The 144,179-nt window shown below is 39.6% G+C and overlaps 3 protein-coding genes across 3 annotated transcripts; 2 read left to right on the forward strand and 1 right to left on the reverse strand.

The window, feature by feature from the left end:
* Nucleotides 1-1,525: 1,525 nt before the first annotated feature.
* clmpb (CXADR like membrane protein b) lies at nucleotides 1,526-71,170 on the reverse strand. The gene is made up of 7 exons (XM_086164750.1): nucleotides 70,834-71,170; nucleotides 21,254-21,405; nucleotides 15,148-15,352; nucleotides 11,003-11,170; nucleotides 9,544-9,666; nucleotides 8,935-9,076; nucleotides 1,526-7,028 (listed from the first exon to the last, which is right to left on the reverse strand). The coding sequence occupies exons 1-7, from the start codon at nucleotides 70,862-70,864 to the stop codon at nucleotides 6,698-6,700; spliced, it is 1,152 nt and encodes a 383-aa protein (XP_086020876.1). The 5' UTR covers nucleotides 70,865-71,170; the 3' UTR covers nucleotides 1,526-6,697.
* Nucleotides 71,171-124,213: 53,043 nt separating this feature from the next.
* Nucleotides 124,214-128,743, forward strand: rbm7 (RNA binding motif protein 7). The gene is made up of 5 exons (XM_086164797.1): nucleotides 124,214-124,387; nucleotides 124,662-124,824; nucleotides 125,204-125,279; nucleotides 127,175-127,265; nucleotides 127,907-128,743. Exons 1-5 carry the CDS (start codon nucleotides 124,295-124,297, stop codon nucleotides 128,228-128,230), a joined length of 747 nt encoding a protein of 248 aa, XP_086020923.1. The 5' UTR covers nucleotides 124,214-124,294; the 3' UTR covers nucleotides 128,231-128,743.
* Nucleotides 128,744-131,374: 2,631 nt separating this feature from the next.
* Nucleotides 131,375-141,037, forward strand: barx2 (BARX homeobox 2). The gene is made up of 4 exons (XM_086164421.1): nucleotides 131,375-131,739; nucleotides 136,539-136,884; nucleotides 138,789-138,873; nucleotides 139,208-141,037. Exons 1-4 carry the CDS (start codon nucleotides 131,454-131,456, stop codon nucleotides 139,511-139,513), a joined length of 1,023 nt encoding a protein of 340 aa, XP_086020547.1. The 5' UTR covers nucleotides 131,375-131,453; the 3' UTR covers nucleotides 139,514-141,037.
* Nucleotides 141,038-144,179: the final 3,142 nt, after the last annotated feature.

Here is a 144,179-nt window from a genome sequence, read left to right on the forward strand (position 1 = left end):
TGAAGCAAATTGTTCATTTGTGTTTTTGTGAATTCACTGATGCGACCCACGTAGCTGAAAATTCATCAGAAATATATTCAAATGGCAGGAGAGGTAGAAACGCGTGGTTACTAATTAATAAGACAGTGTTCCTACAACGAACAATGAATTATTTTTGCCTTAAGATATATTGCTACATCCCCCAAATCTGGATATCATCCATGGCAAAGCTGTCCAAGCAAAGTTTTTACTGCATGATAAGTATATTTGGCTGAAAACATACATTTCTCAAGTCACTGAATATGAAAACTTCTTATGGGTCAGCCTGAAAAAGGGTGCGTTATTTGTTGTTTATTCAAAAAAAGCATGCTGTCATTTCGCCTCTTGAATAATTCGATTAAAGGATGTGCAAAGCCTAAACAGAGCTATTTCTGTTCTGTTACTGTATCATCCTTGAGGCAGACATTACTGTAAGCCTGCAACATTTTTTGATCTTATTCACGACTGAATGAACAGAGGCAGTCTATCTATACTTCAGTGGACTGGTCTTTCCCGCTGATACTTTATATTGAAGCTGTCGATACAGGTTATACTTAGTATTTTAAATCCTTTTTTTAAAAAGCATTTTATTTTATTTTATTTTATTTTATTTTATTTTATTTTATTTTATTTTATTCTATTTTATTTTATTTCATTTTTCGAAAATTATAATATGATGATCTTGGCTTACGGTGATACTAAAAAATGTGCCTTTGAGCACGATTTATGAAAGAAATATGACCTGACCTTGAAAATTAATTCTCGCTTTATTCAGATGCTGGTTGTTGAAAAGATGGTAATATTGCAAGAATCATTCAGTCAACATTTCCACCAGCAGATGTGGGAGGACACACTGGCAGTTTGATTGTCCCCTATGGTTTGTTCCCGTGCATTTAATCGCTAAGTTATTACCTATTTTACAGAGTTATTGTGCGCTTGAAGGAGACGATGGCACACATAATGTAGGCATTATAGTCTGATGGTGCAGTAACTTTTCAACGTATCTGATCAGTTAATGAATTAATGAGATTTGAAGCCACTTTGCTAAGGGATAATACTGACATTTAATCATCAACCACCGTATCATTTTCGATATTTAATTCTAAAAACCTGGCAATGCAGTTAAGAGGGGACGTATAAAATGTGGATTATTTTTTTCTGATAATTTCTTATAGGGAAGTTGAGTGTTAATGACTACAATATTGACAGCCAGTATATTTGTTTGACACAGTAAAAGCGTTGATATGTTTCTGTTCAATTTTCCTTAATTTAAATCAAGTAAAATGTAATTAATAGCTGTACTGTTCTTGTCATAATACATAACCAATATTTTTATTTTCTAAATGCATTTAACGGACTATTAAAGTGACTTACATATTCGCTTTGACCTCACACACCGAGACCAAGGAGACTGGGAAATGATGTCACAACCTGAGTCAATTGTTATTCTCTGTTGTTAATTTTGCGAGAGCTAATATGTAATAAAGGCGCCCCGAGACCGAGTAAGTTGTCATTGAATATTTTATTTGCAAATGAAAGAGTAGTAACTCAGAAGTCGTAAAAATATACATTTTTTTTTAAATTGTGATATTTACATGGATTGTTCTCATTAAACAAACAAATGAAAGACCTCCTGTACAAAACCAAACAGAAGCCACAGCAGAATAAACAGATGGGAGTAAAGAAATAACAAAATGGCAAACATTTTCCTTAAATAATCCTGTGCCCAGTGTTCCCCCCCGGCTCCCCCGGCCCCCGCCATCAACCCCCCCCCCCCCCCCCCCCCCGGATCTCAGCGATGTACCCTAGAGAAACAGCCAACCATACAGGTGCCACACAGGCCAGTGATGAGCATAGAACACGAAAAAGTGCAAAGTACATGGATGAAAAATTCGAAATAAAAGTTGAGACAAAAATAAAGCTTAATTAATTTTTTCTGTGAATATATTTACAATTGATTTTTTTTTTAAGCAGAATACAGTTATGTTACATCAAAGCAAAGCATTCCCTTTTGTCTGCTCAGTCTCCTGTGACGTGCAGGTACCTTTGATTTCCTTGTCGGGTCTGACTTCAGACCCTCACAATCTCTTCTCTCACAATACATCACATTCTTCTAAACTCAAACGCAAGGCCAGACTATATAATCTGAGCAGCATTTAGCTCTGCTAAACATCTTTACTGTGAAATAAAGCTGCTCAGAACATAATGTAGTGGCTACATGAGACTGGTATTCCTATCATATAACACAGAACCATAAGGAGTCTAAATGATAACGTTTTTGATTTTGATAATATTATATGTATTTTCATACTCAATGTCCTAATGGGGTAATTTACTCAACTCAAATAAAATGAACTAACAAACCCAGAAACTTTGATAAACTCCAGGTGTTGGACGAGCAGGTGTGTCAGTCCGCAATGCTGCAAACACACGCACACACGCACACACGCACACACGCACACACACACACACACACACACGCACACATACATACATACATACATATGCAAGAAAAAGAAAATGAAATGTGATGCACAGGCGCATAAAGTGGGAAATGTGCCACCTGAGACTTCCACTTGCTGGAAAGCAAATCAAAAAAGCTTGAAGGAATCGTAACAGCTGGAAGTCTCACTTCCCATCATCCACATCCACTTCTTTCATCTTTGATGGAGGGAATTTCAATGGTATGAGCCTGTAGCCTGGGCATCAAGTGTGTTACAGCTCTCCTGACTCCCAATGCTACTCCACAGATTCCCGTCCAATGTCTCCAACAATATCCTCATACTTAAAAAGCATCGCAGTGTCATTCTGAGTGGTTGTGCATGCGTCCGTGTTTATGTGTGTGTGTTGTTACAGTAAAAAATGTGTGCGTGTGTGTGTCCTGTGTGATGCAGTGCAGAATGTTCCTTTTTGTGCTGCATTCAATATCCTGATTCCATCAGTCAGTCTTAATACCTCCGGACATTCAATCCATCAAATTGATTCTTAAAGAGTGGAAATAAGAGGGCTTGCTGCTTGGGCTTACGTTTGTGTTCGGGTGTGTTGACCGCACATGCATTTGTGAGGTTGAACACGCATGTCAATGAAGCACGTACCAAATATTCCCATATTCACCTTCATGTGTCCATTTATTTCTGCGTTTAATCTGCATAACACATATCTGGTTATGTGGTTTGCACTTTTTTCAGATTCCATCGTTAGAACCGTGGATAAGCGGATTCTATGTAAGGAGACAGCAGGAGCGCGGAGAAAGCCTACAAGTGGCCTCCAGAGCTGAAAAGTGTTATGAATTATGGACGTGCTTTGTCTCAAGACACAACCCCCACAAGCAAAAACACGATCGCTGCATGTGAAGCAGGATTGGCTCAGCATAGAAGTCGGTAAAAACTCAAAGAAATACTGCCAGTCTGCAGTCAATTTGAATGAAGGCTTCTTTGTCTGACTGGATCCCTCTCACTCATTGAATGCCAAAAAGAGTATAGGTGTGTGGCCTTAGGGCTTATATTGAAATAACACACACACACACACACACACACACACACACACACACACACACACACACACACACACACACACACACACACACACATAAACAGTAGCTTTCCTCATCAAATATAAACTGCTGTAGCTGAATAAAAAAAAGGCATTTTTTTTTCCACATCCCACCCTTCCTCATAAAGTCACAGGACCCGTATGTGAAGTTAAACATGTGTTTTTCAAAAAGTGTCTAGCAATTTAAACTTTATGTTCTCACATATATGGTAGGATGCATGTAATATTGCTCCCTTGGGTTTATGCATGGAAAGACTAGTACAACTTTAGGAAAACAAACACAAATCAAAAGGTGGACAGAGGCCAATGACGGATGTATGTATGTGTATACAGTGGAAACTGCAGTCTCTTACAAGTATATTCTGAAAAATGCAAATGTCCCATTTGTTTGACCTGTCTGTAGACGGAGAATGTATTTTTCTGCAGTGAAAAAAAACTAAAATCCAGGCAAGTGGATAAAATGAAAAAAAAAAAAACCTTTTGATTGTAGCACTCATACATACAACAATATGCATACTCCTTCTCATCTTAAGAGCGTTCCCTCAGATGTTTTTGCACAAAACCACTTTTCCCGACACCCAAATCATAATGTTCCTGTAGTCATCAGGAAGCGGTTTGCATTCTGTTTGTAAATACAAAGCCGTACTTGTAGGAGCACACTGCAATGAAATCCTGTCTGGTGATAAAATGCCAGTTTATCTGGCCTGAAAAAATAATTTGTAGTGTACATTTTAAAGTTTGACCTGTTTTTTTTTTTTTTTTTTTTTGTTTTTTTTGTTTTGTCAAAGTTCTGTACAACTGGATATTATGACTGAATTGTGTGCCAAGTAAAAAGGGAAGTGAAGGGTAGATGCAATTGTGCAATTGTGAACTTCCCTTATCTTACCCTGGGTATTTGGCTGATATATTTTTTTAACTAAAAGTATCAAAAGTGCTGATTAGGATTAAATACCAAACAAATGGATCAAAAGAAAACACGACACAGGATGGCAGAAAACATATGTCTTTGTGAAATATTGCTGCTGCTATTTTACTGTTATGCTTTTATTGTTTTGTTGCTATTTGTTTTCCAATTTTCTTCACATAAGGGAAAAATGCTTTTACTTGAGCATGTAAAGATTAAAATGAAAATGACCGACCGCATCTTAAAAAGGCAGGTGTCACATTTTTACCAAGAACACTGAATATAAAAACACAGTTTAAATTCACTTTTGGGTTCTCCATCGGACTCATTTTCGGGAAGAATTCCACCTTGCTTACTCCTATTTTGTAAATTAAATGACATCATGTGCATATATCTATTAATATGTACAATATAAAACAAGACTGATTACAGAATATACAGTACATTGTCTCGTGGCAGGGGACTGCTTTCTCACCGTGGACAAGTCATGCTCACTGTACTCTCTGGACTGTCTGTAATTACAACAGCGAGTTTGTGAAGTTGTATCGCTCAGTATTTGCTGCTGTTGAGCCTCAAGTGCTGGATGAGATGGTGTGCTGAAGATAAGGACAAAGAGAGAAACCATCAAAAGGAAGAGGGGATTGCAAAGGCACACTAGATTGGCTACTTGCCCTTTTTCAGCTACTTTCAATCAAACCGCAATGGGTCAGTCTGAGGCTACAACAAAATAGGGATTAGCTGACATCGCAGCTTGACCGATAATAAAGCTAGACCTGTTGATTGAGTGAGACAGCAATCGAGTGCCACTCCACCGTTATGTATCTGGGGAGAGAAATGCCGGTGAAACCAAACACACACGACACAAATGCAGTCTCCAGAATGATGCTTCTTGCTCCTTTCATTCAGACATTGTAGGCCTCAATATAAAATTGAACGTCAATGTCAATTATTTGTGCCTCGGCTTGAATACTGATCCGATAACTTATACAAATCTAAAATAGGTGATCTCTCATCTCTGTACATCACACATTCATGGTGACAGATTTTGGTTTCACTACAGTTATGTAGCAGGTAAACAGAAGAATAAAAAAAGAAATACAGAAAACAATAATAACCCATTCTCGGGATTGGTGGCACTTCTTAATATGGATGAATGGACACAAAGCTGTCTGTCACCCTTTCAACCTGCTCAGATGCAAAAAATGCAAAAAGCAAAAAGAAACAAATAAAAGAATTACAAGTCCTCTTGGTATTATAAATGAGTATCTCTAATATTTAAAGCATCGACTGTCTATAGGCTTAATACTACTTAATTCTTTAGAAGATATTTAGTACCAGAGAATGATGTCCACAGATTTCGATGGGATGCGGAAGGGCGTTGACAACTCCATTGATTGGTCTCCACTTTCAATGCTACATCGTTGTATCTTAAGTTTCCCCTGCTGATTGAAAAATTAGACGAGCTGTTCGTGAGTCGGTATCTGCATTGTTGTGGTTTCACAAGGCTTCCGACTACAAAAAACCCAGAGTGCACAGCCAGACAATCCGCGCACAGCACACCGTGCCCGTCCGTATCATTGGGCACAATCAAAGGGTTTGAGGTTACAGAACTGTTGCTGGATACAGTAAGACTTGCAGGGTGACACGTTTCAGATAATGATCCCGACATATCCATCCTCCTGGAGAGAAAATAAAAGATCAGTAGCTTTCTTACAATCCTCTATTTTCTTTATATTTTCCACGTCCCCTGTTTTTAATCTTCTCTTTCCAGCTTTCCCTTTTTTTTTACCATGGCATGCCATAATGTTTGATTTGATAAATTCTCTTGTACTAAGGGCCCCCTTTGAGCTTGTTGGGGATGGTGTGTTCCCTGTGTTCCAAAGTTCCCCAAAAAGTTACTCGGAAAATAAGTTCTGCCTTTAGCCATGAGACACAAACAGTGCCAATGTCTCTGGTCTTGTTTCTCATTTCTTTTGTTGTTTAAATGCAATTCATTCGGGGGCAAGCATTTCTTATTTTCTCTTTTAAGTATGCATTAATTAAGAGTAGTTTTAGACTTATAATGTTGATTCTTTTAATATCCTTTAAACTAGTTGCATTTCTTTATGGAAGAGTCTTATTCTTTGGGAAGGAGACGTAGGTGCTGGGTAGGTGGTGGTGGTCGGGGGGGGGGGGGGGGGGAGTCTCACATGGCTGCAGGAAGGAGGAGCCTGGCTTTCATTCCTACACAGTCTGAAAGGCCTTGGTCTGAGCGGGTACCATGAGGGTTGGGGGTGTGGGCATATTCCTGGAGTTGAATTTGGGAGTGGTAGGTGGCTCCGGGGTCTTCTGGGGTACCACTGTTGTGTAGGCTGGAGGGGACTGAGGAAAGCCGGGAGGTTGTCCATTTTCCTTTAGAGCCGCTACAGCAGGTGGGCGTGGACGGTGACCACGCTGGGCGCTATTATGCACCATCGACTGGGTGGAGGAAGCGCCGGATCGTGAGCTGCCAGACCGGGATGAGGACAGGGAATTTGGCTTCACCAGTTTTGCCTTCGGAGCTTCCGCATCCTCCCTGAAGATTGAAACACAGACGCAGGCACGCACACACACACACAGATTCAGTGTTGAGGAAGATCCATTCATTTTTAATCGTGCCAATTTAGCACACGGTGAATAAACATGCACATGGTGAATACACACACACACACACACACATACACACACACACTCATGACACTCTACAATTCTACATCCCTATTAATGAGGCGGTATTACGTTGGAACCAGTCGCCCCCCAGCTCTGAGTTTTGTGAAGAACATTTGCATAGAATACCGTGAAAACTGCTGAAATCATTGGTTTCTCATGATGCCACTTTTTTTTTTTTGTTTAACAATGAAAACTTTCATGTTAGTCTCGCTCACAAGAAATCATGAACGCCATGACAAAAAAACATCAACAGAGAATTGATTAAATTTTGCATTTTTTTTAAATCGTTATGACATCGTTCTAATTCTTAAAGGACTTTGGTTTTCTGGCGAGAATTCTCAGAAGATGCACCTGGAAACCGGTGAGGCCAGTTAGATACCACTAGTGCTTTAACTCTCCACAACTTCTCTTACTCCTCTTTCAGCCATTGATATTTATGTGGCATCATCTGTTACTTTCTGCTTTTGTTTGTGATTGTTATGCTTATACCCAGAGATCTGGTACTCCTGCAGGATCTTGGTATTACAGTTGATGGTAACCCATTCTTAGCCAGACTGAGATGGTTCGGTCATGTACAGAGAAGAGATAGTGAATATATTGGTAGACGGATGCTGGAATTGGAGCTGCCAGGCAAGAGGTCTCGAGGAAGACCAAAGAGAAGATTTATGGATGTAGTGAGAGAGGATATGAAGGTAGTTGGTGTGAGAGAGGAAGATACAGAGAATAGGGTTAGATGGAGAAAGTTGACTCGCTGTGGCGACCCCTAACAGGAAAAGCCGAAAGAAGAAGAAGAAGAAGAAGAAGAAGAAGTAACCCATTCTACTGGCTTCGAGTTGAACATTGTGTTCCTGAGAAAGACTCCGGGTGTCCTCAGATGTTGTGGCTCACTGGTCTTCGTTACGGTCTTAGTGTGGATCACTCATTACATCACTCAATAATGATATTTTGTCAGCTAACCTTGGTTACTTCCTATCAGGGTTGCTGTTTGTACACTGTAATCTTGATTTCAGTTTTCTTTATATTTAGAATATCTGATCTGCGATGGCTTATTCCCTAAATATCAGAGTGTAGGGATAATGATGATGACGTCTTCTGCCTAACCTCTTGTCCAAACTCCCCCTTGCCATAGCAAGTTTATGTTACATCAGTGATACCCGTAGCTATTTGTAGACATGGAACATCGGGCTTGGAGTTGCATCTCTGACAGCTTAGATGGTGCATCCAAAAATTCCATAGCTCTCACTGGGGTTTATTGTATAGTAAAGGGGTGGGGAATTATTTTGAGAGGCAGGCCACATTTCTTATTTAATTTTTATGCACGGGCCAACTGGCTATCATGTAAATAGAACAAAATGAAAATTGAAATATTAACATTTTTTTGCATTTTATTTCAACTTTAAAATCATTCATAGTCATATGAATGTACCGACATTATTTTGTATGTAATTATCGATACAAAATTAAACAAAGGGAAAAAATAAAGAGTTCCTAAATTCAATATTGACTGAAAATACTTATTAAAATATTCAAAGAAAATAGTTTGGCAGGCTGTATAATTCACAGGTCTGGTATGGTAGGATTCCAAATCCCAAAGAGGAGAATCAAAAAGTCCCCATAATGAACCTGAATATCTAATGAAATTCTAAAGAAAGAGAGCTAGGTGGGTATCCAGGTCTTATTTCAACAGTTGCAAAGAAAAAGAAAGCATCTTCCAAAAAGGATATGGTATGAAAGGAATAAAAACAATGTTAAGTAAGGATGTGTGAATCTACCTGATCTCATTTGGAGTTTCCTCCTCCTCGTATTTCTTTTTCTCTTTCTTCCGGTAGACGAGCCAGATGATAAATATGACGATGAAGATGCCGAGTGAAATTCCAACAACTGCGCCTGCCACCATACCTACATCCCTCACATCTGTGAACAGCAAAAAAAAAAAGCACGGAAGAGCAATCTCAGCGTAACATAGAACATACTCAGGTTACATACGGGGCTATGCGCTTGCTAAGTTGTCATTTCGGATCTTAAATGAGCAATAGCCATAAATATATTATGGCTAATGCTCATTTAATAGAGGTATGCAGTGTCTGGATTAAATTTAAAGCCAGTGCAATCAAATTTTTTTCTGCTGAGCTATTGGATGTGCCATTTTTTTTTTCTGGACAAGACCCCAGTCACCCTGAGCCTCTTGAGTAATGTATTAGTGTGACAGCGAAACATAAATGTTGAAGCGGAGGCGATGACCAGTCGGCGCCCATTTAGATTTAGAGGCCCTTACGTTGCGGTGGACAATTTTGAGGGTGACATCAGATCCAGAGAGTGACGAGGGAACACAATTTCTATCTGCTGTTACAAACAAAAAAAAAAAAGTTAGAAAAACTCACACTGCATCGTGACCTCTAAGGTGCAGTTTTCCTCTCCCACGTCATTGCTTGCAGTGCACCTGTAGACACCTGCGCTGTCCATGGTGAAATTCCTCAGGGTCACGATCTCTGGGTTTTTTAGATCTGCAGAACAAAACAGTCCATACTGTAGAACGTGCCACTGCGAAAGCACTTTTTTTTTTCCACAAACCACATCCAACAAAGCCAAATATATCCCTGCAAGACTGGAGTGGCAAGTGACATGTTTGTCAAGGCTTAAAAATTGATAAACAGACGGCAAGAGGATGAGGAGAGGAGGCCTGAAAGCCCTTTTAAGTCTTGTCACTTTGTGGAGGACTTGAGGAAAATATTGTGTTTCAGTGAGTGGAAGTCCAACAAACCCCGCTGACTATACAGTCTTTTATATCGATAAAAAAGCTATTTGACATTGACATTAAGCATGAAGGTAAGTAATGGTGAAAGATGTGCTTTCAACACAAATTAGACTTAGCATATGTTGAAGGTCAATAATTTAGATGAGAACAACTTTATTAATAGATAAATAATAAATAAATAAATAAATAATTTAAAGGGTCTTTGTTGCTACACACATCATCATGGATACCGTTGTAATGTGGGAGGGAGCTATATTGTTTATGAGAATACAGATGTGGAAAAATGATATATAATTAAGGAATTTACAATCAACGATTTCTGTTAAGATTTAGAGGGCGTAAATGTTTGGTAACGTTCTTAAAGAAATGGCAGAAATGAACGATGTGTGGCCGAGCGCTGAGACGCAACAAATTTTTTTTGAATGACGTGTTAGAAATGTGAATATTCCCTTTCATAACATGTGATTTTCCACTCTGCACAATATCTAAGAAAACATTTGCTTCAAAGCGACTTTTAGTCATTTGAGGCCATTTGACGCAGGCGCGGCAAAAATTCAATGTAGCAGGCATCTTCACTTCCTTAATTTAAATATAACTCACTGCAAGTGATGATGACTGGAAATCACAACACTGTTATTCTGTTTCATTTCCTCAAAACATAGCATGCTTAATGTGAATTTCCAGCAGACGCTATTTATTCCTCAATGCAGAGCGGGGGAAAGAGGGTGTCGTACTGTAAGACGAAGGGATAAAAACAGCCATGTGGAATCACTGGCCTAATTGTGACAATTAAAGTCCATCTAACTGCCCTTGAGCACAGCTCTGTTAGTGTTAATAATACTGGTAAAGAAGCTCAAGACAGCAATGGGCACATAAAAGTGTCAGTGTGTGTAAATGTATGAACGTAAAAGGTGGGAAGAGGTGAAGGAAAGGCAGGGTGCTCAGCAAAATTCTTCCTTTGACAAATGCAGCCTATAAAAATCAGTGATATGAGAATTAATCACCATAGCATTTGTCTGCAGATAGCTTTAATGCGGTTAAATGGCGAGTCAGAAAGTCAGAATATTGGCCATCATTTTCCTTACCTATCAGCGCCAGGTTTGGCAGTTTGCCCAGGCTCCTGCCTTTGTCTAAGACTCGTTCCCACTTGTAGCTGATGGGGTCCGAACCGTTGATGGACTTGCAGCTCAGCTTCACATCGCTGCCTTCCAGACGTTTGCCATCCATCCAGCAGTTTGGCTTTGAGGGTTTGACTGTAGGAGCAAAGTGAATGGTTTTTAAATCAGCATTGCAGTCAATAAGATGCAGAAAAAAAGGGTTCTTCATTAGTAACACTTTAAAGTTTAATACTTTAGTATTCATACTTTAAAACATGGATAAAAAAAAAAAAAAACAACAACTCAAATACAAATTGTGATGTGGTTTTCGCCACAATAGATTTCTAAAATGGATTTGAAGCCGTTGGAAAACGCTATGATTTAACTGACAGTTAGTCAGTCAGTATAAGCAGTATGGTTAAGGAATGACATATGATAAACAAAAGTTTTTCAGCCATCATGATGACGTGTATCTATGAAAGGCTGATATTGGCCAATAAAACCATAGGAATGTCACGGTTCAGCCTCACAAGCTGCCTCCGCATCAAAACAGGTATGGTTTGCAAAAGAAAGTTTACTTTGAGGGGAGAACAGCTACGTGAACAGGTGGGTGGACGCTGGAAAATAAACTGGAGACCAGTTGGAGGTCGCTGGAACGGTAACAGGGAGCGCTACACGGCCGGGCATCGGACGGTGACAAGGCACCCAAGCGTGCCCGAGAGAAAGCCCGGGTGGACGAGTGGAAGGCGCTGGCCAACATCGACAAGGGATGCCCGGTTGGGGAGTGAGCACCCAGGTAGAAGGCACTGGCGTACGTCAGTGAGGGAGGCCCGGGCGGCCAGGCTGCATGTGCTAGGGAACACCAATGAGGGAAGCCTGGCTGAGTCATTGATGACAGGAGGTGGAGCAGGGACCTGGTCGAAACCAGGGAACTGGAAGTGAATGACCTGGCAATCAGTGAAGCAAAAGCTCTGAACGCACAGCAATGAGGTGTGTGCTCGTAAATTGGATGCCTTCTGTGAGTCCGACCGTCACAGATACACCCAGGGGACGGGTCAGGACATCCCCCCAAAAAAAATCCAATCCAGGGTGGGCGGAGGGGGAGATGACCAAAAGTGGGTAAAAACCAAAAAAATATATTGTCAGGCCCCGGAACACAGGGTTCAGGACCTGGGGCTTGAACTTTGTCCAGCATGGAAGTCTATCCCCTTGATGGTGGAAGTCTTGGGAGACGAGTGTGGCTGGTTCCTTTGTGTGGAAAGGTCATTCCGTCATGGTTCGGGGTTGGACCCGAAAGCCAAAACAAGACTCCGCGCCAAAACAGATAACGTTTACTATGATCAGAGGAAAGGTACGTGAACAGTTGGTTAGAGTCGGGAATAGGAATCTGGGACTGGATTGGAGGACGCTGGAACATGAACAGGGGACGCTGCACAGCTGGGCGTTGGACTGTGATAAGTGTCCTGGCATCCAAGCATGTATGAGGGAAAGCCCGTTCGGGAGACAGGTGGCTGAGTGGAAGGCGCTGGCCTACACTGACAAGGGAAGTCCCGTCGGGGAACAGGCGGCCAGGGGAGATGCCCTGGCTTACACCTACGAAAGGGGAAGGAACGGGGACCCGGACGAAATCTGGGAACCCGTGGCCAGGCAGGGTGTGCTGGGTTACACCAACATGTTGGGGTCCCGTCGGAGGGGAGTCATGGTGCGGGGAGATGCACAGGTTTACACCGCAGAGAGAAGAACGAGGGATGCAGCCGTGCACGGGAAACAGAAACGAGTGTGAGGACAGTTGCGAATGACCTGGTAACCTGTGAGGCTAAAGCTCCGGCTTTTAAGCCCTCGCTGATTGTTGGTCATTCGGGCCAACCAATGAACTATGAACACATGGCAATCTGTGACAGTTGTGCGCTCGCCAGTGCACACCACGCACCAACTAGGAGGAAAATACAGGTTTCTGCTTGTGTCTAATGGGTGTGGTGTGGCGTAGGAGGTAGAGCCTTGGGGACCGAACATTCCTCGTTCGATTCCCGGCTCTTCCTAGTGAGTCAAAGTGTTGTTGAGCAAGACACTGAACCCCTGACTGCTCCCCTGGTGCTGTGGGTCGGCATCCTTCTGCTCATGGTTCATCCATAATGGGTTAATTGCAGAGAAGAATTTCCCCAAGAGGGATTCATAAAGTAAAAAATTATGATAATTAATTACCTATAGCATCATCTTTTATGTAAATACATTTTGGCATTACGATTCCTCAGTGCGAGTCACACACATAACAAGGTCCCAAGACTTTGTTAATTGTTTAACATGACCCTGACGTTGAGGGTCGTTGTGAGTTCTCCACAAGTCAAGTGTTATGGTCACAGTCCAACAGCTCGAGGCACAGTACGATAAAGCTTGCTCCCACTGATCCCTGTGCTGCTGCTGTTTAGAAAAGCTGAAAAGCATTGCTCAGCTAGAAAAGCAGAAAAAATTGTTTGCCTCGATTCCCAGTGGTTTATTTTTAGATCAGCGGCGAGCTATATTTAAGACATCTATTTCGTATTTTTATGGGAAATTCATCATAACAGCGCCCACTGTTATGTATTTTGCTTTTGTCGCATGTCGGCAGAGTTGCAACCTTTGTATTTCTATGCAACAGTCAAGTGAATTACAGCTGTCTGGCACAGAAATGGATAATGGTTATTTCTCTCTTTGTTCAACTAACTCGCCTTTTTCTTCATCCCCTGCTCGTGGGAGCAGAGAGTATTTTGTACATACACAATGAGGAAACAAATGAGAGCCGAGTAAGGGGAACTGGCACTTTCTCAGTGCACCTCACGACTCCGTCAAGGTCACCAAACACAAAAATGCCAGTGTATATACACAGTCATAAACCTGCGCGTATATATATATATATCCCTACAGTGAGGGAGTACACAAATCAAGCTATGAACATGCAAGGCTGCACATGAACATGATCATCAAGTAAGTATTGGAGCCAATGCATGAACCTAGGCACATATGTATATTGTCTCACTCTGCCTCATGCCAAGCCAGCTATGAATCCCGGCTGCCAGGCTATTATCTTAGGGAGGGGGTTGGGGTGGAGAGTAAAATGCAAATGATCTTCTCTCTGAAAATCGAAAGTGTCACCGCAAAGCTGAGGGCAATTTGTAAAAATTGAGGCACTAACTCACTGAAATGTCTTTGTGGAAAAGAGATGAGAGCGAGAGCAAGAGGATTTACAGACCGTTCCATTAGAAAACCAATAACCGTGGGTAGAACTAATCTCCCATGATGTTTTAATAAATCGGCCACTTTTCTGACATTGAGAGTGATCTCTCTGCTCCTCCTGGACCATACGGACACCTATTTATTGCGTAGATGCTCCCACTTTTGGCTTTTGTCCTTTAAAGTTGTTTGGTTATACAAGATAAGCAGTTCACAAAAAATATTGCCAAAGAGCTGGTGGTGCAGATACGTCATTTGTATTCTGAACAAATAGAAAAGATAAACCAAAAAATAAAAAATAAAATGGGAAAATGGGGAATGAAATGACTGATTGTGACTTTGCTAAAGCTTATCATGTTTTTCTACAAGGGAATGTTCAACAACATAATTCCAATGAATAACTTTCTTAAAGAAGCTTATCTGTTGTTCGGCTGATGACAGCTGACTTTTTCATTGTCACAATTTTGATTACAGAATTCTCTTCAGTGTTGTAGCAAGATTGTTTATCTGTTTTCCCATGAATCTAAAAAGGGGCTAATGGCCTCTGCTGTCTGCATGTTGCAATAAATAATTGGAGGCTCTTCCGTGTAACTCAAACTTATTCAATCAATTTCCTTCTCCCTTAGACGCGGTTGCATGTTTCTGGTCTCACCTCATCAACAAACCCATCCAAAGCAACCCAAACAGCACGAGCGAAAAAAAATAAAATCAAATGACACTGTCTGAAACAAATTGAATCATTAGATCAGTCAGCAAGATGTAGGAAATGTGGTAGGCTAATGGCCCCATGATTAGGTCTGTATGTGTGTGTGTGTGTGTTCTCTTTGTAAAACCAGCAATTCATGTGCTTGCATGCGCAATGCAAATTTGTATATAAATAGATGTATTAATAGATATCACCCTGAGTGTGCGTGTGTGTTACTCACCTAGCACAATCAGGTTGACTTGGTTCCAATGATACTTTCCTCCGGTCTTGACTTTACAGTAGTATTCCCCAGAGTCATTCAGCAGCAAGTCACTGATCAGCAGAGAGGCGTCTCCTCCCAGGTATTCCCCGGCGAAGGACAGACGGCTGCCTTCGCCGCCTGACGCCTCATTGGTGTACACATGGCCCCCAAAGAAGGTAATGATCTAGATATAATAGAGAGAATTGCATTAGAAATTTGTCTAATACAGGTTATTTTTATTCAATTGAGTGAGACACTGATGGATAAAAAGGGATTCCTCAATGGCACTCAATAGTTTTCTTCATCTTCTTTTTAAAATGTTTATTTAAATAACATATTCCATATAACTGTATTCAAACCTGAATCCAAGGATGGCGGACACCCTCACTTTGTTTTTGGAATAGGCTTTAAATCGGAGGTTTCATTAGCTTTTTGAGAAAGCTTACGATTGAGGCAAGACTCGCCCCTGGTTTGTCCACAACCTATCCTGTCTGCACTGATGTCCCTTCATCAATGCATGACAGTAACGTCATATCTTCTCCTGAGTCCTCAGGCGCTCTCATTTTGAAAGTTCCCATTGGGGGTGGCTTGATCTACTGCAACAGTCCCGCCAGGCGCCCACCATTATTTCTTTTATGAATATTTAAGCCACTATTGTATCACGCCTCAAGAAACATGTAACTCCTAGCACTACCGTTGTCATTAGGATCAGATAATTTGTGCCTGTCCGTCCCAGCCCTCATGCAACCCTTGCCTTTATTATACCCTATACTTTCTACCTGTCCTCTCTTACTACCCCAATCGGTCGAAACAGAAGGCCGACCACAGCAAACTTGGATCTTTGTCTGGTAAAAGCAGTGCGTCCTCGCAGCGCTTGTTTTGGGGGAATATTGGCTCTCTGTAAAGCCTTTAAAAAGTGAGGTCCAGTCCTGCGCTAAATGGAAAGTGTCAACATAAATACCATGTTGTGATGTTGTGGAATATAAATAAAATCTGACTTAACTAATCCTTTGAGCCTTGCTTGTCACTTAACTCTGCCACATTTGACTGGCGCAGAATGTTGGATAGGAACTACGTACACATACCCAAGTATTGTACTGGTATACACATTTGAGCCACATGCACTAGAATATTTCCATATTATGCTAATTTATAAGGGAAGTATTTTACTTTCTACCCCACTGGACTTGTCAAACAGCTGTAGTTATTTTAATAACTCTTCATACCCCTTCAACCATTCATGCATTCTTTTATTATCTATACTGCTCATCCTGCACACGGGGTTGTGAGGGTGCAGGATCCAATCCCAGCGGACAGTGAGTTTCCAGGGTTACACCTGGAAACTGTCACAATTCGATCACAGAGCCGCATATAGAGATACAAAACTATTTACATGTTCAGGCAATTAAATTTCTTTAAATATACTAATACATGTATTGTTTTTGGAAATATCCATATCTTTAAATGTATTTTTACAACATGACTGTGATGAAATGTAGGGTTAAGTAATTCTTAATAAATAGGGAATATCCTGAGAAAAAAGTGAAAACTTTGGAACAGTTGGAAAATGCGGTGTTGCAGAACTGAAAAAGCTTTTTAAAAAACAGTCACTCGGTGCTCACAGGTCTGACTATGAAAATCCTGAAGTTGAAAAGAACTTAAAATGACCTCAAACCCTTATATCTATCTAATCCAAATTTTTTTTTTACTGACTCCGGGCTTGTTTAAATTGAGATTAAAAGGACTATTACTTGACTATTACTTATTAGTACTTCAGGACTTGATAAAACAAGATAAGATGTGATGTGTTCAACCCTTCCTGCACAATGACAGCTGTAATCGGCTCCAGTACCCGCTGTGACCCTGAGAGCAGAATAAGCAGGACAGAAAACGAATAAATGGATATTCTATTTCGAAGCATGGCCTTATTTATATTGCTTTTAATACTTTATGAATCACTTTGGAAGAGTTAGCTATTGAGGAAAATCAGATGTATCAATATCCAAAAACCTCCATGAAAATATATTAAAGTTGGATTACATTTAGTCAATTTCAGCGCTCTACTTGAATAAAGTGGAGGGCAGGAAAGATTGAGCAGCTGAATATATGCTACTTTCTGAATAGTGGCATCATCTACTATAGGATCATGCACGTGTATGCTTGTAGGGCCTACTTTTTCGATCACTGTTCATTCAGCTGAATGTCAGCGAGACACCGTTGTCTGTCAGTAAACCTCTGGCCGTTCTTCACGCAAACATTTGGAGGCTGTCCAGTAAAAAAATAGCGTCTGATGTGTCACCAACGGAGCACTGGAGGTTCCAGGCCTTTAGGCACTAGGAGCGCCTCGGAGGTGATAACAATCAGGGAGGAGGGAACACCGCTTTTCATTTTTCACCTGCCCAGCCTTGCTTTTTCATTTTAAGCAAATATAAATTAAATAATATATACAGGTTTGGTTTTTTTTTTTATCTTCTAGCCTTCAATTTTTCATACTTGATAGATTCCTCGTGTGCTCATTGCTCACTTGGTGGAGCGGCTGTCTCATTATCAAAGAGCTACTAGTTTCCTCACCAACTCTGTCAGCGACTGTGTCAAAATGTCCCTAAGCAAAATACTGGTGTCCTAATCACATTGTTAGATTTATTACTAAGTATATAATGCGCTGGGTAAAAAGCATCCGCTAAATGAAGCGGTTAGCCATAATACCACATACATGAAAAACTCTTTCTCTAAAGCTAACAAAACATGAATAAATCCTTTGAATTCACCATAAAATAAGGCACTCATAGCAGGAGTGCATCTGTTTTACTTTTCATCTGACACGGTCTAATTTTCCCCCTTCTTTACATTTTTAGAACAAGGTGCATTGAAACGACAAAGTCTGCAAAGAAAAATCAGACAGCTTTGCCTTTTTCAGTCTTTTTTTTTTCTTTTCTCATCTCTCTCCACCCTCCCCGCCTTTGTCTCTCTTTCTGTCTGTGTGTTCGTCTCTGTGTGCGGTACCATCCAAATACACAAACACAAACACAGCTGTCATAGTGGCCTATTACTCAGGGCATGCGAGAGCCTCCAGATGGGGACTGCTAAATGCTGGTGCCACAGTGCATCAGCGCCTAGAAACCAGGGGCACCTGCTGTGATCACAGGTGACGACTGGCCATTTACACAGATGTACACACACCCGGACTAGCTTCTTAGCACATGTGTAGCGTGCATACAGAACACGACAGTGCTGCAGGCGCAAGCATAACTGTTTTGCCACCTCAAGTGGGATGCATCTAAAGGCATCTGTCTAATTGCATTTGTGCCGGTTTTGTTATGTCTGGAATTGCAATTGTAATAGACAGGCACACACTGAATTATGCTTGTGAATGGGGTGTGAATTTTGAATAAATGTATTTGAGACAGAGATACTGGATGGTAAATAAGCTGATGGGGGAATTTAAATAGAGTTTACAAAATGGCCCCAGGATATGAACATAGTTGTTCATTAAAATGAGGTGATTGCCTTGTTTTGTGAAAACTCAAATACTTTTATGCAGACTTTTTGACCCTGGATGGCAAATTGAAAGCATAACACTAACATCTAGGGGCATTGTTTGGATTATGTAGGATAATTTTACAGCTCATTTCACAATAATAAGAAAAATATTTTTATAATGACACTAATAAAAAATGAAAATATAAGAAAAACACATCACACATGTACCATGACTTTTATTTTTAAAAACGACCCTGATACAAAATTGAAAAAATAAGTAAAATATGATACATGTGCCATGACTTTTTATTTCTGATTTTGATACTGATTGATAAATTGACAGGATAGCTTTTTTTTGTAGCACAGTTGATTAAAACAATTGTTGAAAATCTGACTACCTAGAGCATTATGTATGACAAAGAACAGATTTGTATGACAGAGAACTTATTTGCCTGATTTGGGATTTGTCATGTTCTTGGTTTAAAGGGGTTCAGGCTCATTCTGACAAGTTACACTTACAATGAATGCTGTATTTCTTTTATCAATTATGTAGCTCAGAAAATTCAGGGTTGAATTTGATTTACCTGATTACAAATGTCAGATATTTCATATCTTTAATTTGGAGCGTAATTCAAAGCAATAAAAGCTAACTAACTGACTGAACTATCGGCTGTTGGGAGGTGCTTTCAAGGGGAGGAGAAATATTGTTAATAGGGATCATATCACACCATGAAAGTGACCATAATTAAGATGTAACAACAGAAAAATTGGACTGATCCTGATTTTCCAATTCATGGAGGATTGTAAGCCTGACCCTTTTACACCTTGTCTTGAACCACTATCAGTCCTTAAAACATGTAGCCAGCATTTGCTAAGCAGAGGCTAAATGTTGACAAGGTGCTTTTCCCCTCTCAACACAGCCTCGCAGCAGAACAAAAGAATTATTTATTCATTCACCCACAGGCGCAGTCGCTCTCTTAATCAAATTTTCAGATGTTTGATTTTAATTAATGGCGCCTTCAATGTTATCTTCCTGTTAAATATTCATCGTAATGTAGCCATCCCTCTCTGAATCATTAAAACGCGAGACACTTGTCCCCCCCCTTTTATTCTCAGACCCTCTGTTTTTCTTTTCTCACTCTCTTTCAATGCACTAACCCATACATCAGTGTGCTAAAATAAACAAAATTCAAATAGACGGGCAATCTCTTCCCTTCTGAAAATACAATCTAGTCTATTTTCTAATACATCTCTCCAAGCCATGTAGCTGAACCAACACACATATTTAAGGTTCTTAGCTGTCATAGCAGTGAAGCTCTTAAGATCGGATTTTTTTAGCTGCGATTAATGCTAACAGATAGAGATTGGCCTCGAACTCTGGGCAAAATATCTCTTTAAAGGCGTCATGAATGATTGATTTGGAATTAATAATTTCTGCTAGATAATGGCTCTAGAAATATCGACTTTGTGGTTCCTCTGAAGGCTTCTACATGAGAAAAAGAAAAAAACACACTCAGAATGAACAGTTACTTAATTTGGACTTTTGAAATTTCGTCTGGACTTCTTGCTGAACTGTGAAACCCCCAAATGTTGACATTTAATGAGTTGGATGGAGACTTTAATTATTTATTTGGATTTCTAAAATCTTGTAATGAAAAAACTGTTATTTTATGATGACAATTGCTACCTAATTCAAAGGAAGGGGCAACTACTGGACTCATTTTTGCAGCAAGGATTCAAGGATTGAAAGTGTTTATTATCATATGCGCAGTAAAATGTACAATGAAAATCTGCTCTCTGTAGGGAGTGCTGGGTAGTGTAAGAAATAAAATAAAAAAGAAATAAATACACAGCAATGTAATTAAGAAAAGTGAGTGAACGATGCAGGTGAAATATTAAAATTATATTTTATTAAATTTTAAATTAAATCAATCCATATATCAATATATTATCCATGGTTATTATTTTCCAAAATATGGATCCTTTATTCATAATGTTGTAGTAGTTTATATATATCTACATATATATAAAACATTGCTGGCTGCAACTTTATTAAATTGTGTTGTTTGAGTGAATGAAACATTCCACTGTGTGCACTTCACATTGAAAGCGTAAAGTAGCAAAATAGTGTCAGAGAAACAAAACACCTTGTCAAAAATAAGAAGTGCTCATGCATGTTATCTTTGTGTTATGATCAGTGGATCATTTCCGATTTTTGCAAGAGAGTGAGGGAATAAGGAGAAACTACTTTAGAGGTGAACGGCTCCAGGCGACAACACCTCCAGCTCCCTCAGTAAGATAACAGATGTGCGTTTCCAATGTGTTCTGATGGCTGGAAGTTGATTTACATTCTGTGTGGCGTTAAATCAAACTGTGAGCGTAATTATTGAAGACCGTCTTCATTGTTAAAACATGAATTTATGTGGTTGCTCTGTAAACAAATACACCAGTTGATCTTCTGCTCAAAGAGTTCCTTTTTTCTGCTATAATGAACCATATGTTATCCAAAAATTAATTCTTTTAAAGCAATTGATGTGAAAGAAAAGTACTTCAAATTAATTGTGTTTTTTTTTTTTTTGCGGAAAGAAAAGCACAAACTTCTCACCACTTGCTGTTTATTGTTTGGTTTCTGCAGGAGCCACTCAATATCGAGCGAACTTGATGATGGTAATTGGTGGTGGCATGGTAAGGTGGCGTTGTCCCCGACAACCTTTCTCATCTCCGTCTGGGCACCGACTGAGAACAGACCGAGTAGAGCTGAGGGAAAAGAGGAGAAAGGTGGGGAGAGAGAGAGAGGAAGAACGGTTATCAGACGGGTGCACTCGCACCGAACAAACACGACATCGTTGAAAGATTCTACAGATACATATCCAAACCCTGCTTTTTGGGACTGGAGCCACAGTGAGAAATATGACCCAGAATCCCATCCTATCACTGGCAGATGTTGAGGTCCAGGGATGCAGAGCCCAGACAGCATCGCTGTCTGAATTTGAATTTTATGCAGGAGATCAAAGATGACTCTTTTGACAAGCAGGGTAAGATATATTGTCATTCCCAAACACCTCTGGATTAGCAGGAAAGGTAACATACCCAAATGATGAGGCCACACAGCTTAATATGGAAAATTCTACTTTAATTTACATTTACAGATTTTTTTTCTTGTGTCTAACTCGGTCTCTGTCACATGGATGTATGAATTAAGAAAAAAAAAAACCTATGTGATTGACTAAAATAGGAGAAACAAAGCAAAAACAAATCACTGAAAACATAAAATCTACAAAAACATAAAGTTAAGTCATTGTGTTAGATAAAAAAAAAAAAAAAGTTAATAAAAGCAAGTGGAGTGGTTACTAGCCAGGCTGTAAGAACCTGTGTTTTCAGTCTGGTTGCTGCATGTCGAATATATTGGAGTAAATTTGACTAGAAGATGAGCTTGGGTGGAACTGGCCAAATGCAAGACAGAGGGTTTGCTTGGAGCTTGAGCTTACTAGTATGTCCTACTGAAGTGGTGTAATATTCTGTTTATGCAACTGAATCGCTCCACCTGTGAAGAGCAGATGAGCTTTCAAATCTGATTATTTTAATCAGCAACTCTTGAGGAATCCCTTGTCTTCAAATGAGATGCAGAGATAGACAGTACACTTTCAACCTAAAAAAAAAAAAAATCACACATTTTTTTTTATATTATGTGCTCAAAGGTTCAAACCTGAGTAAAAACTATAAAACAAACAGAAGGCGCTTGTCTTTGAGAGAATGCTGATGTGCTCAGTGACATGATGACATGTCAAATGTCCAACGGAAGGCCAAACGTGGTCTCCAAATGCATCAGTTCTCAGAGGGGAGCCTGTCCACTTGTTCTCTGGTCCACCCTCATAGGAGCCAACACCCTGTCCCAAAAGTGATTTTTTTGGACAATGAAAATGTCAGCTTTACGCTGTAAAATTGATGTGTCAGTGCTGACACAGTACACAGAGGAGAGGAGCACTGCTTCCGAGACCATAGATGACATCAATTTGGCGGATATCAGCAGTTCTTCAAGTTTTCATTTAAGCATTGTTTTCAACTGTGACGCTGAGTTATAGGCCACCCAGTGCCAGTCAAGTTTAAACTTTTCCAATTGGCATTCACAAGTTGGATGGAGAAAAAGTGTTTGACATCTGGCAGAGTGTTTCGACCCCTTTGGCAGCCCAAGAGTGACAGGTTGAATTGCTGAGGTTCTGAACTTGTTGGATCATCTGGTCGGCTCATATCATTAGTCAGCAAAAAATATGGGCCGACCCTTTTAACTGGGGTGCTCCTGGACCCTGAAGGGATTCCCGTTTATGACTTTTTAATGCAGCATTTGCAGGCTCATTTGTCTTGTGGGTTTCCTGCTGATACAAGTTTGGATGAAAAGTGGAAAAAAAAAGCTGTATAAAGAATTGCAAAAAGTGGAGAAAGGGACTCTGGAATTTGATTATACTGTTTGTATATCAATAAGCATTTCCATTTGTCTTTTAACATCACCATTTTTTGAGTGCTGAATCCCTCCTTTATAGCAAGATTTGCTTTATGTTTTCCATTGAATTCAGCCTCATTTGAATTGCAAGCAGTTGTAAAAGAAAAGCGTGGCAGAGAACGAAACAAGACAAGACAATAAAGAGGTTCTGCAGCCATGAAGACAAGATTGTACCTTAAATGGACGCTTTTGTTGTTTGGTTATGTTGTATTTACAGACCAGACAATATCCGTTTTCGGACAGAAAAGTCTCAAAAGTTCCTGCTTTGAAGAGAAACACAACACAAACAACATGGAAAGCAAAGCTGCCATAGTTTTTAACAATGGACTACCAAAGGTTGAAGTGTTTTTATGTTCTCCCTGCACTGCCATGTGAAGAACCACGCTGTTAGCTAACTCCAGACTTATGTTGGCTAAAATGTTTATGTCCCTCTGCAAGCCCAAAAGGTTGGGCCTCTTCGTCGGTCCATTTCTCACAGGTTCTGTCCATTTTGTCACACATCACAAGAAAATAGCCGACCCAAAATCATTATTATAAACACATTATAAATGGTGCTCCGCAGTCAACAAGAAGTATCCAAAGACAGGTGCGGCTTAGGAGTTCCACCAATGACCATCCAACCATCCATCGTCCGCCGCGTAAACTGAGCTGAGGGTCGTGGGGGATACTGGAGCTGTCATCGGGAGAAAGGGTGCACTTTGGACTAGCAGAATATGCAAACTCCACACAGAAAAATCCCCCTTGTCGGAATCAAATCAGGGTCCTCCACTTACCCCTGCACTACCGTGCCGCCCCCACCAAGCTGAGAGTTGTTGAAGCTACTCTTCTGTTAATAAATGTATTCTTTATCATTAGATTATTATTATTAGTTTACAATTAAAAAAAAAAGGCTGACACTGTTGTTGTCAAATCATATATTGCAAAGTCAGTGTCCTTTCAAATTGATCGCAACAGACTGTTGAAAATGTGTACCGGGGCTCTCTCACGCTGACCATGTTCTTAACAGCCCACCGCACCAGCCTGAGAGAATTCACCTCAAAAACAGACACGAATCAAGTATGTGTTGCATTATACACAATTTCATGATGGCACATGGACTTGATTGATTGAGCGCTCCGTCCTTCAATTTAATGCCACCCGTGTCAGGAAATTACCTTAATTTCCAAACAATTAGGATTCAGCTTCCACTAATTATTTTGAATTTACCATAAATAGGCAGCAATAATGCAAAATATGTGATGAGAAGAAACCTTACACATACCCAAAACAGCTGGCGGATGAATCAGAAAAGGGGGTTTGGTCGGTATACGACGGCCCCCCAGTTTCTCACTTATTTATGGTCATCAGAGGAGCTTTTGTGCTCTGGGATGGATGACAGCAGCTTGCCAAAATAAGCTCGCCTCATGTGAGTTTGTTCTCGCGTTTGGACTGGCCTCATTCACAGTGTGCACAGCTGGGACAGTTGGACTGCAGTACACCACCACTCGTGTCAGTACCTATGATGAGCCATAGTACAGTTCACCTTTTTGGCATCTTTGCTCTAACAATAGAAATGTTTGATCACTTAATGTCGGTTAATGACAGATAAATACAGATCTTACATGTTCTTTCTCAGTACAAAACTGAGACGATTGTTTTCATGCTTTTTTTTTCAAGAATACAAAAGGTTTTATATACATATAAAAAGAAACAAGATAGTTTCCATATCACCCAACCCTCTATTTCTAATGTGTCTTTTTTTCTCTGCTTTATTTGGCTAATTTCAGTGCTTCCATTTTGAAATTTCATCTCCGTTGCAAGAAGAAAAGGATGAAAACATGTCATCGGTGACAAAGGAAAGCAGGAAGTAGAAGAATGACAGAGGTGGTAAAGAGGAAGGGGAAAACAGAGACACTTGACAAAGAAATAGAGGGAGAAGCTGGGATGAAATATGCAGGAACCAATTTCTATGAAAAGGCCCTAGGGGGAGTTGTGCTCCAGTATATCCGCCTTACAGAGACCAACAATCTTATTATAGTGTGGCCAGTAAGACGGACGGACAGACAAACAAGGCAATCCTGGATCTTTCACACTGCCCAAAGTCAAGCCTGTATCCTCTCAGTCAGCAAATCAGCCTGGCTGGGGCCTTTGTATCCAAAGCTCATAACCTCTGCTGGTGGGGTTGGAGTCAAAAAACATGTTGTTGAAGACATGCCGCAATACCTTATTTTGAGCCATTGTTGCAAGTGCCTGGTGTTGATGATCACAACTTGGGCTTCAGACACGGGTTAGGAAATGTACAAATAGAAAGAATGTGGGAAAACACACATGCATGACTGCTTTTGTGTGAATGAATGATTTATCTGAGTACATCTTTCAGAAAAAGTAGCACCTATTTCTGCTTCTATGTGTGAAAAATATACAGCGGACTATGTAATTGAGTAAATCAGAGTCTTGTATTCAAAAATACACATTATGATGTTGACATCAGACTTACGTACTCACGTCTATCATCTACAGCCTTGCTATCACAGGAAACGGGAAATCTCCCACTCATGCCAATCAGTGAAAACTCAACTGAAAATTACAGGCTAAAAGAAAATAAGTCTGGTGAACAACTGAGAAATAGTAACAGCTCAGCACAATGTCAAAAGGGGGACCGATTAAATATTCAAAATGACACATACAAATTCAACCGGGGTTGCACGCAGACCTCCAATCCAAAAGTGACTTTTTGTCCCCTTTTGCTTCCTGCTACCTTTGAAAGGATTCGAGACAGCTTTGCTGGAAGTGCAGAAAAATGAAAAAGAAAAACAAAAAACAAAAAACTTCAAATGTCTCAGCAGTCCCAGATGCCGCCGCCAGTTGTTCACGCTGAAGAAAGAATGCCTTCACAACAAACCCTGTGCTCGCTGTGTGAGAGAGGCATTTATTCATACAGCTACCGCTTCCTTTTAATGATAGTCTTTCAAGTGGTATGTTGCTCTTAATACGCAGCCATGTCCAGCATCTTCATTAAAACATCTTTCGCATAAGACACTGTCGTCTCACTGTAGTTGCCATGTCCTATTTATGGATATATCTTGTCTTTGGAAAAAAAAAAAAACAGAGGGTGGCTCTTTGATGGAATAAAACCCGGTAATCCTCCTAAATTCACATTCAGTAAGTAACGTTTCCTTCTGTTGACACTGAGCGCTTGTCAATAATGTAAATAAAGCTATTAACAAGGAATGTGCGTGTTCAGATATGGAACTCACGGGTAATTTGAGGATAATAGGAGCGTCATATACAAAACCTTCATTACTTTGGTAGTTACTCCTAGTTGTCATGTTATGTTTTGCCAGTGGAGCCACTTGTCTAAGAGGATTTAGACGAAGATAATAAAGTTAAGACCATCCTGATCATCAGTCCTGGAATGACCATGGACCTGTTGGCGTGCTCTGTGAGATGGATTGCTGGCTGCAACTAAAGAAATTATTTTCAATGAAGGCTTTGACCTAAACCTGATTGGCCAATAGAAACAATTATGTTTACAACTCTTATAAAACAAATCCTGAAGATATTGATGTTGACGATGGACTAATACAATGACCTGATGAGTGGGGAAGGAGATATAAGAGCATGACCAGTGTTCCAGGAAATTTGTGGAGGAGACCATCAAGATGTTGGTGTTCACATACACACACACTGAGTCATGTATCTGTTTTTGCCTGCAGACTAAAAGGCATGCAACAAATGGAAAATAAAACAAATGTCATATAATGACAAATGTGACTTAATGACATTATCATTCAATGGTGAGAGAAAATATTTTTTATGATGTGTTACAAATACACTGATTTCATGTTATGGTCTTAGATACATTATATATAAGATTATACATTTAAAAATTAAAAAGTATTGTATAGATAAATAAGGAATTATCCATGTGACAATGGAAATCCATATTTTAAGAATGAAACTTTAGAGATGGGTAGTTTTCTCTGTTTGCCGTCATTGGGTCCAACACTATTGTCATATTTCATGTTGTGCTTTTTAGCTTGGATTAAAAAAGAAAACGCAAACATAAAAGAATCACTATTTATCTCAACTGCATTCTGGGACCAAACATGACAAATCACGGATCTGATCACCCACATAATATTTCATCATGCAATATATTTCATTCTGCCTCAAATGAAATATTACCCATCCTTTTAACTGCTCCAACAATCATTTATTCATTTCTAACGACTGTTTTTCTTTGTTTCCCTTTTATTTCTACATGAATGAAGGGTATAAGTGATTCATATGGAAATAAGCTCATTCCTGGATGTCCCAACCTCCATTTATGGCTGTTTGCTGTGTTTTTGCCGGCTCATGTAATTGCAGAGCAATTGAGAACAAAACACGCTTCATAAGGCTTTTGTGTTCACACACAGATTCTCTAATGAACATACACAAGTTTACACATTGGATTCCAGGAGCGTTCGTTGAACTGAATTACCAATCCTCTCTTTGCGTTGAATTAAATAGACGGCTTTTTCTCTCATGGGTTTATTATTACATTAATGTGACTAACTAACCTTAGGATGCAGTGTTCTTGTTTAAAATAGGTAGCTTGGAAATTTCCATCAATCATCACATACATGCTTTTAATTGGTAACACAGTATTGATCCTAGTGAAGGACCGCCTTTATGTGACATATTAGCCCAACCTGAGCTTCGCAGCAAAGCTAGGATGAAGACAAAGCACCTCTGAAAAAAAGAACACTTCATTAGACCGAGTAGAACAAATGCTTTATGATGAAGGTGTTCATATATTTTCCTCGAGTAATCCCATTATAAAGACAATTTCCTCATCCTTATTGACATACCAATATATATTGCTTTGCCACAAACTGTAATTAAAAGCAGAACTGACCGTTTCATATGATGCTGGTTACTGTCTGTTTGTGGTTGATCACGAGATACTTAAGTGACAGCAAATTATTTAATTTCAATAAAGGTTTAAATAATTTATCGCCAAGATGAATATAGCATTGCGTCCTTGTTCAGAAAATGGTTTACTAGAATACAAGTGTAAGACAGAGTGGAAATCCCTCTAGGCCGCACACAACAGATAAAGGTTTTACAAACCACTTCAACAAATCACATAAAAGTGAATATGAATTAATATGAACAATTATTTTCAATGAGTATTATATAGGTATAATTGGTCTGTAAGAAACATCTGTTGGAATGATTGGTATTCTTCAGCTTTGTTCAGGGTGTAAAGAAGGAAATTGTTTTCAAATACATGTTGGAAAATAGTTGGAAACGGTAAGTCATTATGAATATGCACTGAGTACTTTCTTGCCCTGTGGATTATTAAGGGATGTATGGCTGGAGAGAATATTGGCATGTTTTGGGAAAAAAAAAAAAAAAAAGTGAAGAATGGGATTTCCAAGATAATCCCTTGAATCTGGAGGGGGAGGGCAAATGGGAAAAGAGAAAGGGCGGTAATGATAAAATTGGAAACGAAATAACAGACTGCGTGAAAAAAACACACATGAGCCAGTGTAAAATATTCACCTTATGGTATTACTTTCATTAGCATCCTTTTCTTACAGTATCTCTGCAGTGATATGCTGCCAGCTACCCTAAAATAGATATGATATGAGTTGCAAGACACTTTTAACGCCACTAAAGTGTTCCGCATTGCACAAAACAATGAGGGGAGAAGCTAATTACATGATTTTCCAAAACAAGAGAGTCACTAAAACCTGCTCGCTGTGCTTTGCACACTGTATCAGTGCTGGGTCTGGTGGAGTCATCTGCAATCAGGGGCGTAGGCGTCCAAGATGCTCCAGCTGTTCCATAAATCTTCTGCTTTTAGTCTGATATGGTCTAGAGAGCAGAGCCTCTCTCACAGGCCTCTTCATCAGTCAATCTTTTTTTTTTTTTTTTGCGCACCCACCATTTTACCAAACACAGCAAACATTTCCTGCATGTCCGAGGGGGAAAATCGCATCTTTTATGGTTTATAATGCTTTTTTTTTGCAGTTTACATTAGCAGGCATTTCAATAAGGGAGAAGATCTGCAGAAACCCCATGTGTTGTCACTGATCACAATTGTGCAATATGAGAGACTGAGTAGACAGAGTGACAATAACAAGACTCCAGTTTCTGCAAGCACAAAAGAAAACTGTATCGATTTTTTTTTTGTTTTTTGGGAATTGTATTCAAAAGTTTTGTCAAAAATGGTCTTCCTCAAAAAACATTGCTGAATAATCTTTGATTCTGAGAGTAGGCTTTTTAATGAGCTATAACACGTGCGGTACATTTGTCCTCTCTCCTTTGTTATTTTCAGAGTGGACAGGGCTCAGCTGTTCGGTCTGGTTTGCACGAGATGACAGAGTTGAGTTAAAAGGTCCTCAGATGGCAAATATTGTACTTTTTTTCAGCTGTGTATCCTCAAACATCTGGAAAAGCATAAACAAAACAACACGTCCGCTCACCAAACTTTATCCAGCTTGGGTGGATCCAAGTCTGTACAGTATTGCAAAAGGCAGACTTATCAACAACACGACTGGGTGTGTAGCACATGTGAGGTATACGTCATGTAAAGGGTACGTACTCTGCCAGACGCCGGGCCCGATGCCTCGAATGAACTGGAGCTGTTGTAAGCAAAACGCCTGATGGATGGCACATGAGAATTAATCCTTTAAAATATTGAGATGTCCACATTCTGCCGTTGACAGAAGATTTTACTGAGCTCACTTTCAGATGCATACATGATTGCGGAGAAAACAATTGCTTGCTTTCAAAGTGGTAAGTCAGCAGTTCAGGCCATAAGAAAACAATTTCCGAGCCACTACAGGAAATGATATTTTCTCCAAAAGATATCAAATTTGGTTTCCCTTTTCATACAAAACATTTCCTCCCCTCCCCTGCATGTTTTACTTATTCCCCAATATCAAATGCAGCTTTTGTCCCAGGGCTGGGCTTATTTCTTGTTCCGAGTGGCACACATTTTAGTTGGCAGAGGGTTTGAGAGCAAACAGGAAAATATTCATCATTGAGATCATAGGAGCAGACACGACAGGACTTCAACACGGTGAAAGGCTGTTCTTTGGTGAGCCCAAGCTCAGTACGACCCTGCACGCCTGTGGATCCACTGCGAGATATAAGATGAGGTCCCCCTTAAGAAGCACTCTGGCAGACAGGTTCTGTCAGGTTTCACCTGGAGATTGTACCCAGGTCGCTCGCGCATGAGGCAGAAGCTTTACCGGGGGGCCTCAGGGCAGATTCAGATGCAGAGAAAGGCAGACAAGATTCAGGACAATTTCTTGACTGACTCAAAATGCAGTTGCACAGAGCTTAGCAGAGTTGTTCCAAAAGCACAGAGGGTCCCAAGGGAAAAAGGTCCGAGCAACATCAACAACTCCACAATCAGCAAGAGGTAGTAACAAAGGCAATCAGAGTCTAAGCAAGTCAAAAAGGCACAGGGTCACAGGTGCATTTACAGTCTCACAAACTCTAGGTAGACAATACCAAGACTCATCGAAGAAAAAATAAACTTAGGGGGCTTATAAAGGGAACCCAAACAAGTCACAGGTGGTAGTAATCAGAACCTAAGAAGGTCTAATCAACAGAAAACATGACTCAACAACAACGAAACAGGTAAAAATGAGGACATCTAGTGACAATGGACCGAAATCCTCACAGGTCCGACTGCTGCTGATCAAGTTAAAGCTGTCCTGTTGGGCTTTGATATGGAATATATTAAGAGAGAACTGCTTAAGTATGAACAGATGGGCCAGTAATGATAAAGTGGTCTAATGCTCACGGTGCACATCCTCCTCAGCCCTTTCCAGGTAAGTATCCATGACCATGGCTCAGGGTACCAGATTCTTTTCCATATCCAAAGTTATTTATGTGGTCTAATCAAAATTTGTGGCTGGCAAGTATGTGAAAAAAGTCCTCTCGCATTGTTGGCAAACACTGCGTGGCTAGACATGGGTACTGACCTCAGCGGATCAATACTTAATAAGCTCTTGTGCTGCCAAGTCCATTTTGCTGCAATCAGCAATTTTTTTTTTTTTTTTATGTCCATTAAGTTGAAAATAGAGCTGACTAGGTGTATGACCACAGGAACTGGAATGTATTGTTGTAATCCAGGCTCTTTCTGATGATGGATGCCTCGCCCTGACGTGACATTGATGAAAACTTTAAACGTTATCCACCCCCTGCTTCGTAAAATACTACGAAATACGACACTGGTGACTTTACTAATAGTGCTTCAATAGCCAAGTGGGGATTCAAACGAGCAGCTAACAACTCGTGGAAAGACAATAAAAGCGACAGCGGGCCATAAATAGAAGTTTGCCGACACAAAGTGAAGAGGAAGAGGACAGAATCGAGACGAATACCCTTTCTATTTGGAGCATTAAAGCTCAGCTCTCGCCGCATTGCATGATAACCTCAATCTGGACATGTAAGCGCTACGTATTGGGAGCACATAGAGGCGAGTGCGGGGATTGTGGAATCTCCTCTCTTTTGCTGCTCTCCACACCCAGAATTAATTCCATTATTTAGGTCACTGTGATTATTTGTCAATGTCTAAAGTCCAAGTTCACCTGGGGTTAGACGGCGATGCCTCTCTCTCAGCGAAGACACTAATTTACTGTCCGGATCCACAAGAGAATAGGTATTGAATACAACAGAGCTGCTTCCATGTTGTACATTTCAACAGCTAATTGAAAACAGACGGTAGGCTTACCCCCTCCCCTCCATCCCCCGGTCCTATTGCTCTGCATCAGCGACATGTTAGCACTGTAGCCAGTCCTACGGTATGCATCTGACATATCTCTTCACTCGATCGGTCGGAGCGGAAACTAAAAACGTAGGCGAAGCCTCGTTCGGATACGAGAACTTCGCAATGGTACAGGTGTTTTAGATACCGCTGCAAAAGGACAAAGATGTAACCTATCCATCCGGGCTGCTGACTGGGAAGGACATGTCAATGGCGGCCATATCCCCAGAGGTGAGCAGATGCCATGTCTGTTTTGGCAGCTGTATACTGAAAGGTGTTGACTGAAGAGGCAGCTGACAGAGGCAGAGTCGCTGCGTGATGGCCACGGAGGTCAACAAGGCTGAGAGGCTTCCAGGAAAGGCCTTACTTCTGCTCATTTAGGAGCTAATGGACCAACATGCCATCTGTCCTAATGATTACCTCAGCCCGTTTAGACAGGACATGAAACTAATTCACCTGTGCATGCAAATACAAACATCAGCATGTAATCAATATGTTATGGGTTCAATCAGTGAGTGTGACTTACTATATCAGGCAAGACACATTTTTCAGATTGTCCATTTCAGAAGGGCTGTGCAATACATAGCTCATTTTGTCTTTTTTTTTTTTTCCCAGCAACTAACGTAAGCGCCATTCTCCATGCGGCTGGCCTTTGACAGTGATACAAACACACACAAACACAGACACACTCCTCCAACAAATTCGCTTGCCCTTTGTGCAGCGCGGCCCAGCCTCTAGAAAGAAATGCCCATGTGGACACATTTGAGGGTGGAGAGAAGATTGAAACCAGATGAATGGAGCCTGGGTGCAAGCTGCTAGCCAGGCTCATATTTCACTCCTCGAGCCTGATTAAAACTAAATGCAGCACTAGCTGGGCTCGGGCAGCTTACTGTGGCTCACAGAAGGACAATCGCTTCCAGTGACACCCAAGGGAAGGAAGAAACAAGTCAGAGGTCACAACCTAAGTCTGCAACAGATTCACGCTCTCAGTTGAGATTTTCATATTCCCCAAAGAAAAATATACCCACAGCCCTGTTAGGCTGAGCTTCATTTCAACCAAAAAATATACGAATTTCCTTGCACTTGATGAATTGCCTATGTGTTGCACATTTAATACAGATCTTGTATACTGCCCATATTAATGTGGTCATTTATTTCTGACGTGAGCGATAATGTCACCATTTAATATTAAATCCGTGATAATTCGATGTTTTTTTTCAATTATTTTGAAAACTTCATCAAAATTAGACCTCACTTCTAATAACTTTTCTTCTCTAAATTTCCCGGGATTTATTTAAAGAACAAAAGAGTGCTGTGCAAGACTGGACTTGAATCCTGACAACAATTTAAACCCCTTCTCAAGATGTGTGAGGTTTTGTGTTTGTTTTTTGTCCGTACACGATTCAATCACCCTGGAACAATGTCGCAATCTTCGGAACACGATTCACCGAGACGGAGAGGAAAATGAAAAATAACCAAACAAAATAAACGACCAAAAAAAAAACCCAACTTGAGCCACTTGGTGTACTCACCGAGCACGTGTCTCCTTACCAGAGGTCACGGCGAGTTGTACAGTATGTGTGTGAAAGCATGTAGTTGAAGAAAGATAGCGTCATTTGCATTCTTCCTATGTAGAAAAAAAAAGCAGCGAGGGATTCTGGGTGTTTTGTGTGTGAAGCTTAACACTTGTGCGAGTGTGACTGAATGATTAGCAGCGTTTTCATCGACTCTCTGCAAGCACCTCTCTGGAGAAAGTAAGGCAGAGTTTCGTATTATTTTCCAGTGTTGGCTGCGTTTTTTTCTTTCCAGCGCAGCTGGTTGACCACACTTGGGACTCGCTGCCAAAGACACTCCCCTCCATCCCCTTGACATTTTGGCTATGTTGCTGCTGAAAGACTTGTGGTTGGCCTGCCTGCCGCCTGCCTGTGCACATGAGTAAATGAGGCCCAGCTCATTTCATTTGGCGATAATGTTTAATCTACATTTGCTTGGTCAACAAGAGGTTAATCTAATTACCTTTCGCTAAATGGCTTGCTTGGGCATCTTCTGACAAGACGTAGACTAGACTGGAGTTAATTAAAAGAGCAATTAAAATAAGACAGAGTGATGGTAATTCCTCCTGTAGTCTGTCACAAATAACAAACTGCTGTTCACTGCCAACAAAAGAGTGATAAAAAGGGAACCAGAAGAATATTAACCTGTTTTGTGGTTGCACATTTGTTTCAAGTCAACCTTTGTGCCGGCTGTGGTTTACCTGCTGTGAGAGACCTTGTTAAAAGTAACCCTTTCACAATATAAAACCACACTTATAACCAATATGACACTCACAGTGCACTATAAACCTTTATTGCAGTATTACAGTATTTAGCCACCCTTAAAAAGTAATCAAAGCAGAACAAGGCTAAACATTGCTATCGCGCTTCCAGCTGGGATCTATTTGCAATCGACCGGACGCGAGAGTGCAAAAATGCGTAGAAAGGTTAAAACTCACTTTAGTTAAATTAAAAAAAAAAAAAAAAATGAAAATCTGGAAAAAAAATGCCCAGAAATATGACTTAAAGAAAACTGACAGGCGGTGCAGAAGGGAGAACAAAATGAGTATCAAGTAACCTAACATACTAAATCCAGCGCGTCCACATCATATTTTGATTTACAAATGTTAATGTATTCTTCACCCCCCCCCCCATACTCTAAAAAAGGATATTATGCAATTTTAACACATACTCTCTGACGTGGGTTTTACATCATAGCTGTTTCAGTCAACTTGATTCGCGCAATCTAAATTTACAAGAAGCCCTGTATGCTTCCTGTACGTCATCTCCATGAGCTCAGTTCGCATTCAACAAGGCAGTGTAGCCTCCAAAAGTAGCCTGCAAGCTGCCTGCCCTCTGGGCACTACTACCGGCTCCATCCTTCCTCTCGATGAATCATAAACAAGTCCCTTGGCCTCTGTGATTTAATCCCCTGTGACATCGCCACGGGGAGATGGAGAAAAAAGGGAGTGGAGGGAAAGAAAACATGCTCAACTTTCAAGTGAATTAAACATTAGAATGAATGTGTATGAGGTGTATTTGAGGATATGTCATTGAGGTGAGCCTGTAATTTAAATGATGATAACATCTAAATATGTGGGCGGAGATTGGACAGGGCACAGGAACTTTAATTTTTGCTTCATGGAAGCAGCAGTCACTTCATCTCAGGCTCTACCTTAAAGACTTCTGCTTTTTTTTTCCATGTTTGTATTATGTAAATTCATGTCCTGGAGTCCTTTCATTTAAATTTGGCCACACAGCTTAAACTTGGGTAGTCTACAGAATGTGGCAGCTAAAGCTATAATCAACATTGTACTTCTTTTAGTCATGAGAGAGCATACCCAGGAGGGAGTAATAAATGGATTTATTTTGGGAAACAGAATATAGGATCTCAGTTTAGGCCTGACATGCTGTGTGCTTTGTCCTTTTTGCATCAGCCCTTGGGCAATGTTTGTCTCTGAAGACAAAAATTTATAAAGCCCCACAGGAAAAAAAGGGAGCAGGGAGTTACCACTTTCTGAGGTGGGAGCAGCCCGTTGCGACATTTTTCTATTTAAAAGTTTGTGATTCACACTTTGTTGGAACTCTGTGTTCCGCTCAGGCTTTTAGTCTTGAGATTAATGAAATATGTTTGGCTATTTGGCATTTTGGATCCGACACAAAGGTTGACATATCGTTGCTCACTAAGAGAAAAACATTCCTTATAAGTGCTCCCCCACTTCTAAAAAAAGTTCACTCTGTCTGACTGTCTTTTTAGGTTGCCCCATATGTTTAACTATGGGATGCAAAGATGATTGCATGTGACTAACTTACTTAACTGTTAGGCAAGTGGTTTGCTCGACTTAGCAGTGGTGCAGTGGGCGGCAAGAAAGTCCCCGGTTTGATTCCGTCTGCAAAGGTTTCTTTTTGTTTCCTCCCACAGTCAGAAAACATAACTGCGATCAATTGGAGACCCCACATTGCCCAGACGTGTGAATTCCTATATGACTAAATGTGGCACTGTGACCGATCCAGGGTGAACTGCACCGCTGGGATAGGCTTCAGCCCACTCGTGACCCTGAGTGCAGGATAAGCTGTATAGAAAATGAAAATTTCTTTCACTTTCTGTAATCTTCTAAGATCACTTCACATTGATTTGAAGAATACAGTTAAGAAGAAGGAGAAGAATGATAAGAAAAAAAGGGCTTTTTACCCACCTATAAAATCCATTTCAAGAGAAACAACTTTGCCCTGTCACAGATTTATCACACTCTGACAATAAGAAGAGAGTTGCTTCTTAAGATTTTCTCCATTGGCACAGAGTGAATCTGATGTCTTATTGATGTTTGTACACCCATCACAGATAGGTAGGCAGCATAGTTCTATTTTTGTTTGCTTTCTTTTGAACATTACATTTCTTTTTTTTTTTTTGTAATTACCCCAAAGTTGCTGAGGTGCAACCTACAAAGAAAGCTACCCAGTTGAGTCTGATTATTTAATGCGCATCAGGTAAGACGAGCCTCGCTGATTTAGCAAATTAACATATGATTTTTAAACCCCTGAATACTAGCACCTATTTGAATATTTTAAAACACACACCAAAGAGATCACTATTTTCATGTCCATTTTCTGCAGAGCATAGCAGAGAGCTGGTTCTTGGATCGTGATAAAGCGGGAGGAGCAAACTTTGGCAACCGTTCACCAGTCAAGACATGTAAATGATGTGTGAATACGCAACATAAAACAACATAAGTCCTTCATGAATGACTAAACACAGGAGGAAAATTCTAATAGGCGACATCCAGGCATCCGAGAGAAAATACTTCTCTCTTCTTACATTACAAATGATATCTTCTAAGGAAATGTGTTTCTGGCCACGAAGCACAATCTGAGATGTCATACAGACACGTCATCATCGAACTTCCGCTTTCACAGTTCTGCTGATCCACAGAAAGTTTGTTCCCAACACAAACAGAACTTCTTCATCGGTATCTACCTCAAACCAAGATATATGTTTGAACGTCGGACCCGAAAACCAATCTCTGGCTCTATCTTGGTGGCTGCTTACCCAAAAGTGCATAATGCCTCTGCCACGGGTGATTAGACTAACAGTAGGTTGATATTCTCCACGAGTCCAAAAAAAAATAAAAAAGACTGCACCGACATTTTAGTTTTACTTCGACGTGCCACATGCTGGCTTGGCACACTCCTTAATGCTAATACCATCTGAAGAGGGAGCAGGGCTTCTACTGAAACACCCCCCTGTGAGATCAAGGCTAAGATACAGTCTTGTTAAAAAAAAAATAAAATTAAAAAAACGTGTAAAAAATAGCTGATGACAAGGGAACAAAATAATGAAATAAAACCATACTGCATCATTTAAACCTCTGACGAAATACACAAAGTGGGCATATTACTAGTCCATGTCACTGTTTTTCAAAGAAAAATAAAGTTAAGTTAAACTTAATGAAACTTAATGACAAGATATAAAACACTTCTTTGGCGCTGTAGAGCTATTAGCAACAGATAATAACTCTGACATATCCAATGATCTGCAAGAACCCTGCAACGCTCCAACTCTATTTTTGGTGGATTAATTTGCTGGCGGGGCATGAAAAAAGTGGGAGGAATAAAAAAAATACAGGTAGTTTGCCTCTATATGTACCTATATGTATATATATTTTTTCAACAAGTAGCTACAAATGCCACAATGCGACATTTCTCCATTTAAAAGGAGATGAGGGCTGCAGTAGAGGTCATATCAGGGAACCTTAAGAATCCATTCCACCTGAGATCACGCGGTAATGCTAACCACGATCAGCCCGCAAGCGTGTGCCCACAGTGCGTGCACGCCATTCATGTGTGTCTACGAAACAATATGGTAATCGTAAGAGAGCGAGATCCACTGGACTTGTTAATGCAAATATTCACTCAGTGAACAGAGGGGCGTGATAGGGGCTGCATCCTGCGCTTATTATGGATCTCTGTGCAAGAGAGATGGTGAGGAAGAATCTTGTATGATTTAATGAGCAGAAGAGTTTAGCCCAGAGCGAGGTCTTTGGGAGCAAGCACATATCCAGGGGATAGAGAGAATGTCCTATTCCTTTTCTCATATACTTACCAGATAAGAATGCATACCTAATTACACATCGCACAGGCATGCACATGAATGCGGCACATGCACCCCCGTACACACTGACTGACATTATGCATATCTGGCATATTTGCAGCACACACGTGCATGCACAGTTGAGAGAGAGAGTAATGCTGCCCTAAGCATTGTGCTACCTACTCCATGACCTTCAAGCTCCAATATCCCCCTTCCCTGAGACGTCCTTGATTACCGCCTTGCTCCTATCCTACACTAATGCAATGAGAGAAGGTGTGGGAATAAAATCTATGAGCATGACAGCAAGGATAAAGCAGGGGAATAAATGGGGGGCTTCCCTCCTCACTTTAGCATTGTCCTCTGAATGGCCAATATCTCTTTTGTCAGCAAGGTAAGGGTATAATGCCCTACGATAGCTCCCATTTACATATTTAAGTAACGTAGAATCGCGCAGATCGACATTTTGTATTCATTAGGTGTGGAACACGAGCATGGCAAGTGCATCTAAAATGTCTCAGCAATAGAGGTCGTTCAGATTCTGGGCACAGGAATGATAGTGGCCAGGTCACCCTCTTTCAGTCCCCCAGGAACCATATACAGTATGTGTCAATCATGCCAACAGCTAAAAATGACAGAGGCAATGTCTATTGACATTTGAAGGGACGCTCATAGCTGTACAACTCCTACTAGTGTTTTTTTTTGATGCCTTTCAAATCCAGGACCAAAGAACTTGCTGGATTACAGATGGTCAATGAACATCTATGTTGTAGTTGGCTGATTAATGTTGGAATGTCAATTGGCTTTACCATGAATTGGTTATAAAGTCATACTGTCCCCGGCACTTTGATGGCAAAGGATTTTAATTGGGAAAAAAAAAGGCAGCTACTCTGTGGTTGCAAACTATGGATGTATTGAATTACATTGTACTATGTAATACACACGACCACGCACTCACGCACACACACAAACACACTCAGATAGAATGGCATTCCTCTGCAACATTGTCAAAGCAGCGGTCCATAGAAGAAGAAGCAGCACCCTCAGACGTACCCCAGGAGAAGAATATTCAGAGGTTAGAGGTCAAACCAGTCACAGCTGCTCTTAAGTTCATGGCCGCCGGGCTCCCGGGACACTCAGACACATAACACATAATCAGACACGCAGAAGTTCACATTTCATTGCTCTTTTTTGTTTTTTTGAAACAAGCCGACAATAACAAAGTATGAAATAGCACTAGTGACACTATGGGGGATAGAAATAAGTATGTGTAAAGTATAATATTGAGCACGGTTTGAGAAAGTTCATGAATCCATAAAACATTCATTAACAGAAATGAATTATTTCCATGATTCAATCTTTGTTTGAACACAGATGGGTATATAACTCAGAAAGTACTAATGAAAAACACATAAACAGGGGGAGAAAAGTGTATAAATAACAAAAAAGGATATCTTGAAGTAAATATGGTTAAAATCCTCTCCATATTACAGACAAAAAAAAAATAATGATAGTATTGAAAATAATTTTGTATTTTGTTCCACGTTATGGGTGAATCCAGCAAAAAGAAGCCATTGCAAAGTGAGAAAAGACAGCCTAATCACAGTGTGACCTATAAAAAAATGTAAAAGTAAATAAAAACCAGATGATTATTCTATCTCTTCAGTCATGTCTCCACACAGTCCTTGCAATCCTTTGGCTCCAAACCCTCACGGTGTGGACATGTGCATGCAGTCGTAGCAAATCACCAGACATTGCAGCTCACACTGTTTGCCAAACTCTTTGCACTGTTCCACCGCAGTGACACCGCTGCGTAATGGATGTCTTCATGCGAGGCTTGTGGTTTGACATCGGCCTCTGGCCTACGTAGTTCAATGTTAAAAATGACTTGTTGGTGTTTCTGAATGACATGAAAAACCTTTAGAGGGGCGTGTCAATCCTTCGTGTAAATAATACATTATGCGCCGACAATTTGATGATATATCAGATTCATTCAAAAGTTATCAACTGTTGAAGAACACAGTGGTGTGTCTTCCCACAGAGGAGAAAACAGTAAACATGTTATGGTTTACGATGTAGATGATATAATCTACATTATAATCTGTATATACAATCATATATACAGACATATAATCGACATACTGCATATATATATATGTATATATATATATATATATATACATATATATATATATAGTTAAGTAAAATAGTTGACTAAGTAAAATTTCCATAGGAGAAATATACATGACCGTTTGGTGTGTGTATCTATCTATCTATCTATCTATCTATCTATCTATCTATCTATCTATCTATCTATCTATCTATACATATATATAAAATAGATAGCATATATATATAATGATAGTATACATATATATATATAATGATAGTGTATAGTATACACACACACACATACACACACACACACACACACACACACACACACACACACACACACACACACACACACACACAAACCATTTGGGATTACCTGCTCCACAATAATGTCTTATTAAATTTGTATTTAGTGGTGTTTTATTTTTATCTAATTTTTTTCCCTCACTTCCCTCACTAAAAATATATGCAAAACAAATAATATATATTATTATGCAGAATACATAAGAAATATTTATTTACCGAATGAGTAAGTGAGTGATAGTTGTCTGTCTTTGTATGTGGCCCCGCAATTGACTGGCGACCAGTCCAGGGTTTACCCTGCGTCTTGCCCAATGACAGCTGGGCTCCAGCATCCCCCAAGAGTGGCAAAAGATGGATGAATGGATGTACACTTTTTTTTTTCCTTTTCCATTTTATTATCTTTATTAATTTAATACTGGTAATCTCTTCCTATTTATCTATTTATTTTTTTTCTGTATGGATCATCTGAGACCACTCAGTTTCTTCCAGGATCATTAAAGTATTCCTTATTCTGATTTTTTTTCCCCTTTTCTGTGCTGCGGATCACATGTGCGACTTATGACAATGTTTTTCCAAGGCTGACTTTGGAATGATTGTACTCAACGTATATTGATAAAGGCCCGTGTTTTTAATCCCACTGTCAGTGAGTCACCGTTCTGGGTCTGTGTTCGGTTTGATCTCGACCAGCCGTTACAGTCGCAGTTTCACACGGGATCGAAACGCAGTCTACGGGTAGAGCGTTTGAGCCAAAAGATATCCACACATAATCCCATTTGTGTCACATGGTATTTGAAGGGGGTTTAACATCGACACCTCAGTTTAGTTATGAGTGTAGTTTTGCAGGTGAGAAAGATGTTTCACATATGTTTTGCCTTATTCTTCACAGAGTTTCTCATGTTAAAAATTAATTTGGTTCTTTTCACAATTTCATGCTTTAGGGGTAAATCTGATCCGACATGGATATTTGCTTGTAGGACCCCGTGGCTGACAGGAAAATGTATGACAGGCAGTAGCCTTGCCATCCACATGCAGCTAGTGATAACTCTAGTCACGTTTCTACCAACCTTGACCTAAAACCTCAACATTTTTTTTTCCAGGAGAAACTGCTGATCCGTGATAGGTGTGATGACTAGGAGAGGAATATTGATAACAAGCAAAAAGGGTAAATATCTTGTGCTATGCATACTGGGATTAGAAAAAAAATCTAACATGAGGCTTCTCCTTTCTACAAATAGTCACTCTCTTTTCGTTTTCTTGAAAATTGACTTTTATTTGGAAAGGACACAGGTTCCTCTGAGTCCTAATGGAAAAAAATATATTTGTGTACAAGGATGGTGAAGCTCATCCAGGTGATACAAATACTGCATGTACACTCATACCTATAGATAGCAGAAAATGCAAACTGACTGATCAAACACAACACTGGTGTCTGTCCTTTGTGCCCCCGCACTCAGACACACAAATACAACAAACCTCCGCTCCCCACTCATTCTGGTTGACCCTTTGTGTCTATGACCAACAGTGACATTCCTCATTCTGGCTCAGCCTAAGCTTTGTTTGGATAAGCTGAGAGAGAGCAGAACCCTTTCAGTCTCTGTGGCTGCACGGCACACGTCAGCCTGCTGCCGGGCTGCACTCACACAAAGATACACACACGGGCTGACGTGACATATAGTCAATTGAGTACACAAACACATGCACACGCGCAGAAAGATATCACATGCGCAGACAAACCCAAAAACTCGGATCTGCAAAACAAAGTGAGAATAAAGTAAATTTACCCAAATGTCACTGGATAAACACAAACATGCACACATAGAGAGGCTCACACCAACACATATACAACGCAAGCCAGTCATCTGGCCTTATACAGGCATGTTGGCAACCCATTGCCTTTCATGGGAGCTGACTTCATGACATCCTGCCCTCAGGCTCTGTGTTCTCTGCAGCCCCACTAATTCACAGCAGGAGAAGAGCAAGGAAGATGTGGAAGCGGGGATGAAAAAAAAAGCTTGAGTATTGGGAAAACAGTGAAGCGATAGAGGATGGAAGAAAGCGAGGTAGCCAGTTTTCAAAAGCGGAAGACGAAAAGGAGGAAATGAATGATAAACAAATGAGGAACGCAGGAGGTGAAGTATACTCTCAGAGAACGGAGGTCTTTAATTGTTTGGCACTTATGACTATTACGAAAAGCCTCATCTTCTCTCACTCAAAAAAAAAAAACACCTGAAAAACTGCAGCAGGAGAAGGACTGGCTCAGCTGTTGTAATAGAATTCTATGTAGTTTGAAGAGCTATATTTAATCTTAACTTAATCCTGTTTTCAAAACTAAACAAAATTTCCAAACACTTCTTTCTAGATGTTTATTTTTAACGTCTAAAATGGGATAGACAGGGAACTCCTCTGCCTGCAGGACTGATGGAATGAGGTACCCCCATAATGCAATCTAACGGACAGACTACACTACAACTGCAGATTCTGTGAAGGGCAACACAGCCGTTACACTCAACACTGTGGTTAACAAAATTACCGCTGTAAATGGTTGAGAAACACTGTATCCATATGTATTTATCACAATGAGTGCTGTGCTGGTGAACGATTCAAAAAAACACTGAAGCAGTAACAATAACAATAGCAATAATAAAGAAATGAGAATACTGCTACAACAACAACAACAGCTAATAATAATAATGATAATAATAATACAACAGGTAAATGATTAAACAAACAAACAGACAAATAAATAACTATATCAATATATAAGGCTATCTCAAACTAATCAAAAATTTGATTTGGAGAATGTCAGATAATCAAAAAAGAAAAAAGAAAAATGAATGTAAAAATTCCATATAATATGATGATCATCAATCTGTCAAATAAAAAAGTAAGGCATCAGATTATTTGGATTTCAGACCAGCGGAGCATAAGAAACATCTTAACAATTGCAAATTTAATTTAAATTTAATAATTCATTTATTATTTTCATAACAAAAGAAAGACTGACATGATCATTAACAAACTACCTATTCCACTTTTTTAAAGGCGGGATGAAGAAAGCCCTGTGACTAAAAAGGGGGTGTATCATACAGCATGCTTCCCAAAAAGGTTTCCAATTTTACAGCTCCTGCACTATGATCCCCAAAACTAGGACTTACTTAAGATGCAAATTTCCGGTGTTTTATCCAATTATTCCAGCCATCAGCAGTATGAGAAAAATTGTATTGGAAATCGTTCACAGAACGCGCACTCCTTGATAGGACGTTATTAGGTGACCGTCAGAAAAGACTGATCAACTGTGAATTCAATGATCTCTCTTGTTTAATTAAGTGGTGATAAATCAACAATACGGTCAAATAACAATGAACATAAGTTATGTACTTAAGTTGTACAGTAACAATGCAGATTTCTGCCTTCGAGTTGTAAAACGACGTCTGGTGTACTGAACAGTAAAACTCTCGTCTCCAGCATGACTCAGGGGAGTCATATCTGATTCAGTACAAATTAATGAGCCCGGCTGAAGCTTGAGTACCTATGCACAACACACCCTGGCATTGTGCAGCGGAGGGAAAATCTACACAGTTTAACCAAGTCAGGGGGAATTTCATATTCCAGGATATTGATTTCATGTTAAAACACTATGATTCAGGTTTAAAGCATTTACCATTGAATACTCATTGCTGTTTTGGCGATAACCCCGGAGATAGTGAAATTATACAGCAAAAGTCGTCCAATGCAATGCCTATGAACGATAGATATGACCGAGGCAAGTGTGTGTGTTGGCATCCCATGGCAAAGATGAGTAAGTGGATGTCTTACTCAAACAGATCAAGAAACCAATTCTATCGTTCAACCTCAACATCTGTCTAATTATTCCTTTGTCGTTGCCGTGATCTAATACAGAGCGCCGGAAATAACGTGTCATGATTTCAGATTACAGAATCACCATTATCAAAGAGCGCCTTCCTCTGTGCTGGAGGCCCCTTCAGTGTGCACGACGTCCCGGCCCTCCCTGGCCGAGCCCTCCAGGAAAATAATGCATGTTCCCATCAGTCATGCTACACTGCGGAGCTCTGCAACCACCCACCCCCTACCCTCCCTCCTCAATGCACCTTAGACCCGATCCATCATTCCTGAGTATGGTGGCCTCAAGGCACCGTCTGAGAGCTCTCCTTCCCTCTAAAGTAATGGAGGGAAACAAAGGTGGAAAAGCCAAAAAGGGGAACTAAACAGAAAGACAGTGACTTACAGACAGAAACACAAGGTGGTGAAGTGCGAAAAAGACAAGCAGGAATTCCGATTTGGAAAGGTTTAGAGCGGCAAGAAACTAAAGCGGACGACAGGAGGCCACTCCCGAGCTGATTCCACAACAGCTCAGCTTGAAGTACTCGTGAAATGCTTGAAAATGGAAAATTGAAGCAGAATTTTTTTTCATTTTCTCCAGTTCTTTTCACCCCCTCCCTCCCCACTCCCTTATCCCTATTGTTTCTCTGACGTGCCCCAATTAGCCATTGTTCATTTTTCAATGCCTTGTTTTTCCATCTCCCGCGCCCCCTTCCGCCCGACCCCAAAGTTTTACTTTGTGTCGTAATTTTTTTTCCCTTTCCATCCCTTCCTTCCTCTCTCTGTCATTAACAAGCCATCCCTTCCTCTTTCTTCCTCTCACAGCTCTTTTATCCATCCTCCGTTCCTCCTTGTCCCTGCCACTGTCTCATTAGCTGACAGCTACAACACCGCTCCTATGAGAGGCCAGATGAAACCCAGAGAGCAGTGTGACCTTCGTTTCATGGTGGGGCCATTATCAGTGACAAGCCATCAGCTCCAATGTCGACAAAAGTTCACACACAACCACAAGTGTACACGCCTACGCGTGCACGCTCGCGGTCAAACACACACACACACATTAAAATACAACCGTCAGGAACAAGTGGACACATAAACACCAAGTTTGCTCCGTCTGGTTTGAGCGTATGTCAGCAGCCTTCAACTTTCAACTGCCTATTCAGGAAGGCTAAAGAGGTCCAGCTGAAAGAAATGGCAGCCATTTTGGCCTTCGCCCCCCCCTCACATTTTCTCACATGATCTATTGCACAGCTGGAGGATAGGGGGCGATGGGGCCACGAGCCTGGTGGGACTATAGTCTTTTAGACACATGCACATGTAAACAGAACACACACACACACACAAATGCTTAGACACGGGCCACACAGTAAATAACAGCCATCAACCTGTGGTTTAATCAGCATCAAGGACGCATGAATGCTCCCTGTGACGCTAACAGGCCATCCTTCATTGGTGCAGTGGGTGCCGGGATTGTTGAAACATCACATCGGCGACCCGGAAGGTCAAATATCAGGCCCTGCGGTGCAGCGCTCTGGTGTGTGGTGACAAGTTAGTAAAATGCGGTGCCATAAAACCGGGATGAAATAAGCAGAAAAGCAGCAAGTACCAACCAGGAAAACCGTTTACGACTGTGAGATGAAGGGAGGGAGTGATGTAAACATTATTTCAATCAATATTAGATTGATCAGCGGTCGTCAGACTACCATCTCTTGACTCTGTCTAACTAAAATAAAGTTAATTTTGAACGATCAAATGGTATCAGACGACCGGCACCTTTGTGGAACTAAGCAAAAAAAGATGGCGGATGCACATTGCTTTGATTATTTTTCTCCAACGGTCCCTGATTTAGGACAGTGTTGCTTATTCGAACCCATTTGTACAATGCGATACTCTTGTCGCATATTACATAACGCCCTGGATTTTGTGTTTGAATCCATTTAGTAAAGAAAATGAGCTTTCGAGAGAAACAAAGATCAATAGAAGAGAAAGGGGAGAGGAAAAAAAGAAATGGTTAAAGGAGTTACATGTAATGACATCACGGGCACATTTGATGTCTCTGGTTTGAGGTTTGGTTTGAAGCTAAGAATCGGGGATTATGGTTGCCAGGAAGAGAGCGAGGGAGAGCGAGAGCAGCAGTCTCGACTGTGCCAAGGTTTTTCAGATCTTGCTGCACGCTGCAAGGGCTGGCCTTCCTGTATTCCTTGCATGTCAACAAACATCTGGCACCCAAACCTATCCCGGCTCATCAGCGACTGGGAAACCGGATTCCTTTAGCTTCGGCATTTACTTGAGTCCAACCAGGCATTTACAAACCTCTCTTAAAAATTCCACTTCATGGGCTGCTTCTTCTTCTTCTTCTTTTCCTCTCCGTGTCACTATCCGGAGGGGCCTGTCATAAGGAATTCTTTAAACGCCCCGCTATAAAGTGAATTGCTGATTTCAATACATAAATTATCTATGCAAAACACAGTAAACAACTTACCGACCTCACTGTAAACATGCAAAAAGACTGGGGCTTTTTAACATAGGGACAGACGCAACGGCGGATGAATCAGGATCCTTTCTTGCCGTTCCCCCGACAACCCAACATTTCAGATAACGCAACGCGACGTCTGATATCTAACGTTAAAAGTAAAAAAAATCTGAATCGGGTAAGACAGACAGACAGGAGGAAAAAGGAAAAGTGAAGGAGAACAAGGAAAGGCAAAAGGGCGTTCATTCAGGTTTAATTCCCGTATTTCCCATCGGATTTTTTTCAAATGTTTCCAGCTTTACTGCAAGGGCGAATTAGCAGAATCCAGACCTCTAACATGAAATGGGCTGTCAGATACAAAGAGCTTGATCGAAACCAACCTTGCCGGCCTGACGTGTCCCTTTGACAACACAATACCCATCGCTAAAGCACCAGCTAGTTTACACAGTTTAATCAATATTATTGGAGAGCAGAAGAGAGAGACAGGTAAGTGCACTGAGCTGTTTTAGGATTTGTTTCTTCACCAACAAGAAATTTGTCAGGTTATTTCGCTTCCAAGGATCTCTGTCTGTCTTCTCGATAAACAACAACCGTGCAACCCCGAAGCATAACAGACTCTCGGTCTCCTTCCTTTTTCCTCAGAGATAGGCACTGATGAAACAGCATGACCAGACTCCCATTGGCCTCCTAAGCTCATTGCCGATGGGTCTCTTTGTGAGTCAAACATTCACTAACAAAATCATCTTATTTTTAGTCATGCCTGATCCCGGGCTTTGCACTCCCCTCTTTTTTTTACATTTTTTTTTTTCTAATTTTAACTGTATTTTTATAGTTGTTAACCAGGACAACAGGTGAAAATGTTGCAGTCCAGGCTACGTTAATGCATTTTGATTTTACTTTCTATAAAAATGAATTTCAAGCTGCCCTTTCTGTGACCAGCGCGAAAGTGTGCAAGTGCCAAGCTTGGTCTCGGAGTAATGGGGGAGGTGGCACTCTTGCTCATATGGATCATTGCGCTCCAGCTCCCCGGTCGAGGCGGGAGATAATTCACAGGGACAGGCAGACTCTCAAAGTAGACAATGATTTTGTTAGATCGCAAAGGTCCAAAACAGATGCACTTATTGGAAGCAAAGAGAGGTGAGGAGGAGAAACCCACCTAGGGAAGCGAGACAAGAAGCAGGCACGTATTCTGCTCTAAAATAATCCTGTGGGTCTACTTTATTGGCTAATGGCATTATTTTAAAAAACTCGATTCATAGCCCTCCCTGATTTAAGTACATTTGATCATTTGTAGGCTGCAGGATTCAAAGAAGCGTATATTAGACAGACCAAAAGAGGTCAGCCAGGCTGTTAAACAAGCTAATTAGCATAAACTCTAATAGCCCATAAGGATGTGTTGGGAGACAAGGATTAACACTTTAAACCATTAAGGCCCTCTATCATTAGTGTGTGGTGCTTCCTTCTTCCCTGTGCTGTACTCTAGCTCAGAAATACCCGCCACCAGCTCCATCTGGTAAAAAGTCACGGGCGATAAGGATCAGCTCCCGCAAAGGCCCCGACCAGCATTGCTTCGTCATCACATTTTTTGTTTTTATCCACAAAACAATAAAGCAATACAGTTTGTTATTTAGCTCCCGCCTTGCTTGTACTTGTTTGTTTTTTTTTCTGATGAAATGGACTGTTATTCAGCAGTGAGACATTTGGTGAAACTGCAGTTGATAATCAATCACCTTCCAGAATCCGGACTGATAAAATATTTAGATTGGCTCATTCCCCGTATCTTGGGTGTAGTCTTTCTGCTCGGTCTTGGACTCACTTAGCCGACTGCTATAAAATACTTGCTTAACCGTATGAGGTGAATAGACAGATACCTGGGGTGATAGAAGAGGAAAAGCATGGCATTACTCAGTATCTACACGGTAAGCACAAATGAGGTCCTGAACTTGACAAAGAACACCCATGAGAATAAGCACCTTTTTTAATATGCTTTTGCAATCAAAACAATGGGCATTGCTATACAGGAAAAAAATCTGAACTGTAGCTATTTAGAGTTTTAATCTCTAATATTTCCTCCTACAGTTTGCTAGGTTGATTCTGGAATTAGAATGACAATAAACTCTCATCTCAGAGTAAACACCATGATTTGTTTATTAGTATCTTCGAGTAAGTTTGTATTTACTCATTTCCTTCCACAAAAACAAGGAAACTATTAACACTGCTGAGTGGGAGGGATGTTAAAGGACATGCATTTATATTGACGTCTTTTTTTGGTTTGATCAAACTGATTATCTGGATAAGAGTCACTTAGAAAACCAACCCATATCAATATTCTCTGAAATTTCTGTAATGATGTTTCCCTTGACAACGGAGAGACCTCCATCTGACTCGCTCATACCGTCTTTTACAAATCCGTGGGGATGGCAGACATAGAAGACACACAAAGACATGTACAAGCGAAGGCACACGGACATTGCTATTAAACTTGACCAATAAGCGACTGAGGGTTTCCATGTGGATTTAATTGTGCATTAAGCCTGTCGAATGTGACTCATCGAGAGCTCAACAACAGGATCTGCAAAATGCCTTTAAACACCTTTCCCTTCTCACCTCGTTCCTCTAAACCGCCTCTATATTTGTTTGCTCCACACTCAAATGTTACTCATTTAATTTTCTGCCCCCCCCATGCCACTCAAGTCTATCATTCAAGGACATTCACAGGGTCAGATTAAATTTTAAATACAGTAATTGTAATTGTTTCATTTTTACCGTTGCGGTTGCACATTTAAGCTTCCTAAACCCACGTCGCTGAAGTTAAAATGGCTTTATCATCCAACCTTTTAGACGGTTTGATTCCCAGCTCCTTTTTTCTGCATTTCTGCTCACCAAAGCGTCCTCAGGCAAGACGCTGAACCCCATGTTGTTCCCGATGGTCTGGTTAGCACCTTGCGATGCAACTCCGCAGCCATTTATTTGTGAGTTTGTGTTAATTTTATTCAGCGTTGAAACTGTAAATCAGGGGTGGGCAAACTACAGCTCGCGGGCCACATCCGGCCCGTCGGTCTCTTTTATCTGGCCCGCCAAATATTGATACAGAATTCATACTTGATGTGAATGATTGAATGATTCGATCAATGAATGTGGGAACCCAAACAGGAGACTATTTCATTTTTGGAGCTACTTGAGAATTTTCCTGAGCTGAATGACACAGATTGGCTTTGTGATTTAGCCTTTACTGTGGACATCAGGAAGCTACAAGGGGAAAAACTGGTTTGTGCATGAAATGCAAGCAAACGTCAGAGCCTTCAAAACCAAGTTGGGTTTATTTTCAAAGCAAATGTCAGACGAGTCTGATATGTACTGTTAACAAATGCTTTTTTTTTTTAACGTGTATCGTATCTTGTGCTGCCTCGGCCCGTCTGTCAAATTTTAAAAGTCAATGCAGCCCCTGAGCCAAAAAGTTTGCCCACCCCTGCTGTAAGTTGTCAAAGCACCATATAAGTTGTCACCATTTACTCTTTATTAGCGATGGCCTACTTCACTCCGAAAAAAATCTATTGACTTTTTCTGAAAAGTATTATTAGTAACACAACAGTATGCTTGCCATTGATTTTTAGCCTCCCATTGCACTGTGGTGTCTCATAAACACATTGTCAATTAGTTTGTTTTATTCCATGTTCATTCTTCTGATGTGACAAGAAGATGCACGTTTTAGAATAGGGAGAGGACCATGTGATGTGTTTACATTGCATCATCACTTATGGATGATGGAACTAATGGCACCAATGCTGGCAGGTAGTAGATGAGACATATCCAAAGACAACAGGCATTTCTCAGCAGCGGGAGTGTGCAGAGATCTGTTTCTATCAACAAAATAATTTGTATTCAAGATAGCTGACCCTGTTATATTGGCAGGGGTTGTGTTTAGGTTGTTCTGCCAACAATTACTTTACAATGCAACGGGAAAAAATCCTGATTTTTCAATGTACCTGATGATATGTTGGGCAAAGTGTTATCAATATTGTCCCAAAACAGCCTAATGGATACACAGGTTAGATCACATTCTAGTCTTCATCAATTTCCATGCCATTTTTTTGTTGCTATGGATACTCAAATACTCTGATACATAGCTGACAAAGTTAAAACTCACAATGGCATTTCCAGTTGCAGGTTGGAAATGGTTTTAGCGACTGGTTTTTCAAAGTAACTCAGGATTTAAAACATTAAATAACCTTAAGAAAACTCTGAAATAACCTTTATGGTAGAATCATAATCATGAGGACTGCCATAACTATTTAGGGTGTTTTAATGTACTTACACTCCATAGAACAAATAAAACAAGTAATTAAACAACAATCACGAAAAGGGCACTGATTTACAGGTATATTTTACATGCAACTTAAATATATAGTTGTGGAACTTTTATGCAGGTGAGAACCTATGGGCACGGTATTGTTACTATATATATGTGTGTTTATGTGTGTGTATGTGTGTGTGTGTGTGTTTATTGGGAAATATACATATATCATTTGCAGCACAATGTCAAAGGGATGGTAAGGCACAGAGGATTGATTAGATCAGGAAGGGAAAATCTAATTGTTGCGCTAATGCACTGACAGATGTGCACACACAAAATAAATCTATGAACAAATATTCATAAATGCTGATGCGCATAATATAAGGTGGAACATTAAAATCCATAATGCATTAGCATGCATGAGCAAACAGCCACGCATGGCCATTCGCCATCCTTTACGTGAGGTTGCATGCTAAGTTAACTTAATGGCAACCAAAGGACGCAAAGCCAATGCAGGGTTAAAATATTATGAATTTCAGGATCAATGACAAGTCGGTATATGTTTATGAATGACAGCCAACATTGCACACACACACATACACCCACACAAGTACACATCAAGCCACTGAGACTTCTATTAGCTCAATCTCAATGAATATCCGTGAAGCATGTGTTCATGCTCCGTGCAGTAGTAAACAACTTATACCCTTGAAGGGAGGGACCTGCTAATGAAGTCAACTGTAAGCAACTGCACTGCGTAACTCACAGACTGGCTGGCCGCAGCACAGGGCTACTACTCACCAGGGTGCTGTGCCTTGCTTGCTAGTGCTTTACACCGCACCATCATAGATTGGTTCGCGAATAAGACGGAGATTATACTCTTCTCTGTTTCACTTGTCATCTCACTGTGGCAGAGATAGCTTTGAATACACTTATTAGAAATCCTTTGATAGAACTCAGGAGAAAAATGGGATGCAGCTGATGTAGACAGATAATAGAAGTCTCTGCGGTGTAGGGTCCCGCCTCCTTAATACGTGTCACACTATCATCTTGATGTCTTTGTGCCAGAACATTGTTCCCCAGTTTGGACTTTGAGGTAAATCGGATTCAGAAAACAAGTGGATTAACTTATCCACCCCTAGGCTTTGACAATGACCTTCGCTTCATAGGCATAATGAGGATTAGTTAGAAGTGGAAGGACATATGCTATGCAGAAGAAAAAGATTATAGTTCTCCTGTGACAGGATGATTGAAATGCGCTATTCAGCATTTCTTCATTGTTAGAGTTGGGGATAAGAGGCCATGGAGCAATGCATCATCACGATTGGCTGTGATACTCAAAAAGTGATATTGTAACATAGCGTACAAAATGCCTCCAGTGTTGTCTCAGATAGGAGTATGCTGTTACTGTATAGAAATGTACCCAAACAAACCGCAATAACATTACCGAGACCAGAAGGAAGAGTCTACATTTACATTAGGGCTATTGATTCTGTGCTGGCATACACATAGCCTCCAGAGTTCCTGTCATTATTCCTGGGGAAACAGCACAATATTTATCATAAACCACGCTACGTTATTGATTCCCCGTACAGGAAGGAAGTAGCTCACAGGACTGTATGAAAGACAATACGTGAACGGTGGCTCGATAGGACATTACAGTCAACAAGATTATGCAAATTGATAACAGGCGTTGACCTTCGGGCTGACTTATGGGAAAGGTGAGGTCAGGTGGGAATAGAAGGTTGCACGGCATGCTGTTACAGTCAAATGGCAGAAACAAGATCTCAGACAATCAATGACAGACGGCGATTGATCTCCAGATTGATCAAACGGCCATTGGCCGGACATGGACACTTGCAGTCCGGGTACAATAGTAAAAAAAAAAAAAAAAAAAAAAGACAAAACAAAAGAACACAATAGGATATTTTTTGCTGAGAGACAGAGACATGAGAATGTACTAACATTGATCCAGTTAAGAAAAAAAAAAATGTCTGTCCATCAGCGCTGTTGTTAGGGTAGGATTTATCCCATTGCGACTATCGTAAGTTCAAAAGGGGTTATCTGCTAAAGGAGGCTTATTGGGTAAAAGCTGCTTCTCTTTGTCCTGTTTTTGTTGATATATCAGTAGTTTTTTTATTTATCTATACATCTTTATTCTTGTATAACTTGAGACAAGAGCAATTAGCAACTATTTTAACCACAGATGTGAGCAATGAAGGATGGTAGGGGGTTAAATATGCTGCAATCCCTCAACTCTCAATTCCTCCTCACATTCCTCTTTCTTACGACCCGTCTCCCTGTTTATTCTCTCCCTCCCTTCAATCTTTATCTTCTGCTCTTAAGTCTCCCTCACAGCTACTTTTTTTTTTTTGTCAAAGTTAGTCACAATTTCGGAAAAGAATGACATTAAAATGCGCCGACGGCAGTTATATAATGGGAGCTGGTGGTTGAGCTATGTCTCCATGTGTTTATGTGCCTACCAGTGTCAGTGCCGAGACTGTGTCTTTCCCATTGTGCTTATTTAGCATCCCCGTCTCCCCGGTTGTCTAAAAAGTGTAAACTAATTGAGTCGTTTATAATAGCCACGCATATGTTTGCAGATTATTGTGTGCCCTGTGAAGTGTTTACCTGCAACGCAAACCGTGCACACAGATATCCTGACACACAAACGCTGTCTTTCTGCCTCTTGATCAGGGAGTTTTGTGGAGCAGAGAGAAAGCTGAAGCTGAGAGAAATGATACCAGTGTTAAACTTTTTTGCATTATCTTGCAGGCAACATTCTCATTCCCACAACTCCTACAAAATTGAATATATTTTGCCCTGACAGTTCCCCTTGACCGTGACAGTTATTACTTTGAGCGTTGACAAAAGAGTTAGGACTTGTCCTGAACAGCCACGTCTGCAGAGAGGGTTTAAAAACATGGCATGCAAGGAAAGCTCGCTGAGTTATGAAACAGCTGCGGCAGCGGCTTGGCTCTGATGCGCTAGCTTTGTCTTACCGGGAACAAATGTAAACAGATTGATCGGAACGCGGTTGCTCAATGCTGACTCACCCCGTATGCTACTAGTGATGAAGATGGGCAGTGCAAATAAACTGTAAATACTAATTAAATGGTATCATCTGTGACCCCTGTGCCAGGGAAGTGGTGGTACAACGCCACCTTATAAGCTAAGATAAGATAAGATAGTACTTTATTGATCCCAAGTAGGGAAATTCAAGTGCCACAGTAGTACAAGGCAAGAGGACTGGTATCGACAAGGTATTATAATTACACGGACAATAAATAAACAATAGATAAAGATAGTAAAAGGGCAGAGACAAACGCAACAGGAACAAAGTAACTATTGCAGGTAGTGGCCAGTAAGTACAGATGCAACTCCATCAGGGGACTCTATGTCGCCTCACGAAACTACCACGGATGAAAAGAAGGCCCTTCAAAGAAAACTTGCTCTGATTTGATTTGCAGTTTGTACATGTGAACGTGATGGGTAAACATGAGGCCAGAATTAGCGTGACATAGTTCAAGCTGCATTCGAGAGCGTGCAAACTGACCCGCTGACCAGAGGGACATTGTAGTCACGCTGTGGGTGGAAGCACCATTTTTCTCGACCAAAATGAGCCCAATGTCAACATGACACCGCACCATCCTTCTGAGGGCACTGTGGGCCGGGGGCTGGATGGGTGTGGGTGGGGGGTGATGGATGAGTCGCTGAGCGGGTTCTCCTGCTTCTGTTTAGAAACACAACCTCTCAATACATACACTGTATATGCTCACGCTAAGTTGATGGAAAGCAAATATGAAAGCAATATTTTCACACAAATGTATCTGGGGATGTCCATGTGTGCATTTACACTGACCTAAATGAATATACAAATGCAAATACCATCAGAGGATACATACAATACACGCACTCACACACACAAGCACAGGTATAGGTGATTTATTTGTGTCCACTCGATTTATTATTAATCACCGAGATATACGTAGTCCACTTGCGGATATTTACAAGAGTTATCACTTACACACAAACATGCCAGTGCACACAGAACACACACAGCGCTGGTTTCATTATGACTGCGGCCAAAGCTAATGCCACAGGATCAATGTCAGATACTCTCTCTCCCCTTATTTCTGTGACCCAAAAGCATGAGCGCACTGGCATACAGAGCAGCCTGCGGCATTTACAACTTCTGTGACCGAGCAGCGGCGTCCAATAGGGCCCTTGGGTCATCCTATCGCTAACATTCCAAGTCTACCCATTGAACCATTCCACATAAATCCCACCAACCCTAACCAGGATGCAACTGCACAAGCTGTAAATGTTATATTTGTTTCCAATTCCATAAACCTGCTGCATATTTTAGCCAGTAATTCTTGCAGTCCCACAAGAAAAATTAGTTCAATGCATTCATTTAATCTATGATTCCGCAAGAGATAAAGAAATGCCACATTCTAGATGCCACATTTGTGGAGTAATGTAATAAATTAAAACTCTGTTCATAAGCATCACTTATTTGATTACTACATATTTACAGTACTGCCAGAGATGCCAATGTCATCTTTTTTTTTGGAATCAGATTACTGTAATTCCATTGCATGTAATCAAATACTTCTTCTCGAGCCTGCCATGCACACAGAAAGCCAGGTCTCTGACTTTCCTCATGCAGATGCAAGTCTCCACAGGCAATGAAGGAGAAATATGGACAGTCTCTAGTGAACAAGGCACGTATAGCTGAGTGGCTATCCATCATGACCCTGCAGCGGAAAGCGATACGCACTGTCCGCTCAGACCCCTCATCTCGGAAGAGGACTAGGGGGTTGGGGAGGGATAGGACAGTAAAAGAAAGGGCATATTCCCTCAAGGAGGGGGGAGGGTATCATGTAAAATCCTCTAACATGTGCTTGGAGGAAAAAAAAGCATCCTCTTAGATTGATGGACTAGGCTTCTGTGCTTGTAGTGTTTTTTTCCTGCAGCACAACACACAAGTGTGTATGGTTATGATTACTTGTAGTAAAGCCGCAACTGAGAGTGGATGGAGACTGCAGTCAGAAAAAATAAGGATTAATGATCCAGCTGGATAGTGTAGTGAAACATCATTCATGATTCTATTTTATTCCAGTACCAAGTGCCCAGACCAAAGCAAACGCAAGCTATTTTGGTGTTACAGTAAAACAACTAAAATTTTTCTGCCCTGCAATCGAAGTTTAGTAACACTGGTTAGTTTAATAAACAACTCGAAGTGTGTTACAAAAATTAAAATAATTGCCGTAATTGTTTTACCATAAGCACTGACAACATTGTAATTTTAAAGCGATACCAATGTTAATGCATTCTTGGAAAATTATTTTCGTGAACTCTATTAATAAGCCTTGCATCCATTCATGTCACATGTAATGGACTACTCAGGTTTTTGGTCTCAACCTATCTAATAACTTTCTCCTCCTCTCTTAAAAAAAAAGAAACGCAAAAAAATAAAAATAAAGACTGAATAAATAAATATGTGAAAATTGGATCCCAGAATGAGCTGTGCTCCAAATCACTCTCGGGGAGTGATGTACTTTAACTTTCCTTAATAACCAAAAAAAATGTGCTAGTGCTGTTGGATTATGAATTCCCTTAAGACCCCACATGGTGAAGTTTCCAGGCGACAAAGCAGAGCTAACGTGCCTGCCAATGATAAGGGTCTTTGAGGGGTATGGGACTCACTGAATATCAACACGCTAGTAAAAACTGCACCCGGGCTCATCTGTCCCGACTGCATACAGTATATGTGACAGAATCAATATGGAGAGTTTACATTGGCTTTGTGCACAGGACTTCACGGGCACTGAGCGACCGGCAGTTTTCCAGGCATAGCACACTGAGGTCCCATATCAATGACACACAGACAATAAAAGGTAGCGAATTGATCGCTTCAAACTACAACAAAAAAAACAGTGGTGCACTATTTAGTGGACAGCATAAAAAACACATCTTTAGTCACGACAATTGTGATAGTTTGTGTGCTACTTAACTTATTTTGCAGTAAAATAACGGGTGTCAGTGCTTTGCCCCGTGTTAGAAATTTTAGCCTGTAGTGTGCAGACCTTTGCAAACTGTGCACTTTTTCCTCATGACCTTGCCGTCCATGCATCTTTAACGTCATGCACCTGAAAACAGTCAGCTCTTTCATTATCCTGTCCTTTAGGATCCAGGATATCTCCTACATCAAGTGTAATCTCTTTGTATTGATTTGGTCACATGGCAAAATCAAATATGTTGAACCGGACAGGGGAAAATATACAAAGGAGGGCTTTGTACGATAGCAAATAGAAAATGCATGTTTAAATGATTAATTATGGTTCTGAACATTATGACAGAGACATACTATCTGAGGATCTTCAGAGTCATGGCATTGATTTGGAAAAAAGTCTGTCTGCATATCTCCTCCTGGTTTGGTACACCTTTCCACAGCTAATGAGCATCCATCCCTACAGAGTAAGGCTTCTTTTTTTCATGCCTTGTGTCAGGAAACACTGATGTTTCAAAGAGGACAGATGAAGGAGGGAGGATTGAAGAAAAAAAAAAAGTATGATGGTTAAGCCTGAGCTTTAAGACAGACAACTATGTCCCGTAATCCCTTCTGAGCAGCCGTAAGCCTTCCGTTATCGCTCGTTAGAATTGTGCATCCCTTAAACACATTAACTTAGGCCCTAATGCTGGCCTCTTTTGTATGACACAGCAGCTGCTGGTAGCAGCCAGTCACAAGGCGGAGAGGAAAGAACGCGCTTATTGCTGTCAAACTCATTTAACTCTGCAACATGGATATTTTTTTTAAATAAGTATCAGGGACATTTTACAGTAATCAGCATTATCCCAGGAGGAGCTTGAGGCTATTGTGTCACTTTAAATCAAGCATAAGCTAACATTGACAGACCCTCCACATATAAACACATTTGCTCTTCTATTTTGCTCTTTACCCTGAGACACATAGGAATTTAGCTGTAGCTGTATATAAATATGTGTATAGAGGATGGACACTTGCTCACTTTACAAGTAAAGTATCGCCTTAGCCGCATTATACAGCACTCTCAAGAGTGCCTTTCAGTTGCTCCCCATCTTTTTGGCCAATACATCAGTAAAAGCTGTATGAGCATGAGACGTTTGAAAACACAAAATAATTTATCGAGCAAAACTAGTTCATTCAATGAGTCATTGCCTATACTGCCTACCAACAATCGAGGACCCGGGGATGCTAGAGACTATCCCAACTGTCACTGGGCAAGAGGTGGGGTTTGATCGCAGGGGCACATATAGAGACAACCAACAAGTCACTCTCTCATTGACCCCCTTTCCAATTTAGCGTCTCCAGTGAACTTACTTCATGTTTTTTAGACTGTGGAAGAAAACCAGAGAACCCAGAGACTGAAATCTTTACACAAAAAAAGCACCCTTCCGGGATCGAACCCCTGCAGCCTTGGCTGTTGTCAGGGATGCGGCACTAAAATGACTGTATTAGGATTCTGAATTGAAATGGCATTTAAATGCCATCGCTGTGTCTTTTTCTGCCATGTACTGCGTATCTTTGACCAACAACAAACAAATATCAGTCATATTTATTCTAAATGAGTTAGGTAATCCATAGGGTACTGCAATAGTGAGGTTTGTGTCAGTCAAAGAAAATACACCTATATTTGTGGCCATGTTATCTGGTATTACATTGTTGTTGCCGTTTAGTTTCTATTTACTGCGATTCATCGTACCGGGATAAAACAAGATATAGTGTCACCTGTGATCTTGTTCTGCGTTAAAGGTTCTGACTGGCCGGTAAGAACCACATAGACCGAGCCACCGGCGTAACAAAGGCAGAGGGGGATCGTTATCTCCTCTGACTATGCACAGTAAAGATGCTTGGTGTTTGCTGAGACAGCAGATGACTTGCTTTGCTCTCTCAGCCCCTTGCTGAACCAAGGCAGGATAGACTTAATTGCCTCATTAGCAAAAGGGCCTGTGAGGAGACGGCTACTTCCGCATTGTTCAATGTCAAGAGTGCAACGAGGAGGAAAGGTTAATGGACTAAACAGCATCTCCTTCCCATAAATGAAAAAACAAACAAACATATATAAATATATATATACACACACAAAAGCATGTGTATGCCTGTGTGTTGTTGTCTTGTGGTTGAATTGCTGAACGCTTTAATGCAGTGTCTAACTAATGCCATTTCCTTTCTTTTATCAGTACAAGTTGTTCTATCCTCAATCATTCTGAATTATAGAATGTAATACAGCTTAGTAATGCTATGTTGTAACTCCCGAAACTGTCTATTTTTAAATTCGGTCTTTACAAAGCAGAGTCACCATGCCAACTTTAATTATTTTAAGAGCTTGGATGCGCTAACTCTGCTTTTTCTGCCTTCTGCGGGGATCCTTGGGGCCCGAGACAGCAAGTAGAGCCAAATGCTAAAACGCTTAATTTCCCTCTTGAAAAAAAAAAAAAAAGATAGGCAAAAATCTAAGTTCAGTCTGTCACAAGGAGGAAATGTCAGGCTCAAAAAAGAAGCTTGATGTTTAAATGAAACATGGGCAAAGGCATAGTAAAACAAAAACAATACACTCTCATCCCACTGAACTGTATCTTTGTAGCTGTGACTGATGTCTTAAGTGAATCTGTCTCTCTTCATGTGCGTCCAATGAGGCGAAATAATATCTCTTTCAGGCTGTTGCGATATCAGATTATATCCTGGATTATATTTTGATTACTTACAACAAACCCTCATAGCCAAGTCTATATTTATGAAAAAGAAGAAAAAAAGAATGTCCGGCTACACATCTGCATGGGCAGTATAGCATAAAGGCTCCATTTCATCAACCGGTCAAGTCTAACGAGTTGGAAAATTCAAAGGTGGTAGTGCCATCTGTTCTGAAGCTGCTCGGGAGGGAAGACGGAAAAGTAATCGGAGAACGCTTTTCCTTGTCTGGTGATATTCTATTCTCTGCGCTGTCTGAAATCCTGAATAACAGACTTTATCTCAAATAAACCTCTTCCTCTGAGATTCTATATCCTTTGTCCTGACAAAAGGCTCTGTGTTATTAAATTCTGAGGCGAGCGATAAAGCAATCAGCGGCATTGCATTGGTTACTTAATTATGGACGATTGATCGATATTTTCACCGTGGCATGAATGGCAAAATGGACGAAATTGTGGTTGGATGAATTAGCCACCCATCCATCAAATCCACTGTGAGAGTGGACCTTCATTAATACACTTTATAGAACCTGAATAACAATTACCTCAGATATGTGGTTTTGATAGTCAAGGATTTCCTCCCTGCAAGGAATCAATCAAAAGACCTGGGGAGCTGAAAAGCCTCATGAATGCAATTCCCATAATGTTGCTAAAGTCAGTTTAGCCAACTGCTGAAAAGTACTACATCAGCAACTATGTTTCTGGCCAAATAAAGTATTTTATTTGTCACGCTCGGTTTTCATCTAAACCCAACAGATGGCTGAGACCTGACTTCTGCTGTCATGGACTTAGATTGGAGGGGATCCTCCAGATGGTCTTAAAATCTCATGCAGGTATGCACTTCCACCACTCTAATCAATGGTCAACGAATTCCCTCCTTTCCAAATGTCATCCATCTTTGGGTCTTTGCAGTGCTGCTCAGTGATGACCAAAAGCGGCTGAAGATAAATGTCTGGAGGGCACAGAGGCCTCTGATGATTAAGGGCAAAAACACTTGAGGGAAGACTGGCAAGCAGAAGAGGAAACGGAGTGAGACAACAGTGCATTCGGGTTCAAAACACCTAATGGAGTGTCCTTCTTGCAGGGCTAATTGACTGCTTCAAACTGAAAGCAACTGCTGGAGTCAAAACAGAGAAACCTAGAACGTTTGTTCCTGATTATTTCTCCTGCATTGGTAAAGTGGGGGGAAAAAAGGCCAAACTCGGGCTGCCATTATTTGGCAGGGTCCTGAATCAATCCGGGAGATTAAACTACAGCCGGGTGCATGTAGAGTGAAAAAACATCCAATACTCACAGCATTGCTTCATACTAGAATGATCGATTTCGCATTTTGACCATCTGCCTTGAAAAACCGTTCTCTGTAAGATTTATTGGGGAAGATTCCCTGCGGTTTGAGTCTCAGCGAGCAGCGTGCTCTATCCGATACTTTACTCGGCACTGTGTTTCTAATACCGGAGATGATATGTAGACGAGGTAATCAATAATCGCACAGGTTGGGGTCTGACAGGTACGCCCTATAACAATTTAACATTATTCAGGTGCTGGTGAGAAAGAAATAACTATTGACAGACAGTTTAGTGGGGTTTTGACATTGAGCGACTCACTGTGGTAAAACAGTAAACACAAGTCTGGCCTTGTAAAAAAAAATTGGAACACACTCCAAATTTCAAGAGAATACACGTCATAGTGGCTTCACGCGCTGCTTTCTCTGAAAAGACTGTAGTAAAGAGCGAAATGAAAGGCTAGGTTAGACAACCTGGTCACCTAAACTGACAAACACCATCCAGCTGCAATTTTTAAAATTCAGGTGACACGGTAGGAAAGCATCAAATACTCAGGGAACAGAGTTTGCCTCAGGGATCTGTTCTTTTTGTTGCAAACTCAGTTTATTTCTGTAATTGTTTCAGTGTGTTTTTGGACTAAAACCATTGCGCTTGAACTAAAAATAAAACCAAAAATATTTGAACCTAAAAAAATGCTTAATGTGGTGGAAAAACTACTTTTTTTCTAATGTTGTACTGCAAATTGTTCCGGATATCCTGATTCCTTGTTTGACAGGAAACATTGCTTTTGAGTATATTTCATTTGAGCATATTTAGTCATGAAACCAGTTGGAAGGCTTCAATGCAAGTGCAACATGAGCAAATGCAACCTCTGTCTTCTACCTTTGGTGTCAATTTTTCATCAAAAGTGTGATTTCTCTTCCTTTTTTTGAGGCTTTCAAGATATAATTTGGCTTTCTGAGCTATTTATTCTCCTGAGCAGTTGAATCACACAGATTAACAGAAAAAAATAATAACTGTTTGAGTGACAGAGAACACGGATTAAAAGCATGTTGCATTTAGAGAAGACAAGCCCGGCAGTTTTAATCAGCGCTGCTGGTTTTCAGTGAGGCAGATGCACAACGACAGGGCCGGGAGCGCTGAAATGATAAGATTTCAGCAATAAAATCATTAATTGTATTCTGCACAACCCATGGATTTTGATCAGCTCTGCTTTTGAAGTCAAAAGCACCTGTTTAGCAGTGGATAGAATCCTGTTTTCATCATCATCAATAGCTCCTACCAGTTGGCAGTCAGACAGAATTTCAGTTGGGTGGATCGCCATTAGACAAGTCCCTGCTCCACCTCTAAAAATGCATCAGCATTTATTTTGCTGCTTTTTTTAACCTCTTTAATCTTGGCATTGCTTACACACACAGCTGTAGAACTTGATTCAATACCATGCTCTGAAGTAGTGAATCTTTCAGAGGTTTCTTAGAAAACAGAAGGAAATAATAGCTTTTGCCCCAGTGACACGAGATCGGTTACTTCTGCAAATAAGTCAGACAGGATAGAAATGATCGACTGAAAGCAGATTGAGGCTACTCCAATGTCAAAACACAAAACCATGAATCCAGAGGTTTGCTCCATTATTTTCAGGTTTGGATGGGTAAAGAGCCATTGGTTTAGTAATGCAAGGGAATACTGTCCTATGATCACAAAGTAAAATAAATAAAAAATATATTTTTCTACCACCACTGCAAAGCAACTTCCTCCATCTAACCCTATTCCCTTTATCCTCTTTTGTTATGTACCAGCTCAGAGAAGCAACATAAAATCAGATGTAATTGGTATTTCATATATCTATTTATTATGAAAGTCTACAAGAAGGCAGACTTATAAGGAAAAAAAGGGGCAAGTTGGCTTTTGCTCAAATTAACAAAAGGAATAAAACACAAAAAGTCCTCATAAGGAGAATGTTCCACTCCCTAGGGGTCTGCAGGTAGCACAACAAAACCCACACTACCTGAAATTGGTGGAAAGCAAACACATCAGAGTCAGCAACACCCTCACAGTATCAACTCCCACCCTGCAGTCGGGCTCACAAACCACAAAGTATCGGCCTTGATAACTCATACAGCAGGAAATAACATTAACCTTTGGCATGCTGCACATCTGCCTCCTGCTTGAATGGTTGTGTCCAGCTTGGAAATGGGGATTAGCTGCAGTTTATCGACTTCAAGTGTTCTGAATGGCAACACAGAACCCCTGCATGACTATTTGAGAAACAGAAAGGGTTTCTTTCAAAGTACAGTACAAAACCCCCACTACATTACATTTCTTTCACTACATTCATGAATCTTCTCTTCGGTCTTCCTCTAAGCTTCTTGCCTGCTTTTCCAACCTCAGCATCCTTCCACCAATACATTTACTATCTCTCCTCTGTAAATGTCGAAACCATCTCAGTCTGGCCACTCTGACCTTGTCTCCGAAACATCTAACATGTGCTATCCCTCTGATGGACTCGTTCCTGATCCTATCCGTCCTTGTCACTTCACCAGAGAACCTCAACATCTTCACCTCTGCTATCTCCAGCACTGCTTTCTGTCTCTTCATCAATGGCACTGTCTGTGTACCCCTGAAATTTTTCTACAATCCATTCCAACCTAATTGCAGACTTTTCTTCACCTATTTTCCACACCCTCCGTTATTCTGGACTGTTGACCCACCTCTTGAGATTGTCCTCCTCTTTCTCCCTGCTCTCACTACAATGCTATCTGCAAACATCATGGTCCATGGAGATTCCTGTCTTACCTCGTAATTTAGCCTGTCCATCGCCACATCAACAAGAAGGAGCTGATCTCTGATTTAGTCCCACCTCCACCTTGAACTTCTCCGTCACACCTTACCACTTTCTCACAGGTCTCATACATGTCCTGCACCACTCTAACATACTTCTCTGCCGCTCCAGACTTCCACATACAATAGCAAAGGTCTTCTGTTGGCACCCTTTTGTACGCTTTTTCTAGATCTACAGTCACAATCCAGCTCCCTCTGACCTCTGTGCTTCTCTGTACTAGATGCAAATACTATATCTATAGTGCGCTTTCTTAGCATGAAAACCATACTGCTGACTTCTACTCTGAGTCTAGTTTCCACTACTCTTTCCCATAACTTAATTGTATGGCTCAACAACTTTATTTCTCTGTTGTTACTGCAATTCAGCACATTTTCTTTTGCTAAAAAATGTGCACTAGCTCACGTGTTCTCCATTCCTAAGGCATCCTTTCACATGTTAAGATCAGTGGTTTCTTAGAAACCAACCAGAGTAATCCAACAAGAAACTCTATTGCCACCTTTCCCAGACACTTCCATACCTCCAGTTATATCATCAATGCCACAACTGCCTTTCCACCCTTCGTCTTCTTCAATTGCTGCCTCACTTCGCATTTACAAATCTCTGCTGCCTTGTGGTCATTTTTTCTACCCTTCGCTCTCTCATTTTCCTCATTCATCCACTCTTCAAAGAACTCTTTCCATTTTCCAACCACTCTTCTAGTGCCTGTCAATACATTTCCCTCTCTATCCTTAATCAACCACACCCGCTGAACATCCTTCCCATCTCTATTTCTCTATCTATCTGTATAACTCTTTCTATGCCTCCTTACTGTTCAACATGACATGCAAGTCATCATTAGCTCTACCTTCATTTTGTGATGCTGTACTCTTGTCTGCTCTCTTCCGTCCCCTCAGTGGCCCACTTCTTCTTTGCAATGCCCTTTCTCTGTTTATACTTCTGCACATCCTCATTCTCCCACCAGGTCTCCTTGTCTACTCTCCTTCCAGACGACACACCAAGTACTCTCCTACCTGCCTCACTGATCATATTAACTACAGTTGCCAAGTCATCTAGAAGCTCCCCCTGACCACCCTTATTCTTTTTCAACTCCTTGAAACCATACTTCACTTGTTTTTTTTTTCAGCTTCCACAACTTCGTCCTCTGCTCTGCTTTTGTCCAATACATTTTCCTTGTCACAGGTCATCCAACAAATCCATGATCCTATGCTTTCTGGCGACACTCCCAACTCCTTATAATTTGCCACCCCTGTAAGATGTAGTCTACCTGCGTGCTCCTACCTCCACTCTTATAAGTTACCCTATGTTCCAGCCTCTTCTGGGAAAAAGGATTCCCTGTAGCCATTTACATCCTTTCTTCAAGTCTACCACCATCTGTCCCTCTGTGTTCCTATTTTGGACATCAAACCTGGGCATCACATCATTATCTCTATTGCCCAACATGTCCATTAAATCTGCACCAATTTCTGCTCACTCACCTCTGGGGATATTCTGCATCACTTCATCTAAGTCACTCCACAATTTTTCCTTATCTTCTAAGTTCCAGCCCACCCGTGGGGCACAGCAACTAACAAATTGAGCATCACACCTTCAATTTCTAGCATCAGACCAATCCCTCTATCTGACACTCTTTTCACCTCCAGAACATTCCTAACAAACTCCTTCTTCAAGATAACTTCTACCCCACTCCTCTTCCTATCAATACTATGATAGAGCAACATACGTCCTGCGCCTAAGCTTCTGGCCTTGCAACCTTTCCTCCAGGTTTCCTGCATACACAGCACATTGACCCTCCTTCTCTGAATCATGTCAACAGACTCTAGCTTTTCCTGTCATTTTCCCAATACTCAAAGTCCGTACTCTCAGTCCCAGACTCTTGCCTTTACCCTTCTCTCTCTGCTTATGAACACGCCTCCTTCAACAACCCACAATAGCCCAATTTGCACCGGTGCCCTGCAGGTCCTCAGCACCAACTTGGGCCTCCACCGATACAGAATGAAAGTCATATTCTGTTCTGTATTTAGTTTTTTTGCACATTTTACGCATTAAATGAATAAATACAATAAATAATACAAAATCAATTTTCTGTGATTATATTATCATCATCATCATCATCATCATCATCATCATCATCATCGTTATTATTGTTAATATTATTATTATTATGGTAATAATGAAAGAAGGCTTCCATAGACTGCAAAAGTGGCTCAGTCAATGTAAAAGTGAGTCTCTCTAAAACATCTGTCAAAGATTAGCCGTAAAGTGAAATAGGCAGTTCCTGTTCCTATGTTCGAAAATAATCTGGCAGTGATTTTCCCAGTGAAGAATGAAAAAAGGGTTGGGTTTATAGGTCAGATGCACTTCATGGAGCCAGTCTTGTGTGCATGCACATGTCTTGATTTTTTTTTTTTTCAATATACAAGTGACAAAGAGCTCATACAGACGATTTATGGAAAAATGCAAATGACACTTTAGAGAACATGCTCTGATTAACTCAAACTAAATTCCATGACCTTTCTTTCCCGCCTATCTTCGGCAGTGACTAACCTAATAGGACAAAAAAAAGCACTTACTGTATATAGAAACATTTCCACCTACAGACACCCATTCTATCATGGCATCAAGCCTGCCGCGACAGAACAAAAGGCTTTTCTGACTAAAAGCACCACAATCAATGAAACATGAAAAACCCCTAAGGTACAAGAAAAGGAATCCTTGTTATTCGGAGAAGTGTGCTGTCATTCGAAAGCCATCATCACTGGGAAAGTGCTTGGAAGGCAAATTGTTGTTGTTAATGATATGGGTCAATTGTTTAGAGGACGGCTGACTCGGTGTACTAATCTGTAGTCTTCCTCCGTCTTCCTTGTCAGAGGGTTTGGATTGCAGATAGCGCTGCCCTTCCTGAGCCACTTTTTTCTCAGAATAATGCAATTCTCTTTGAATAGAATCTGTTTATGGTTTGTATTTTGCATGTCATACAACTGATATTTCAGTGTGTGGGAAAGTTATTTTGTGATTCGGGGCAAAATTCAAAGCTATTTTCAATTTTGTTCCCCCCCCAGGTATGGCCTATAGCTCAAATACAACATCAGATAGAAAATTGGCTTGTGATTGCAGTTACGTGTTTTGCTCTGTTCCATAGAAGTACACACCGATGCACGACTGAGTGTTTATACGCTTCTTTATCACATTAATCAACTGTAAACTAATTGTACCTGCCAAAAAGCCAGAGGGGAAAACATTCATAGGGTATCACTTTTCTACCAGGAGAAGGTGTACAATTCCGACGTCGCAAAATACTACATCTAACTGACAAATGCTTTAGAAGTCCAGGTCCCTCATACAGATTTGCTACATTTTTCAGATGCTTTAAAAGTCCAGGCCCCTTGTACAGATTTGCTAAATTCTGCAGATGGACTAAAATAAACCGTTTTAATATTGAGAAATGTCAGGGCGGCGAATACTGCTAATGTGAGAAAATAGTGTGAGTCCAAATGAGAGTCGTACTGATGTATGGTTACTAGTTGCCAAATATCAAAATGTCTCCGTGTTTGTAGGAATGTCACAAGCTCTGTGTGTGTGTGTGTGTGTTTGTGTGTGTGTGGGTGGGTGTGCGATTCACCCGCAAACACATCAAGATGTCACTTCATAACCTCTGGCTCAGGAGGTTCCTGTCATCTTCACATTTCAGAGATCCTCTGCCTGCCCCAGCAGACATGCTAAATATAGAATGGGGACAAAATTTCTGTTTGGAGATACTGCTCTCTTTATCTGCATCTAAAACAAGCCGCGCGTTCAGACACTTCATCTTCCTCCTGATGTTAAAACGTCCTCATACTTCCGAGCACAAAAGAAAGCCCCATATGCTCGCTCGTGATTTTCAAGGCTCTTTTTCTCCAGATCACTCCCATTGCGTTTCGATGAACAAACCAAAGCTGTTCGCTCTTCTGCGATAACGTTTTGTGCTTTCTTTATTCAGAATCCTTTATGCCTTGAAGATAGATGTAGAGATAAGAAGTCCACAACCAGCTGTTTTTTACCTGTCCCACTTAAACCTGTGTTTTGTCTTCTGCTTCCCCACTGTGTATCAACAGAGTTACAGATGGGAACCATCCAGCCCTCTGTGGCAATTCATTGCACTACTTATCTGTAATGTGAACACTGGAAATTACACATCCAGCAGATATTAAATTAAGGATGTCTCAAGACTTGCAAGTCTGAGGGCGAACAGAGAGTAAAAGAGATCCTATTAATGAATATTGATTCTTTTACAGTAAAACAGCCACTTCCTCTCTTTACTTGGCCTCTGTGTTGATCTTGAATTAATGCCGACTGTAATTTTAGCAAAGTGTCCTTCAGTCGGCCAAGCACGAAACGCTCCTCGCTCAGGACACCCTAAGTCGCAGTGATTTAGGCTGTTCATTGCAAAGAATATATATCGAACAGTGCCGTGCGGAATTACTTTTTTTGAATGATATATTTAGTCATGGGCGCAGCGGTTTGCCCTTCCACCTCATAGCAAGAAGGTCTCTGGTTCGATTCCGACAGGGGAAATTGCATGTTCTCCCCTTGTCTGTGGGTTCTCAGGTTTCCAAAAACATATAGTAGATTTACTGGAGACCCAGACATGTGAATGAGAGAGTGAATAGTTGTATGTCTACATATGACGTGTAAATGCGAATAGTTTTGTCTATATGTGGTCCAGGGTGAACCCCACCTCTCGCCTAATGAAAGCAGCAATAGGCTCCATGAAACCCTGAGTGCAGGATAAACTGTGTAGATAAACAAATGAATGAATGCATATATGAAGTCATCTCTTCTGAGTTGCAATGTCCAGACATAGAGGTGTGCAATGACGTATGAGAGGATCATTATTTTCAAAAGAATTTCCTGATTTAATTGCACTCAATCGCCATCTTGTCGTATTAAATTTAGAGCATTGCCGAGTTCTAGACAAGCTGAATCTTTAGCCCAAGTCATATTAGTATAGAATGGAACGGGGGTTATGAGGACGGGGATAAAATATCGATACCCTATTTACTTTTGATGTTTCCTCCTGCCATACAATGTGATACATAAATGCTAAATAATTAAATTTTTATAGAGTTGTTTACTGTGAATGGGTGCATTACAGAGGAATAAATCAGGATTACACACTTTTGCTGAACATTGTTTGTTTAGACCAGCCAGATTGTGTGAAATTACTTGGAATAATTAGATAATCGCTCCCCTGCTTTTTGACGTTTTACAAGTATTTGTTTTTTCTTCTTGTTTTTTTTATGCAGAAGCATGGCGGATCAAATGTTCAAGGACATTTTTTTTTTGCAGAATCATTGTATTGTGATACTACTCTTGTTGTCGGCAGATAATAGTATTCTGTCAGGAGTTACTCTGATTCACGCCACTAGAGCTGGTGAACTAAACCAAAAAATGTGCTAGGGTGTTATATCCACTGCTGAGTTGATTCTTTTCTTAATCTGTAGGATCACTACTTGTCATACTGCACATTTACTTTTCGACCAAACCGTTTCTCTCGAGTCAGCAGGTCGGCATGTTACATCAATACATCCATTTTCATTACAAACTTGTGTCTGTGCCACGATGCATCGGGTGAAGGTGAAGAATACGGGAAGAATAGCTCACAATCACATGCGAACGACCGGATAAAGGAATCCGAAGACAAAACTGCATCTGAGAACAACTAATCAAGCATGAGGAAACAGAATTAACTGTATGAGTAAAGTAATGGCGTGCAAAATTCATCATAAGCCCCTGTGACAATTAACATTTTCTCCAGAGAGCTTCTCAAGAAACTGCAAGTATGAATTACATGACACATGTCTTTTGGACTGGACCCTGAGAAAACACTCCTAATCTTTTTCTCTGGCTCACGAATCTGTGACAGCCCTTCTAAAAACTAAGTTTTAGTGGAAGTGGTGGAGTTTTGTTTGTCTCTAAGGTTTTCGTACAAAGCCTATATTGAAAGAGACACATCATACTGTTAACGGGGCCCATCTCTAAAAAAAAAAAAAAAATACAAAAACAAAAAAAAAAAATCTCTAGGTTTTCCAAGATACACCCAACAAGGGAATTTATTCTTGCTTCACTGCAGGCAGTGAGAGGAGTGTGTGTAAGTGCTGTGTGTCAGGGTGGGGGTTTTGTACTGTACTTTTAGCACAGACACGGAGCTACATGAACTTTGAGTGTGAATAGTCAGAAAGAAATAAAAGCGTGATTAACTTCAGTAAGGACTTTAACAATCCCGATCATGAGCATAAGGTAAATTGTTTTGCAGTTGATATATTTATGTGTGTGTGTAGATAAATAATAAGATAAGATAAGATAAGATAAGATAAGATAAGATAAGATAAGATAAGATAAGATAAACTTTATTGATCCCCACAGGGGAAATTCCTTTGTCCCAGCAGTGTGACAGGTATATAAAATATAAAAATATATATAATATATAAATATATATATATGTATAAAATATACATCATATACATGTGCATATGTATACATATGTGTGTGTATACTGTATATAGCTCACACACACACACACACACACACACACACACACACACACACACACACACACACTTAACATGTTTTTTTTGTTGTTTTTTTTCCCAAATACTCCAACAAGGGATTTTTTGTTTTTGCTTTACCGCAGGTACGTGTACGTGTGTGCGTGCACGAGCGCCCGAGTCAGTTTGAGGGACAAAAAAAAATCTATTCAAATATGGTCACGCCATTCTCAGATTTAGAGCGACGTCTCCAATTAACGCAAACACACACACACACACACACACACACACACACACACACACACACACACACACACACAAAGCGCTGTTAACCTGATTTATTAAACTAAATGTTTAAAAAAAAAAAATGAAGTTGAAATAATAAAAATAAAGGAATATGAAGTGACTTACCGAAAAGGAAAGAGCAGAATATCGCAGACATCACGGCCGGGAATCCCACATACAACAAGAGCTGGAAACAATGCGCTCACGCCGGTTCATTCGACTGAGTCAAGCGCAGGCGCGACGAGGCGGCACCATTGGCCAAGAGAGGCGTGGAATCTGAGATTAATAAATCTTCTCTGAGCACAAGCGTCCAAGGACATCATATGTTACACGATAACAATCTAAGCTTTCCGAGAGGAAGGCACGTCGCCGTTTCTCTTCACCGTCATAATCGTCTCAGAGGCCACTTGGCGTCAAATCAAAGTTCTCCCCTTTGCTGTCTGGTTTTGGCGTGGGACGTGTTGTCTCAGGGTCCCCTCTGTCTCCTCCTCAGCGGGCTCTGCCTCTCTCTCCTCCTCCTCCTCCACCTCCTCCTCCTCCTCCTCCTCCGCTGCACAAAACGCCAGAGAGGAGGAGGAGGAGGAGGAAGAGGAGGGATAGGTGGATGATGAGGGGGGATGCTGAAGGATGGAGACCTCTAGAGTCTGAAGTTCTCTTACACAGCCTGAACAACCTGCAAAAAAAAAAAAAAAAACCTGAAAGGTGATATTTTGGTTTTCTTTGTTGAGAAATAAAGAAAAAAAAGAAAAAAAAGAAAAGAAAGGCAGTCTTCTTATAGTGTGGATTGTCCTTCATGGGCTGAAAATAAAACGGCATTTTCATCCCCACGACTGCAACGCGAGCCGTCGCTTTTGCACATTTGCTGTTTTAATGCCAATTACCTCACGGATATTTGCACATTTGTCAGAACTCGTTCCATGTACTTCATCACCGATGAGTGGAAATTTGGCGTTGCAGTGTTTTAAGAGAGATTTTTTATTTTTAGATTCGGTGTCAAGTTGAATCTGTGAGATGAACAAGAAACATTGCATGTCTTAAAGTCAAAGGCACAAAGTGTCTCTGACGCCAATTATTAGTATATCCGATTTAGCCCAAAATATTGTCCCGTGCTTTATATTTGTTCATCCATATTTTTCAATATTTTTTAAACATTTCCTTTTTTTTAATTTGTTCACCAGCTTCTCAAGATTATTCTATCAATCTTTTCAAACAACGTCAAACAGGCGGGGCATCTCTTTTTCCAGAATGGCTTCAGGTCAGAATTCTCGTCCATGTTAACAAACAGCAGAGGAGAGTCAATGCCGATAGCCGGTGGCTGCTCTCAGAAGTTGAGACAAATGACCCACACACACACACACACACACACATGCACACACACACACACACACACACACCCTCCTCTAATGTGTCTTCACAATCTACAAAAATAACAAAAGGATTTTCACTGGCTGATGTCCTCTATGCTCTCTCACTCCCCCCCCCCAAGTGGCCTGCTCTTCAGCACCAGTCCTCCTCCATTTGTTTCCGTTCCAATAACTAGATAGCTTGAAACAATGTCTTGCATGCAGACAAGTAGACACACACAGACATGCATGCACATACACACTTCCCTTCCAATCCTCTGCCCTTCTCTTCCCAAACACACACACACACTGATAAAAAATAACAAACAAAAAAACAAAGTAAGCGAGAACAGCTGATTGGAGACGGAGACGGAACAACAAACACATAACATGATTTCAGATGTTTCACCGTCTCCGGTCTTGTGTAACAAAACAAGCATGAGGAATGCTTCCTCCCCCCCCCACACTCGCTTTTTTTTTTTTCTTTAGTTACTGTCTTTTCTAAGTCTGAGTGAAACCTGAAAAAGATCATGACACTTCAGCTTAAACATCACGCCATTCAGAACCAAAGGATCGCACGACGTGGCTGCAGCATCAACTGTCAAACAATGATGGATGTGCTGCTTTGAACAGACATGTGTAAGAGCAGGCTAGCTGTGATCTAAGTTCTTTTTTTTTTTTTTTAATGTCATTTTATTTATTTTTTTGGAAGTTCAATGAAAGCAAAAGTATTATCACTATTATTGTTGTTGTTTTATATACATCATTTTGTAATAATATTATCAATAATGGTGCCACAGTATGGAATTTTCTTTTTAGCTTTTTTCAGTTGCTATATTTAGTCATGGGCGGCACATTGCATGGAGTCTCCTCCCGTTTCTCCGGTTTCCTCCCACAGTAGTAGCTTCATGAATGGTTGTTTGTCTCTGCATGTGGTCCCTTATCAACTGGCGGCCGGTCCAGGGTGAATCCTGTCTCTCGCCCAATTGCCTGGGATAGGCTCCAGCACCCCTTGTGACCCTGATTGCAGGATAAACACTTTGGATAATTAATGCAAATAAAAAAATGTGGATATGATTATTATTAGTAGTAGTATATTGTCATAATAATTGCATTATAGTATTATGATGATGATTATTGTTGTTGTTGCTGATATTATTATTTTCATTATTATTATTATTGTTGTTGTTGTTGTTGTTGTTGTTGTTATTGCAGTTGTTTGTGTACATCCATCCATCCATACATTTTTTAACCACTTATCCACTTGGGGGTTTCGTGGGATGCTGGAAACAATCCAATTTGTCACTGGGCGAGAGACAGGGTACACCCTGGACCAGTTGGCAGTCAATCCCACGGCCTGTCTATGTATTTGACAATGATATTTTTAATGATAAATAATTATTTTTCCACTTTTTGATTGGACATGGTAACAACCTACTGCATACTGTTATGGAAAGCCCTGGGTTTATCATGAACGCTCCTATAAAACACAAATGCAAACTAGGCTGACAACTCCACAGTTATGATTCAGTGCTGATAGTAGTTATTTTGCATTTGCTAACTTGTCTTGCATACAGTGTATATAATGCCACAGGAGGCAACCTGCCTGGTCCTGGTGGCTTGGCCTTGATGCATGATATAGCACCCCAATGCAGATGGCCTCACAGATGGTTGATATTTATACCACCGGGCCTTGAAAAGTCACTAGTGTGGAAATTGCTCTTTCTCCCTGATTAGTTTCATATCACAGAGAGCACAACAGACTCTCCACATCTATTTTCCCACAGCCCTGAAAACGTATGTCCATTTACTTACATTTATTTCAAGTGAAATGCATGTAATTATCGAAAAATAAGTATAATTTATTCGGCTCATTTTTATTTATTTTTTAATAATGATGATGATGTGTTAGGACTCTTCCTCCTTGTTTTTTTTTTCTTTTCAACTCATTAAAATATAATCCTTCTAAGTGCAAGTTCCATGACTTTTTAAAAAATGCACCCAAACCCAACACAGCTTACCTTTTAGCTGGAAGGACTTATCTACTTTAAGTGGGATTTGCATTTTAAATAGGAGATGATGCACCAAGATGCACCTCAGACCTCCTGGCAGAGACAGAGCGATTCACTGGGAATGTTTCCGTCCACCAGAACAGCTGTATCTCCTTCATCGTGACATCACAGGGACGTGTTAGTGTTTTGTTGACGCGAGGACGACAGCCCCGCAAACACGAACAAGCAATTTGGTAGGCCTAGCTTTAGCTGCGTCTCTTCCCAGACCTCGGGGAATGAGAAATAGATAGTTAAAAGGATTTTTGCGTACGTTTGGTCACAGAAGAAAATTCTTTTGTTTCGACCTCTATTTTTAGCCGCTGATGTGATGCTGTTGCTGTTAGTGTTTCACGGTTCATGGATCCTTTATAATTTGATGAGGGTGAGGGCAGCCCCCCGAGATTTATGGCGAGCATCTCAAGGCAGCATTTGCCACTTGGCTTATTGATTCAAATTAGATATTTGTTTATGGTCCAGTAAAGCTCTTTCCCTTTCATATGATTTGACTGCAGCTCAGGAATATAATAGGAGTCAATCAATGGCTTGAATAAAATTCCCACTATTTTATATGTGTATTGTTGTCTTTATTAATTTATCTCTGTTTGGCAGAACAATATCCCGACGCAGTTAAAGATGGACCTCGTACTACAGGGTCAAAAACCAGGCAAATAAAAAGTCTAGAACGTTTTGCGCTTACCGACCTTTTTCGGTATCACTGAAATTGATTTACCTCGATCTGTTCTTTTGTAATCGGGGACTGCTGATCTAAGCCCCTATATCAATGCAATTTAAAGCAATGACAAAAGCGTTGTCACGACAAGTACCAATACCTATTGTTTTTTTAGTTCGAAGTTGCAAAAAAAGCAAAGGAGCTAATGCCCACTTTAAACTACTTTCTGTCATGTCCTGTTTCACATGATCCACTGAGTGCGGTGCCAGCATTCTTGTACTGTAAACCCACCGAGTTGAAAAGCGGATGTTCCTCCTCAACTTATTTATGAGCTATTCTCCAGAAACACGAGTAGGGAAAGGGAAGAATTGAAAAACATGTTATCATGCTCTAATTAAGCATGATCACTGAATTGCATTTAGGGACCTGAGTGCAGGTTTTTTTTTTACATTTACATTTATTCTGTACATCAGCGAGTCATCGAGTAAGTGAAAAATATATCAGCTGATTCTTTAATTGGCTGAGTAAACCGTGGTATACTTTTGAAGAGTTAAATTAGATGCTTTGTTGTTTATTTGAAAATCATCTCTGTCAGGGAGTCTCAACAAGCTGAAAAAGACACTCACCTTATTTTCAGGATAAAAAGTATAGTTTCCACTGCATTACATTCTGCATTCAAATCAAATTTTCCTCACGTCTGGTATTTTGCACAACAGATGAAGACGAATGCAGCATCGCACCTTTACCTGTCGACAAAATTAAAACCCATTGATATACATTTATGCATTAAAAAAAGCACTTTGAAATGTTTTCAATGGGTCGTATGTTACATGAAAGCGCAAAGTCCTGTTTTTCTATTGGAATCTGATTTCCTAAAAAACTTCGCATCACGATTTCTACTTTCATGGAATTTTTCAAGCTTAGCACATAGATTAGGCATTTTTTCAAACAATACGGGGGTCACGCAATGGTCAGCGCTTCCGCCTCAGAGCAACAAGCCCTGCTTTGATTCTGAGTTTACATGTTCTCCTTCAGGTTCTATGGTTTTCTCCCACAATCCAAAAACATTCATAGGTTCACTGAAGAGCCTAAATTGCTGAAACAGTTGAATGAGCGAGTGAATGGTTCTATGTCTCTATTTGACATGCAAATGGAAGAGTGAATAGTTTATGTCTCGACTGAATTAATGAATTGATAAAACAAAACAGGCAACAGAAGATGTACACAGGACCCACAATCCACCAAACATAACCAACCGACAATCTATTTTTCTCTTTTTCTTTGCTCTAATCCTATATGAAAAACATTTCTGACAGCTCATGTATTAAAAAAAGAAAAAAAAATTACTTGAGTCTTTTGACCATTAAATGACTTTGGTTAAATGAGGAAACAGGCTCCTCATCCATTTACCGCGTAAATTTGAGTTGTGAATGTAGGGGGCTTAGGAGACAACATTGAACCAAGCAAATTAGCTGATTAGCCTCTTATTTAAACTCAGATTGAATGCCCTGTTTGTCATTGATTGCTTTGCTTCTTCAGGTTTACTGATGATAGGATGGAGCCCGTTTCCATTTAGCAAACTAACATGGCGAGCATAATTGGTGAATAAGGAGAGGGGGAGCAGGTGAAGTGTTCAAGATGGTTATTTGGTTTTGAAATGCTGATAGACCCTCCCAGCAGGCTCTCTAACTTGTGCTTATCCAATCCCAACCCAAGTATTACCACTGCTATTGCCTTGATGAAGTGGTTTCCAGTCTGTTCACAGGGGTAAGACTGATGGGGGACATATGGTAGTGGAGTACCAGCATTAAATCAGCAAACACTTTGCGTCATACTGTATGCCAGCTGTGTGTGTGTGTGTGTGTGTGTGTAGATAGAGGGTCATCCTTTGTCGCAGGTGTCTATTCATCACTCAAAGAAATCACCAGTGTTCTTTGTAAGGACTTTGAGTGTGAGGTAATAATGTTTTGTTCAGGAATAAGTCTGCAATGTCATTTAACATTGCGAGTCATTACTCCAGTGGTGGTATCCAAACCCTCACCTGTGGCAAATTAAAGTACAATTTTTAACTGAATATATATATATATTTTTATATAATGGGAACACACATGCCTTTTTATGGGCGGAAGGATTCTGTTGTCTCACCATGGGCTATCAACTATTTGAACATTCAAAGATTGATGCATTACCAGTGGAAAGGTGAACTGTTACCTCTAAGCTGAATGTTTAGCACAATAAATGTTGGGGAATGTACATAAAAATCGTAAATAATTGAAATATTTGAATACTAATCGTTTACATGATGGAGCCCTTGACTCAAATTCATGTGAATGAAACAAGTCTGATTACAGTGTGGAATTGTATGAAATAATCTGAAGAATAACAGTGAGAGTATTCTTTAATTTCCTTCAACCATTGCTAATTACACTATAGAAACTACCAACAAACAAATAAACACAAATCAGAACAACAAAAAACAGTTATGAAGACATAATGATTATTTTTAGAATTTGGTACCTCAATAAGGGACTTCACATCTGTTAAACACACCTGTTCTAATGTGACAATAATAATACCATGTCAGGATAAACCTGCTTAAGGATGCAATTTACATTTTTTCAATAAAAATGAATAGTATGAGATTATCATTTACATGCCTTTAAGGCCTGCTTAAGTAATCACAGAAACGGAGAGAACTAATCATTTTCAAAATGAAAAAGGTTTTGGTCACAGACAATTCCATGCCCAAAGCTGGGGACTCGTCTAAAGCCCAGCCAATTTTCTAGAGCAACTATGGCCGAGGCGTGACTGATGCAGTTGCCAGTGAAGCATGATCATTTTTTTGACAAGTCCTACGCAGACAGAATGACGAGATATGAAAAATTCAGCACAAAAGAAATGACATTCCTATTGGGCATTGTGGACCATGTAATATATTTATCAGACTGTGTATTGAGGTTTAAATAAATATAAGGACTCACTGATGAAATATCGGCAAGTGTTCTTAAATATATTTACAAGGCATGAGCAAAACAAACAATTCTCTCAAGTCACAGGTTGAAACTATATTTAAGCTTAAACAAATAACAACCTGCTTTCAATCCAAGCATCATCAACAATGTGTTTTCATATATGATGTCGGACTTACCATCACACAACAGGTTGCAAGTAGAATCCTTAATAGCAAAAGCCAGAGCAAAAGGAGGAGGTTAGATTTCAGTTAATACTCAGCAGAAACATTTTAATGCTACATTTAGTGACAACAAACCAGTTTTCCAATCCAGTTTCCAATTTCGCCTGTGTAAAAGGCAGCCTTACCTTGCGGTGATCCCCTAACCTCAACCCCATTCATGTTTTTTGAGGTGAAGAGGAGAAAGGGATTAAAAACAACAACAACAACAACAACAACAACAACAACAACAACAGACAATAACAACAGACAATACTAAGTGTTGGCAATATTTACTAATATTAAACTTATTTTTTGGCGGGCAGCACAGCGGTGCAGGACGAGCGATAAAGTTGGAGGATAAATTAATAGCTTTAGAAATAGGCATATATTGTGTCCTGGAAAAAAGATAGATAAAATGTAAAATGATATAATCTTCCATGATGTTGAATTGGTAATACGAATCCATCATGTTTTTAAGTGGGCTACTATCAGTCCTGCTGTACTTGAGGTACAGTACAATTGATAAGGTGCTACGAATGAATTGGCGTGACAACTTTGTGAAATCCTTGCAAAAGCACATTTGCACAGCGGACCCAAAGCTCTGGTTGTGTTTGACTTCTTTTGACTTCACCGTCACTGGTGTTTGTGATTATGGGAGACTGTATTCACTGGTTGCTCTTTCACATTTGTAGAAGAATTCTAATATCGTCGCCTTATTGCCCAAGACAAATTTTTCAGAAAATCAAAAACAGAGCCATATGTTAAATGAGGAGTAGATTTAAGCAAAAAAAAAAGTAAAAAAAATAAGCACAGCCAATTATTTTAAGAACATGACGATATGGTCTTTTGTGTGAGCATTATGACAAGTTTGACAAAAGTCATTGTTTTGTACAGAACACACTGTATATTTTGAATGTCCTTTGACATGGCGTTAGTAATCCTCCTGGATTCCACTTTTTTTTTCCTTCATACCAAAGTCACACATCCAAGCGACATACAAGCTAGCAGCACTTTGACATCATCACACATGATGACAAATCAGTGTTGAATTCAGCGGCATCATGTCATGTCGACATAATCTAGAAAAACTAGGAAAGTCTGTCATGTTTAAGGAAGATGTACCTGACCCAAACACAAGGACACTCAGGAGGTAGGGCATCTTAAGGGGTTTAGTGACAAGGAAGGTGAAAGGGGAGCTGTGCTGGGGGGTCTCAGGAAATAGAATTTGGCCAAGGTTGACAGGAACCAGGAGCTGGCAAGGAACGGCATTGACCATCACGAACTAGGAGCTAGTGAGGAAGCATCCTGACATATTTCAGTCCTGATCCAGGACAAAAACCTTAACATGCAGATAGGATCATCATCCCAAAAAAACCTTCTGCTTCTGGGCAAAGCAGCGTTTGGGCCCATGACTTTGGAAAACAAGAAAACAGTGGCTCTAATTCAAGGTAACAAGGCATTTCTCCTCTCAGATTTCACTTTCAAGAAGCTCGTACTAAATCATATTGCTGATTAACCTCAGCAGGCATAAACAGAAAATGATCTGAATTTACATACAAAGCTGGAAAAAGTCAGATCCCTAAAGATCTCTCCTTTCTGGTGAAGTAGTAGAAGCTACCATTAACATCAAGGTTTTACCGCGGCAGACCGTTTAGGGTAAATCAAGTAATGTCAGTAGGCTGTTGTGAAAGTGCCATTCTTACATCTGTTTTCATTCGTCGCCTGCTTCCTCACAAACATCTTTATTCATGCTCTCCCTAATTAATCCTGATGTGATCTCAGTGAGTTCTCACCTAGTCACAGCTTGGATTGCAAAACTCATGATGAGAGTCGTTCCATTTAAGACTAAAATTGGCAACATACAGTGCATTATGCACAAGCCATTACTTGCTTGCTGGAGAGTATTGCCTAATCGCAGATATGATTAGAATAAAGGAGTTCATTGTCAGGGAAATCAAGAACGAATTTGTGAAGAAAAAAAATTGAAGAGGCAAAATACAGCTAAGATAAATGACCTTAATGTCCTTACATTGACCACAATAACACACTAATTAGTATGACTGGAATACTAAAAATACTACTAAAACTGTGTAGGGTTAAACTGTCAATAACCCTCCTTTGCATATGTGCTTCCCAATAACAAGTAAGGGGATGGTATATTGGTACATTACCTTCTGAAACTGTCATGCATGAGATGAATCAAAAACACCTTAGAGACATAGAAAGAGGAGATACATTCAAATATTGTGATGTATCCCAGTGTCCTCTGGGTTTCCTTGTAGGTACCTCTAGACCTGTTTTATCCTGGAGCAACACAGATTTTCCTCATTTCCATTTATTCCAATCTCAGCAGGCTATTTCTTTTCATGAATGTGTGCACACTTCTTGGTATATTTATATATTTGGCATCTCTACCATCAGGCTGTCTTCTAAATCAGCAATGGTGTGTGTGCATGCATATGTGTATGATGCAAAGGAACTTTCATAACAGTTGTTAATAACTATCCTACCAAGTAGTCAGAACACTTTCAATTTAGATTAGTTTTTATTTATTGACTTATTTACCTCGTTCACTATCGATATTGCTTATCGTGCACCAACAGTGACGCTGTCGCAGTAGCCTCTCACAGCTGTCGTTGGCTGAGAGGAGAGGTTCACCCCGGACCAGGTGTCAGTCCATCGAAGAGCCACATACAGAGAGAGACAACTATTCACTCTCTCATTCACACAGCTACATATCGAGACATGCAACTATTCACTCTTTCATTAACATCCATACAGAGATGCCCCCTGTTGGAATTGAACCCGAGACCTTTTATTGTGAGGTGGAGGCACGTACCACGGCTCCACCACGCTGCCTTATTTATTTATTAACCAATCCATTTACTTATTTATTTAGTCACCGATCTATTTTAAATGTTTTTTTTTTTTTTTTTTTCAAAAACATTCTTTTTTTTAAATTTTATTAATATTAGTTGATGTTGATGGGAACTTCCTCTGGCATATGTGGAAACACGCAGCTGAAAAACAATGCCTCTGGGAAAGGTATTCAAACAGTCACCCGACCGCTATCTCCTTCAAGCGTTGTGAAGGGATTCTTGAGCTACTGCAGCTACTGTGCAGACAGCTGAGCATATAACCTGTGAATAACCTGTAGTCCAGCCACTAATCCAGTAAGAATAACGCCAAAACAAGCCTCACTGCAAGCGCAACAATCTGACACCTTCGAGTGTACAGACTGGCACCAGTAGGATTTTTAATCTTCTAGCGTATTCCTCTCTTATTCCACAAAGGTCAACATACAGTTACTGTATAGCATGAGAAAACCTGCTGCAGCACAGACATATGATTGAAAATCCTCACAGCTGCACATGCGCACAAGGGATGAAGTGTAGAGTAACAGCAATGAAGAAGGGTGAACAGTGGGCAAAGGTAAGTTATGCAGGAAATGTTTTCATTCTGTTCTTTTTGTGGTCATCAATCCTTAAAATGACAAAGTCATAAAATATATGGTTTCATAGTCAGCGCTCTTTGAATAAACAACCTAAAATGTAAGCCAATGCATTTAAATGCATTCAAATGATGTTTGTCTAAATTGTTTACTCCAAGAAAACACCGTGATCAATATGTAGTTAATTTTTATTACAAGCTGCATTCCATAAAGAAATTGCAGGTGCTTGCACATAGAAATGTAAAACACTGCAGTTCGGTACGTCAGTTTTTTATGTGGCAAAAAAAAGAGCTTGTGATGCATTCTCACACTTAATGGGATTGGACATTGAACCGGGTTTTTATAAGAAACAAATTATAACCTAGCATGCTGCTGTCACTTTGGTTTAATCAGGAGGCCCACCCACTAAATATCATCTAGCTCATTAGGAACACACAGCACATTGTTGCTGTACATGGAAAAAAAAGACTTCTTTACTCCACAAGCATGATTGAATAAAAAATATAAGAATGAATACATGTATCGATTTACATTTTTACATATTTACATTTATATTCACCTTGGATTTTAGCGTGCACAAACGTTTTAATGTAACATTGACTAAGATGTCGTGGGGGAGGCTCACAAATAATATCCACTGATATCAGAAAATAGCATGGTTAATGTTGCTCTCTTGGATAAAATATGAAAATCAGACTTCTGAATGTAGACTCAAAGATAAGGTTAGGTTTCTGTTTTTTTTTTTCCACATGACATGCCCCGTGGTGGTGGTTGCCATTTATGCATGACTGAATTGGTCTACTCCATGTAGGGTCAGCCGCTGTGCTGTAGGTGGATAACAGAGCTACATTCAATGCTTCAAGCAAGTATTTATTAAACAGCAACTCAAACGAATTAAAAGAAAAATGCTTTCCAGGATGGTTTTCTCAGGGTAAGGTTGTTCACTTACCCTGTATTGCACCTTGATCATGTTCCAGCACTGTGAGCAAACACAAGTTTTGGATCCAGACTTGTGTAACAATGTATGATTTGTGGCTTCACAAAATGAATTAGATGGCTTGATTGCAGCTTTGCTGCCTGTGCTAACATTCTGTCACATTCCATCTTGTTTTCCATCCACATTCTACATTCATGCATTCACATTGTAATTTCTCATGTGCGTTTTCCCTTTGTGAATACATTCATTTTTAACTTTAAAAGGTAACACTGCAACTCACAAATTATCATCCAAATCAGTAATTAGTGCCAAGGAAAAGGGACCCTATACCCACTACATCAATTGAGACGCTTGTAGAAGTAGATAATAGATATGCAAAAACTGACATGAATTACACTGTACAAGTCTTACTTTGGTAACCTTGACAACACAATCCACTTCAGTGTTACAGGTTATGAACTGAATGAAAATACCACATGTCTGACATATACATATTTGTTCATCACTAAAAATAACCCAGTGCAGAAAAAAATTATCTTGCAAATGCAAAGATGAATAGATGAGCTGTTCCTGTGTGCGGCTGCACTCCGCACCAGAATGTGATTTCATAAAGTGGATATCTCTTGGGTGACCAATACAATCAGTCACACATTCCTCATGTATTTGTCTATCTTAAAAGGTTTCCCAGAAAAATAAATTACTTAAGACAGTCATCTGATCATTATAAAAGTGGGTGATAAACCTGGTCTCTCAGTGAAGTCAGAGAACATCTTTTCTTTCTCTCACTCTTCTTTTTTTTACCTCAAGCAGCAGTGTTACATCCTTCTTTGATGGTATAGAAGGTTGTGCAGGAAACAACAGTCAAACAAAAGGAAGAGGAAAAATATTTCAACTAAGTGAGAAAGCATATATGTGAGAGGAATCAGAGAGTAAGTGAGAGAGACAGAATTTCTGTTGGTAGACTGCTTATGAGAGGGGATAAGGAAGTTCAGATGAGCAATGGAGCATCAGTGTAGATCATATTCACTATTATAAGTGAATAAATAAATAAATAAGATACTACAATCATAACATATAATGCAGCCTCAGGGCCGCACAGGCCAGTGTCACCCTGAGCCAGCCTCAGGGTGGCCACGGGCCAGTGTGCCCCTGAGCCGGTCCCAAGCCTGGATGAATGCAGAAGGTTGCATCAGGAAGGGCATCCGGTGTAAAACTTTTGCCAAAACCAAATATGCAAATCAAACCTAACAATCCCATACTGGATCGGTCGAGGCGCGGGTAAACAATGACCACCATTGGTACCAATAACCTATAGTGTACCAGTGGAAATTGGGCTACTGTGGGTCAAAAAAGGAGAGGAGGAAGGCGTGTTCGGAAGCAGAGAGAGAAGAGGAAAGGCAAGAGTCTGGGACTAAGAGTAGGGACTTTGAATATCAGGACTATGACAAGAAAAGGTAGAGAGTTGGTTGACATGATACAGAAAAGGGAGGTGGATATAGGGTGGAAAGGTAGTAAGACTAGAAAGTTATGAGCGGGTTTTAAGTTGTATTATTATTGACAGGAAGAGAAATGGAGTAGGAACTATCTTCACGGAGGAGTTTGTTAGGAATGTTCTGGAGGTGAAAAGTATTTCAGACAGACTTATGAGTCTGAAACTGGAAATTGGAGGTGTGATGGTCAATATTGTTAGTGGCTATTCCCCACAGATGGGATGTGAGTTAGAGGAGAAGGAGAAGCAGGACATGTATGCTGGCTGTGAGACAGTGGTGAGGTGTAATGTAGGTGTAACAGAGAAGTTCAAGGTGGAGGTGGGACTTCATCAAGGATCAGCTCTGAGCCGCATCTTGTTTGCAGTGGTGATGGACAGGTTGACAGATGAGGTTAGCCAGGAATCTCCATGGACCATGATGTTTGCAGATGACATTGTGACCTGTAGAGAGAGAAAGGAACACATTGAGGAAAATCTTGAGAGGTGGAGTTATGGTGTGGAAAGGAGAGGAATGAAGGTTAGTCACAGCAAGACATTTGAACCTAGCTGGAATGGTGAGACTACGGGGAGTGGGGATCAAGAGGTTGGAGGATTTCAAGTACTTAGGGTCAACACTCCAGAGCAACGGAGAGTGTGGAAAAGAGATAAAGAAACAGGTTCAAGCAGAGTGGAATGGGTGGGGAAAAGTGTCGGGGGTACTATGCGATACAAGACCATCAGTCACAATGAACGGAAACAAGACTGTACAAGACAGTGATGAGAACAGCGATGCTATATGGTCGAGAAACAGTGAAATTGACGAAAAGACAGGGGGCAGAGCTGGATGTTGCAGTGATGAAGATGTTGAGGTTCTCACTGGGATTGACGAAGATGGAGAGGATCAGGAATGAGTCTATCAGAGGGACAGCACATGTTAGATGTTTTAGAGAGAAGGTCGGAGAAGCCAGACTGAGATGGTTCTGTCATGTACAGAGGAGGGATAGTGAATATATTGGTAGATGGATGCTGGAATTGGAGCTGCCAGGCAGGAGGTCTAGAGGAAGTTTGTATGAGAGAGGAGGATACAGAGAATAGGGTTAGATGGAAAAGGTTGATTTGCTGTCACGACCCCCCAAAGGTAAAAGCCGAAAGGAAAAGAAGAAGAAACTTCAATTATATATATTGTAAATATGATAATTTTGCATTCTCATGATTTGTATTAAGCTTAATGGGATGTTCTCCTGTTTTAAAATGCAACCAGCATTTTTCACACCGCTGAAGATTCTTTGAAAAGCATTATGCAGTGTAGTTGTTTGTTTTTTGTTTTGCCACGTGGTCTGTTTCCGGGTGGTCAACAATGTTGGTCGTTTGAAATGTGCAGCAAGTCTAAAAGCACATATATGATATGGGATTATTTTCAAATGGAATCCAAGCAGGCTGTGGGAGAAAAAAAAAAGAAAGAAAAAAAAAACTGCACAAAGGCAGCAAAACAGCACTTGGCATGAGGTCCTGTGGTGTAAATGCAGCCCAAGGACAGAGGAGAGGGACATCTCTTATCAGAGCATGGTCATGGAGGTGGACAGGGCATGTGGTGAAGGAGGGGGCAAAGCACTGATGCCCAGCCAGCACATGGTACGATTTGAACAGTAGAGGAGGGGACTAAATGAGTGATGAAGGTAAAAGGCCAAGTGCAGGGCATGTTAAATTGCTGGCCTTCCCAGTATTTTCTGTATCTTCAAGCGGTTCTCTTCCAATCATAGCATATTTATTCACATAGCTCAGGGCCAAAGCAGACTGAGAGGGAAGAGCTGGATCAACATGCCCAGGGGATAGAGTCTCTAGGTTACGGTAATCCTTCTGAAAGACAGGCTTCCTCCTCTGGACATGCTCCTCACTTCCCTTGGTCATTTCGCCTTGAGCTCCAGCACACAGGATTGAGGCAAATGTAGACAAACAGGAACCACAATAGAGTACGGACACGTACTGCTTGCATGTCCACAAAAAAGAAACATTTAGAGGCATGCCGTACAATCAAAGTGTCTATCTCACTGGTCACATATACCAGTTAGAAGGATGCATGAGAACTTCCAAAGAGGATAGGATTTAATGCTTTTATCCCAATATATACTGTGGAGACATTCTGGTTCAGATAAGAACCTTTCAAATGCACAAATCTGTTCTTTGTGGGGACTTTCACTATCACCAACTCAGGAATACAGTAAAACCTCGGCTTACAAATTCAATTAATACCTTGACTCTGTTTGTAAAGGTTCAATTTTTATCATTGAAATCAATGTTGATCCCATTGATCCATTATCCAAACCCTCAAAACATACTGTACTCTTTTGAAACTTTTTTCATGGTTTTATTTGAGGCAAACATATCAGAAAGAATTTAAGATAATCTACATTATTATTGTGTTTCTGGTGTTAGCTCTCTTCTTTGTGGCACTGAAGGGGTTTAAAAGCTGGTTGGGTGGGTGCATCTTGAGCAAGAAAATGATCGAGAGAAATGTGTCTTGTACTTTGTAGGGCATCACATTGTCATTTAAAATGGTCGACCCAGCCGTGTTTAAGTGGTTGGCGAGATCTTTAACATGAACACCACTGTCATGTTCAACCATAATTTCCTTTTTCAGATTGACTGTAATTCATAACTTCTTCTTAACACCATCATCACTAGCATTTTGTACTTTTTTGGGAGCCATAATGAGCCCATAAAGCGTGATAATAGAACACAAGGGTGAACAATGTAAGCAATGCAAAGTTCCATGAATGACTGTTGTTACACTTCCATGCCACAATGCGGAAAGCTCTTGTGTTTATTTGTTAGTGTGTGTGTGCAGCAAGGGTAGTTTGCAGGTCGATTCAAAATTGATTGAAAACCCTGTTTGTAGGCCGATTTGTTCATGATTAGGGGCGTTCATAAGCTGCCGTTCTAGAGTATTTCTTTTACCACTTATATAGCTAAATAGCATCATCATTTTTTTTTTTTTGGAGATCAACACCTTGGCCAGGAAAAAACATTGGAGGCATTTTTTTTTATTTTTCAGGAAATTCAAAATGCTTTAAATAAATTAAAAAAATACAGTGTTTTTGTATGCAGCTCACTGGCTAGAATTTCAAAGCAAGACTATAGCAGCAGTGTCATAATAAAATGGACAAGACGATGAGTTTTCCCCATGAAGAAACAAATGATGGACCTTTACCCCGGCTATGGCGTAACATGGAATTGGTCTTTTAATTAAATTCCCGACTTTCCTTCTTTGGACGAGCCTACACTAACCATGGCCATTATACTTGCAGATCTGGCACCGTGCAGCTGAAACTCATTCCCAGGGATTTTATCATATCTGTCCACTGTGGCGGAACATCCTCTGTCACTTGCTGTTTGTGATTGGTGAATAAACACACAATACGTGTTTTCCCCTGACAGGACAAACAGCTGGAGAAATAGCTGAACATTGCATGGACATAAAAGTAGTGCTTGAAGGAGCACTGTTTTTCATGGCCAAACCTAATAGATGCTTACTGACGGAAGAGCAGGGTTTTCTGTGAGTCAACAAAGAAATAACTCAAAACACAATTGGAAAAAAATGCAGGGTAAGTTTGGTACATTAAGAATGGAAAAGCTCAGGGAAATGTAGTGGGCATCCTTCATATTGGTAGTTGGATAGGGGGTCTCAAATTGAAACTTGGCAGATGTGATTCAAAATGCTATTCAAAACATGCCGTTATGGTTTCTGATTATGGTTTCATCTTTTTTTTTTTTAAATAATAAATACACAAATTCAGAGGTCTAAGTTGCATGCTATATGTAAAATGCCTCGACAAACATATTCTGTATCTAAACGTCTTTGGAAGGCAGTCTATATTTAGAGTATGAGTGACGAATATGTGTTTGTGTCTAAAAGTAAATATAAAAACAAATGTCTCACAGCAACCTATAAGTGGGGGCTTTGCTAAAGTGAAAATAAGCATTAAAAAAGGAAAATTGCATTCTTATCTTTTAACTCCTGATGTATATTTGATTTGAACTTCCGGTATTCCTGGAAAATTCATTAAAGATGGTCAGCGTCTTACTGAATTGCCTTAATTTCCCCAAATTGTTGATTTCAAACTTTACCTTAGTTGGTAAATGAACACCAATTAAAAAGAAAATCTATAAATATCAATAAGGCTTTAAAATCCCAACCGGTCATGTTATAATCCGGTCAATTCAGAAGCCTAATTGGATATTTGAAAGGCCTGGAATAGTCGCAGAATATTAATAGTGGCTGTGTCAAATTTTGTAATTCAAAAGGGGTCAAGTGGAGAAACCATCAGTGACATGCATGCACAAACTGCAGCTTTAGAAGTCATTTTTCTCAAGTCATTTATCCAGCGCCAAAATGTGGTCAGTCACTAGAGACAGACACTAATGACCAAGTTAAACTCCGGAACAAATATAAGAAATGTTTCAATGTTTAAATATAGACATTGAAAACTGTAGCATAGAACCAAGAAACTAATTAGAGTCTATTTGTACGAGGCTCGGTGCCATGCACAGATCCAAGTAAGCTACTTGCGATTCACCATGCTGGGAACGAGGGTATTCACAGGATATTCCGAATTGCAAGCACCTTCTAATTCTGCACCGCGGTTGATTTAAGCTTAGTCAGAAACAACAACAACTCCCTTTTTCCCTCGACTTGCATCCGGTGAAATGCAGAGAAAGAAATGCAGCCAGGAATAATACAAACAAAGTACCCAAATACTCAGAGTATGTCCTTTGAAACATGCAAATCAAGCCTGGTGGACTTTATTGTGGCTCAGACATTGGCTAAAGGGGCTGATGTTTAAAAATAACACCTTGCAAGCTGTGACCCATATTTGCTTCAAAAATAACTCTGTGGAAGACCAAAACGACACTGGAACACAGGGGTTAGAAACCAAATCTGATTTGCATTTCAGTTCCATTCTCCGAAGCCACCGGAATGATTAATTAATGCCATTTTGAAACACGAGAAATACAGTGGTGGCAAAAAAAAACAAAAGAAAAAAAAAAGGTGTATCTCGATATTTGTTTAATAGCAAATTGCTTGTCCGACGCATAAGTATATGATAAATATCATACATACAAGGATTTCTGTAAGGTATTTAAGCCACATTCAGACATATTATCTTAATTTGCTGGGTTTATAGGTTGACCTTTTTTCCCCTGAGGTTTACCCATCAAGCTTATTATGTGAAACCCAGGTAGCAGGGACATTCTCTCTAATTAAGAACTGAACATGGTCATGAGCTACTGCCCTCTCCTCTTTATGCATATTTCAGACACATCAGTAGCGGCGATAGCTCTGGGCACACTGTGATTACCTCCCCATCATTTTTTTTCTAATTGCACCTAATGCCATTTAACTGACTGTCATACTCGAGTGAAGCTGGAATTCAAATGTGTTTACGAGGGGGGGGGGGGGGGACCTTCATTTTCTCCTTTAGAAATCGATTCCCGTGAGAAAACTTTGACAGGTGACAAATTGGAGGACAGCGTCCCACAATGACGCCTCCGCACGCCGCTAACGGATGCGGATCCCCTTTCCGTTTCCCAATCTGTGCGACGTAATGAAAAGAAGAGGGGGTCTTCCACTGCAGCACAGCCTGGTAAGCCAAAGCACGTGTGGAACAGACACACATGCTTCCATTGTGACTCAGAGATTGGATTCATCATTAAATTATTCACAAATCTCTATCTTCAAAAATGCATCCTAAAGAGATTCCTCCATACTTCAACCTGATGCATTATTTGCATTTCAAATTCTGGCAGGAGTTGAAGGAGTGGGTGAGCGATGTGGCTCTGGCAGAGGTTGGCGCCGGCTACAGGTTGCTCACCAGGAACAGGCTTTTCACGTGGGCAAGGACGCTTGTCCTGTGTGATCATTTAGAATTAACGACATGCTTAGTATGCTGTCTTTTTTTAAACTACCCGGTAGGCTGCTGGATGTCAACATGAATATTTCCATGCTGGTTCTGACAAGCCTCACACAAAATAAAGCCAGCATGAGGTGTATTATTTCTGCCACAAATTTGACTGTCATAAGATCACGAATTACAAAATTAAAAAAAAAGTTTTGAAGGTTTTTGGATAAAAATGCCAGGGAATGTGAATAAAGTGCCTCTAAGCTGAAGTCCCTTTAAATGCGCTGGGGTTGGAAATTACAAAACCGAACAACAAAGAAAAACCTGGCTTGCCAAACCCTGCAGGCACAGTATCTGCCTCCCGTCAGGAGACACATATTGAATTTACCGTTTACTGATACCCGATCGAGTTGCTGAAAAGCAGCACTCATACGAGCCCTATCTCCCACGTACAGTACAACCAATAACACACTCAGCCAAGTGATTTCATTGAGTGCGCGACGTGCATTGAACGAGGCGAGAGCACAGCATTCCTTTAAAGTATCTGAAAGAGGAGCGAGCGCTTGAAGGGTGGGATGTAACACTTCACATTCAAAATAATGTCTTTGGTGATGTAATTCTACATTCCCTTCCATATCCTGACTGGTTTAACAAATTACAAAGAAATGAAGTATTCCATACTGGCACCGTGACATAGGTTTTTCTAGATTTTTGTTGGGTAGTATAAAAGTTGCTCTCAAGTTTTACACTGAACATAAATCTGTCTTATAACACTCAAATTTATTCTTTTTATTGTTTATTATTTAATTTTAATTATTATATTTTTTTTTCAGATTTCCATCCCTCCTGTCTAAATTGTTTAGAGAACAAACGATGGTCACTGCAAGGTATTAAATCAGCGCCATCCTCCTGGGTTCTGACCAGCTTAGCGTGGCAGGTGCCGAATTAAACTTAATACGTTTTAGAGTTATTGACTGCTCCTAAGGAGGGTCTCTCCGTCATGTATCCTCCGCTGTGGGACCAAAGTCTGTGCTCTGCTGTGTACTTTCTCTGTTCGCCTCAGTTTTCCCCACCCCTTCTCCCCCGACATTGTTCAACCTTGTTCAACCTATCAAAATGTACCAACCATGCCATGCTCAGTTTACACTTCACTGAGCCGATGTCATCATTCCTACATATCTTGCCAGGTAGAATTGGCCTCCTTTTCTCCTTCCTGTTGTTCAAATGCTAAAAATAAAGCTCTCTTTCGTGGTGCTGCCAGGAGGCCTCAGTCTGGTCCTCTGTGGGGCTTAAAACTTCACTTTCTGGCAAAAAGACTCCACTTCTTGGTTGTCTGGTTGTCTGATTGATCAAGTGCCCATCAATAAACTATTTGTCGGTGGTGATTTGGCAAATGTAACAAAAACGGTAAATAAATGGAGACAAAAAATATCGATAAAAAAACAATTATCTATATATAATGTCCCTTATCTGTTGCAATATTACAATCTCACAAGCAGAATTTTGTCTATTTATAGAATTTACTACCAGGATTGTGAATATCCATTACTGCATATTACACAGAATAAGTAACAGTTCCAAGTAATATACAAATCACCGAAATCTGTCATAAAGAAGACTTTAGAATTCCGAAGCATTTTAAGGTGAATAGTCTTTTTTTTTTTGGCCAAATCTAAATCCCTCTCCCTCCAGCCCGCCAAACACTTTAGTCTAATTTAAAAATCTAAGATAACATGTTTCAAGTGATTATCCCTCGGGGACCGACTCCGTTGGCTCTTGTGAAAAATAGTTCATGAGATGCTCAATATTACCGCTGTGAGTAAAACCTCTGTGGGCTACATTCCAGTTTTCTCTTTAATCTGCAGAATCCACACACTCAGAGTGAAATTCTTTGTAAAAATAATGAAGCAACACGGATCTCTCAGCACTTGAAAGCTTAAAAGTAAAAAAAGAAAATGGGACAAAGGGATGTTTTATTCCTTTGAATTTTTCTTCTTTAATTTTATATCAACATAAATGCATCTTTTGGTAAAGTTTAGGCCAAACATATTTAGATGGACAAATGCCTGCTTTGCCTCTGCGGTGCAAGTCCTGTTGCCTCTTGACCGAGTCACATAGATGAACAAGCGGAGTTTGAACGCGGTTGACTACATAGAGACTTAGCGCGTTTGTTAAATGGGACATCCAAAAGGGAGCTTGAGAGTAAGACAATGCTTTATTTGGGACATTTTCAATAATATATTGATGCACTAAACTCAAGACCAGATGGGTTCCTCCTGCACAGCCTTGTCTTGTTTCAGCTGTGCTCACTGAACGGAAAAGAAAGGACAGAATGTTGCAGTAACATGGCCAGATTAGTCAGTTGAATCAAAAAAGGTCATTTTGTTTAGTCAGTGGAGCTGTGACTTGAGGAACACTATTTTATAAAAGTATCTCCATTTCGGTACATTAAAAAAAAAAAAAAAAAAATGAGAAGAAAAACAAGGCCGAAAAACATTAAATGGATTCTCAGGTCCTTTTCAGCACAGATGGGTAATACTTATAGGTGTGTGTGTGTTTGCAATTGAGCTTGAAAAGCAGATCACTGTTATTCGAATATATGGCTCAAACATTAAACAGTCCTGCACTCTTATTTTTTCCCTAGAAAAATCAGTCTGTAGTCATCTGCCCAAAATTCCTGCAATCACACTATGCTATATAAGCAGTCTATATTAATAACTTGCCACAAATAGTTTATCACATCGCACAGGGGAACCAATCAGTCTGTACTTTGCTGCCATCATTAAAGCTACTAAACATAAAGATAAATACAGGCAAAGATGTCCTACTTAATTGTACTTGTCCCTCAAATTTCAGTCAATCTTTAAATCACCTGTACACTTAATATACTATAAGAGTGGTTTAATTAAGAACATTTCACTTACATTTTAAAACTTGAAAATAGATTATCTTAATATTCTAAATTTGGTGAAACTGTTATCAATGAAAATCTGGCATTGCTGTCTGGTCACTCATTCTCAGTTCTGCAAAATCTGTCTTTAGGTGCAATTTTTCCAAGGTGTGGAATAAATTCTTCCTTTGAGAGAAAGAGATGAAGCACACTGATAATAAATATTATAAAAGTTATAGAAAAGTCATGCCAAATCACAACACAGTTGTCTGATGACACCGTATACTTAAATGATTTACAGACACCCAAAATTCCCCCATAAGCAAAGCATTTGGTGACAGCAGTTTTTTACGGGACAGAAACATCAGACAGATCCCAGCTCAATGTAGGAGGCTTTCCGTCTCAATCGGTTGGGGTAGAAAGAGAAAGTGAGAGATGGTTGCCAAAAAATGCGAGACAACGCCAATGAGCAATAATCAGCACGCCGAAGATGTCTCATCATATATGCGGTGTGAAGACTTATTGATAAAAAGGTCCGTAACAATGTATAATTTTCATTTGCGGTCTCATTTTACATATATGGTTCATGTTGCTGTTTCAAAATTCATTTTAATGTAATTTGTCTGTAGATAAGGGCTCTTCAGCTGAATCATATATCACTTTGTGACTGAGATGACATCAATAAGGATGATTTAAAAAGAAAGAGAGAAGAATTTCCTCCTCCATGAGGAGGCGAACTTTGATTTTTGACTGAACAGGCAAAATGTCAGTGCAGTGGTTCGTCTCTTTGATCAGTGGTCACGCTCATCTGCGACTGAGTCGTAAACAAGCCTGTGTTTCGTCACATATGGTACTGGACAGATGGCAAGATTAACATGGTACCTGTAGTCCTTGGGAAATGGAAATAATGAAGGTAAACTATTGGAATTCGGGGCAATTTGAGGCTACTGCACACAAAAAGAATTACAATTGTATTAATTATTCATAGTCCCTTTGTAATTTACTTATGGTATGAGACCTTTAAGATATTTTAGTAATAGCAAATTAATTCACATAAAACACAGCAAAGTATTGGTAGGGGCTCAGCTATTGCAACTCTGGTGAATATTTAATTCTGTCTAGGGTGCAAACTGATGAACAATCAAGTTAATATATACAAAAGAGATTCTGATGCAAAATTATTCTTACTTTGCAATTGCTTCCCTTGGTTGATGCTGAGCTTTACCAAATATAAGCGCTTGGACTTATTCAAATGATTTTAGTCTTTCAAAGATTTAATGAGTTTTATGTCAGATGATTTTTAAGTGATATCTACATCACAAATACTTTTTCAAGATTGATGAGATCTTGAGAACTGTACTGTAGAATATTAGTTTTACCTTTGTGACTTGATGGATTCCTTAAGTTAATATTTTTGTTTTGTCAAATATTGATCGAAATGCAGCCTCAGGGTGGCAAGAGCCAGTGTTTCCCCGAGCAGGTCCCAAGCCAAGATTTGTGTCGGGAAGGCATCTGGCATGAAACTTTTGCCAAAACCAAACTTGGGAATCAAATCTAATAATCCCGTTCTGGGTTGGTCGAGGCCTGGGTTGACAACGACCGCCATCACTACCAATCACCTGAAGGGTACCAGTCGAAATTGGGCTACAGTAGGTCAAAGAAGGAGAGGAGGAAGGCGTGTTCGGAAGCAGAGAGGAAAGAAAAAAAGGCAAGAGTCTGAGACTGAGAGTAGGGTCTTTGACCATTGGGACGATGACAGGAAAAGGTAGAGTTGGTCGACATGATGCAACGAAGGAAGGTGGATATACTGTGTGTCCAAGAGACCAGGGGGAAAGGTAGTAAGGCTAGAAGCTTAGGAGCAGGCTTGAAGTTGTACTATCATGATATTTTCAGGAAGAGAAATGGAGTAGGAATTATCTTGAAGGAGTTTGTTAGGAACCGTCTGGAGGTGAAAAGAATGTCAGATAGACTTATGAGTGTGAAACTGGAAATTTAAGGTGTGATGCTCAATGTTGTTAGTGGCTATGCCGCACAGGTGGGATGTGAGTTTGGGGAAGTTTGAGTTTCTTCTCTGCATCACTTCATCTACCTGCTAGATGATATGATATATAAGTCAAAGGAAGTAATTTAAACCTCCTTGTTTGTGTTATCCCGCAGACAAAGCAAATACTACAGCAGAAGTGAAATTCAAACAGGTTCCAGTGTTACTCTCCGGATACCTACCGCTGCAAAACCTCACACAGAAACCCCCATCATGCAACGTGATTGCATTGAGGTGAACAATGAGTCACGGCAGTTAATCAGTACTCTCTATTACCCAGTGTGTCAAAGCAAAAATGGATCCCGCAGGTGTAGTTATAGTAATTAGTCTGCTCAAAGTAAATGGAGGAAAGAGATAGCATTTTTGCCGGTGGGGTGTAAGAGTGAGTGAGAAGAAATGAGCGATGTGCTGGCGTTTAAGGGTTGAAAAGGGGCGGTGAGTGTAGACGCAGATAAAGCAGTGCAATTTTTTGACATTCTGCCACAATACCAATGCAAAAACAACCGCATTGCTGAAATTGACTGAGAGCTGTTATTCCCCTGAATATATTGTCATCGCTCTGTCCGGAGTTCCTTGTAAATTCTTAACTGATTATTCTTTTCAGCTGGGCTTCATTGTAAGGACCATGTGGAAAGGGCCAGATAACCGTGTGACCCTTGAAGCATAAGAAGGTCATTTCAATTAAAAGCATATCAGAAGGATCAAGTCTCTTCTTCCAGTCTCAATAGATGAGCACGTCAATTACATTGATCCAAGGTAAATTGCATCCATGGCTGGAAAAACTAGGTTTCAAATTTGTTGTTTTTTTTTTTTTGTTCCATAGAAGCTGAGTAGTAGCAGACAAAATAAATAGCTGTTGTTCATTTTGAGTGAAAGCAGGTTCTTTGGTTAATAATAAAAATGTATCAACAAGATATGTATTGTACACACGACATGATTCGTAAATGAAGCGGCAAAATTGCCTGAATTGATGAAGTGAGATTCATCAAAAGATGGATATGTAGGACACAGGACATTAGATGGGTCACAAGGGACTAATTGTCTCCATAGATTGCAAAGGAACTGTAGATAACTGTGCATAACGAGTAATGATGCCATTTGTTCACCCTTTATCATTCATATCACTATTGGATATTCCATTTCCTTTGGCCAACATTTGTTCTGTTGGATCAGATGGTTGCCTGTCTATTCATATTCATTCAAAGGTCCTAAAGCGAAGGACTCCTTCCTCAGTCTTGAGCTCTGTAACAACTACAAACCCACCCTCTATCCAACAATATAACCAAATGTATGTTAAGCCCTTCATCTCTGGGACATTTGTATTGACTTTAGGCTATCGGGCCTCATAAGGTCACCCATCATCAAGACCACTAAATTGCTCAGAAAGGTAAATTATTTCCTTAATGAATGCAAAAATGACTGTAATGTAATGTAATGTAATGTAACATTCTCCAGAATGTCCCTGGACCATCTACCTCAGGTCCCCTGCTCTGTCCTTCTAAAATGCCAGGACTGTCCATCTGAAATTGACTAGAACCCATCTGTGATCATTCATCCTGCAGAGATTTTCAGCGTTTTTTTTTTTTTTTTTTTTTTTTTTTTTTTTTTATGACTCTTTTCCCCAAAAGTCTGTGCTCAGTTGTTTTTGGACTATATCGGTTTACCCTGCTAGATACTTGAGTATATATTCCATTACCCTGCCATACATACACTTATGAGCAGTTAATTGATTTAAAAGGGTCACCTTGGCTTGAATGCTGTCGCCGCTCCACTTGTCTGAGGTAGTAGTCCTTTGAGTTTTCGTGATTATCCGCTTATGAGAGTGTGTGATCATTTATCACACCTCTCACACATCCTTTACAAAGTTTGGCTCAATCTGCCCCTTGCTGCTACAGCTCCATCGACAGACAATTACCTATTCTGATAGAGAATTTATTCCCGGCTTTGCGCTCATAAGAGCATCACTTCAAAATGCAATTGAGCGAAACTGGAGGTTAATAGGTATGTGGGATTCTGAAAACCACGAGTCGTTTGCAGAGGAACTCGATGGTAATGGGTTGTCGTGCGACGGGAGGTTTTACATTTTCTCTTACTACTTAATGCATACTCAGAGATAAAGCCTTAATGCATCAGATAGCTTGATGGCATAAAATCATTGTGGAGAATACAATAACTGACAGAAAAGCTCATAAGACATATAAAGAAAGAAAGGCTTACAGCGCAAAGAAACCCAAACAGGGGACATCAACTTTACGGATAATTAAAAATGCCACTTCTATACTTAAAGACTACTTTTACATATGGAAGAGAAAAAACAAACAAACAAAACAATTAGAGAAACCATTTCTCAGAGACAAAATACACAAACAATGGATGCTAATTTAGGGAGAACATACTATTCAGACAAACTGTCTTCGTTTTATCATTCAGTCGTATTATGAGGTGACTGCAGTATGTCCCCTGCGTGTAAGGTTCTTAAAGTGTTTCTTTCTCTCTGATATATCATGGATGTATTTCCCCACATTGCTGATGAAGCCCTGCTACACCGCAGCAGAGACCTGATGGGATGAGGCATCACCTGCTGTCAGAGTGCAGTACCTCCAGTGTGTTAATACATGTTCTGCACTGCTCACTCATGCAGTCTAAAAATACCTGACATTATCGAGTGGGTAAAGCAAACTCACAAACAAAAACAAGAGACCTTGCCTTTCCGGTGGGATGGAGTAGTCTCTGGATATCTGTATGTGAGGAATCCCCATCGACAACAAGCGAAATAACAATGGTAACAAATACGGTAAAACTGTGGCCCGTTGTTGTTTACAATCGTTAAGGGTTATATTTGCTGAAAAAAAAAATGGAACTGCCTCTGTAAATGGTAGAAAAACAAATACAGAAAAAGACACTTGCAGATGGCTTCTTTCATGATGTTCTTATCTAAATATTGAATTAAATGTGAGAATCCAGGAAACTGAGTCCTTTCTGGAACACATATAACACAAATTAAATATGCCTCTGTCTCTTTTTCTTACCCTTTATAACACAATGGCAGGGTGAGTAAGATAAATACAGTCACAGAGAGAAAAGGCAGATGAGGGAGAAACATTTTGTATGTAGACATTTACGTCTTCACATTTTATTACATTTTAATATAAATGGTGGGGTTAAGGAAACCAAAACATCGAGACCAGAGACGAGTCCAGGAAGCCCACTGTTTACATTTGAGTCATATTTCCACGGAAAGTTATGCTCAGATTATATAAATATTACAATAATTTCCTTTATTGAGCTGCGGGAAAATTTGTCTTGCTCTTCAAGCCGGCATGTTACACCACACAACTGCAATTTCACAATGCTCATATACATATAGTAAATCTGCCATAAATACATACAACAACTCATACTTAAATCTAAAAAAAAAAAAGTTATAATGAACTTTATAGTCTACATAGACCCATATATAGACCCATGAGTTCACATTCTGGGAGGATGAAGCCCATTAAAACAACAATAACAACAAAAAATATGACCCACAGTTATAACAAGTAGCAATTCTTAGTAATGATACTTTCATAAAAAAATACGTTTTTTGTTTAAGAAGAGATAACCCAACCCAAAATCCTAAAATGTATCAGTACTGATACAGCAACAAAATCACATTTTACTGCTATATCTAATGTCAAACATAGAGAGGGAGAATTGATAACTGCAATTCATGAATTGCTTTTAAATACTGTGAAAAACTGTTCAAATGATTGATTATTCATTTCAGATTGGGCATATATAATTGTTAATTTTTACTTTTTATAATGGATAATGAACTAGATTGCTTTACTGTCCTCCTAATCATGTAAAGTATAACATCAGAATCATAACATTTAGATTTATGGCAAACCACTATTGTATTGTACAAGAACTATTTCCTGTACATTGAAAACAAGGACTGTTAAATTCAGTCAGCCATTGGAACCCAAGTGGGGTAATTCTTCCTTTAAATAACACAGTAAACTCAAATGATTACTTTGTTTGTGTAAATATTTAGATGTACAGAACTAAATACATCATAGCTTGCTTGTAGTTGTGTAGATTATTTCTGTAGATTTGATGAACTGCAAAGCACACAGACATTCTCCTCTTATTTTATATTATCTCACAATGTACTTTATTTCTGCGATGTGGTATTAATGAAGGGGGGTGTTACTTCGTGTACTGGAATGTGGACGTTTCAAACCAATAAATAGAAACAGATATCATTAACCTAACATTTATTGTAAATGGGATTTTGGTAGATGAGAAATCTCATTTATATGGTTTAGTGAGGGTAAAAATGTGTTACCATAGACAGTGCCAACTAAATACTTGTTGCAAAGAAATAGTCAGAAAAAAGTTTGGTATCCATTTTGTGTTCAGGCACATTTCATTTCAATAATTTCAATATATTATGTATATTTTATATGTGACTTACTGTTTGATGCAATTATTCTGACAAGCTAAGATGGTCATTTTATACATTTTTCCCCCTGCTTTTTTTTACTTTACATAGCAGCAATACTATACACTAGATTTTTTGATTTTCATTAATATTAAATGAAGAAATGGTGACGTGAGAAACCATATATTCTGCATTTAAATCGACTGTTTTGAATAATGGAGGTGAAAAAATAGCTATTGTGCAATACCCTGAACTGATATTTGATATGAATGCATGATGGATAAATTTAGGTTTTGAAAGACTTGCGAGATTAGCCCATTTGCTATATCGATCTTTGTAATCCAATAAATTTGTGTTAGCATTGCATGTAAAAGTATGTTTTTAACTTGCAAAATGATAAGGCACAATCAAAATGATCAGCTTCAATCAACTGAAGCACCACATATCCTGGTCTTTTGTTTTACAGGATCTTATCTGCTTGTGATTTCTCAGCCTGAGACCTCTTGTTGTTGCCACCTCTGTGGTGGGTTGGTCAGATAACGTCCTCCATCGTGGTTTGCATTGCCTGTCTGCAAAAACAACTTCTGTTTCGTGTTATCTATCGCTGTCAATCTGGCAACCAGATGAATTCACAGATCTCCCTCTACAGATGTGCCTCGCCCCTCTTACATTATCCTTGAATTTCAATTGATTTTGTCAACATCGGGCTTAAACCAGTTCTCGCAGGCAGTCCTGCATTGATGAAATGACTAGCAAATGGATATGAACAAAGAGAAACACCTGATACCCTGTAGTTACATTATGAGGACTCAGAGCACTCACTTTAAAGTGCCATGCTTTGGTAGAAAGCATGTTTCCTGTTTCATTCATTTCCTTTTTTTTTCAAAATTGCCTCTCCTTTTACTCGAGCAGTTGTTCAGTAGCACATTCACTGACTGTGGATGTTTTTTCTCTTCTGAGTTTCATGTCTGATTGGTTATAGCTGTAGTGTTTGGCGCCCACGGGAGTGATTGGCCTTTGCATGTTGCTTGTGAAACTCCATTACAAACTTAGGATTTCAAATAAGCCATGGTAATTTCATCTGGCAGTACCTGAGTACCTGGACTAATTGGCGTTGTCTTGAAGAGCAGCACCAGTCGTACCCTTTTTAGTCAATTTAGTGGGAATTTGTAAATATGTTAGGGCACTGGTATAAAAAGGAAACCCAACTGTCTCTGGATGCCAGACCATCATCATTTAAGGGAAACTAAATGAGCACACAAACATAACAAATGCAGATGGCTCTGTATAGAACAAAGGGGTCATTGAATGTTTGATGGGAATGATAATGATGTGAATCATATGTTATGGCCTTTGCGGTCACCAAATTTCAACCCAAGTGAATGCCTTTGGGAGATTTTGTACCAACATGACAGCGCAAACCATCATCAGAACATTTAATGAGGAACTATCTTTTGGAGGAAGTGCGATCCATCCCTCTGGGTTCCAGACACAGAAATATATTGGAGCTGTTCTGGTGGCAAATAGAGGGAAAATCCACCACTGCCAGAAAAAAGCAGAAAAAAAACTTCAATGTATTGCCTTTTCAAGGCCAATTTATGATTTGATCTGTGCTTTGCCAATCACAGTGTTTCATGAAAAGGGATGAGTGGTTGACTCTGGCTCGCAGCAAAATGTTGACCTTGTGTGACTGAAAATGAGCCCCTCAAAAAGAGGGGATAATATAAAAACTGCATTTTTGGATCAGTAACATGACAGAAATGTTTAACAGGCAAAAATAGCAAGAGATAAAATGAAGCATTTAATTTATCAATTTATTTATTTTTCAAATTCAACAGATAGAGATAATTAAACATACAGTAATACATAAATATATATGTTTTTGCAGTTAATATAAGACCAGTACAATTACATGAACCCTCAATTTTTTGCAGTCATTTGAAATGTGCTCTATTTCTATGAACTGAATAAATTCTTTGAACTAAATAAATTATTTTGGCTGCGCTTTGATTTGATTCCTCTCGAGGGTTTCGGCTGTTCCGCATTAAAAAGGAAAGGAAAAAACAATCAAAAAATAACATAGTTTATAATAGTAAGTGGAAGATTGCATGCATGATTTTGGTTGTATATACGGGACTGTCTCAGAAAATTAGAATATTGTGATAAATTTCTTTATCTTCTGTAATGCAATTACAAAAAAACAAAAATGTCACACATTCTGGATTCATTACAAATCAACTGAAATATGGCAAGTGTTTTATTATTTTGATATTCCTGATTATGGCTTACACCCTAAGAAAACTCAAAAATCCTATCTCAAAATATTAGAATATCATCAAAAAGTAATTTTGTTTTTTTTAGTCACATTACAGAAGATACAGATCTTTATCACAATATTCTAGTTTTCTGAGACAGTCCTGTAATGGTTCATGTTGGATATTGCAAAAAAATGGACACATGGCCAAAACACATTATGTAAAACCTATTAAGGTATAAGGAGCCTATCTATTCTATTTAACTGACTAAGATAAGCAAACAAATAGACAAACCATTCTCAAAACTGAATAGGGCATAGGATTGTACCACCACTAGAAAGACCGAGGCCTGTCTTTTGTGTAGTTTGACTTGTCTGTGGTTCAGAAAGAACTGTGTGCCAAACACATTTTAAAGCTGTTGTTTTAAAAAATTCTCCGCAAGCCCTATGCAACAAGTGAACGTATATTGCAACAAGTGAACATACATATCATATATCATTAGTAAAATATATTTTCCAAAAAACAAATGACCTGCTCTGATTCCAACTCATCACATTTTCATGACTTTCTTGAGTTTCCCGTATTGGTTTTTCCTTTAATTTATTTTTCAGAAATCTCCTGAACACTAAAATAAGTGGTAAAGCAGATGCTGTACTTCCCCACCCCATCTGTGAAACTGCCATCGCTGATCAGTGACAGACGAGGTGTTAAAAGACAAGAATTTCAGGATATTGTCAGGACTTGAGCTTGGGGGACATTGAATTTCTACTTGTCAACAGAGGTGGCAGTTGTCATAAACTTTCAGGGAATTCAAGATGATGGACACATGGGCAAATAATGGTCGATTTTCCCCATTAGTGGGTGCTGTTTTTGGAAGCTGACCCTTGTCTGCCACCATCTCTTCCTGGGGGGAACGAAAGACTATCTTTGAAAAACAATCAGGAAAGCAATAGAATAGCAAGGAAATGCATTTACAATACATATAAGTAACTGACAAAAATTGCCCTTCTAAGATTGTTTGATCATGTATTATTTATTAGTCTATTTGGACCTTCGTGCAAGGATTCAGAGGTGTTTTTCTCAATACTTTGAGCACTTGGGTGATAAAACAAAAATGTGCTGTGAAAATGAGCCATAGATTTGGATTGGATGTGATGCTGTCTGTTTTTATGGCAGGAGTTTGGGTGTGTACACACGGTGTTTTAGCCCATTCCACAGTCCCATATCACAATCAACCAATGATTTTCCAAGACTTATACAATACAGGCCACCCATTTTATAAAAAAGTCCATTCACTAGTGTCTGGCTGACTTCCAATATTGACCTGTCATTTCTCCTTAGCCAAAGTGCAAAGAGAAAGGAGAAGGGAGTAATCAAGTGGGAACTCAGATGCCTGTGCAACCAAATTGTTATACACATGTTATCATTGTGCTTAATGCTTAGTTGTGGCTGTAAGAACAAAACTAGGGTCTGCTTAAAAGAGCCGGAGCTCTCTGGTGAGTTAAATTGCAATGATGAGTGGATGTGACAGGGCTATCATGAGAAAGAAAGTACAATGAACCATCAGGCATATATCTGATTTAATCTGAAGTGATATGAAAGTAATCCCTCTGTTAGGTTTAAGAAACAGAAATGCAGATGGCAAGAACAGCACTACCAAGTCATCAGTCATGGTCATCAACTGAAATCCCTGCCTGGGGGGAAAGTTCCAAGGCAGAAGCGACATGGAATACTGCTTGAACTTGACATCCTAGCCTCATTTCAAAGAGCAAAAGCCATATTGTAAAAGCAAATTACTCCATACTCAGTTGAGTGGGCTATGAAATAATGAATTTACAAGAGGATTACTGTGAGAAGATTTTCTTTTTATGCTAGATTATTTCTTTTGGTGCAAATATGATCCCAAGGCACCATTGCATCGCTACAGGGTATGTCTTGTATTCTGGCTCCGAATACTCTGGCTATTGTCGATTTTTACTATCTCAAAATCTGTCATTGTAACTTAGAAAATTTGATTCTTGCTTGACTCGCTTACATTTTCACATAAAAAATAAAGTTGGGACTATCTGTGACATAAATTTAATTTGTACCTCTATTGTAATTTGCAATTCACGGTTATTTGCAGATGGGTGACGTGGCGGTTTAAGGTTTGGGAATACTGCCCGACTCCATTGTTGTAAAACCTTTAAAAGATATATCAAACTAGTTTGACATTTGTGCCCATTCCTTGAATGGACAAACAATTTTGGATTATCCTGTCGTCGCAGAGGGTTACACCTGCTCTGACAGTGAAAGGAGCTGAGCATCTTGTATAATTTAATATACAGTGTATATTTTGGACTGAGCGGGGAGCATAGCACCAGTGGTTAAAGTACGTGTTGCACGTCAGATGCAACACACATTAGAATGGTGATAACATGACCTTTTAGTGTATGCAAACATAAGTGCGATTTTCTCACTTTTTCAAGAAACACTTTGAATAATTAGAATAATTCAATGTGTCAACAGTTTCATATTCTATCAGGAAACGCTAACTCATTTGGAGCTCCATTTCCAATGAAGGCACTTCACAACTTATTAAATACACAAACGATCCTGTAATACCAATGTCACTCATTTGAAATTCTGAGTTTTTAAAAATGTATGGTATGAAAATGTCAAGCCGACTGGCACTTCCGGTACTTGGGGCAAATTGTATTAACCATGCTAATACTTTTCAGCTGTGGCTTCATCAGCATTTCCAGAGCACACCCAGGGACAAGTTCAGTCACACTGTCATGTACTTCATCAGAATTATCATTTGATATTCTTCCTGCGTAATCCATGGATTCTCAACCGAGGTCTAAAACAGGCTCAAGTTTGGTCACAATATTGTTTGTGTGACCAGATTGTGAAAATAAACAAGAGCCAAATTCTTAATGTGTCAAAAATACCTGGATTTCATGTTGACTTGTGACCTCATCTGCTATCTTCTGAAAATAGGGGAGATTTTCACCGATCTTATTCCCATTACCTTCCATCTGGCAAAGTTTAACAATTTCCAAGTGCAGTAGTCACCGTGTACCTGTTAAAGTCAATGGGGCTGTGTTGATTAAATACAGGATAGACATAATGTTCATTTTTTTCAGAAATGTAAGGAAATATGCTGCATGGTTACATAAGTACTAAAAACCCGAAACCCTGAGAAATTATTACTTGTGTTTCATATTACCGCTGATTAACATGATTGTTCACTTTCTAACATTTATCATCCCCTCCAGTACAGAGCATTCTGTTCTTCTCTCGTCTCTGCTTCACCACTCCTCCTTTTTCCACTATCCATCTTCAGGCCCTGCATGGTTATGTTTAAGTAATATAAACACAGCAGTCTTTCCATGCCTGGCTGACTGTCTCTTGTCTCTTGCCTTTACAGGGGTTTTGTCACAGCATGCAGTGCTCACAACATTCTGCCATTTTGTGTCGTTTTTTTTTTTTTGTGATTGTTTTTTATTGTTTTGTTTTGCAATGCTTAGTTGTTTTTTTTCTTGTTTTTTTTTAGGGGCTGTGGGCAGTGATCCATTTAGAAGTCCAAGCCAGGGAGAAAACTCCCTGTGCTCTCAGTGGTGATCTGGGTATGACCTTTGATAATTTTATGCTAGACCTGGTGCCTCAGCGTCCCTCTATTTCAAAACTCTGAGTTTACTGTCAATACTGCCATATATTTCACACTTAGAGGATTAAAATTGTGTTTCTACATGACACCCCAGTACAGTAGTACTGAAATTATAAATACATATCAAAGACTGCAAGTTATGACAAAAGTAGCAAGGTTAGGGTAAAGTCCTAAATAAGCCAACATATACTTATATATATAATATATATATTCCCTGTTGAAATATGACATCTAAGCCAGCATTGAAACCATCTTTCAAAGTCATACCACTATAAAAATCAGCTTGGAGTATGAATAGTTATAACATAGGCAATACATTGGTGTAATGTAGTCAACAGCTTAGAAAGTAATGATATGGATTTATGCCACTACAAACTCTTTCAAAACACAAGCCTAGACTTCAAGACTTCAAGCATAGGATAGCAGGAGGTGCAAAGTATGCAAAGTACACCTATTTTTAACCTGTATTCCTTATTATGATTCCCATACACTCTGCATTCTCCTATATGTTATACTTGCTCTACATTGCTGTACTGTCCTTAATATGAAGATCAAATTGATAAATATCCAGATGGGTGGATTTCTCTTATAAAGTGCATCGTCCTCTCTGTGCAGCATTTCCATCTCTCCTGCTGGCATCAGTCATGCTTATTCCCCGTAATGGAATCAAAAGCTTAATGGCAAACACATCCCCATGGCGCAATGCTGACGTAGGGCATTTTTTTCGCTTGCATAAGTAAATATATGATTTACGCTAATCAGGAAATAGAGATAGTCTTAGAGCATGTATATATATATGCGTGTGTGTCTCTGTCCTCAACTTGAACTCAATAAGGATATAGTTAATGTTTTCATACCATGTTGGCCTGCCTGTCTGTACATTTGACGGTTGCCCTATTCAGCCCAATTCCGCCAACAAAAATACGGTAGTTTTCTATTCCCAGCATGGGTATAGAACTCCAGGGGGCTGTTTGAGGGAGCAGGTGTCCCAGTCAATATGGGAAACCAAAGGGGAAGACAAAGAGGAATCGAGAGACACCTGGTTTTGTGATTCCCTCTCTAGTATGCCACCGGGGACCTGCCAAAATAATCACTTTTGCACTCCTAAACATTTAGCCCCCCTGACAGAGAGGCACAAAAGAAAGCAAACATAAAGTTTTACTCATATAGTGACATATAGGTCATATGAAAAAAGTCGAAGAAGTAGTGAGCTGAAAAATTGTGGCATACCGTAGACACACAAAAAAGAACTAGAATACAGAGTGCCCTGGATGGTATCTTTTTGTTCAAAAAGTGCCATAAATGGCATTTAAATCCAGACATAAGCTAACATCAAAACCAGCCTGCTGGGGATGTTACAGAACAATTGTTATGACCACTTTCTTATAAATGAATAAAGATTATCTATCTATCTATCTATCTATAAATAGATAGATGGATAGATATGGGATTCCAAGTTGTGAATTACTTAATACAAGGTTCAAGCCAAGTGATAGAAATTAAGAATTGATGTGCAACCTTTTCACTCTGCTCATTCATTATTCAGTATTCAAGATTTCCTTGGGTGTCTGTTTCATGAGGTTGCGTATTTGTTGGGGTTTCCGAATAAAAAAAGGGAAATCATCTCATTTGTGGCACTGCTCTTTACCCACTGACTACCCATCCTGAAAATGTATAAGCAGTAGCAACATTTCAGCTCTACGAACCTTAGTTTTTCCTTCATATTTAATGGTGCCAAACTCAATTCCATATCTGAAAATTAAAAGTTGCAGCCTAAAATTGGGTGCTAGACCAATGACAGAGGTTTGGCTGCTGGAGCAGCATTATAATAAACTGTACTTAAGATAAGGTAAGTGCATCACAATGTCCCTTTATCAACATTTTTACATTAAGGAGATGAAGTAACAAATCTTCAATCCTGGTAGGATATACAGACAGACAGCGAAATTTAATCATCTTCTAACAAATTAGCAAAATACACATTCAGTCCAAACATTTTCAAACTTTGTTGGTATTTGTCTTCAATCGCCCATTATGGAAGGAATGAGAAACAAATGGCACCACGGAGCAACAACAATCTTGGTTAAATCAACTGCTATTGTATTAGGACAATAAAAACCAGTCTGACCATTATTCAAAGGTTTTCTCCTGTTAACATTCTCTTATCCAAATCTACTAACTCGGTATGACTACCATAAGTTCTTCTACCTCAGCTTTGCTGGTTTTCAAAATAAATTCATAATTCTTTTAAGGACTTGAGAAAAGCACTCAACCACTTATGTATTACTTTTGTGAAATACAGACAGCGTGATTATAGAGACATACTAAGTGACCCTTGAAACCTCTACAGAAAGGCTAACAAGTTTTCTGTTTTCAAAAATCTAAATTTGAGATTTTCAATTTGGCCTGATGGCCGAGGTTCGAATGCTTCGATCAGATAAGATGCAAGAAAAGTTTCCTATGAACTCTGTAACACGCGGTTGTTGGAGTGGATTTGGCAGAGATGCACATTGGTGTATTATTGATTTGACAGACTCAAGCCCAAAGCTTGTGTTTGAAGTTTCTTCATCCTGCTGTCCTGTTGTATTGTTTCACCGGTCTGGTAATGCTGAATTAACTGACAAAATAAATTCATCAGTTGGAGTGAACAAACACCTGTTTTATTCCGTCTCAAAAGTTTTCTGGTCTAAATAACAAATAACAGTTTCATGGTGTTTGCAAAACTTCTCAGTCATTGTCATACGTCATATGTCATTTCGGCATCCAGACTTTTTTTTTTTTTTTCTTGGAGATGTTTCACTTTTCATTGTAGAGGGTACATTTCTGCATTAATGCAAAATCTTCCTCTTTAAGATGGTGATGAGCATACAGGCTGGAGGTTGACACAGGACTTAAAGACTCACCACCATCATCCCCATAGCAAACAGCACAATGGCTACTACAGAAGTCTGCGGGTTAAGCGAGTAAGCAAGTAAGAAATCCTCCAACATAGATGTTGTGATCAAAAAGGTCCAACAGAGGAAGAGCTTTATGGGCCAGCACAAAAGGACAGTGACAATTTCGTGCGGACAATCAGGACTGCATAGAGAATCACAGGTGCAAAACAATCCTCTGTTCGGGACCTATGCTCTTCCAGAGTCAGAGTCAGAGCCAGGGCAGTAAACATCACCACAGACCTGTCACACCCTGGACACCTGTTCTCCCTTCTCCCCATTGGGAGGCGGCGCGGGTCACTGTATGCCAGCACAGCCAGACACAGGACCTCTTTTTTTGTTTGCACGAGCCATCATTCTGCTAATCCCCACAACACCTTACACACCATGTCACACTCACAACAACATCCGTACCTGATTATCACTTTATTTATAATTTTATTTACGTCATTACCACATCTTTGCACTCCCTCACTGATCACATTACTCAGGTAGATTATTAAAGCAATTACTTAGACAATGCATTCTGCACTTTGTATTGTGTATAATATTCCTGTACGGTCATTGTTTACCTTCATGTCAGTGTGACATGTACCTGACAACCTGGAGCCAAATCCCTCATATGTGTGAGCTTAAGTTATTTTGAATAAGATTTAGTTAAATAGGAAGTGCTGATTATACTGTCATAAAGTGATGATCAGTTGAAGAAACAAATGTTCTTTCATTTCTTTCATATGGCACCTAATGTGTTATTTGACCATTTAAAGGACTTATTAATGCATCAGTACTATCTAAAGAGCCAAGATGGATCGAGAATATTGATTATCCAACGGACTCATCAATTATTCCGCACAAAGATCTTTAAGAGTTGAAGCCAAACCCACCTGATACTGGATGAGAGTTGCATGTTCACTGGCAATTCATGAGTCACTCAAAACAATGGCCGTTATTGGAAATAAAATCACATATCCTCCCATGTCTGTGTCACTTAAGTGAGCTGACCATATATTTCTCATACGTATGACTCAGAAGTCATTGAAAAGAAACCAAGTGCAGCATCTCAACAATGTAAATTCACGATCTCTTCTTCTTCCTCACTTTGAAGAAATAATGAAAGTACATTAGAGTTGGAGGCTCTGAAGATGCTTCAGATACAAGGAGCTATTTTTATTTATTTATTTATTTATTTTTCATTTCTGTTTTGCATGTTTTGCAATTGGTGTACGCTATTTATTCCTGTTGCCTTTCTGCCTCCTTGGCTGTGCTTCCTTTTCTTCAACAATGGCAACCAAACCTTTGAACCAAAAGGGAAGTTTTAAGAATGTGAAAATGCAGAAGAGAATCAGATTCAAGCAGAGTGCAGAGTTGTACCTGTTGTGTAAACGTAGCCCAAGATTGGTTTATATTGTACATCTGCATTGGCTAAACGAGGACCCTGACATTTGCACCCCTGTGTTTGCTTTGGATGTCTCAAGACAAAATTTCCCCAATATAAACATAAGGAAAATATGGAGATTTGAATGTTAAAAGACTGTTTTCCTTTTGTACTGCTGCCAATCAGACCAAAAGAACAGTCCCAGTCTGTTGGCAAAGTTAACCCATTGTTTATACGAAATAATACTGACAAAGATGTGAAAATGGCAGCTAGAAAGCAGAAACTTCCTTTTGTAATGCCAAATGTGATATTTGCTCACAGCTCATTAATTGCTTGTTAGGATAATGCAACTGTCGCTGTAAGGACAATTGATAAAACTGTGACCAACAACATTAAATGCTCCCTAATCATATATCTAAAGCCCAGTTCTGGATATTTTACCATTAATTCATGTTTCATTTTGATCTATAAGGATATCACATTTATCAATATCTATTAAATCTTATTTTAAATGCAAATTTCCCATCATGCAGCAATTCCCATTATGACCCTGCCATATCTATATACATTAACAAACTAAAAACTGTAAACCTATATTTGTTTGCAAATGATCCATAGCTTTTAACATGGGGTGCTTCTTCAGCTGACTGAAAATCTGAATCAGTGATAAATGATTGTTTTGTGTGTGTGTGTGTGAGTGTATTTTTTGTCCTGCAGCACAACACAATTTCAAAAGATGCATCCCGTTTTTTTCATCTCACAACTCCCCGTTATTTTTTGCCAAACTCTCACTGTCCCTCATTTTCTTCCTTGATGTGTCCCAACAGATCTCACTGTTCTTCTGTGAGATCCCCAATATATCTACCCAATCATCACTCTTTATAGCAAATCCCTTGACAAGAAGACTAGAAGACTAAACTTGAGCTGATAAGAAGATGTGTCATATCTTTTGAGTATTTACAAACTTCTCAATTATTTTTTCAACTTAATGTAAATCAATCCACAAAATGAGGCAAAATGAATTTTTGTAATTTTAATGGCTTTTTCCCTACAACTCGTATGAGGGTACTGGCTCTGCGTATTTGCATTTGTGTTTATTTCATGCATTCACTGAGCGATTCAGTACCATGTGTGGTTCAGCCTTTTTTTAATTAAACCTCTTAGATTTGCTATTTTAAGACGACTCATACAATATTCTCTCTAATTAGATTGTTCACAAGCAGTTATGAAAGTGGTATAAATGAAAAACAGCCTGTTGCATTTAGCCATCGTGATCCCAGCAAACGTTGAGATCTAAGTAATTTTCATTTAAAATTAGAAGACCAACACGGAATGAAACATTAAGTGAGAGCCAAATACTCTGCTGCCCGGCTTCGCTTGTTAGTTGCAGGCTGAATAAGCAAGGGACTCGGTAACAGTAGGAAATGTGGCCACGATTTTATTTCAGCATAGTGGGAGGTGGTAACTGAGTGTATGGAATATGAAAACCCCAAATGCTGTTATAGCTGACCGTCTGCATGTGCAAAATGCAATGTGACAGCTGAGCAGAGCTGTGAGGGCAGAGCTGATTTCACAAATGGTAGCCCTAGGGACCAGCGGGTTAGGGGGAAGGAGGTGAGCAGGGAGACAAGGGTGACATGCCGGTGATGGAGGTAAGAATGGCCGAGAGGTTATCAAGGACAAGTAGGGGTAAACCATCTTCTCATGCCTCACTATCCTGTGTTGTGACAAAGTATAGTGGTATAACTTTGTAAAATTAACTGATTTTTGAAAATCCGAGTGAGGAAAATAGTAATCATTTGCAGGAGCACACAAGGTCAATATTCTGTTGATACCCATGGGTTCCCTGGAGCTGGAATTACCATTCGTTAATATGTCACAATGTAAAATAGTGCTTTAACAATATTAAGCAATGGATTACAGTCTTGTGCAGTAACGGAGAATCATTACTTCCCCTGATTTTTCATCCTGATGACACAAATAGTGCTGCAGCTCATCCAAAGGGAATCTCCAAATGTAAGTGTCAAACTGCTTCCTCCATATGAAATTTGATTAGCATATTGTACATCATGATTCAGACACGATCTTTCAATCATCCATTGCTACAGAAGCTTCATAGCTGTGAACCTCTTGTTTGCATTTTGTCACCAACCCACTTTTACCACAACCTCCCCTACTGATGCTGCCCTACATAAAAATGCCTCTTTTCCTCACAATGAAATATCTCAAAGGCAAAAAGTAAGCTGATAACGGGTGACTACGGATGCTATTTCTTATTTTGTGGCCAATGCTCCTTGAGTAATACATCTTCATGTCTCAGGATCAGACTATAATTTGAGCCCCTAATACCGTATTGTACATAACACAAGACATTAATCTATTGTCCTAAAATGAATCACATATGCCAACAAGGGTATTTGTGTGTATGTGTGTGTGTGGTTTTTTGCGTGTCAGATGTATGTGTATTAGCTGTACTCTGTGCCTGGTAAGATGAAGAGAAAATCTAAAAAACCATTTAGCATTTAAAACAGTTGCGCCAACCAAGCCCCATTAGTTAGAAGGATATGCCCCGTTGAAGCGCAATTGAAATCTTACTCCTATTCACTGTATGACACGTAAGAATATTACCTTCCATGCTTCGTGAAAAATGTCAGAAAAAAAAGAAAAAAATCACTTTATCTCCTAGAGACGAACACAAATTGAGAGAGGTTGATTTATGCTAGGCAAAGAAAACTGATTAGGAGGACACTAATCTTTCACCTCACCCCTGCCCAAAAACATGGAGTCATTAAAACTGTGTCAAATAAACAACACTATTATGATGCAGCAATCAAACAGAGGGTGGTTGACATTGTAATCTGTATGATTCTGTACTTGTCACCACTATTTCAGTACACTTAGCATGGGTTTGATTTATATTCAGTCTGTCAGGCGGGGTGGCTGGAGCCTATCACAGCTGTCACTAGGCGATAGGTGGGGTTCACCCTGGACCGGTCGACAGTCGACAGCAAAACCCCGTATAAAGACATAAAACCATTCACTCTCTCATTAACACATCCGGGAGATTTAGGATCTCTACTGAATCATTATTTTGGATAGTGAGGACACCTGAAAACCCAGAGGAAACCCATGCAGACAAAGGGAGAGCATGCAAACTCAATACAGAAAGCCCCCCCCCCCGGTTGGACTTGAACGAGGGACGTTCTTGCATTGAGAGGCCAAAAAGAGTCACAGTATGTTCAAATACCAACCAATGACTAACCTTAACTGCCTAGGTCTAAGGTTTTGACTCCGAAAAAAATCTCCAAGTTCATTCATTGATTGATCTGCCTATCCTGCCTTCAGAGACATGGTAGGGCTGGAGTAAATCCCAGCAGATTGCATGTTTTTGAAAATTACATTTAACATTACTGAGATGATGGTGGATACCAACCTTCTTCATCACTTTGCTTTAACTTTTGCATTAAGTGCACATGCATGCCCATCTGCATACACTTCGTTACATAACTGGGTTCTTCTACTGTTGCTTACTTTTAGAGTTAAGCCATTTAAGTTCCATGCGCCCTTTAACACAGAGGGAGGTCCTCGGGGACATCTTGCTGCTGAAACAAAACTTTAAACTCCATCTTACTGTGAAAAAGTTAAGGAGATTGCTTGGCATAAGTGTATACCATGCATAAGATATTTAAAGACAAAGAGAGTGCAGAGAGGCTTTTTAAAAATATCTGGGTGAGAAGCTTTTAACCTGTTCACTGTTATAGCAACAATAACACAAGCCTCCATAATATGTCATTAATTGGAAAGGAAGTGATGTGATGAACTGCAAAGCATCACTAATTCATAACCTCAAATGGAATACATTTTAAGACCAAAGTACAGAAGTGATTTCTATGCTTTGACTTTGAGAATTCATGATTTAGAAATCTGCAAATTTAAAAACATGTACAAATGGATGTTTTTTCAAGTTAAAACATTGAAAAAAACAACAACTAAAAACTAAAAGCACGTACATTAGATCCAGAATCCAATGAAACTGTAAAAGTCCCTGTGACTTGCTATAGTTGAGGTTGCTTTGTCATGGTTTTTATTGCATATGTAATAAATGGCTAAAAAACTGTTTAATTCAGTCACAATAGATTTGTTTGTCCAGTTATACTACGGGTGATTACACCATACAATGGATTAATAAGAACATACTGTCTTAAGTGATCATTGCATCTGCTTGGACCATCAATTGTTGGTGATTTGTAGATTGCTGTATTCTGTGCACACTTAAATATATATATATATAAAAAGTATTTCTATAATTAAGAGGAAAGGAAAGGAATTGTCGACAATGGTAATCCTTTTTCCATACATGCAGACTGAACAGATCAATGTAAGACAGTCCTTTGACTTTTTACTTCGAACAACCAAAATGATCTCCTCCATGGCTGGTTATTGACTAAACAATTCAGAGGTTGGTGTGTACATTTCAAGTAAAAACCTATTCCCATAACTAGAATGCAGTCATTTTTCTACAGTCCAATTACATACATATTTTAAGCCCATTATTCGAATAATTGATTTCCACTAATATGTTTTTTGTCCTGAAACCCCCATACACTGTCTACTTAACCCACTTTGAGAAATATAGGCCATATCCTCTAAATATACACTGTGTAAGATTTTACCAGTATACTCCATTCATACCATACCTTTTTACCCATATATATATATATATATATATATATATACACAAACATACTGTATATAGCTATACAGTACAGACAGACAGACAGACAGACAGACAGACAGACAGACAGACAGATAGATAGACAGATAGACAGATAGATTAGTTGGATCCTCTGATTGCATCTTAGAACAGTGTTGACTTAAATATCGATGACTTAAATAATAATAAAATAATAACTGCTAATTATATGCCATGCTATAGGCAGTTATGTTAGTTTGAATTGAAAATAAGCCGATTTTCGCACTTCTTTATACCCTCACAGACCTCACAGGTGGCGTTTAATGTTGATATTAAATGCATAACTCAGAGCACTCAGTGTGCCACAAATTAGCATAGCACCTTAAACATGGTTTTCTACTGAGTCAAATTCATGCAATACATTTCCAGCTACATGACATTCTGTGGTAAGTAAAGTTTTTGTATAACAGTCAGGTCAGTTTTAAAATTGGCAACATTGTTGAAATAGGTGGATATGTTCACATGGCAGTGGCCACTTAGGAACAAAAGCAAAACAAATTATAATCTTTCAGGGGAAGAGGAGGAAGTAGAGCAACTTTGTTATACATCCAGTGGGTAATAGAGTAACTGATCAAATCATCAGACATTTCAGATTGTCTGATTTGAATGAGAAATATTAGATGAGATATTTTCAGGTCAGATATCATGTATCAAAAAGGTGCAGACGTAAACAATGATTTTTGTGCAGAGAGGTAAAAAATTGCAATCTCTACCTACATATTTCTAAATTATATAAATATATATAATTTTTTCTTTTGATTTTTTTTATTGTATAATGGACACTTTTTTGCTGTAAGTATCTGTCAAAATGCTATTTCTAAATGTTTTATTCCTATTAGCTATATGGCATCCATGTTGCATGATGACTAGCATGATGGGCAAATGCTTTTACGACTACACATGGAACACGATTCCAGAGTTGAGACATGTGGGCGTTGAATAATCAATTGATTATGTTAAAGCAAAAGGCCACTGGAGGCAGCTTTTAAGAAGCTGAATGTAGTTGTGAAATAACAAATGCCCCAGAAAACCTTTATTACAATAGCCTTAACACATTGAGGGATAGAAACTATGCAGTGGGCAATGCAGTGTCTTTGATCGTAAGTAGGTCAACTGGCTAAAGTTATGAAAAAATAAAAAATAAAAACAGACGGCTCATTACTTCCCAAAACAAGATTTAACAGCAAACAGTTATCCACAGAACGTAGTACTATGAGTGCAATTGCAACACCTGCAGACACCCTTGAGCTAATTTGGGAAAATTCATTTTAGTGAGATATTAGCTCAGTGCAGATGATACGAAAAAGTCGGTTAACATTTAACCAAGTGATGAAATGCAACAATACAAACAAGTATACCTTGGGGGCAATGTGAAAATAGGCCTCATTAACGAGATGAAAATTATTAAAATAAGATATTAAGAAGCCCTCCCCCAGTGTAAGATGCAGCAGATGGAAAAAAAAAAACCTGAAGTTGTTGCTTTTATTGATCAAACATGAATCGTAAATTCAATTTAATTCTCATCAGGACATTAGGCTCATTATCGCAATAATTAAAAAAATACAAATTATCTGGGAATATACCCAAAAAAAACAAACAACCAAAAAAAAAGTTCATTCTTAATATAGTAGCCGTTTCTCCCATTTCAGAAAATAAGCTGGATTAGGATCTCCTTCTGTTGTTTGAGTTACTAGGCTGCTGCATGGTAAACATTAATATTGATTTCAGTGCTGGTGTTCTTTGACCTACCAAATAGCATGCTTATCTTTGGCTTGCATCGGCATCGTATTGGAAATAAAGAATCAAGCGCAGGGGTTTTGAGAGCACATGGGAAAAATGTAGTGAGTAGTGATGGACGCAGTCTTCTCCCCTTTCAGATATCATCCATTAATGAAGTCATACATCATTGTAAGGACTGCTTATTCTGCTGCTGTCACTTGTACAGCATAGTAGTTGACTCAATTGCTGTAGCTGACACTGTTTTGACCCCGTTGATGAATAAAAAATTGGACAGGGATTAACCCGTTTTCATCAAAAGTCCTGCACTCTACTTTCTGTGTCACCGAATGTGGTAACTTTTAATTTCAATCTTCGTTTGTATGTACTTGTCCTCTGCTATACAGCCTGATGCTCAAGTGAAGTGCATACACAGTATCCCGTGATCCACGGGTTTGTCAGTACTCTTTTAATTCAAGAAAGAAAGAAAAAAGAAATCAACTATTTGCAAGTTTTCTCTTTTTTCAAGGTGTGAATTTAATGTCCTGAAGAGTAGACGTGTAGCTCTAAACACATAGCATCCTGTTCAATATATTGATATGGTTTATGGAGCACCTTTATAACTGTTCCTATTCCTGTCTATAGCTGCTATTGTAATTACAGAAGCAGCATTTTCCCCTTACTCTGTGCATGCTGCATATACTGTCGCAGGCAATTATTTTTATTTTCCAACAGATTTTAAATCAAAACTATATTGCATAAAAGTGTTGAGTCAGCTCATTGGAAAATAATAACATTTCGCTTTTATTAACATCATTCCAAAATATACTGTTTGTTAAAGTGAATTAATTCCACTGTCTTCATAAGATGTATGACCTGAGCTAAATGAGCTGTTCTGAACTGCAACAAGAAAATACAAAGACAAACAGGCTTTTGTTAAGGTTGAACCATAGTTAAATTAACTATTACTTGCTCATTAACTTCTTAGCATTTTTTAATGATAGCACAAAGTTGTTCTTGGAAGTGGGTGCATGACTGTCATTCTTCCAAACCTGTATATCCTGTTGTCTAAACTGGAATGCATTTTTGTCCTCAATGTACACAAAGTTTACTGTACACTGCACAGTATAAGCAATAGATTTACTGCTGCTTGCTCTCTATAAGCAGTATCTGCTAGTTAAGTGACCAAGGAACATTGGTCATTGAAAAATTGTGTTCATATTTCACGGGGCTTCGATGACTGTCGGTCAAATTACTGTGAATATCCCGCCAACAAATGGTTACAAGATTGATGGAATACACAATCCCTGGCAGCGGCATGAAACAGCTGTTCAGTGCATTCATGGAAGCCCTATTTTTGGAAGATCACTAGTTGTTTCCTTTAAACCAGGGGGCATCAATGCGATGCATTGCGAATTAGGCTGGTAAAGAGCAGCACAGAGAATGAGCGATGTACTCCAAAAACAAGTTTTGTTGTGATCTCAGGTATTTGTTACACAGTTTCCCTCAAAATATATCAGAGATTTTGCAGTGGGGGGTTTTCATAGCAAAAGAGCTATGGGAAATGCTTTTGAATTTAGAAAGGAATAGTCCAAGCAGCTGTGTGTCTATAGTGGTCTTTGACAGCTACTGTAGTCCGTCTCAATAGACTTCAGCAGGATTCATCGTTGGAAATTTATTTCATAGGGGATATTGTGGATCCAAGAAAAGCCACAGAAGAATGAAACTGAAAAAAAAAATGCAATTCTTTATTAGCACCACAGACAGCACCATGGAGTTATCAATTCACAACTCTGTGAAATAACTGACATTTCAGAACCATGGTCAGAGCAATTCTTAACTCTACCATTTGTCCAAAATAATGCCGTTAAAAAAAGTGCAACTATCCATAAGCTGTACATGATATCAACTGTGTAACAATAACCAGTGGGCCACTAATTTGGGCTCATTCATTCGTTCATTTATTGACTACACTGCTTATCTTATTTACTGGATCACAATTGGGCTGGAGTCCAATAATTGTCATCAGACTCCAGGAGGGTTTCAACCTGGACTAACCACCAGTCAATCACAGAGTCAAACAACCATCTGGACAATTCTGAGTCTTCAGCTAACCCAGTGCATGTTTTTGGATTGTTGGGAGAAAACCTCTTAATTTGATTTGTAGCATTTTCATGGCCTGCCTCTGAGTATCTAATATCAAGAATGTGTTATATGAATGCCAATAATAAGTTATCTCCAGGCCAAGAACAAAGGGAAGTCCCATAATATGGTTTGTAACAATAAAAACCCATGGAAAAGTTGTAATAGATTAGACATGGTCCCATCTTGTGAGATCTGTCAAACATGTCTTAAGCTATATAATCCCTTTGAAGTAATGGCCTTTTTACCCTGACGGTGGAGATGACGGGCCATGGCAACTGGGCTCTAGAGATGCTAGGTATCCAACTTCATGGCAACACAGAAACAGTGACAAAAGCATTTCAGAAATCTACTGCTGACAATGAATGCGCTCATATTTTTACAACAATTCTATAAACTTTATGACATTACGCTTCTCAATAATCACATGGGATTCATAGGTCTAAAGACAATTTTATCACTGTAGGAGGGGTTGAGGCTTGGACTAAGCCTAGTGTAATAAAACAACCTATTAAATGCATGCCAGTCATCCATGGATTTAATGAGTTGCCTATGTGTATATTTTACTCTGATTAATGCGGTGGGTTTTTTTGTGCAATTACATCACTGACAGCGGTCAAAATGTTAGTTGGAGCTCAAGTAAAAATTAGAGGGAAGGCTTGGGAGCGGCGATGTGAAGCAAGTATTTGCATCGCCAGGAATTGGCACAACACCCTCTGATCAGCTGATTATCATAGTGATGAGAATCTTCAAAGGGAAATAAAAACTTTCTTCTTCTATGCTCGAGCTCAGAGTTATAGGTTATGAGCTGCAATATTGACTGTCTCTGTGGGCCTGCTCTGCTCAGAAGCAGGAAAATGGGACACTCCGCTGTTGATTATAATGAATTGGGGAGGAAGGGCTTACTTTTTTAGAAGAAAAAAAAAAAAGGAAGCGTTTTCTTTTGACGGAGCTCATTATATTCTCTGAAAGCGTTTGGGGTTTAAAAAAAAAAAAAAAGCAGAAGAGTAAAAGAGGCGCCGATGAGAGAAAAGGAAAGGAGTTGGACATGGGACATCTAGAGAGGATGAAGATTTGTGATGCGATGGGGTTTACGCTACGGGGATCCATTTCTTAATTTTCTTTTTCTCATTTTGCCTCCATATCTATAAAACACACTCCATATGGGCCATTTGGCAAAAATGCATTATTCTGTTTCTCAGTATGCAGGCCTCTGGGATGAGCTTGGCTGTCTGAAATGTGCTGACATTTCTCTTCTGGAAAGAGCTGAAAGAGTAGATGTAATGGGGGAGTGGTGGATCAGGGTTAGTGTATAAAAAAATAAAATATAAAAAAAAAATGTCTATTATTTCTACCGAATTTGATCATTTTCATACCCCTGTTGCTGTACTATGTATTCATGTTAGCTTCAAAAAACATCACGGGACGGGTGTTTCTCTAGTTAAGAGGCACAAGGAAAAAAGATGCTCTGACATGGTCCATTGTGTGTAGGGTTGATGCCAGGCTTCTCTTTTTTCATAGTTTTTTTTTTCTCCAGATACTGCTATTCAGCAAAATGGCACCTTGGATTTTTATTCCTTTGTGTATATATAGATGAGTTTGTGACAAAAAAAGAAGAGAAGAGAAAATGGGAGGAGATCCAGAAATTCATGTTAAGTCACAGCCTGTCAGTGCAGTGGCAACATGCAGCAGTAATATTGAGATAACAAGCAACAGGAGAGAAAAATAGAGGAAAAAAAAAAAAAAAAAAAAAACAAGCATGGGCCCCCCTCAAAATATGCATCCATCTATTTAGGACAGTCCTGAGATATGTTGGCATGCTTCCAGTGATGAGCTCTTGTCTGTGTGTGTGTGTGTGTGTGTGTGTGTGTGTGTGTGTGTTGGGGGTTAGCACTTCAACTAGCGTGTCTAAAAATGATAATAATTCAACTCGGATACGCCTTTGCCGGATTCTGAAAATGCTTCTGAATCATCCTCCACGGGATGGTAGACATAAAGGTACTCAGACTACAACAGAAACAGTACCCTTGTGTACTTCTTGTGTTTTATTGCAATATATTGTTCAGGTCAAATACACTACGTACGCAGCAAGAAGACTGCCTATACGCACCGACTGCAGCTCTGAATAATAAATGATGTTCACCACAAAAGTGGTTCCTCTGCTCTGCTGAATTAAGAATGATTTATCTGCAAATTGCCACCGGAACTCCCCAGATATTGTTCTTATCAATTGAGTCCATCCAATTGTAGAGCAGCAGGTGTAAAATAAGATTGCTCAGAGGTGGATGTTACAGCTAGATAAGCACCAAGTAGCTCTTATAAAAGGTACAGGACATTAAACAGAGCACCAAATGCGGTGGAGGAAACTGCTCTGTGACATCACGCCGCCAGAGAGGTGGCTTAATTAAAATTTAATCCGACAAATATTCATGTGCGTTTAATGATCCCGAATCATTTCATTCCACATGATTTAATGAGCAGTGGGGAAGGACGGCTTTGGGGTGCTTGCAGCCGAAGCATATATGGGCGGGTCGTGGTCAAGAAGAGAAATGTGTCGAGCCACCAGTCAATCACTTCATGGTCCCATTAAACCCTTCAGGCCAGGGGTCATACTTGGAAATGTGCCTATATTGTGTAGCTATGTGTTTGTGTAGCCCATTTAGAATAGCCTTGCGTGGAGGCTGTAATCACCATAACATTGCACTGAGATGTGACATGCAGGAATGGCCTACTTCTGAGGTCCTGCCATGTCACTTCCACCCCTCTGGAAGTGTTCACGGGTTATCGTCTTGCCCTTGAGCATTGTTCCAATTTTATCCACCCTTTCTTCCTCTGGTAATTAAAACAATCAGGCCAAAACCCATGTTCAAACATCCATGAACTATTTTCTAAAAGGAATATAGATAGTCATATTTATAACTGCAAAGATACAACTTACTGTCTCTTCACACTAAATTCCACATTAATTGTTCATATTCAAAATTAGACCTTGTTTCTACAAACCATAAAAATCAGTTGGAGCTTAACAGTTCCATCCATCCTTTCTTTCTTTCTTTCTTTCTGAGATAAGGTTAGGTGATATATTTATCTTGTTGTGGAAAAAAAAAGGGGTTGCACAGTGGATAGCGCTTCGGCTTAACTGGGTGACGGACTCTGGTTTGATTCCAACTAGGGGATCTTTCTGTGTGGAGTTTGCATGTTCTCTGTGGTTTCCTCCGGATTCTCTGATTCCAAAAAACATGTGGGTTAATTGGAAAACATGGGGGGAAATTGCCCCAAATGAATGAGTGAGTGAATGGTTGTTTGTCTGTTTATCGCCCGCATCTCATCTGATGACAGCTGGGATAGGCTCCAGCATCCCCCTTGATCCTGAGTGCAGGATATGAGGAGGAAGGTGGATGGATGAAGAAAAACTTCAATATACAATGTAAAGAGTGACTTTTCCAATAATAGAAAAAAATGTCATCATCAATTAAAGCAACATGAGATATTTCAGGAAATCTGTACATTATTCAAAGACTAAAGTGACATTATAAAAGAAACTAGACATTACTATATATGGCATTCATGATGGTTGACTGATACTGAAGCATTATTTCAAGTGAAGCTAATGCAAAATCTGAAAGTGTTTGGGGTCCATGACAAAAAATACATCAATTTGAAGCTATTGATGAAAAGAATGACCCTAATTTGGCCATCTTTGAACATTAATTGTCATTGTTCCTGTTTAAAAACCCAGTATTTCTTCTACTAGTCAAAGAAACTGTCTTACACAGCAGCACAAAGATTTATTGTAATTCTGCCAGAATTACTTGTCAATTACAGGCAATATCCATAGATCAATGCTGCCATCTACTGCTACATCTGGCACTTTGCATTTGAAGTCTGTGAGGCCTTTTGGTATCAGTTTTCATAATCTTTAATTATGAAAACTGTACAAGTGTGATCCATTTTGAAAAACCAAATACACAGCTTCATTTGATTGCACTATACAGTCTGGTATGTTTCACTAATTTGCCTTTCTTGGCCTGAATTCTCGACATAATTTCCACACTGCAGTTTTGCCCTGATGTAGCTCTACTGAATTCCATCCAACGGTTATAAAAGAGGCAGAAGGAAAAACATCACAGGGATATATGGGCTAATGGCATCGTACAGACTTGAAATAGATGCGAAGGCTGCAGTCATCAAATAGTATTCTGCACAGGTGTGCTTTTATGGTTTAGGTTTTTTTTTTTTTTTTTCTAAGTTCCACTGCAACTTGCTTTATTTTCAGCCATAAGCATTTTGGGGAAAAGGGCCAATACATCAAGTACTATAGACGATTCACAATAGAACAGATCCCACTAGACATATTGACCGCCAGGATTTTGGCTCTAAATTACTATGCTAATCGCTGCAGGACTGACTAACTGTTGGGAATAGTACCTTGTAGGGAAAAATACAGTCACAAGGAAGGATGTAGATTTATGCATATGCTTAGCCTATTAGGCTCACTTGGACCTTCCATTAATTTAAGTAGAACTGTTTTTTAAATAGCTGTACTGGACAGATGTATTGATTTCAACAGAGGCTTTTCTGTGGGAGGTTTTCATGATCTCCCCACACCTACAGAACTCTTCTCTGTGTTCTCTGTTTTCCTCCTATAGTCAAAAAACATGCAGCAGCCTAACCAATGACTGTTAATCGGTGTGAATAAAAGAATGAATCACTTTCTGTCTCTACATGTGGCCTGATGATTGCCTGCCAACCAGTCCAGGCTATAACCTACAACTTGGCAAAATGTTGCTTGGGATTAGCCCCAGAACCTCTGCAATCCTGTAAGCAGGATACAAGGTATTGGGAGTGGACGGCTCTTACTGCAGCTTTATCAGACGAGAGTATGGGAGGATTCCCAGATAATATGGGGTAATCATTCGTTTTTGAATGTGCTGAGAAGATACAGAAGCTCATCTGATTATTGTGCATGTTAAATGTATCACTTGACCTCTAAACTTTTTATAGACTCCAGCACTTCATCTCTGAGTGACTCACACAATCAAAATAAAATGAATAAATATTTAATGAAACCTTAATAATCAGTTACTATGAAGGAGTCAAAAAATTGCAATTATAACAGACCGAGTTCAGTGGAAAGTTTTCAAAGTTATTGAAATGTGCCGAAAATAAACTAAACTAAATGAGGCTTGGATAAGGGTGTGTATGAATGTTGTAATGCAACACTCATTCATAGATTAATGATCGACCAGCAATAGACTCATTGCAGGTAATTATCCTGGCACAGGCGTACAGAGCGGGTGTAAATTAAAGTGGTAAAACAAATGGCGATATTATGCTTTTTTACAGAAACATTATAATTTTATGTTTGTAACACCTGCCCCTTTCCAATGACCGCACATTACAACTGTCTACTCTAAAAAAGCACAGTTATTTCAGAAGCTGTCTCATCAACAATACAGGAAACTCGCCGTGAGATGTAAAAATCAAAAATATTCAACTTAACTCTGCGATCCGGGTACTTTGCATTAAAATTAATGAAAATCAATTTCATCAATTTCAGTCAATTTAACTAAGTTCTACCAATTTCCATTTTAGCATTTGCTTTAAAACTACATTTAAATGTAATCTCTAAATGAGGAAAATGTTCTCTGATTTCCAAACAATGCCTTTGGCATAATCGTGTACACACAAACATACTGATATGTCACTCATATTAACTTAACTATGAGACCGAAGGGACTGAAGTTAGATTGATCAATGTTAAGTTCATATCAAGGAATCAAACTATGTGTATACAGCAACTTTATTCCAGGGTAATTTATGAATGAGAAATTAAATTATCAAAGCCACATATTAAGCATATATTAACTTTCAACCTCTCTCCGTAGTTAAAAGAAGTCTGTTAAATCATACAGTATTTGCCTAAATATTTGTTTGTTCAACTGAAAATACACATGATTCAATGCCATTTTTGATAATTAAATATTTCAATTAATAGCTCGATCAGAACATTATCGTACGGTTTAAAAAAAACAAAAAAACAAAACAAAAAAAAGACTTGTGTCAATAGTACTTACCTTTTCAAGATAAAAAAAAATATATACAACCGTAATACATTCATGCATTGTATAGGTGTTAAAGTCCTCACTAAGACACGTCATTTTTGACCTAATCAATTGAAACAATACTCTGTTACTAGAGTGATCCCAAATTAAATACCGATGTTTTTTTTCAACGACAAACGATTGTAGTAAATGTCGTAAAGAGACACACGTTTATGTCGCATGGAGCGCGGCAATTGCGACATTCCACTTTACGGCAATATGAGGCCTATCGTTTGTATATCATCGAGCCAGTCCTGACAGTAATACGTCTACGTCGCTTGGAGAGTGCTAGTATTTTCCGAATAACAATGGGAATCGAGGATGAAACTGACCGGACGCTCTTTATACGGAATTTAGATACGAGAGTGACCGAGGAGCTTTTATTTGAATTGTTTTTACAGGTACTCTCATTTCCATTTTAGCGCTTGTTTTGCCCTACTTTAGCCGTTAGCTTGGGCTTACGTTAACAGAGCTTAACAGAGTTTACGTTCTCCTCAAAGCAGATATAATATTTAGCTCTCATTTGGTTTAACGTTTTCAGTGTGCTATAACTCCAATAAATCGTGTTTACGCGCTGGGTGTAGACTATAAATGTTGTTTTTTTTCTGTTTTTTTTTTTTTTTGTAAGTGCTCAGCTTCTGGTGCCGTTCGTTCTTACCTTACTTTGTCTTCTAGGCAGGACCTCTCATCAAAACAAAAATTCCGAAAGATATGGATGGCAAGCAGAAGTCATTTGGCTTTGCCGTTTACAAACACGAAGTGTCTGTGCCGTATGCCATGCAACTCCTCAATGGAATATCGCTGTTCGGAAGGGCGATTCATGTGCAATTTAGATCAGGTGAGTTCGAATCTTTATTGATTTGAGATTAAATTTACACAGCTGTCAGCAATGTCTTATACTAAATGATAAAAGTACATTTCATTCTGATGTCGTTCACCTTAGAGATTCAAATTGAAAACACATTAAAATATTTATTTACGTCCTCCTTTTTTATGTTTTTACGTTTATTAATCTCTGATACATATGTGTGTTTGAGAAACTCACGGAAACATGTATCACTAAAGACGTATTCCTGCCTCTTATGGAAAAAAAAATAAACAAGGAAAATGTGTTACAACAAATCATGCCTTTGTTAGTGTGTGCATCACTGTGGGAATGCATAGTTGTTTTTTCTTGACTTCAATATCACTAATTTGTTCAATTTTTCCCATCACAGGTAGCAGTCATAGCAGCAGTTCAGGGAACTCAATGAATTCCAGTCCTGGAACTACCCCTAATCCACATGGACAGCGGTAAGAGGCTCTCCCAAACACTGTATCCAGACCCATGAGGATTAATTCTGGATCAATCTAACAGTGTGCTGACCTTAGAGGCACTTTACCGTTATAAACATTTTCTTTTCACATTTACTCGGCACATAGCATGCTACTGAACATCATCGCAGAAATGAACAATGCCACAGCGTGGTTTCCAGTGATGGCATGGTCCATAACCTTATTGACTTTCACAAAGTTGCCAATGTTTTCAAGTTAGAATGGTAGGGAATCTTTTTATTTTATTTTGTCTGCAGAGTTGCAGCACATAAAGATGTAATGATACATCAATTTTATTTATCCATTTATTTCATCAAGTGACCAGACTGACTACTTTTTTTAAACCAGAGGGAGAGGCCAGTAAGTCTAGCCTCTGTATCTCTTTTGTATCTATTTTTTTAGTGCTTATGGACTTCATCACTCCTTTGCAGGTTATAGCACAGCACATGAATTCCTGAGAGATAAGGCTCCAGTACGTGGTTTCTCATGGAACACAACTTGTGCAATTCCTTAGTTCATGCATGCCTGGTAATGTCTGGTTGCTTTGGTTGGATGAATTAATCATTATTGGTGATGTTTGAAGTTGGTTTTATTTCCAGTTGGCGGGTTGTCTTGAGTTTAGACCAGTCAACCCTTGGCAACCCTTCCATATGGTATCATGCAGCTAAATTTAACTTGTATTGCATTACTAATCATTTAAAAATGGTCTAATAAGGTCACAAGGCTCTGATGAGCCATTCACACATATTGCCAGCATGATGGCAACATGAAGGAGATCGAATTTCTGAAGTAGGCGGAGGGGGATGCGGTGTTGTTGAGACAACATGTAAACACTGTAGGAAAATGTCACGGCAAAAGTTAATGGTTCCCAGTTCCTAGTGGTGTTATGCCGACAGTCCTCGTCATTCCCAAAACCACAGCATTTGCGGAAGCCGTTGTGGGTTGGGAGTCTGATAACTGGCCGAAAATGAAACCCTTCAGTGGTGGAATCAATATGTGTCTCTCCACACTGTTTGTGCACTCAAATGGGGACCACATTTAGTGTAGCTGCTTTTATAATCATGCAGCATTCTTTTCTTGATTGAATTCAAAATATTCCTATAAAAAATGAAAAAATGTTCACCCTCTTAATGTTAAGGGTGCAGTCAATACTCTTAGAGGTGAATTCAGACCAACTCTCTCAGGGCTCTTTTAAAGTCTTAAGCCTCATTAACACAGTCTTTCACAGAAAAGTTCCAGTCTTATTCCAGGAAAGGATTGTGCCCATATGAGAGCAGGAATCCAGTTTGTGAGGGGTTAGGGTCGGGGGTGGGGGGTACAATGCCAGTTTGCCTCATCAAGACCTCGTAACAGTATGGGAAATATGCCAGGATATGAAGGTTTCGCAGCTTCATGGGTTGGCAGTGAAAATCATCAGTGTTGCCTGGAAGGTATTCACAAAGTTTTCCTGGGAATGATACGTGAAAGCCTTAGAGTATGCCACACCTAGTGAAGCAGTGTTTTGCTTGCTCAGTCCTGTGTTCAGCCAAATGTCAAACCGGTTTGATTGATTTATTTATTTTGTTTTCCCTGGCTCAATGCTATGATTAGCTAAGTTTAAATAATTAACAATCGCACCCAAGAGGGCTTTGCATTGTTAAATTCTACTCTACATATTCTACAAAATCTAATTCTATTCTAAATTCTACAGATTGCTTGGAAAAGCTTTGCAATTAAAGATTACATTTTCAATAATTTCAAATAGGTTACATGTGCAAGAAATTTCAAAATCCCTGGAATTGTTTTGTCTTTTGACCATATCCTAAACACATGTGGTACAAAACTGAGTATGATTCTCTTTCAGAACTATCCTGTCATTTGTTTCACCCTTACAGGACCCCTGTTCCGTTCAGTTCTCCTCCACATACTCCGCCCCAAATGCAAAGATCCTTTCCACCTCTTGATAATCTACAGAAGCATGTCATGGTAACCTGTTTTTTTCTTTTTAATCTTGTATTACATAAGAAATTCTGTCTGCAAGCTGTATTATGTTGATGAACTTTAAAAAGTGTGTGCGCACACACACACACACACACACACACACACACGTTTTAAAGTGTGCGCGTGCGTGCGTGCTGACAAATGTGAATTCTTGAGCATATGTTTCTTGCATATAAAACACAGTATTAGCAGGATTATGGAAACCAAAGATACCCTATTTTAAGCTTAATCCTTACTGGCAGAAATCTATCGATTCCAAAAAAAAAAAAAAAAAAATTACTGTTCAAGTTTCAGTAGTAATGGGAATTGTTTAGGTTGTGACAAAAAGGAAGGAATTTTCTTCTTCCTTTCAACTAAAATTTAGTTAATTTCCAAAACATAACTGGTTCAATGTATACGTCATTAAATATATTCCCATTAGCTAGCATCACTGGCGAATGGGAACAAAGCCATATTCCTTGTAAAGTAGCCCATGACGACTTATTTGGCCACTCTGCTCGCCAACTAGTTCCCAGGCAAAATTTACTTTGGCGTAAGAGCTGCATGGCGGTTGCAGGTTACTGGTCAATAAATTTTACTTCTATTCTGCTCAAGTCCTGTTACCCATCATTTTCCTTGTCCTGTAGATGAACAACAGGACGTGGCAGCTCCAAATGCAGCAGCTCGATCAGCTAAACGACCACCCCAAGTCTCTGCAGAGACATATGCCCGCAAGTGGACATTCTGGTGGCGGTGACACACGGCAACAGGACAAAGCTCCATATCGCCATCGGCATCATTACAGCGAGGAACCAGGAGCCGGCCATCATCAGCACTACGGCCACGGCAGGAACAACTACCATCCCCAGAACATCAGGAGCAGCAACCGTGACAACAGAGGCGGCCACAGACATCATGACGACAGGGGGAACAACCGTGGCTACCAAGATACAAGATGGAAGCGTTACTGAAAAGTGGAAAGAATTTCTTTTAAGAGACTTACGATTTCATGGACACTTGACTCTCATGACTTGCGTTGTCAAAATCCTCATGTATACTCAGGTCGTTTGTACATGATATTTTGATATTTTTTTTCTTTTTTTTTTAGCGTTTTTAAACTTGTACACAACTTTCATGTGAGCTTTTCCTCACAAATGTTGTAGATGTCAGAAGAAAGGACTTAAGTCATGACTGTTATTCATAAAGACAAAAAAAGACATGTATTTAAAGTTTTTTCTGCCTGTTTTTATGTTATGTAAAAAACTAAATGGTGCTCATAATTTTTAACTATTCAGGTATATTATTGAAAGATGCCACAGTTTTGATTGATTCCACCAGCACCACTTTTCCTTGCAGTTGGGCACCGGCGATTTGTATTTGACGAATCAATTCTGACCTTACCTCTTTCTATTTTTTTTTTTTAATCCCTTTGTTTCTTACCTAAAGTCAGAATGTTTTAAAACAAACATTGTTATGATCTTTGATTTGAGTGAACTGTCCTTTTTTCCATCGGGTCAAGGCCGCGATATGGCAGTACATAGCAAAAGGCCGCCTGCGGCTTTATCCGTGTTTATCCAAAAAGGTTACCTAAGCGAGCTATTGTTGTGTTGATGCTACATGCTTTAACGTGTGCACACAAGGCCTTATCTGCACCTATAAATTCACAACATGTAACTAATATGCTTGTGCAGCGGGTTACGAAGTAATCTAAAGGTGGCGCCTTGCATATCCTTTCATTGAATCAATTAAGCTGATAAATATAACCGACACATGAGCGGCTCCTACATTTGACCTTTCTATTCAAGATGTTTAGAAGATTTGACACGGATTTGTCACCCACTCTGTTCACTTTACAACCTGCAATTACGCACGGGGTTATTTCGCGTTCTTCCGAAATGTGCAAAGGAACCCGCCGAGGATTGTATCTCGATCTTATTTGTCAGGAAGAATTGTCAATTAATAATAATAATCTCAGGTTGAGGTCAGCCTTCTGTTTGGGGACTGAGGGATCAGGCCAGGACAAAGCAATGACCAAATCCCTTAATGTCACCCTTCGGGGGTCATAATCTACCCTTCCGAAAGTGCTTACGCCCTATATTTTCTACCAAAAAAAAAAACAAAAAACCTCCATCCCCCAAATAAATCCTCACTGTCTAAAAATCAAAGGTGCATTTGCACCCTCCTCACTAAGCTCCGTGTTTGGCTTGTAATCTGCCTGGTATCGTGTTGCATCCTGGTGCTCTCAAATGGCTCTAATAGCCGCGGTATCCCTCCTCCCCCTCCGCCTCTTCCTCCTCCTCCTCCTCCAGCCTCGGCGTCGGTACTAGGAAAGCCTTTATTACACTTCTGGCTGCGGCATAACTCCTGTAATTGGTTGATCTGGCTGGCGTCTCCAGCCCCGGAGCGGCCAGATTAGGGGCTCCGCTCGGTAGCCGCTGCTGTGCGGATTTATATAGAAGTCTGTCTCTCGAATAGATCCGCTTCCAAGCGCCTTGAGCCCCCCGCACACCACCACCACCACCACCTCCACCACCGTTTCTCTGCAGCCGCCGACTGCCGCTCCTCCGCCTGTCGCCCCTTATCCGTTTTAGGCCCCGGAGGGTTCGCTAGTGGAACCACATTTAAGAAACAAACAAATCAATATTGAAATTACTGCTTTTAAAAAAATTAACCGATCACTACATCGGTAAAATATCAATGTCAATGTTACTCATCGATAAAGCCGATCGGATGTGTTTTAATTACACGGGATCTAATTGGACGTCTTTTCGATCACACGGCTGCCACTTTATATTTATTTAGATGTTAAAGTTAAATTAAATACTTAAAAAAACCTAATACAATTTTCTTTTTTTCCCCCCTAAAAACTATAGGCCTCGTTGGAATAATGCGCTCATAAATATGCCTCCCCCGCCCCACCTCAACAATACAATGTAAACGATATCTCGGTCTGTAACTGTATTATTTATGGGAAAGTCAAGTGGATTAAATTCAAATGAAACTTTTTTTCTTTTGGGCAATTCACTGCGACCAAGAAAGTGAAAGTGAATACAGAAAGAAAAATGAGAAGGGGAAAAAATGAGAAAGTTTGAATAAGCAAGTGAGAAGTTTCTGCTTGCAAAGATGCTATATTTTGATGAAACTCCACACGTTAAAACTCGTTTAAACCACAATTTCTCTGCTTTTAATGTAGTAAAATAGCGATATTCATTTAATGTGGCGTTGTTCATAACGGTTCTATTACACAGTTTGGAACAGGAGTTGAGGGAGATTTTTTTTAACTTTACTCCACTAAGTTTAGCCTCACCGTTTCATTAACTTATGATAAATTATGTTTGAACTTGTTTTTTTTTCAGGCTAATATTATGTTAAGAAAATTGTCTTTTTTCCGACGTATCCTTATACCTCACAATCGTGCTCAGGAGCTTTAAATACTTCTCATAAGTATCAAAAATAAACCATAATAATAAGATTATTATTAATATTATCATCGTGGATGGCATATGGTAATAAAATATTCAAGGTCCTTTTTACAAAGAACTACAATAATGGCCTCTCCGTGGAGAAACATGTCCTCGTTTAACCAGTGAACTTCATATTAACGAAAACATGAAAACAGGAAGGTTTGAACATGTTTTCACGTCAAAAGTATAATTATTCTAATTTTATCCTTCTCGACCTTTTGGGTGATTTAAAGCGAGAACGGGTTCATTGCGATTGTGTATAAGTTAAATGTGTAGTTTAACTTCTCTAAAGGCAAAAAAAAATAAGAAATAAAATAAAAAATGAGGAACTCAATCTTCAGTTTAGCAAGATTGAAAAATGTCAACACACTAATGTGATTTCATTGGTTGTTACCACCAATGATACGCATTTATCATATAACAACTTTGCATTTCAACATGCATTGTGGGGCAAATTAAATCTAGCGATTCTGTGAGAGGGGGCGGCGTGTGTCTCACAGTATGCACATATGTATCCGTCAGAGAGAGAGAGAGAGAGAGAGAAGAGAGAGAAAGAGAGAGAGAGAGAGAGAGAGAGAGCAGAGATGATGCGTTCAGGGACGGTTTATATAGCAGTGGGTGTGCGCTCACGCCGCAGTCCGGGAACCGCGCGGTTGTTGCTCCGGGTTTCCGCGCTTCTCCGCACTTGAGGGAAAACTCGCAGAAGTTAAATGATGAGTCCTTTAGACGCATGAATTGCAGAGGTCTCCTTCCCCGACTTGCATCTGTCCAGATACCCAAGAGAAAAAAACAAAACAAACGAACGAACGAACAAAACCAGGGAGAGATCATGCACTGTCAAGCCGAGTTGCGGCTCTCCTCCCCGGGACAGCTCAAGGCTGCGAGGCGGCGGTACAAGACTTTCATGATAGACGAGATTCTCTCCAAGGAGGCTTGTGATTATTTTGAGAAAATCTCCCTGTACTCCGTGTGCCCCTCGCTGGTCGTGCGACCGAAGCCACTGCACTCCTGCTCGGGTAAGAAGTTTGGTTGACGTTTTCCTCTGTTACTTACAAACGAGGAAATTATGATAATAATGATGATAAAAAAATGGAAATAACAAAAAAAAATATATCATTTTGAACTTTAAAATTGCGGGTGTGATCGGTCAAATGCGCTTCTTTACCCGCCAACTAATAGTTTATCCATCATCTCATTTTTATAATGGATGTGACAGTGATTGTTTATCTGATTTACAATGTAATTCTCTCCATTTTTATTTGTATATATAAGTACTATATGTGTGTATTTATATATATATTTGTATATGTATATATACAAATACATATACATACATGCAAAGTATATATTCAAGCACACGCGCATATTTGTGTTTGTCTGTATGTATATTTGTAGATATATAAGTATATATGTATACACACACCCACACATTGGAAAATATGTACATATGTATTCATACAGATATGTACATATGTATGCGTAAAGGCTGTCGTATTTTAGACAAAGATGGTATTTCTGTGATAAATCTGCCACCAAGTTTAAATTGCCCTAATTGCGTAGATGAGGGGTGAATGAACATAAAGTTATTATCAAGGGAAGGGAAATGTTTTACGATAATCCGCTTGGTTTAATCACTTCACGGCAATTTCAAAACCATAAAGTAAAATCCAAGGTGTGTCAGTTTATGGTCTGCAAGTGGTGGAAGATACTGTAAGTCAAAGTGTCAAACGTAGTCCAAGTGTTGTGTCCGGGGTGATCAACGTCAACATCAAATAAAAAAAGAATACATGGATTAGATTAAAAAAGTTGCAGATTTTAACTAGTATGCACTGAATTACAACCATATCTATTTAAATGATTAATTATATTGGATATTTGCAGAGGTACTGTTCTTGTCTATATGAATGAATTGATATATCAAGGACTTTATCTGTCATATAAAAACCATTTCCAAGTCTATCCAAAATGACCACACCATTCCTAACTTCTTAGACAGATAGATAGATAGATAGATAGATAGATAGATAGATAGATAGATAGATAGATAGATAGATAGATAGATAGATAGATAGATAGATAGATAGATAGATAGATAGATAGATAGATAGATAGTTAGATAGATAGATAGATAGATAGATAGATTAGTTGCATCCTCTCACTGCATCCTAGAACTGCGTTGTCGTGTCAAAAGCAGAACTTTTAACGGCTTCTTAATTGCAACCTGCGCTGAGTCCTCAAAGGCTGCAGCTCCACTCCACTAACCATTAGGGTAATTGCTCCAAAGTCAGAAATAATAGCGCCCTCGATTTGATGATGACAGTGGCAGTTGGATAAAAATAGAAGATATGGATTGGTGTGTGCAAGAGGGCACTGGCAGGGCCTTGGCGCCCCTCTGTTTGGCTAGATAGAGTAACCCGCCCTAAATATTAGAACACTGTGCCCACCGCTTATTTGTAGCAGCCGGGGTGTGAGACACCGTATATTTCCCAATATCAATTGGCTTACGAGCTTGATATAGAAGCTGCTGGGCCGACGAGAGGCGGCCTGTCCCGGCGTGGTCCCCAAACAGTGAAAATTTAACAAGAGGATGCCATAACCGACTGCCACCATTGGAGGCCGCTGAAAGGCAGTAATGTCAGTAATGCTCTTACAGGAGGAGCCGACAGCAAATGAATCACCATTCAGAATGATCTGTTATGTATTTGTCATTAAATCTGCCGCCTAATTCCCATTGTGAATCCCTTTTATTCAAACGCAATACAGATGTTCATTCTGTAATGTAAACGCTGCCCCCCTTCCTCCAATTCCCTGTCAGTTACAGTGGGATCAACGGCAGTATAAGTCCCGACCCGGCGCTGTGCGTCGAACGACGTAATGGCAGGTTACAATATTTAATTTGGAGTCTCATCTCTCAGCAGGATCCGGGGCATGGCTTTTAGTGGTACTTTCTGGAAGAGGTGAGAGAGATTAAGATCAACTGCGGTGTAATCTTACTTGACAGCATGATGAAAAATAACAACAAAACATCTTTGTGTGGGAGTGTGCGCACAGCCCTGGGTGGAGGGAGTGGGGTGGGGGCACCGGGTTACGGCTTTACCACTGGCTGATGACCCATAGAAGAAATTCAAGTTCACAAAAAAAAAAAAAAAAAGCTCTCTCATCTCACCCGAAGCACTAATCCATGGCAGACAGTGAAGTCTTCCATTAGGACATAATGCTATTTTACAATGACTGGCTGCAATCGTGTCAACACATGCAGACGAGCCTGCTAATACTCATACAGGCAGAAATAAAGTTGATGCAAATCCTCCATCTTCTTCGGGTCTCGTTTGACCGTTTCATTTCCTAACTTTTCTTGTTTAAAGGCTATCATGTACTTCGTCAGCTCTAGACAAACTAATATGGCCGCTGTATGTGTTGTCATTGAGTCAGACTTAGCTGCCATATAAAGGTGGTGATGAAATAGTTGACATAATGAATTTCTGCTGGTCAGTGTCCTTGAGTCAATAAATTTACCAAAACATTCTTGAATCCTTCCTTTCCACTTTATTTTCTTTTAAATAACTTATTAAAGTGAATCAAGCTGTTTTTTTTAAATTGTCCAAGAAGTTGTATGACCCATCCGGGAATTAAAACAAAAAGAGGGGAAAAAAGTAAAAGAAAGGAACCACATGTTTCTGCAGCTGTGATTTATATCCTGAACGTGGCAGAAGTTAACACGTTTGGTTTAACGTACGGTTGTCATAACGAAACGATGAATAATCCCTCCTCAACATCCAGCTTAGAGAATCTTAAATGACAGGGAGGGCATTCGGTTCGGTCTGCATTGATTCAACTCGTTGCACCCGAGTTGCCTTTTTCAGATATGTAAAATATTCAAAGTCAGAATTATGTTATTATAACTACAAGTTGGGTGGAGAGCATTGTTCGTTCCTAAAAAAAGAAGTCTTCTTGATCTATTTTTAGCAGGTATGTCTTCTATAATGGTTTCCATAAGCACTTCTGCTGGTCTTTACATTCCAACTGTGATTATCAAGAGTATCAGTGTGCCTTTGCATGGTGCTGCTGTGTGCTCTCACTGCAGCTCAAACAGTTTATTTGTAGACTATTGACAGACTGCTGGCACTTGTCAACATCGTATCAGATTGGAGCTCAGGGCGACGGCTGCCCTGTTAGGGGCAAGTCACCGCCGGGGCCCCGACATTTTCCCCCCTTTCTCTCAAGTCCACGTTCTCTCTTACACCCCTTCTGTGCAACTGTCAGGAGACGACATAGAGCCCTTTGCAGACAAACGGTCAATATTTGTTTGATTTGGGCTGACGCGAATACGCATCTTTCGTTCCCTCAACTTAAACGTGTTCATGTCAAATTCCTTTTTTTTTTACTTTGTCAAAGAACACTAGCTTGATTTAGATGTAGGGAAAAAAAAAGAAGAGATCGTTGCAGATGGGATTTTTCGGAACATATACATTGTAATTCTCATATAACAAGAGGGAAAGCATAAAAGCCAGGGGAAAAAAAGGAGGTTCTTGTCTAGACCTGTTGCAACAGCAGCGATTTCATGTTTGAGGATTAGTGATGACCTCAGCACCTCACTATGATGTCATGGTGAGCCCAAGGCAGTGTCTGATGTGTGTGTGTGTGTGTGTGTGTGTGTGTGTGTGTGTGTGCGTCCGTCCGCGTTCGTGTGTGTGTGTCTGAACAGGTGTGCCTGCCAGTATGTGCGCTTACATGTAGCATTCGCATCATCGTGGGATCCATTGGTTTATTTCTGCAGCTGATGTGTGCCCGTATTCAACTGCAACACAAGAGGCACAAAGGAAGTCGTAATGTTACTATTTGTGTCTTTTGGCAATTGTGTAGCAAAGGTGTTTTATAATTTCATCTATTAAATCTGTGTGAGTCTTTTTTCAGACGACTGGGAACAAGCCTTTTTCTTTTGCAGTGTTTTATTTCCTTGTATATGCTCCTCCTTATTTCCCTCCTATGCTCCAATGCTTTACAATCAATGGTGCACTGAGGTTGACAGTAAATTTTTCTAAGGATATTGGTGGTACATTTGAGGCCATAAGGATTTTTTTTTCCGGCACATTTTATATTCTCTCTGAATGACCCCGATATGTCCACTCAGCCAACCTTCTGGTCTCCGTCCCTCCCTTCTCGGCTCCAGACGATGGTTACTTTTTATTGATTCTGGCGTCTTGCTGCTTCTGTGTGCTCTGATAAAGAGCGAGGCTGAGTGTGTGTTTATATGTGTGTAGCGCGTGCATGCTTGTGTGTGTATGTGTGTGTGTTCATATAAGGCTGTGTGTGAAAAAGAGGGATCACAAGAGAGAAAAAAAAAAACAGTGCTTTATTTTGTATGGCAATTTTATTACAGCCTTTACAACGTCTAAATGTGTGTGTGTGTGTGTGTGTGTATCATCCTTTCAGCCGCACTATATGTGCGTGTGTGTGTGTGTGTATGTGTGTGTGTGTGTGCATACGGTTTTGCCTTCGGAAGCCAGTTAGCGTTTAACAACCTCTGAAAAAATAATCATTCATTTGAAGGGTTCAGGGGAGTGGTGTAAAACACAGTCTGCGTCATCGGGTCATAGCCCCGGACATGGTGGAGGTCAAAAGCAAAACACTTTTCACAGAAAACACAGCAATTAAAAATGAACCTGTCTAAGCAATTACACTTGATTAATGCCACAATCACTCACTTAAAAAAACTTCCGTTCGTTCTATTCTCTCCCTTTTTTTGTTGCTCTGGTAATTATCACAACATTTTCCTCATCTGACTCACTGCGCTTGCTCTCTCTCTCTCTCTCAGGTTCTTCATCGCTACGTGCCTATCCGCTCCTCTCGGTGATCACGCGGCAGCCTCCTAGCCTGCCGCCTCACCTTCCTCAGCCATCGTCGCCGGGCAGGGTGCCTTCCCACCTGCCCTTAATATCCCCGCAGCACCAGCAGCAGCAGCAGCAGCAGCAGCAGCCGCCACGGGGCTCCGAGCCCTCGCCCAGCCAGACGCCGCTCAGCATAAGCAGTGAGTCGGAGACAGAGCGCAGCACACCCCGTCTCAAGAAGCCACGGCGCAGCCGCACCATCTTCACTGAGCTCCAGTTGATGGGCCTGGAAAAGAAGTTCCAGAAGCAGAAGTACCTGTCCACACCTGATAGGTCAGTGTACCCTGAGGAGCACATCTGCTGAGATGATGTCAGGTGGATCTGTCAACAAGACACTAACACTTGCTTGCACTGGATGCTGAAAGAGGTTACAACATGTAATCACATGCATAGAAAAAAAGTAATTAAAGACATATGAATGAATGAAAGAAAACCACTGGTAATCATGTTATGGTTATTATATTTCAACCAGCTGTAACATAGCCAACTGACTCTTTTAAGTACCACTCGACTGGAACGTTTTGATAGCCTGCATACCAGGCACAGGGTGATTATATATCTCATGCACACACACACACACACACACACACACACACACACACTAAGAAAGCTTCAAATGGTATTATCTTCTGTGATTAACATCATAGGTTTTATTTATTGATCCCCAGGGAATGTCAGCCATGAGAGCACTTCAGCTCTAATTGGACAACAGTGATGCTTTAAACTCACATGATTACCATTATTTACTGACAATCATAAAAAATCAAAGAAAACATTCTACACACACACACGCACACACACACACACACACACACGCACACACACACACACACACACACATACACACACACACACACACACACACACACACACACACACACACACACACACACACACACACACAGACATATACATATATACATGTATGAATATAAATATATAAAATTCACTGAGCTAACTTAAATAATACAAATTAAAATGTGTATTATAAATAGTGCTTTAAAATATATTGTAACTTTTTTGGTTCTAACATGATGTTAAAAAGTACTGAATTTGTATGTTATGCCTCACATTTGGCCATCGCTGTTCAGAGCCAAAGAAAAATACAGCAAATGTTTATCTCCACATGAAAGATAGTAATTCTATTTTCAAAGTCAACCTTTGCATGTATGTATAATCTTTTAACACTGTATCCTATTTCAAATGGAATTGATGTATGAATTTCTTTTGGCGTCCAAACCTGCGGCAGTGATCATCAGCAATTACTCAGGTTCGAAACAGAGAGCCTGAGGCAACACTGGGATCAAAATCTGCTACCTGTACAGATGGCTTTGCCAAACCATAGTACCTTGTCAAAATATTCAGATTTTGACAATGTGTCGAAATTAATTAAACAGCCAGCAGGCAAAAAAAACATTGTGAGAAAAATAAAATATCCCATTTTCCCACATCAAAGGTGTAGTATGCCACCGACTCCGGTTTATTATGCTACAGCAATAACAATAACTATTTTTTTCCGCACCTGGAATTGGGCCGCCACAAGTGTGGCTTGGGGAAACAACCATATCCATGAAATGAATGAAAACAACGCAGCAATAATAGCTTTAAAATGCCTTCATGTGCATCTCCACAATTATGAAATTGTGAAGGGAGTGGTCTTGTTTCTGTTGAGACACACACAGGCACATGTACACACACACATGCACACAAGCCCTTTATCTGACCGTTAAATGCTCTGCAGATCAGGGAAGAGGAAATCTTTCTTTAAAAACCTGAAAGCCACTACTTCCCCTGACAAATGGAAGTCTTCACTTAACTATCCCTTTTCTGAGGTATCGGATAACCCACCAACCAATAGCCGTATTAGTCATGGATCACCACATGTGGCGGATACATTCAGAATTTCTCCCCAAAAGCCCAACAGCCCATCCAGCTTCAAGTGACTGGATCACTGATCCTGGTACAGATGTTTCTGAATCAGCTCACAAGCAAGTCAGCTTTGATGTGAGATTCAAAGAGGGTTTTTGCACGAGACGTCTCTTGCAATAATGTAAGCCGTGATTGGTGCAAAACGATGCGTTATATATTAATAGGGGTTTGTCATTAATTGTTATTCTGACGCTTAATATTTTTGTTTAGTTTTGGTTTCTCATGTGTTTTGTTTGTGATCTTTGCAGGTTAGACTTGGCCCAGTCGCTCGGCCTGACACAGCTACAGGTGAAGACGTGGTACCAAAACAGGCGCATGAAGTGGAAGAAAATGGTAAGAGAGGCCTTACTTACGTACCATGGAGGAAAGAAAACAAACAATTCTGCATTGTCTGAAGTGAGGAAAGGGGCGTGAAGGGGCAGAATTTGTGTGAGTTGTAACAGATCGTGAAAATATAGTTAGCAAACAAGTTGTAGGCGATTGACGGGTCAGAGAGGAACAAAAAAAAAACACAAATCATTAACTCCGAAGACAAATGGGAGAAAAGGGAGCAACTACACGTTATGTGTCTTCTCATAATTACTGTAATGGCAAACAGCGCCTTTGACTGCAGATGCCATTTGTCACCAGAAAAAGTCTACAAAGACGGGGATGTGTGTTATTCTAGGTGCTCAAAGGAGGTCAAGAGGCACCCACTAAGCCCAAGGGCCGACCCAAGAAAAACTCCATTCCAACTACAGAGGAAATAGAGGCGGAGGAGCGACGATTGAAATTGGAGGAAGAGGAGAGACTGAGACAGGTCGCCGACAACACGGCTCCTGCTCACGGAGGAGAAACCTCTCAAGCGGAACCCCAAGATCTCAGTACGGTCACGACCAAGGTTTCCGAAATGGACAGTGCTCTGAAAGCGAAGGAAGGATCTGACCGGGATCGGCCACTCCTAATGCAGTCAGAGACTCATACAGCCAGTTAAACTGGAGCTGCAGAACCAAGGACTAATGCCAGCCTGAAAACAAATAGTGCCTCAGGATCACTGTAAAAAGCCTGTGCGACGCTGAGATATTTGCTGGAGGGACTCGATCAGAACCATAACAATGGTATCCACACATTGCCTATTTTAGCCTAAGTTTTTTGTGTAATGGAATAAATGTACAATGTAAAGAGCTAACGTGTTACGATATTAATCTATGTGGTTAAAAAAAAAAAAATCACACTTCATATGGGCTAGTTACTTAAGAAAGAGTGCAAATCTGTCAAACCTCAGCATTTTAGCCAAGCCATAGTTACGACGCACGATGTTTACTCACAGTAAGAAGTGGTGTCACATTTTACACGTCCCCCAACGTCAGAGTTATGCCTTACTAAGGTGCACCTAGTTCTTAACTGCCAAAACAACACAAATATAAATGGTGCCTTGTTCATCTCAGAGGGAAGCTGTTAAAAAAGTGTTGATAGAATTGCTATCAAATGCAAGTATATTTTTTACAGTGTTTTTTTGATTGCAAGTGGTTGAAAATGTTTAGAAATGAACACTTTAATTATGAGTTCTGCTCAACAGCTATATATTACAGATTTGTTAATTATGTGTTAAGAATGTCTCATTGTCTCATTTATTTTTGAAAAAAAATTCTGGCAAGCCTCACACTGTATAATACTGTAAAAATCTGTATAAAAATATAAGATATATGCTCTTTTGGATATGTATGTAAAACAGTATTTTTGACTGCTGTTTTAAATTGGATTAAAATTGTTTGTATGTGTAATGTTACAGCCGTCCATGATCTTTTTCTTCTGTCTTGGGAGATGAGATGACTCTTATTCCACCATAAGGCCATTAAGACTCTGGAACTGTCAGAGATTCTCAGAAGAAATAAATCAAAGCTTCTGCCAAAGATACACCGCAACTCCTGAACATTTAAAATCCCATTTTCTGCCTGGAGGCTTCGCATGATTCTCCTCGATCATTATGGTTGACCTGCTTTAGCATATAGCTGTCTTTATCTGCCTTTGTGTTCTGAATGAATTTCAGTTTTTCCAATCATATAGATTTATTTTTACCTCTTATTGTTTCTATTAAAAAAAAACAATAAAAACAAACAAACTACAGTATTTTTCTTGATGTAAATAATTCTTGTGTCTTATGGTTGTTTGCTTTTTAGCATCATGTCAAATTATTTTTACTATTCGGATGTTTTTATATGCATATCCATGTATGTCAGTGTATTTAGATACACACAAAAAAAATCTTCCTATCATTGTTATGGTGTGACTTCCTGGATTTGTTTTTTCACAGATGCAATTCTGTTTTCATTCTGTACATTCTTACCTTTGAATTGAACCGAGCATATCAAACACAGCCATCTATATGATCCTTCACACACGTGCAGGCTTTGCATGCATATCCTGTTTTGCGACAACGATCAAAACTCGGTTCAACGAAACCTGTGTTTGCTTGTTTGTTTTTTGGTGTGTCTGTAATTAAAAATGCTAAATGAGCAAAAATTAAAAAAAAAAGGTATTTCACTATCCTCACGACTCCGGATGATTCTCCAATCTACTGTCATGCCGCCTTAAAATGAAATAGTTACAGTCGGGTTGGAAGGTTGTGGCTCAGGGAGATCCATTACAAAGGAAGCATTTTGTGAATGTATTTGCATTAGTCAAAGTTCATCGTAGATCACATTCAAGAGAACAAAGCATTTAAGTACTCCATGTTGTGACATTTATCATCTTTATCAGTACGCCAACAACAACCTTTAGTGCACCTAAGGTTACCTCTGTGACCCTGAGTAGGTAAGGAGCAATCCAAAGTGTATTTTTAGCGGCTGATACCTGACATGCATGATTTATAAAGCAAGCATTGCCGGTTAGCACTGAGTGATGTGAGCTGTGCTTTAACGCCTTGAGTAAACACTTTAAGTAGGCCTCAGATGAGTGCGTATTGACAACTGAAGCGCCTACACATCCAAGAAGTATGACTGGACTTTTTTTTCTCTGTCCCAGGGTGTCAACTGACCACTACTGTTGGTTTTCTACATCAGTGATTTAAAGCATTGATATTCTGCACATGCCCTTGATAAGGACATGTGCAGAATGATTTAAGATAGATACTTAAAAAAAATCAAACTTAAATCTACTTTCATTTTAATTAACATAGAATGTCATTATTATATATTATTGTATAATGAGAGATTATCCAAATAAGATTATCTCCAAATGAGAGATTATGTTTGAAAAGTATGACATGAGTTTAGAATGAAAGGTTTTGTCTTAAAATTGTAAAAAGTGTTTAACAGTTACAATAACGGTTGAGTCTTTGTTTCACATTTAATGTGCACTTGAATGCTTCCATTTCTTGAATATTTTACTGTGTACTCCACCGTGTCTGATATCTGAAATGTCAGTTTTTGGATGACAACTTTTCAAGTCTCACAACACTTTTCACCACCATTTTGGCAGATTTGTTGCTCTTTCTTTTTTTCTTTTGTTTTTTTTCATTTTAATTAGAATTTTAATTTTTATCAAAAGCTCCAAGATTTGGATACTCACAAAGCTGAAAGCACATATAAAATAAAATAAAATAAAATAAAATAAAATAAAATAAAATAAAATAAATTTAAGAAAGACAGACAAACAAGCATATTCACAAGTATGTTTTTAATGTCATTTTCAGATTTTTATCAGTTCCGTTGGACCTTGTAAATCAATGCAATGATTTTGATATGATACAATTAGAGTTGTCCCCATTTGCAAGAACAACACGGAAATACCCCTGTGTGCCAAGTTAGGGAAATAAAATGATGTCTTATGATTCATAACAGCAGTTCCATAAACAATGTAGGCAAACAATATTCAACTCATTTGTAAATTATTTGTTTTATTACTCCATAATGTGGTTTGCTACACATCATCTCAAGCTGAATGAGCTGTATGACACAACCTAACCACCGGGTTCAATGAAGAATGAAAAAAACCGAGCAGGTACAGTTTATGTGTGTTAATTGCAGTGAACAAGGGCAAACATTTGGCTATCAGATTTTTCTTGTGAAAACAAAGGTTCTGGCTGGCAGGCAGAGAGGCAGGTTTGCATGAGCTGCACTTTGCAAGTCTTCACAGGCTGGTGAGCTCCTTGGGGGTAATTGTTGTGTGGCAAGGTAAGAGAGACTTCCAGAAACAGCCCTGAGGTAACACACTGTCGGGCCTAATTGGAGAACCTGTTATTCGCTCACAAGTCCAAGTTCAACCACAGGTCACAAAGAGTGGAGTGGTGTCAACACTAGCCAGACCCTCACTCCCCCCCCCACACACACACACTTAAGACATCCATTGCGCACCTTCACCTGTCAGCTTAGCATATGCTCAGGTAATTAAGGGCTGATGTGAGAGGGTGAGTGGGCGTAGCTCACTGTGTTTCACCCTCATTTGTGTTATGACAGAGGAAGTTGTCTCTAAATGTTGACTGTAGGAGCAACAGATGGGCTTAACTAAGTCAATAAAGGCGGATGCTTTCTGGAGATGCATAATGCTCCCCATTGTCATCCTTAGCAGTGTAGTGCCGTCATTACCAATGGCATGAAGATCACCTTTTGTCAGAAGTGCACATACAAGACGTTTGCGTTGTTGCGCAAGATGTGTAACAGTGTTGTTGAGCACAGGGGTCATAGTAATTTATGTAAACCCACGCATGGATATCACAGCAGTAAAGGCATGCAAAAACAACGCCGGTGGCTGAAGTACAAATCCAAACAATATTCAACATACTTCATTTAAATGCCATTATTCTTCAAATTAAGCTTTAGTTTAAATTGTCTGTGCATTTCTGAGTTAAGGGTCGTATTATCAACCCTTTAGATATTCACAAGTTATTGTCTCATCCAAGGAGAGGTTAAAGACGCGTGGGGAAGACTTCATAAGGACTTAAGAAACAAATTAGCTAAGTGCTTAATGAAATAAAAAAGAAACATCTATACTAGGATTTTTAATTTCACAATACTGGGATAGCTGTTTCAAAAATAATTTAACTCACCTCTGTTTAATGTTGTTACTTCTATTTTTACACTGCATAAAAGGTCAACATTCGAGTTTATTGTACATCCACACTTCTTGCTTTGGACATAATTAAAGCAATTAAAATTGATTAAATAAAATCATCTGGAGATACAACTTTGTTTGTTGTAATCGTGAACAACATCTACTTATTTTCTGCTTTTGTTCGTAATGTTTCAGAGGGAAAAGCTCTTGATGTCACTGAAAATCAAAAAAGAAGAAAAAAAATGCAATAAATGAAACAAAAAAAGTCTAATCAATAAAAATCTGTTGTTTTGTTGATCGATTACTTTATTATCAATTCAAGCCGCAACTAACGAAATTCACTAGAGACTGTATGTTCCGCATTAATAACAATATATATACATATATCAATTCAAATGAATAAATAAATGCAATGATAAATTAGTAATAGTTCACATTTATTTAATGTTTATTATGGTTTTCATAGGAAATTCATATTCACAGGCTTTTCTTTGTTTCCTGCACCTGATGAATGAGATTTTCCTTGAATCACACCCGTCATTATGCAATCATCCTTAACACAGATGCACCAGGACAGAGTGCTCAAATAATATCTTAGTGCATCCCAG

Source organism: Fistularia commersonii, chromosome 18, assembly GCF_037954325.1.
Source record: "Fistularia commersonii isolate RoL2024-O1a breed Wild chromosome 18, RoL_Fcom_v1.0, whole genome shotgun sequence".
Lineage (NCBI taxonomy): Eukaryota > Metazoa > Chordata > Actinopteri > Syngnathiformes > Fistulariidae > Fistularia > Fistularia commersonii.

Excerpts from the sequence above, each read along its gene's own strand:
- barx2 (XM_086164421.1), top strand. The coding sequence starts at position 131,454 with ATGAATTGCAGAGGTCTCCTTCCCCGACTTGCATCTGTCCAGATACCC. Across the intron at positions 131,740-136,538 it reads GCCACTGCACTCCTGCTCGG|GTTCTTCATCGCTACGTGCC; the intron begins GTAAGAAGTTTG and ends TCTCTCTCTCAG. Across the intron at positions 138,874-139,207 it reads GCATGAAGTGGAAGAAAATG|GTGCTCAAAGGAGGTCAAGA; the intron begins GTAAGAGAGGCC and ends GTGTTATTCTAG.
- clmpb (XM_086164750.1), bottom strand. The coding sequence starts at position 70,864 with ATGTCTGCGATATTCTGCTCTTTCCTTTTCG. Across the intron at positions 11,171-15,147 it reads AGTCAACCTGATTGTGCTAG|TCAAACCCTCAAAGCCAAAC; the intron begins GTGAGTAACACA and ends TTGCTCCTACAG. Across the intron at positions 9,667-11,002 it reads GCCAAACCTGGCGCTGATAG|ATCTAAAAAACCCAGAGATC; the intron begins GTAAGGAAAATG and ends TTTGTTCTGCAG.
- rbm7 (XM_086164797.1), top strand. The coding sequence starts at position 124,295 with ATGGGAATCGAGGATGAAACTGACCGGACGCTCTTTATACGGAATTTA. Across the intron at positions 125,280-127,174 it reads CCTAATCCACATGGACAGCG|GACCCCTGTTCCGTTCAGTT; the intron begins GTAAGAGGCTCT and ends TCACCCTTACAG. Across the intron at positions 127,266-127,906 it reads ATCTACAGAAGCATGTCATG|ATGAACAACAGGACGTGGCA; the intron begins GTAACCTGTTTT and ends CTTGTCCTGTAG.